The sequence below is a fragment of the Amia ocellicauda genome, chromosome 14, assembly GCF_036373705.1.
Source record: "Amia ocellicauda isolate fAmiCal2 chromosome 14, fAmiCal2.hap1, whole genome shotgun sequence".
NCBI classification, from domain to species: domain Eukaryota; kingdom Metazoa; phylum Chordata; class Actinopteri; order Amiiformes; family Amiidae; genus Amia; species Amia ocellicauda.
Window position 1 is genome coordinate 6,301,638 of NC_089863.1, and position 129,978 is coordinate 6,431,615.

Genomic DNA, 129,978 nt, shown 5'->3' on the forward strand with positions numbered 1-129,978 from the left:
AGAGACACATACACACACACAGGTACACACTCACATATAGACATACACACACAGCGCAAAACCCCACAAACGTATACGGCCACCTCTACAATACACCCAAGTGGCGATTAAAATAACTCTCGTTATAAATAGCACGCCTTCGTGTCCCGGAGGGGGGGTTCCAGCGGCCACTCCACAATCTCAAGCATTTGCTGAATTGGTTTATTGTTGGCGGGCGGAGATGAACTTTTAGTGATGCTTCAGTTTGGACAGGAAATGCTACGACCACTGAGCCGAAAATACATATATGTATGTGTCTGCAATTAACTGTATATTTTTGTATGCACTTATGTTATTTTGAACTGTGCATAATAATGTGTGTGTGTGTGTGTGTGTGTGTGTGTGTGGACACATACATATGGATACACAGTATATGCTGTAGCAGACAAACACACTGGGCTCTTTCATTGTCCAAATTTATTATCGGGACAAAATCGTTGGTCCTGGAGCACCCCCAACCCTGCAATTTTTTGTTACAACGCGCTCTCAATTATTTAATTGAACACTTGTATGAGTAACGAATGATCTTATTACGGAACCAACTTTTAATCAGTTACACGATTTAAGGAAATTATTACTTCAATTAAGGGTTCAATTAAGTAATTGATAGCTCGGTTGGAACAAAAACCATCAGGGTAGGGGGTCCTCCAGGACCAGGGTGGAGAACCACTGACTAGGCTGGGGGACACAAGCACTCTTCCCCCTTTGCCCCGGTGTTGCGTCTTTAGAAACACACAGCCATCACAGATCACTCGTATCTATAGCTCCTGTGATGGCTCTCCACGGTGTCCAGAAAGGGGAAGCTCTCGACGGGCCCGTGAATACTGCAGTGTTTGGGAGACGGGAATCATAAAACCAGAGCATCGCCTGTGTTTATTCCTGTCGCTTCTTGTATTATTAGGCATCATGTAGTCGTGATGGTTTGTTAATGGAGACCAATTAGTCTGAGTCAGGCTGCAGTGGAGGAGAAACTGAACGGGAAAAGCAAAGGGTCTTCAGCTTCTAATTTATTAGGCCTATTACTATTAATAATAAGGTATTATTATTATTATTATTAGTAGTAGTAGTAGTAATAGTAGTAGTAGTAGTAGTAGCATTAGCAGTAGTTAATTATTGTTATTTTTACTATTAATATCTGTATCAGACCAGGGTTTGATTGCAATTGTAATTGTATAATTGGTAACACTTTACATTAAGGGAAAATTACCGAAGTCAGAAGAAGTGCATCAGATATTCATACGCTTGGAGTATTCATACATCAATTTAGATGAATGGTGCCCATTATTGTAAAGTGTGACCGTGTTATTTGCAATTCATTACAATGACACTGTAATCACAGCTGCAATTTGTTTCTGAATCTTACCACACCTGTGCATTTGTAAATGTACACTGCGCACAATTTATTTAAATAACCGGTTAGTTCAATTACACGGCTATTTCCTGTTTTGTTTGTTTGAACAGGGGAGAGTGCCTGGATTATTGTTTGATTGTTTATTTAATAGGAAACAGAGCAAAAATATTTTATATTCTAGTATACCTGTATTCACAATAGCAATATTGCATTTGCAAAAGTTACTTTCAACGTGTAATACTGCCGTCATTGCAATAGAAATAGCATTGATTCCAGTTGTATGCGAGTGTTTCTATTGAAAATCGCTGTAAAATAACCTTATAAACTGACTTGCATATAATGGGACATCAAATATTTTAAAATAAATAAAGACACGGCAGAAAGATGTCAGTAAAACAGACTGTGTATAAGAAGTATATCTCCTGTCATATTTAAATGTCGGGCATGTGTTAGCGGGGTAGGTTTACGGCACGCTGAATACAATGCTAATGAAAGTTGGCACCGCGCGTACAGTTTAAATTGCGGTGGGTGAGTCATGTGTCATTCATTTTGCGGGTCATTGGGACGTGTATCCTTATTAGGAAAAATAAATACATGTGAGAATGGGTGCACAACACAGTCAGAACACGACACAGCACAGTCACTCAAAGACGGAGACCACATTTAAACAGCTTTTTGCGACACAGTTTTCCTATAGGGAAGTATCAAAATCTCAGCATATATATAGGCTATATTGACCAATTACTTGTTTTCTTGTTTCTTTTTTGTTATGACAACAAATCTGCTTAAAATGGTCTCTCATTCATCTTTCTCTGCCTGCTAGTATTCTTTCTTTCTTTTTCCATAATTATCATCTTTATCGTCATCATCATCAAATACATATATGACGTAGCCATTGCCAACAGACCAAACTACACGTTTTCTAACAACAGGTGCAGTTGAGCATTGTAAAAGTCAGCACCCGCTTATGTGTGTCTTCTCTCTCTCCCTCTCTCCTTCTGATCTGTACAGTGAAATGTGTGTATGTAGCCTATGTATGATCACGGTTAAATCACTTTAGATTAAAAAACAGCAACAACAGATTTGTCTTTGTTCCCACTCTCTCTCACCCACCGTCCCTCTCTCTCTCTCTCTCTCTCTCTCTCTCTCTCTCTCTCTCTCTCTCTCTCTCCCTCTCCTTGTATTTGACAGGTTAATTTCTATCTGGGAACCATATTGTGAAATAGCATCAGCATAAATACGCAAATACCCTAATAAATAAATACATAAATAAGGACACTCACGAGGCTATATACAATGTCTACCCAGCGTTGCCTCTCGGTGATCGATTGAGCCGTTTTTAATGGAAGTGTCACAACTGCCTCGAATTGCACATCAAATGGGCCGAGGAAAAGGCATGCAGAAAAGTTTTTAAACTCGTATACAACGCCGTCTATTTCCACTTTCTGGGCGTATTCCGGCCAGTTAGAGTCGCTTAAATCTTACACAACGACCAACATCATAATGCTACACAGCCCAAGGACACGTCGAGGTAGCGGAAAGGGTTAATGTTGAAACAAGGAAGACATTTTAATCTTTGATTTTATTTTATTTTTTGAAGGATGTTTTGGATATAGTCATATTTGTATTTGCAAAATCTTCAGCTTTAGTCCTCCAGAGCCCCCATTTCGTGGGACCAATTGAGCCCTTTTCTGCTTTTAATTGAGTAACCAATGAGAGCCCGTTTGAAAGGAGCCCCTCTCTGTCTCTCCGTTAGCCCTGAATTGATGATTGTTGGCATTTTATTGGCATTTGTTTTTTGTGTGGTTTGTTCCCCTGATTTCGCCGCCTATTTGCGTCTTTGCACTTATTGGTGTATTTGGTTGACTTAGTGAAAGTTTAAAAGGTTAAAAAGGGCAGTCTACCCCCTCCCTCCCTCCCCCTCTCTCTCTCTCTCTCTCTCTCTCTGACTCCCCCTTCTTTTCTCGCTATTGTAGCCCCCCTCTCTCTGTCTCTCTTAATTCAATTCAATTCAATTCAACAGCTTATCTTTATCTACTTGCTATTGTGTACTGAGGGGTGGGCGGGAGCGGCATGATTTCCTGTCTATTCTGTCCTTCAATGTATTATACACTCACCTAAAGGATTATTAGGAACACCATACTAATACTGTGTTTGACCCCCTTTCGCCTTCAGAACTGCCTTAATTCTACGTGGCATTGATTCAACAAGGTGCTGAAAGCATTTTTTACAAATGTTGGCCCATATTGATAGGATAGCATCTTGCAGTTGATGGAGATTTGTGGGATGCACATCCAGGGCACGAAGCTCCCGTTCCACCACATCCCAAAGATGCTCTATTGGGTTGAGATCTGGTGACTGTGGGGGCCAGTTTAGTACAGTGAACTCATTGTCATGTTCAAGAAACCAATTTGAAATGATTCGACCTTTGTGACATGGTGCATTATCCTGCTGGAAGTAGCCATCAGAGGATGGGTACATGGTGGTCATAAAGGGATGGACATGGTCAGAAACAATGCTCAGGTAGGCCGTGGCATTTAAACGATGCCCAATTGGCACTAAGGGGCCTAAAGTGTGCCAAGAAAACATCCCCCACACCATTACACCACCACCACCAGCCTGCACAGTGGTAACAAGGCATGATGGATCCATGTTCTCATTCTGTTTACGCCAAATTATGACTCTACCATCTGAATGTCTCAACAGAAATCGAGACTCATCAGACCAGGCAATCTTTTTCCAGTCTTCAGCTGTCCAATTTTGGTGAGCTTGTGCAAATTGTAGCCTCTTTTTCGTATTTGTAGTGGAGATGAGTGGTACCCAGTGGGGTCTTCTGCTGTTGTAGCCCATCCGCCTCAAGGTTGTACGTGTTGTGGCTTCACAAATGCTTTGCTGCATACCTCGGTTGTAATGAGTGGTTATTTCAGTCAAAGTTGCTCTTCTATCAGCTTGAATCAGTCGGCCCATTCTCCTCTGACCTCTAGCATCAACAAGGCATTTTCGCCCACAGGACTGCCGCATACTGGATGTTTTTTCCTTTTCACACCATTCTTTGTAAACCCTAGAAATGGTTGTGCGTGAAAATCCCAGTAACTGAGCAGATTGTGAAATACTCAGACCGGCCCGTCTGGCACCAACAACCATGCCACGCTCAAAATTGCTTAAATCACCTTTCTTTCCCATTCAGACATTCAGTTTGGAGTTCAGGAGATTGTCTTGACCAGGACCACACCCCTAAATGCATTGAAGCAACTGCCATGTGATTGGTTGGTTAGATAATTGCATTAATGAGAAATTGAACAGGTGTTCCTAATAATCCTTTAGGTGAGTGTATATAGATATTCATTTTTTTACGTTGTATTGGCAGGTTACTTACACTTATCTTTTGAAAAGTACCTGCGCTTTCGCACTGTGAATTGCTAGTTACTGTTGCTAAATATATTTGATGGGTTCAATAAAAAGTGCTTTGCAAAACTCAACTCTCTCTGTCTGACTCTGCTATTAAGTCTGTCTTTCATTCATTCTCTCCTTCTTTCTGTGAATCCCTCCTCTCCTTATCAGTCTCACTTCTCTTTCACCTTTGTTTTTTTACTTCATTATCTCTGTCACAGAGCATCCCACCCCCCCAGTAGCTTCTCCATTCCTCTCTCTCCCGCTCTCCCTATGACCAGTTGTGCGGTGCGTCTGTGCAAGCAGCCGCCTCCTGTACTCCGGCGCACCGCATTGATTTTCTCTGCCAAATTACACTTCAGCTTTAATTTATCACATCCGCTCCGCTCTCTCTCTCGCTGACTGTCGCACCGTGAGCACCTCTCATATCTGCCATCTACTCCGGCTCATTACACCCCCCCCCCCCAACACAAAATATGTAAAAACGCACAGACTCGGCCCGTCGCTCACTCTCTCTCACGCTTCCATGCCCCTCTCCTTCACCCCTATACCCCCTCCTGCCTCCACATGTCCTCCCTTGCCTTTTCCTGGCCGGTGCTTTTTCTCTCTCTCTCTTCACCTCGACTGTTTTGAATTAATGTCCTGTCTGTCTTTTCTGTTTCTTCCCCTCCATGACTCTTGAACTCCTCCTCCTCTCATTCCCTCTCTCTGTGCCCCACTCCTCCTCTCCCCTCCTTTTGCCCCTCTCTTCTCCCTCCCTCCGCCCTCACCCTTCCTTCCCTCCCGCTCTCTCCTTCTGTCCCTCTCTTCTTCCTCCCTCTGCCCTACTGCCCCCTCCTTCTCCCCTCAATCTCCCTCTCCCTCTCTCCTCCTGTCATTCCCTCTCTCTGTGCCCCACTCCTCCTCTCCACTCCTTTCTACCCCTCTCCCTGCCTTTCCCCGTTCTCTCTCTCCTTCTGCCACTCTCCTTTTGCTCCCTCTGTCCCCCTGCCCCTCTCCCCCAATCACCCCCTATCTCTCCTTCTCCTGCTGCCCCCCCCCCCCACTCCCTGGCTCACTCAATAATTCCGTGTTCAGTTCCGATTGACTTATCAACACCGGCCGGGCGTCGCAAGATAACGGCTTTCCATCGTCATTAAAGGAAGCGCCGGTGCTTTGTGCATAAGCTGCGTGCTGCGTGTTAATTGAAAAAAACCCATCGTTAATTAGCTCCGTGCAAGCCAGCGCTTCCGTCGCAGAAAATACTACAAAAACTACAACAGTTACAACTACTACAACTACTACATGTTACCTGTAGGCTACCACCGAAAATACTATTAAAAATACAAGTTACCACCACTACTACTACTACTATTACTACTACTACTACTACTACTAATACTACTACTACTACTACTACTACTACTAATAATAATAATAATAATAATAATAATAATAATAATAATTGTATTAATAATAATAGTCTTATCTATCGCAACAGACACACTCACGCAAGCAGACGCAGATAGAAACGGTATATACTAACGTAAATCACACACACACACACACACACACAAAGCGGATCAGACAGTAAGCGCTGTCTTTGGGATTATGCTTAGTGAGAGATGAGTCACGCCCGCAATTACCCCGTTTAAAACGCGGTTAAAATTGCTTCCTTTCCACGCGGGTGCCGGGCCAGATAACCGATAACAATTTCCATTTTTGAAGGATTTTTTTTTTTGGGGGGGGGGGGCGATTACTTATTTTTCGTATTTCTTTACTTTGATCTCGCCTGCTGTCGGCAAAAAATATAATACACAAATAAATAACACAATGGAAGGAGGGACCGTCGGTTTGATCGATTGGAACGCCTTGTGTGAAATAATTGAAGCGTCGAAGCCAATAATTAAGTGCGCAGTATGAGCCTTTATAGCCTGCCTGTGACTGTTTTATCGACGTCTATGTTGTTCATTTGTATATATATATGATCATCAACCCTGTCCTGTTTGTGATTTTGTATTATCCCGTTACAGAGTTCTGTCTTTAATTTAACTAACGGGTTTGATTAAACCTTTTTCATTTCTTATTGTCCCCTTTAGACTTCAGACTGTTCCTTAATAACAGATGTAAAAGTGACTGAAAATCACGTATGTTTTGAACTGAAAGCAATTAAAACGTGCAGTTCAATTATAAGGTCAAACGCATCGCACTGTCTGGTGAGGCAGGAGGTGCAGGGTTAATATTCATGTTTGTTTCATGTTCAAGTGTTCAAAACTCGACTCTCTCCAGGACCAGGGCTGGAGACCCTCCTGGATTGGACTGGACTGTGTCTCTGCAGGACCAGGGCTGGAGACCCTCCTGGATTGGACTGGACAGTGTCTCTGCAGGACCAGGACTGAGACCCTCCTGGACTGGACTGTGTCTCTGTAGGACAAGGGCTGGAGACCCTCCTGGACTGGACTGTGTCTCTGCAGGACCAGGGCTGGACTGCTTTACTGTAATAATAATAATAATAATAATAATAATAATAATAATAATAATAATAATAATAATAATTCAGGAACATCCGACAGAAAAGGTCCATTTGATAACTGAGTCAGGAAACGTGTCTATCCTCTGCCGAGTCTGTAAATTCGTTTGCCCCGAGACTAATCAGATCAGCGTCGCCGTAATTGCGCTGGAGCGAGACTAAAATGCCATACGTCACGCCGCGCAGCAGAGGCCTGCAAGAGGTCGCGAGTGGGGCTGCGGACTGAGGTCTGCGCCTGCGTGTGCGTGCGGGGGGACATGTGTCTCTGTCTGGTGGGCAATGCTCTTCATCTCTCCTCCCGATTGGTAACAGCATGGCGGATGATCATATTCATAGGGATAATAATCACCATAATAATAAACCACCCCGTCAGTGTGCCTATAAGCAGAAATGATCCATACCCACAAGGCAGGCTGAGTGGAAATTGATGCCTATACCCCTCGGCAGTCACTCTGTAACAACTGCAACATCGATCTGCTTTAGATTTTGATTACACTCGTGGAAGCGTTCCCGTTGTCCCGATGTGCTGTTGTATGAAGGATAACGGCTGACTGATTGATCGAGGGCTCTGGCTGGAGGATGGAAAGGGGGAGGTCATAATACACCTTGATGAAGGATCCTTGATCGACATATTGGTCTCTGGGGGCTACAGTCCAGTCCAGTCCGGCAGGGTCCTCCTCCTGCAAATTAATAATAATATAAAGTTGTTTTGAACTCATTGGCTGTAAGAGTCTAGAGTCTAGAGCAAAGCACAGGGATCCGGGGAGAGACTTCCTGCACGGTGCCTGTCGATATGGCGGGCCAGCATTTGCCGGATTCCTGCTGCAGTTGTTAAGTGTGTGGGCGTCGGTGATGACTACAGACAGCGGAATCATACTCCAGCAACTTTAACTGAATTACCGACTTCACTCACTCACTCACTTATTCATCCCTCCATGTATCCGATATATTCCGCTTTGTGACGGTTCATACACATACTTACAGACTAAATGCAACGTCACTGCTCTGTGCAGCCGTACGTCTAGTAGTAGTGCTATTACACAGCAATCTTTCTGTCTATCGCTGAAAACACCTATACTAAATGTTCCTGATGCACCTTGTACGTTTTCACGAAATATCACTTCTACGTATGCTAAGAATATTATTATTAAATAGTGATATCATTTAGAAACATGAACACCTGACTGAATATCCAGTTACGTTCCTTTATCGTTATTGGTATTGCTATTGTTATTGTTAATGTTATTGTTATAAGGACCCCAGTATTTAAACAGATGTCAAAATGCGAAATAAAAAAACATGCAACACTGCAGTGCTTTCCATAGTTGTCGGTCTAAGTGAGCAAAAGGAACAAACAATAGAAATTACATTATGTTTTCACAGAACCTTCACGACGCAGCCACAATAATGGCATTATCTTACACGCAGGCTGTCACTCGGGATAATGGCGTGTTTTGGAAACCCAGCAGAAAGAGGGAAGACAAGAAACAGAGGGAAGAACACAAGACACCCGGCGCTGGGCTCGCCCCCGCGCCTGGCACAGCGCTGAGATGCTGGGGGTTGGCTGTGTGGGCGAGGAAACGCAAAATATTTGGGAAACTACCGGCGCTTATTGGAGTTGTCTTAAGCCGGGCGCCCACGTCGATCCCGCCGAGCGAGAGAAGGGGAATACCGCCTTTGATGGAGTTATTGGCTCATTAAGACACACCGCCGCAGCCTGCTTGTGTGTCGGCGGGGTGGCGGTGAGGGGAGCAGGGAGAGGAAGGGAGGGGAGAAGAGGGGGGATCCCGCAGTTTGTGCTGCAGTGTATTTACCGGTATCCTGCTGTAACTGAACTACTGGGGGGTCCCTGGAAAGTGTGGGTGTATTGGAAGGGTGTGTGTGTGTGTCCAACTTTATTCACATTTACCCTGGTAAATTGATCTAGCCCATATGGGTCTATGGTTAACTTTGCATGACGAAAGAGGTGGCATAGCCCGGGGGCCAAAGGGATCTCCGATGCATGTCTAACCTGGTACATTTACCATGGGATTTTTGGTGGCTCTGCCGTGGCTGTGCCCCAATGCTTTCCTATGGTTTAACACCGCCACTGTGCCATGAATAAACCTTGTGCTGCCTCAGACACACAGATCCTGGGGTATTGTGTTCATAGGCCAGGGCAGTAACATACAGTAAAGACATGAGCCCAGAGGACACCACTGTCACACTGGGATACAGCCACAAAGAAACAGTGTTGAAGGAGCACAGAGTCTATGGGAAGGGGACCAGGCTGAATATATACAGGTGGATGCCAAATTAAAGGAAAAACCAGCATAAAGTGTCTCAGTAAGGTGTTGGGCATCACAAGCCGCTAGAACAAGTTCAATGTGCGTTGACACAGATTTTACGAGTCTCTGGACTCTACTGGAGGGATGGAACACCATTCTTCCAAAAGATATTTCCTCATTTGGTGTTTAAGGGGACAAGTGGAACCAAACCATGCTGGGAAAATGCCCTCCACAGCATAACAGAGCCTCCGGACCCCCTCACTGTAGGGGTCAAGCAGTCAGGACTGTACTGTTCTCTTGGTGTCGCCACACATGCACTCGCCCACTTGTCGAGAATATGGTGAAGGATGACTCATCTGACCAGATCACTTTTGTAGACCAGTGACTATGCTTTTTGCACCACTAAACTCTCAGATGTGCATTTGTCTTTGTAATGAGGGCTTTATGCACTGCAGCCCTACTATAATATCCTCTCTGTGTAGTTCTGGACAGACTGTTCTTGCTGACACAGACTGATCACGTCCTGCATTAACAGTCTCAGTCACCTGGGAAAGAGCTGCTCTTCTGTTTTTCCTTACATATTGCAGTAATGCAGGAGCATCACGGTCATCAAATGTGTGATTTCAATCACAATTTCCAACCCTATTTACTGATGCCTTTCCCATAGATCTAAATGCAGATGTAACTTTAGACACTGTTCCCATTGAAACACTAGCCAGTTGAGCGTCTTTGTGACTGAAACTCCTGCCATTCGTGCCCCAATAATGGCCCCTCTTTCAAAGTCATTTAGATCCTTTCCTCTTGCCTCTTGATCCAAAATCAAGGTCAACTGGGCCTGCTCAGCATTTGTATAAATGCCACAGAGCATGATAGGATGTTAATTGTATCATGCAGTACACCTGTTTGGAGGCATCTGCATTCGTTATGTTCCTCCACACATTTATTCAGGTGTTTCATTGAATTTGACACCAGTCTAATATATATATATATACTCAGCAAAAAAAGAAATTTCCTCTCACTTTCAACTGCTTTATTTTTGGCAAATAATGTGTACATATTAGTATGAACATAAAAAGACTCAAAAACTAAGACATAAACTGAACAAGTTTCACAGACATGTGACTAACAGAAATGGAATAATGTGTCCCTGAACAAAGGGGGGGTCAAAATCAAAAGTAACAGTCAGTATCTGGTGTGGCCACCAGCTGCATTAAGTACTGCAGTGCATCTCCTCCTCATGGACTGACCCAGATTTGCCAGTTCTTGCTGTGAGATGTTACCCCACTCTTCCACCAAGGCACTTGCAAGTTCCCGGACATTTCTGGGGGGAATGGGATTGAGATCCGGGATCTTCGCTGGCCGTGGCAGAACACTGACATTCCTGTCTGGCAGGAAATCACATCCAGTGAAGGTTGGTTTGTGCCCATAGGCACAAATGGGCACAAACACATAGGTTGTTGCCGGTGATGTCTGGTAAGGACCTGCCTTACAACAGGCCTACAAGCCCTCAGTCCAGCCTCTCTCAGCCTATTGCGCACAGTCTGAGCACTGATGGAGGGATTGTGTGTTCCTGGTGTAACTCGGGCAGTTGTTGTTGCCATCCTGTACCTGTCCCGGAGGTGTGATAATCGGATGTACTGATCCTGTGCAGATGTTGTTACACATGGTCTGCCACTGCGAGGATGATCAGCTGTCCTTCCTGTCTCCCTGTAGCGCTGTCTTAGGGGTCTCACAGTACGGACATTGCACTCAATTGCCCTGGCCATATCTGCAGTGCTCATGCCTCCTTGCAGCATGCCTAAGGCACGTTCACGCAGATGAGCTGGGACACTGGGCATTTTCTTTTTGGTGTTTCTCAGAGTCAGTAGAAAGGTGTCTTTAGTGTCCTAAGTTTTTATAACTGTGACCTTAATTGCCTACCATCTGTAAGTTGTGTCTTAAGGACCGTTCCACAGGTGCATGTTTATTGTTTATGGTTAATTGAACAAGCATGGAAAACATTGTTTAAAGGCTTTACAATAAAGATCTGTAAAGTTATTTGGATTTTTACAAAATTCTCTTTAAAATACAGTGTCCTGAAAAAGGGACGTTTCTTTTTTTGCTGAATATATATATATATATATATATATATATATATATAGAGAGAGAGAGAGAGAGAGAGAGAGAGAGAGAGATTGAATGACTATTGAATGAGATGAATACATTGAGAGATGTGGAGAGAAAGATGGATCATGAAAATGATGAAGAAGAAAATTAAAAATATGTAGGAAATAAGTAGGAAAAAAATTAGTAGTAAAGAGGAGAAAATAATACGATATGTAGAAGAAACTGGAAGGGAGAAAGCAATATTGACAATTACACAGAGGGCCATAGAGAGAGAGAGAGAGAGAGAGAGAGAGAGAGAGAGAGAGAGAGAGAGAGAGAGAGAGAGACGGCGCAAGGAGGTAGTTATAGGATCTGGGAGAGAAAGCAGACATTGAGGGAGAGAGGAGGAGCAGACTCGATCGATCATAAATGCGTAAAAGGTGACGTCACTGCCTTCCCAACCCCCCCCCTCCCCCTCCTCCCTCCGTTTTTTTCCTCCTTTCAATCTTTTTATGAATGAAATCGAGGACTGGAGCTAAGCAGGGCGCTGGTGAGCAGGAGACGCCGCATCAATGGACTCGGAGCCGATTGATAACAGTATCACATTGGTCACACGTTCAGCAGCGGCCGCACAGGGAACAGCGCTGCGGGCTGCATCTGACTCAGACGGCGCCTGTGCTTTATCCAATCAGACTTGGTACTTACACAGGCCTGCCCTGGTAAACACACAATGCCAAGCGCAAAACGGAGCAGGCACCAACCAGCACCGACGATCCAGACCACCGTATTAATATTTGTACAAAGAAGGTGAACGTAGAACATGTAACCCTGTTAATATGATTTTTGTTTATTATTATTTGTCAAGCAGTAGTAGTACTGCGACTCTCTGCTGTACTAACATACTAACTGTCTGAAATACAGACATACAGAACGTTGAAAGACAGTGAACAAGTGCTTAACATTATCTAACATTATTATTATTAGCATTGTGGGTTACGCACGTAGGAAGCCCGACCAGAGCTATGTGTAATACAACAGGCTTTGGGACAGAACACCATGCATGAAACGGCGGAGGCTCTGTCAGACGCAATGTTGCGCTTAATACATAGCTTGACAGATCATCTTGCATAAAAGAAGAAACAATGTGTAGGAAAGACTACGGTGAACTGCGCACGACTCCACTGCCTTGGTGGGGATGCATTTGACGGCACCTATACTTCGCTTGATTTGTTCGATTGCAAAGACAGAATGATCGATACTCATTGGAGAGCACTGGTCTGGATGCGCTCAAAACCCACCCCAGGGCTGGTTTCTCCCAAGTTGGCCTTTTGCTGACACTCATGTCTCACTACAAAGAGAAGTTCGAGCTATTAAAAACATACAAACAAACAATCCTGAGTGTGGAAACACACAAAACTTTTGTAAACTGAGTTTACAGGGTCAAAGCTTCTGCGACACAGCGGCACCCCCCCACCGCCCACCCCCGCAGGAGTTGACAGATGGCCGGGTGTCAGGCTGCGCCGGGGGGCCGCCAACTGCTCTCGGGGCCGGGAGCGGGCGCTGCGCTGCGCCTCGGAGGTGTGTGGGCGAGAGGAGCGCTGACACTCAATTAAAGCGGGCGAGATGATGCGGAAAAAGAGTTGAGTGCTCAGCAAGCGCCGCCTGCATACGGGATCAGCTACACGGAGATCATTTCCGCCGGGCCGGGGCTTATTGGCCAGGCATTTAAGATTGCACGGCTTGGAGTGTCATTCTTTAACCTCGTCTTCAGAGTGCAGAGATAAAGTGAAAGAGAGAGAGAGGAGGGTGGGGGGTGGGGGGGGTCCTTACAACATAATAATAATAATAATAATAGTAACAATAATAATAGTAACAATGGCGTAATCCTCTTAAATTAATCAATCGATCACGTTATTGGTTCGGATTCATACTGATTTATCCACACTCTGGTGGCGCAATGTGTGGTCATAAGACGGAAGTTTTTTTTAATGCTGATTGGCAGTGAGCGATGGTCTGGACGGCAGCAGGATCGCTCGCCGCCCCCCCAGAACACGACTCCCCCCGAGCCCATCACCGCCGTGTCAGCCAGGCGCGTCTTATCGCATCTCTGCAGCTGCTCCTATTGTTTGACCCTTCATCTCTCTGTCGCAACGTGTGTGGAGGGAGGGAGAGAGAGAGAGAGAGAGAGAGAGAGAGAGAGAGAGAGAGAGAGAGAGAGAGAGAGAGAGAGAGAGTGAATATGGTGTGAGAAGAAAGAGAACGCGCGCCAGCGAGGGACAGATAGGAGTGGGGAAGGGGGTGTGATAATGTGACAAACATAAAATCAGACAGATATGGCAGAAAACGAAAGGAAGAATGAAAAAAAAAAACAAAGAGAGAATGAAAGGATCGATTCTGGGCCTCAAGTGTAACAAACAACTAATACCATAACGCTCGCCATCACAAAGCTGGGAGGGGAGCTCAAGCGGAGTACAAGGAGAGCTCTGCAGTTACTTATAACGCCTAGAGCTCTGGAATCAACCACACAGACAGAGCACCCCTGGGAGGATCTGGGAAGGGTAGCTGAACTTGCTGTACTGGCCGTCTACCAAACGGATTGATGCAGGCCTTACTCCAAGAATAGGCCTACATTACCAAACTAACCTATACTATACTATACTATACTATACTATACTAACCTCTGTTAAATTCTTCCTGAAGCGTCGTTCGGGGTATATTTCTGATGTCCCAGTATTGGTGTTTACAGCAAAGCACTGGGTAGGAAAGCGCCCCTACCGAATCGGAGCAATATAAATTTGAGTGGGTTATCGATTGTATTGATGCGTTTATTAGTAGTTGGAGGGGAGCTGAATAATTCAACAGGTACGGGAATAGCTGAGTACCTGGGAATGGACTGCGGCACAGAAGACGCGGGTAATCAGGTCTGAGGGTGGATGTTATCCCCCTCAAACAGACACGCAAAACTAAATATCTCGGTTGAAACATAATGGTTGGAACATAACTCTGTCTCGGTGTTTTGACAGAAAACAGAATTACTTGTAAGAATAGAGGCACACACATACATATAGGGAGAGAAAGAGAGAGAGAAATACAAAGAGAGAGAGAGCGATCGTTAATAATTGAAGAGCGTCAATATTTTCAGTAAACAGTAAATTGATCCGTCTGATAATAGCCGTTCTGCTTCATAGCTACTATATATAGTCTGTATATCTTGGCAGACATACTGTACCGAATTACCAGGCTGTGTATATGTAAATGATTCACAGCATAACATATTATAATAGTCCCAAACACTTCATGACGATAACGATAACGATAATGATGATTGTAATTACAATTGCCCTCGGTGGAAAAGCTTGCCATTTTAAACACAGCACAGAAGAAGTAAGGAACACAGGAACTTGAAAGTTATCTCTCATATGCAATAATAATAATAATAATAATAATAATAATAATAATAATAATAATAATAATAATAATAAACACAAAGGGGGGAGAGATCCTGTACGAGAAAGCTGTTCAGCCTGGTTGTCTGCACTCGGCTCCTGCAACACGCGTTTTGGCGCAGTAACCCGTGATCATAGATCTGGTAATCTTTATGAAAAATAAAAAAAAAGTGCCAGGAAACGAGCAGGACCAAAAAGTACCCGTGCCTGCCTCCCCTCTCCTGCCCCCGTCCCACAGCGCACAGCGGTCACGTCCTGTGCAGGCCTCTCAGTACTAGTCTACCCGAGCGATTATTGAGCAGACCCTGGGTCAATTAAAAGATTAATCGGTGGCTCAGTCTATCAAGCCGTCTGCCAATTTAAGTTATTACTTTCTTCCTCTTTCCTTCTCGCTCTTCATCTTCCAGAAGTGCAGGGACCCACATTAACCTGTCAGTCGATGAGTCTGTCTCTCTACACATCCGCCCGACATTTAAACAAATTGGTCCAATATTAAATGGGACATAACGTCTTTACGCAAATGTCTGGATTTTTTGCTTATGCACAGATCAAAGTCATTCGACCCCAAAATAAAGACACGAAGGAATGTACAGCTAAATAAACGCATATGCATGTGTATGTGTATGTGTTTGTATATACACACAAAAACATCCACAAAGGTGCCTACAGACAAAACGACATATATCCCCCATTTGTGCAGCTTCTGCCTATGCACCTGGCGAGAGTGGGGGCAGCGCCTGCATCATGGCAGCGGATAAATATTTAACAACGGCTTCATGAAAAACAGAAGAGCGGTGGCTGGGAAGGAGAGAGAGATGGAGCGAGAAAGGGGGACAGACAGGAAGCGCACGAAGAAGACTGTGCGTCATATTCGCTGCAGTGTATAGCGTCTGTCTGCACAACCCCCCTCCCTCCACAATTAGACACGGACTCGGGTGGGTACTTGCCACAGGGGGCCGCAAAAATAACAAGGGGACGTGATTGTGTCCGAGACTGGATGCATTTAATAGTTTTAATTATTATTATGATTATTGTTATTATATGTGGTGCCTCTGTGGTGCTTTTATCCAGATATCTACTTACTTGCAGAAGGGCGGAGGTGAGGTGGGGACAAAATGGAGACCCTTCTCTCCGTGTCTTTCTTTCTCCCTCACACTCACAGAGATTGGGGCTTCACTCTCTTGCCCGTCGCCCGAGCTCCCTCTGCCTTTCTCGGCCTGCGTGTATGTGCGAATGTGCCTCTCTCCCTCTGTGTCTCTTTCTCCGCCTCGGTGTGTGGCTGCTCGGATCTCAGTATGCGGAGCACAACCGCAAAACAGGGAAAACCTCCCTCCCTCCCTCTCTCTCTCTCTCTCTCTCTCTCTTTTTCCTCTCCCTCTCATCTTTCAATGAAAAATACTATTTCATTCACCGGTTTCCGTTCATTCATCAAATCACTGCAGCGTGCAGAAGAATGGGGTTCGATTCCGACCAAATTCTTATCAATGGAGCGCTGACGTCAATGGGCGGCCTGACGTCGCGTCACATGGCCAGCCAGGGGAGGTACAAATAGCGCGGCGCTGTCCCTGGTGCTGAAAAGACCCAACCAGACGCCAGAGCCGGCGCGTTTGCCTACTGTTCCGACACCGGCAGCAACAACAACAATACACAGAGACAAAGCAGACAAATATATCTCTATGCATTTACGTAGCTGAATATTTATCACGTATAAAAAGCAAGCAAACAGCAGGGAAAACAGCGAAAAGCAACATCAGAACAAATCACTGCCACTACAGATACGCGGAGACTGCACTTTTCCAACCAGAAACCCAGGTAAAGTTATGAATGTGTTTATTAATGTTATATTTTCCTTTTTTCTTATTCTTGTTATTGCTATTATTATGCTTATTATGAATGCTGTTATTATGATTATTATAACTACTACTATTACGATTGTTGTTATGGTTGTTGTTGTATAAGCTACGTAGGCACGAAGCTATTTAAATAGTGGTTCGCGTTGGGTAAACTTTAAAGAGAGACAGATCCTTAAATACAGGAGAGTTTATAATAATAGCACAATCCACTAATCTAAAGGAATTGGGTCAGGGGGGAAGAAAGGAAGAAAGATAGAGGGACAGATGAGGGTTGGGGGCAGTGGGAGGACAAATCTAAGTGTATAAAATGAAACGCGTAAGAATTACATTACTCTGCAATAAGGACTGTAGGCATTTGGGACAGACCCCCTCCACCCACGATCTCCTTCTCCCAGAGCCAGGTAGCAGGGGTAAAGGGGTAAAGGGGTGGGGGTGTATGGGACAGACGCTGAGGAGAAGAGCTATTTGTATTCAACAGAAGATGCCGTATTATTTATTATTATTTGTGTTATTATTATTGTTGTTGTACGATTCTGCATGCCGCGACAACCTTGTCCGTATTAGTTTCTCGAAGCGCCTCAGCTGAAATCCAAACCTTTACAAATTAAGGCTAATAAAGGAAAATATAGGAGGGAACAACAACAAGGACGACGAGATGATTTTAACTGTTGTAATATTCGGTTGCACATGGATACTGAACTTTTTGGAGTGCACCCGCCGGGACAGGGGAGCTCTGCCGGGCGCATGCGAGTGTTATTATTAGCCAACCTGCTTTTATTTTCAGCTCCAGAAATAGCTCCTTCGCTCCCGGGGGGGATTGCGGGATGCTTAGCGCAGGATTTAGAGTTTGAACAAGGAGACGTCTGGCTTGTGCGAACTGTACACCTGCACACGCTAGAGAGAGAGAGTATATGTATAGTGTATCAATGCGGGGTGGATAGGAAAGAGAGAGAAAGAGAGGATGACCGGGGGGGGGGGAGGATTGCAGAGAGAAGGCGTGAGCGAGGGGGGGGGTTGAGGTAGGGAAAGAGGGAAGGATAGTGGGATGATTGGAGAGAGAGAGGGGAATTGAATGTATGCGGGATGAAAGCTAAATTATGAAAAGCAAGAAAGAGTTGCTGTGAAAGAATAAGCAAGAAAATGGAAAGGTAGAAAAGAAGGCATTCGTGGTCTGGTAGATATAGTGATGGAAAGACGGAAACGGGAAGAGGAGATAAGCAGAGAGAGAGAGAGAGAGAGAGAGGGAGGGAGGGAGTGAAGGAGATACGTGGCAATTTCAAAGTGATCACATTTAAAACATCAACGATCCCCTGACACGACGTGCGCTGTTTTTTGTTGTTGTTTTTTGTCCTGAAGTGTAACTGTATAACAAAGCGTGTTAAAATGAATCATGTTTGTTGGTTGTTTGTTTAGGATGGGAGTGGGCGAAGTATTTGTTTCTGTACTTGTGTGTGCACGATCCGTGAGAAGAGGAGGTTAAAGATCAGAGGTCAAGTCGTGTGTTTAGGATCCACTAGGCGTTTTAGCCCGGAACCACACGTACACCGAGACACCAGCGGTATCGTGACCAGTCTGATTCACCGGCCACGTCGACTATTCATTCAGATGGGCGGAATTGAAAGAAGACGCACTTTGGCTCATTCGAGCTGTAGCCTGCGCATCAAACACTCTGCAGTGAAAACATATAACGTGGGTGTATGTTTAGGTCTGTTGCGATATATACACGCTGTTATTATTTTGTATTTGTATTGTACAATATTATAGTATGTTGTCGAGCGACTAGATGACCCGTGCTTTCTGCGCAGCGGAGAGAAGAGGAAAAGTTGATTAAACGGGACCAAACTGAATTGGACTGAGAAATATTGCAAACTGTAATCGATGAACACTAATTAAAATTATGCGCATTACTCATTTCTCCTTCCACAAGTCGTTTGCTTGTTTCCTCTACCTCCCATTGTCTCTCCGTTGTGTGCGTGTATGCAATGGGATAAATCAACAGCAATCATAGCGGCGCACTTGTGTCTGTACTGCGTTGCTCTACACGCGTCATTCTTTCTAATTTGGGCTAATAAAGTTTTCCAGTAAACGAGGTGGAAGTTGCTATAGAAACAGCCGTTGTTTGTTACAGATCAGGATAGTTTTTTTTTTTTTTTTTACAAAATTATTTTTATTAATCATTACCGAGATACCCAGTTTCCAGGGCAACGCCTCGAGCTCACCTTGCCACCCCCACACCGCTCTCGAGACCTGACCTTTTTTTTTTTTCCTCCGGTGATTCAATAATGCGGCGCCTCCCGCACGATAGGGATGCAGGGTGTGACGCAAGCCAGCATCCGGACAAATGCTACAGGAGGCAGTTAGCAAGAGCACCACAGTCAATAATCATAGATGGGGATCCGTACAGAGTGGCTCCAGCAGCTGCCGTGCTCGTCGAGATGTGCTGCTGTGTTTTGCAGAGACTCGGACGCGGTGGGAGCGGCGGGCGCTTCTCTCGGCTCCGCGCTGCATGAGGAGAGTGTAGGCGTCAGGGTGTAGCTGGGTGGCGTTACTCTCACTGATGAGCGCAAAGACAAAAACAAATGTATTTTTCGTTCTCTCTTTGGGTCTTTTGTTTTCTTCCAGTCTTTCCATTCCCTCCAGTATTTTCTCTCCTTCATCCATCCTTCCAATCTCCTTCCTTCTTCATTTCAACCCTTCCTCTTTTCATAGTCCTTCCCTCACGCCTTTCTTTTACTTCTTGTCTGTCGTCCCTTTCCTTTTCAAATATGTAGAAATATCCATTCCTTTTCTTTCTTTTCTGGCCTCAATTCCGTCATCCTCTCTTCCTTGCAGTTTTTCTTTCTTTAACAGATTTTCATTGAACATGCTAATTTCGCAAGATGGACAGTCACGTTAACACGTTCAATTGCAATTGATGTTAAAACCATAAGAACAACAAGAACTACAAGAATGCTGATAACAACAACAATAATAATAACCACATTAATAATCATAATCATATTAATCATCATCATCGTCAGTGGGTTCCCACACGCAGTCTATTAACTTGTCTTCTGCCAAGAAAACAGTTTAATTAGTTCAATTAAGACCATCAGTGCAATTACAGAGCCCGAATTGACTGTGAAATCGGAGCATTCGCCTTGCTCTGTTCGGTCCTCTATAAAATCTCAAAAACGGGGTAGTTATCATGACAAGATCGATGAAGCAATTATAGCTAAAGTCTTTTCTAATGAAGCAGCAAATGACAGATTAATTGAGCGCGTCAGAAAATATGAAAAATAATGAGACAAGCCTTAATTCTATGGAGGGATGTTTACTATAATAAGAGCAGATATGATCCCATTTGTATTAATTATGCATTTATTTAACATGTTTAAAGTATGTGGACGCAGGGCGTTGGAAGGAAAACAATACTGGTCGTGTTGGAAGCCGAAATGTCAGGCACACAAGTCTAATTGCGCTCTGTCTCGACAATTTGCACATCTTGACGCAGTTGTCCAAACTGGCGTGGGTGTTGATCTCAGCGCAAACGACGTGCACTGTCACTGAGAGGTGTTCACTTGTCACTCAAAACCAGAGGGATATTGCTTTTCAGTATAAGGGGGTGATTTCTGGGTTTAAGCATTGAGTAATCAAGAAATTATTTACAGTGTACGCCGATGTGTAATGGGTGCAAAATATAAGCAGGTGCATATAACATTTCGGACTCTGCAGGAGTAATACACTGGAAGTATATGCAGAATTACTCAGTGCTTGCACACACAAATATATGCATCTCTGTATACGCAAAGTGACCCATAAGGGCATAAGGGACAGAACACACTGGCCTCATAATCTTTTCCACCCACCCTTAGGCAGAGATGCCCTGGATTGAAGAAACGTGACCACAATCTCCACCCCACTCTATAACGAACAATTTGTCCTTCCAGTCTTTAGGTTTTGACATTGAAGAGGTGGCTCATATCAACCCACATGCTGTTGTGGAGCAGACCAGGGCTGGCGAGACCTCACTGCATTAGATCTGAAGTCTGCAGTCTCAATAGTGCAGTGCCCCAATGTCAATGTCTAATTAGTCCCAAGAGTGTCATTGATTTACACAGAGCTGGAAAAGCCAGATGAACAGGACCAGGATGGTGTAACCAGCTTGTCTGACCCTGAAACATATTGGCAACTTGTTTCATTGTGTTTTTAATGCTGTTCTGCTCTGTCTTCTTTTCTTTTCTTCCCCCCCCTCTCTCTCTCTCTCTCTCTCTCTCTCTCCTTCACTAGGTGGGTGACAGTCCCCCTGCTTGTGGTCATGCGTCAGTGCCAACTCACCGCAAGTGCCCCTATACTGCTGCTGCTGCTGCTGGGCACGAGACTGCATGTCAACAGTGCCGCCCCGGTGGCTGAAGAGAAGGATGCTGGTGCTGCCGCCAATGCCCTTCCAGTCGGGATAACCCAGATCCTGCAGGAGGAGCTGGGGGAGCGGGTAGAGGAGCCACAGAAGACGGCGAGATCGGCCCCCTCAGAGGGAGAGGACGAGCTGTTCAAGGACGTTGACCCCAAAACACTGGCTGCCGTGCTGCTCCAGGCCCTGAACCAACAAGGTGACCAGAAAGGAGGGGAGGAAGCACGGGAGCGGGAGGCAGGGGAGAGAGTAAGAGAGGCCCTGCTGAGACGAGGGCAGGAGGGGGAGGAGGAGGAAGAGGAGGAAAGGAGGGCAAAGGAAGAGGAGGAGAGGCTGACGGAGAGGGTGAAGAGCAGGACACGTAGTGAGGGAGCCTGGGGGGCCACCGCCAGCAAAGAGGGCAAGAGTGAAGCCCAGCAAGGCGGAAAGGGGGAGGGGAAGGAGAGGGTGGGAGGGCAGGAGGGAGAGCCGAGGGCAGAGGCAGAGGAGGATGAGGAGGAGGAGGAGCAGCTGAGCCCACAAGAGGTGAAAAACTTGCAAGCCATGCTGCAGGAGCTGCAGAGCTACAGCGCCACCAGCAAGCGGGAGAGAGACTCTGTGGGAGGGGACATGAACAAACTGGAGAGGTGGGGCCAGTGGGAGAAAGGGAGGGAGAGGGAGAAGGAGAGCCCCAAAATGTACCAGGCCACCACAGGGTCCGAAGCCAATGAGATACTGAAAGAGCTGGGGATGTACGAAGAGCTGGCGGGTGGGAAGGCGAAGGAGAAGAAGAAGGAGGGAGGAGAGGGGGAATCAGGCGTGGAGAAGAAAAGGGGTCGCCTTCTGTACGGGGGCCAGAACTTCCTGGAGGACTCTGACGAGAGCCAAGCAGGGGAGGAAGAGGAGGAGGAGATCTTGAGCCCCGAAGAGGAAGAGGCCAGGGCGCGGGCGGAGCAGGAGGAAGTGAGGCGCCAGGCAGCCGAAGCCCAGCGTGCCAGGGAGGAGGAGGAGAAGCTGGCCGACATCGCCTCCGATCTCCTGCTGCAGTACCTGGTCAAGCCAGATGGGGGAGATCATAAGAAACAACAGCAGCTGCAGCAGAAGAAACAAGGGCTTGGTCTGGGGCTGGGGAAAGACCAGAGCAAGAAGAGCCCCTTCAAGGGCAGCCGCCTGGACACGGCGGCGGAGGACAAGCGCTCGGACGAGGACGACGAGGACGACGAGGACGAGGATGACATCGACCCTCAGACCATCGACAAGCTCATCGAGATCTCCAGCAAGCTGCACCTGCCCGCCGATGACGTGGTGGACATCATCAACGACGTGGAGAAGAAGAAAAAGAAAGACGCGCCGCCGGAGATCCACCGCCACCTGCCCCCACCCCCACCCGCCCGCAGCAACAAGCCTATCCCCCCCCCCACCACCCCCCTGAAGCAGTACTATAAAGACAAAGCCTACTACAAGAAACAGCAACAGCAACAGCAACTCCAACAGCAGCAGCAGCAACTCCAGCAGCAGCAGCAGCCACGGCCCGCTGCCCGTCCCTGGCCCAAGCCCTCCTACCCGTCTTACCCTCCTTATCAGAAGCCCTTCCGCTCCTACAACCCACTCTACTACCAGCCCCCCAAGCCCCGCTTCCGCCCCAGCCAGGAACTGTCCCTCAACGACATCCTGGGCAACTCCATGGACTACGACCTGGACCCCCTCCCCAAGAAGTACCGCCCCCTGTCCAAGCCGAAACCCAAGCTTAAGCCCTGGGCCCGCCCCCAGCCCAGCGGCCTCTACATCTCCAACGTCATCCACCCCCGGACATTCTCGACCGCGGGCGGCTCCAAGCGCCCTCGCCCCTTCTACATCTCCCCCCCGGCCCCTCTGCTCATCCCCCGCGACGAAGACTACTACGACGACGACGAGCCGGAGAGCGAGGAGGAGCTGGAGAACTTCATCGAGAAGGTCCTGCTCAAGCACCCCGAGATGTTCCATTGAAGACGGAGGGAGAGAGAGAGAGGGGGAGAGAGATGCGAGAGAGTGTAGAGGAGGAGAGAGAGCAAAAGGAGAAATGTATTTCTGTTCCCTTTTCTTCTTCTTCATCTTCTTCTTCTTCTTCTTCTTCTTCTTCTTCTGTGTTGTTGTTGTTGTTTAGAAGGTGAAAACACAACATTGCTTTACTTTTTTTGTTTTGTCTCTCATTTAAATTTAATTATTTGTCTGTTTTTGGTTTTGTTTGTTTCAATTTCACAGTACTGTGGGTTAGTGTTCGTGTGTCGTTCAGGGGTACTTTATTGCATGACTCAGATAGGGACCAGGCAGCCTTAAGGTAAACACCTTTAAGCCCACCCCAGTGATATACGAAACAGCATGCATTGTGGGGTGGAGGGGAGTCGAGTGGATGAATAAAATAGAGGGTTTACTAGAAAAATGCATTTCCAGTATATAAAATAATAATAACAGCAATTATAAGTGCCCCTCCCTCTCCACTTTCAAACAGGAGGGGAAAAAAAAGCTAAATTTGAATTCACTCCCTTAACAAGAAGGTGTGTGAAACACCCATAGGGAACAAATATATGTATATATATATGGGATGTATCTTAAAAATATATCTTAGTCTGTAATCCATCTTTATTTTATATGGTTAATATATAGAGAAATGAACCTCACCATATGTTTTCAACCTATAAAATGGATTACAGACTGAAATATATTGAAAATACAAGCCATCTATTTTAAATACACAAAAACTGCAATTTTGGGCATCAGAAAAATATAAGGATCACACATTTTTACCGCATATTAAAAATAATTGTTTGTTACTTATGGGTCAATTCTTCAACTGTCCACGACTGTGGTTAGAAATGGAAAATGCTTTATTTATTACTCACCTCTGCTTCCCAAACCCCCGTTGGGTTATGAAATGTGGCTTCGGTGACGGGATGCATCCTTGATTTGTCCAATAGATTTCACATGTACTAAAATCAGTGTCACCTGTCAAACTTTAAAAAAACTTCTAAACGTCACATTCATCGTTTTGTATTCAATATTCTATGGCACCGTTAAAACATATTGTTATTATGTGTATTTGTTGCATCGGTATTCTGTTTTGCTCACGTTTTGATCATTGAACAGCATTAGACTACCCCAGAAGGGCAATATCATTAATAGGCTACACATCGTATCCATAGAAGGGCTCCCTGATTTTTTTACTGGGGTGTTAAACTTGGGCGAGTTGTCTGTATATATATTTATTTAAATAATGAATGTTCTCCAAAACATCGATTCTATCACTGGGTTATATTGTACTCTGAGGGGCAGCAAATATTTTTTTTTATTTTTTTAAACTGGGAGGCCCAGTCTCCAGAGTGGAGCCTCGTTCCCGCCTATGTTGTTTACCTGAAGTAGGCGGACGCAGGGCGGTGACGTCAGCACCATGTCAGAAAAATCGATTTATTAGTCAAGTCGATTTTTTTTTTATGTCCCCAACTCGTCTATATTTACCAGCCAGTGCCATATTAGAAAGTAACAACATAAGCCAATCAAGGAATAATCACGTCATTTGCATGTTTATTCATTTACAAGTCTTCTCTCCCTTGTGCATCTTCCTTACAAATTGCGATTGACATCGACTGTATTTTTCTTTTACCCCGGTGTTGTCCTCTTTAAAATTGCATTTTATTTTAATCGTGATTATTTCTAAGCCAGATTGTTATGCCTAGACAAACGTAGATTTGTTGGACACCCCTTCCGTCCCCCCAAAATATAATATAAAGCCGTGACTTATTTAAACTGTAGATTATTTTTTTAAATGTGGTGCGAACTATCATACATTCCAAATGTTTCGATACAAATATATATATATATTGCAGTGTATAATATACATTATTGCCTTATAACCCCCTCTCCCTGTCTCAATCTATTAGATTATTATTATTATTATTATTATGATGATGATTATTATTATTATTACTACTAGTCTATGTGGAGGGTAAGGGGGGGTGACAGAGTGAGGGAGAGCTGTAACATGTAAAGCGCCCGGTCTAAAGCACTAACTAAGTTGAATTGAGTATTCACCGACAATTACTGTTAATTATTCATCCTTCTCTCTTTGATGTGATGCCCCGCCTCTGTTGCCTTTGCCCGGGAAAAGCTGGACTGGGGGGCCTAGTCGTGGCCGATACCCAATCCATCTCTTGCGACTAGTAAATTCACAATAAAACGTATTTATATTAATATTACTATAACAACTGTTTTAACTACACTCTTGAAAAATCGTGTTAAAAAAACACATTGCCGTTCTTCAAGCTCTGAGCATGTTTTAACTCATGCGCTGTGCTGCGTTCAACTTCTATCTACAGGGACTGCGCAAAAACAATACACAAATTGAATCAGTATTATTACCATATTTTTTCTTTGTGTAGAATGTCAAACACTCTCGTTTTAAGGGTGTATTCCATGATTAGGAAACGATGCTTCAGTGACATAGTGGGACAGACTACGGTCTTCCCAACCCCTGTGCCATGCATGGTGCAGAGATCCAACAGGAAGGCCGTGCAGTCCCAACCTGAACGCGGCGTCTTCACGTTTCCACACCACCTGGAGCGCTTATCTGCCTAAACCTGTGGGTTATTGGCTTATAGAGATGATCTTAACGAATTGCGCTGCATTCTGAGAACCAGAACCCATGGGATCAGGGCGGAGGGACATTGGGTCACAGGGCACACGTGTTCCACTGGGAACATGTATACCCACGGCCAGACAACAGAGAAGTCAAATATTTAGTGGGATATGGTGGAGTTGAAAGATAATGAGACATAACAGGCTGGTTTCACAGACCCAAATCAGCTATAGTGGTGGACTGCCTAATGTTATCTTAGGTAGAGTAATCCCAGCCTATGATCAGGGTCTGTAAAACCAGCCAGTAGTCTGCGACTACCCCAGCCCCTCTCGCCCGCCCGTTTCCTACTATATCCCTCCTGCCCACCTAATCCACAAACGGGCTTGACTCTTGTTAGACAGAAAAGGTTGTGTGTTTTTTTTTTATATATATATATATATATGTTGAAAACTCGATCTTAAAAAAGGGGTTACAAAAAAAAACGAAGTCCGCACGTGTGTCTGTACTGCATCTCTCAACTACTGTGGAAAAAAAATTAAAATAAACGTGTTGCTTCTTTTGACAAAAAATAAAAATAAAAAATAAACAAGAATGATCATCAGTGAAGAAATACTAAAAAAGTAAAAAAAAAAACAATAAAGATGATATTAAGATCAACACCAGTAAATCTGTAAGTTTTGTGTGAGGATCCTGTCTTTGATGTTCTTTCTAGATGTACCTGTATTTAATAAAAAAGCATTGACTTGATGTAAATAGCATGTTGATTACTAGTTTTGTTATACAGAGAGAAATAAATAAAAGCAACTATTTTATTAAATTACAGTTTTTTTTAATTCCTTCCACAGATTTATGTATATTATTACAGACCTGTCCCTCCTACCCCTGTCCCTCACACTCACACCTATTATTATTATTATTATTATTATCATCATCATCATTATGAGCTGAACAGTGAGTCACTTTGTGTCAATTAACATGATAGATCACTTAACAGACAACTACTCTCCATTTACAAAGCTTATCAAAGTGAGCTCTTGTGCAATATCGCACTGGTAACACCTCCACTCCCTAAAACTCCTGCACACGCGACTGACACTGACAAAGTTTCAGAAGTGAAGATACAGGCGGACTACAGGTGGTAAGATCCCACAGCCTCCGCTTAGGCTACATTTTGCACAGAATGTGTTGGGTATGCTGTATATTGTGTACAGCTGTGAGTTGGCCTGGCTAAGGGTGTCTGCTGAGAAAGACAATGATTCTACTAATAACAACAACTAAGGAAGCGTAGAAAGATGGTGAACCACTGCATGGACATAAGGCTCACAGACCATTAATTCTAATACTAATACAATCAGATTACTGCTCCACTAAGGTTCTTAAGACCCCTAGGGAGGAATCGAGGTCAGATGTTTTTGCAGACGCTCTTCAAAACGCTGTTAGGACCATGTTCAACCCTGTTCATCAAGATGTGCCCTCACTACCACCCCCCGCCCCCCCATCCTCACGAGCTCCTCCACAGGACTGTCACCAGCACAGCGAGGAAGAACGGGAACAGATGAGGTTGTGTTTGATTGAACAGGTCTCAGATTGAAGAAGACTATTCAAATCCCTAACATCGTTTTCAGGAGTTCAGTAACCGTGGTAGACATATGAGTAAATCGAGTTTATTGTGGCATGGATACACTTGGCTAAGGGATCAACGACCTGGCAAAGAAGATGAGGCCAGTGGAACCCCCTCCCCCAACTAGATGGAACAAGTCAAGGAGCTGCCGCGGGTGTAGGGTGTTTGGGATGCAGGAGAGAGGCTAAGCAAAGGATTCTGGGAAAGTAGTTGGCAGCTGGATATTTATGCTGGGGAAGGCAAAAGTCTGGAGGGAGTTTAGTACTGCATTTATATTTATTTGACTGTTGAAAAATGAAGTCAGACACAGTGATTAGGGCTGCGGTCTCACAGGGACCTGGGTTCAGCTCTGGTCGTGGGTGTCCGCCTGTGTGGATTTTGCATGATCTCCCTACGGGTTTTCTCGGCCCTCTGGTTTCCTCCCACATCCTAAATACTGGCTACTCTAAATTGTTCTGTAGTCATGTGTGTGTGTGAGTGCTGCCCTGTGACACACAGGGGACTCCCTGGACAGGACACCAGCCTTGCCCACCAAGGAAGAAGGGAATAAGGAGAGGGGTAGCAAGGAAGATGGAGGGAGAGAGGGAAGAAGGGATTGAAGGAGGGTTGAATGGGGAGAGAGAAGGGGGAAAGGGAGGTATACAGGGGAGAGGAGATGGAGAGGGATGGAGGAAGGGAAAGAGAGGGAAGGATGGTGTGGAGGGGGAGAGAAAAGATAGGGAGGAAAAATGGGAGGGGAAGGGCTGGATACAAGCAGAGAAAGAGAAAGAATAGAGAAGAGATTGAGAGAAAGATAAAAGGTTGTGTGAGAAAGTGACAAAAGAACAAACAGATGTTTAGCGCTTACCTGTTACTCTGTGGTCTTATTGCTCATTAAACGTGTTCTTCTAATAGATATGCGTGTCTGTGCATTCATTTCATTTTTTTGTTTTACCCTGCATTCCATTTTTGAATTTGAGAAAGAGAGAGAGAGATCTCACACATGCAGCTGCTTCATAAATCATTTGTCAGGGGTATGAGTCATAGTGACCAGTATTGATAACCTTGGCGTATCTCCTAGCCAGTGACTGTACTGCATTTGCATCCTACATTTTTTTTTTTTCGGTGGGGGTTAATAACAGACACACACTCTCCCACAGATTGAAATACATCGACAGGTGAATCGAATAATGTACTTAGACCCCCCTCCCCTCCAAACCCCCCCCAAAAAACAAGAAATGCTGGGAAGACTGGCTATTATTTAGACCAAGCACTAGTAAGAACCAAGGTAAATTGATAGACATCAGGAATTGTTATAACTGACAGGTTGGAGAGAAAGAAAAAGAAAGAAAGAAATGAAAAAGTAAGAAAAATAGATTATAATTATTATTTTTGGTTCTTTGGAAAGTGTCAACAATTAAGTCTGTCGTTGTACTGGGTCCCCCAACAACACTCGCGCTTCTGTAAGATTGCTAAACTACACACACACACATGTTGAAGGCAAATGGCAGCATTACCACCTCATCTCTCCACCTGTTTATTTCTCTCCCTCCATCCCTTTTTCTCTCCTCTCTCTCTCTGCAGGAGCTCGTGGGTGATAAAGATTTGCGGCTGACTGCACCACTCTCAAACCAGGCTGGTGAGTCATCCTCTATAGACACACTCACACACACACACACACACCATTAGTTTCATTATGTGCGACTCTCTCTCCCTCTCGCTCTCTCTCACACACACACACATACACACACCATGTTAAATTGTGCATCTCTTACTCTCCCACACTGACACACAACCCAGCGCATCCATCAGACAGCCGTACACTCGGCACTGCCTGAGAGAGCGAACCGCCTGCTGTTGAGGCGCAGAGAACACGTACAGCATTGCCACACATACCGGGACTTCAGCCGTAACCAAAAACCCATTCACAAAAACCTCCCAATCCCCGCAATGTCCAGCACCTGCTCAGTACAGTCCAGCACAGACAGCAGGAGGCAGACCACTGCAAAGACCAACGCAGCAGGCATACCATCCTGTTTACACCATACAGAGAGATTCAGACATGTACACCGATATACAGAATCCCAGATAACAAATAACATGTACATAAGATGCACACAAACACACCTGGACACACGTTCATCCAACATACATACACACAAGAGACCAGAGATGCACACGCACCCAAACAGACAGACGGATGCATAAACACACGTGCATGAAGACACTGATGCGGACACATGCACACAGGCAGACAGAACCACACAGCTATACACACACACACATACACACACACACACACACACAAAGAACCAGATGCCAGCAATGTACACAAGATCGTTTTATTATAAAATTACATTCACACAGATTCCCTTTTTGCTTGTGTCACCAATCGCCAAAATGACATGGCCCTTCTTTACAGCAGAGATACACGTCCACCCACCCACCCACCCACCCGGCCCCCAATTCCCAAAATGTCCTTGGTCCACAAACACAGACAGATCATCACTCCGAACTGACAGATCATCACTTCCGGTTCACCCATAAGCGACTCCTCCAAGCAAGAGTTCCCCCCCGCCCTCTCTTCTCCCCCCTGATCCTACATAAGAAGATGTGACTCATCAGAATTGGGTCCCTTTATTTTTTGCGTTACATATCCACCATCTTCTAGCTTTTAAAGCTGGAGTCATCGTGATTCCCAGCTCTCCGAACGCCCCCTGCCAAGACACCGGTTTCTCTGAAGGGAGAAACGGTTCAGATTCTCTCTCCTCGGGGGAGATGTTCTCACGTCTTAAAATGAGACTTCTCCTCATCGGACAGAACCCCCCCCGGATAAGAGTTAATCGGATTGGTCTGGGTTGGGACACTCGTCTAACGCAGGCAGAAAGTCCCTGTGGATTTAGATTGATGTCCCTTTTTAACAGATTGACTAAGAAGCTTTAAAGTCAGGGAACCCTATATCTGCTTGTCAGAGTCAGAAGTACAATCTACACAAAAACAAAAGGCAAAACTGTACTACACACAATTCAGGAATAAAGTAGGATATTGATTTTTTGTTTGTTTGTTTGTTTTCAGAAGGACTGGAGACCCTGCTGTACTGGACTGGACTGTGTCTCTGCAGGACCAGGGATGGGAAACCCCTGCAGCACAGTACTGTTACAACTGGAATCACCAAGTTCTAGTGAAGGATTTCTCAGGCATTGCAGAGAACATGTTCGCATTCATCTTGGATTAGCATCATTTCGAAAGGCAGTGAATAAATAGGGCTGTGGAATTAGCTGGAATTCCCTGGGCGCCGTTACAAAAATCCCTTTCTTATCCGGTCAGTTTGGGACAGCGCTTCTATAAGTTGAGGCAGCTGAAGTCAAAATCACACAGAGCCATTCATTCGACACGGCGCGGTTGTCGGCGAATGATCGAGTCGAATCCACATTGGCGGTTCAGACCGACACGCTGGCCTGCGATCTCCACGCAGGGAAGCTGATTTTGGTGGAGTGGCCGTCCTACGGCGTCTGCTCCACCCGGTAACCTGGGACCTGTGCCTTTTCCGTTGGGCAGGGTCGTTTATAATAGTTTAACGAGTGATATTGAGCCTACTAAATGAATCACGGAAATGCACGAAGGGTGGTCAATGTGACAAGCCTGTGGTGTTTTGAGTCTGACTCAAAGTGAAGACTATTGCCAGGAAATTGAGGGCGGCTGTCTTGTTGCTCTGACCTTTCTCCTGCCCCAACCCCCTCTGTCCCCTCCCCTCCCCTCCCCCATCCCAGTACCCCCGACACCTAAAAATCAAGCCCAACCTCCCTCCACAGAAAACCCTCCTACCCCCCTTCCCCCCCCAGATCCTATCCCTCTCTCTCTCCGTCTCAGTCTGGCCCAGTGGTCGGCTCCGAATCGGCGCCGGCCCCGCTATGCTAAGCCCATTTCTTCCAACACGCTTCGTGGGGATTCGTCTTCCTGTAAGAGAGAGAGAAATAGGACATTAAGGAAAAAGAATAAAAAAAGTAAGAGGAAATTAGAAAGAGAAACAAGAGCCGTTTGAGTGTCCAGTAGAGAGTACTACGGGATGGGGAAATGTTTTTAAAAATGTTGTGGGATGGGACAGTACAGGTATGAAGCTCACAGGACCGGGCAGGATGGGGACATTTTAAAAAATAAAGGTTTCAAGACGGGCAAGAACGGGGATTTAAGCTCCCGGTAAAAAGCAGGAACAGGACATTTTTTCTTTTAAAAGTAATTAAACGCCACATACCGAACACCGATACTGTAGGTCACACGGTTATCCTTCAAGCCAATCAATATCAGATGTCAGAATTTGAAACCAATTCACTTAACCAATGAAGTACAAAGACACCTGTCACCATGAAGGTTAGGGGTTTACTATTTTAGAAAAGAATGGAGGAGGTGACAAAAGACCCGTTACAAAAGCTTGCGTTTCTGAGAAGGGACAGGGGTCTCACATAAAGCAACACAGGGGAAAAAAATCGTTTTTGAGCGGACATCTGTGGAAGCGGACAAAGCAGTAGCAGAGCCGTGCTGAAAATGTTAAACGTATACAGGGACGAGTGGCCGTAAGAGATGTAAATGCTACACCTCCTCGTCCAGCGGTAATCAGACACGAATATCGTTCCTGTCGGTGACGTCACCCCGGCTCCGCAGTCTCTCGACATGTAGGTCAAGTGTATAAAGACGTCAAGAGCGCCATCAATGGAGGAGCTACAAAAGGTAATTTGTTTGTGTGTCGTAGCATGAAAGCATGATCGATTACCTTTTGGAAATATAGCTAAATGACGCATGTAAGATTCTATAATTGGGTAAGAGGTTAATGCCAAGTGTAGAATTAATAGGTACAGCTGGTGTTGGAATTCACTCCATAGATGTATAAGCTTTTATTCGTTTTAGAACCATAGAACCATTTAGAACACCCTGTCGCTCTCCAGTGTCCAGTTATGGGTCAGTTTGGAAGGAGAACCCAGCCGATCCGTGCTCCAGCACCAGGGCCGGGGGGCCGCCGGTGTGAGGGGGCCCGTGGGTCGAGGGCCAGTACGAAAGGTGAACGCACCTCCTGCAGCAGGTCGGCCTGCTCGATGGCCTTGAGCACGCTCTTCTTGGACGTGTCCTGGATCTCGCCGCCCATCAGGAACTCATCCAGAATGAAGTAGGCCTTCTCGAAGTTAAAGATGATGTCCAACTCGCACACCTGACGGCGGGAAGGAGAGAGAGAGAGAGAGAGAGAGATGGGAGGAGACACAGAGAGAGAGGGATGGACAGGCCAAGACAGAAGAGGGGAAACAGAGTGAGAGAGAGGGAGAGAGCGGAGAAAAAAAGAACAAGGGAGAGGAATGAGGGGAGAAGGAAAAGGCGAGAAGAGAGACAAGAAAAAGAAAAGGACGAGGACATAGAAATCAAAGAAACGGAAGTAGAAGGGAGGTGGAAGATGGAGAGCAAATGTGTGGGGGTAGTCAAGCCTTGTCTTGGGGAGTCCCAGTCTGCAGCAGATTGTGCCAGAGCAGGAACTGACACTTCAGCACACAGAAGAGAAGAACATCTGGGTCAGATTCGAAGGAAAAGTCGCAAATGTCAAATGTAACAAAGTTATTTGACGGTGAATGATGTATTACATTACGTCTCAATGAGAAGTTTGTGCAGGTGACACAAAGGCAGGAGGGGAAGCCAGAGTGAAAGGGCAAAGACAGAAGAGAAGAGAAAGGAGAAAACAAAGGGAGAGGGACGGCAGACACTCACGCTGCCAAAGTACTTGTCCAGCAGCTCCACAAAGCGATGGATGACTTCCAGGGTGATGAGCTCATTGTCCTGCTCCTCCACCGCACAGCAGAAATACAGACTGGCATACCTGAGAGAGGAGGATAGAGAGAGAGGGGTAGGGGGATGGGGGAAGGAGAGAGAGGGAAGAGAGATTTATTGACAAATTAAAGTTTTATAAATGTAACTGTTAGGCACACAAAATATACCACCACAGTTTTAAAATCCCTCACCCTACTTAAATGTGTCTTAAACACATACAGCGGCCTGGTACATCTCTCCATCTCAAGGGTGTCAGACTCCAGTCCTGGGGGCCGCAGAGTCTGCTGGGATTTGTTCCAGCCCAGCTCTTGGCTCCTTAATTGATCTAATTAAACAATTAACTGGATTCCAGACTCTGAAATGTTCTGTGGGTTCAGCGTTTTGAATAATCAACAAATTGTAAGATATCGGCTAAAAAAATAAAATACGGAAGTTTTAGAGAAGTCTACCCGAGTAAATAATGACAATAAGAAATTGGGATCTCCTGATAGAACAAAAACCAGCAGACACTGCAGCCTGGAGTCTGACGCCACTGATCTATCTGGAAAGAGGTAATCCTGACATCTGCTGGACAGAAAATGAACTGCGCTCTCATCACCTACCCATTGGTGTGTGTAGCACAGTGAGTGAGAGTGAGTGAGTGTGTGTGAGTGTGTACAGTGCCCAGCGTGTGCCAATGATTACCTCTTGTAGACGATCTTGAGGTCCCTCCACTCCAGAAAGCTGCACATCTTGGGCTTGCGGGCGAGCACTACCTGCATCAGCTCACGCACCATCTTCTTCTTGTCACGCTCCGACGTGGCCGTGTACCACTTCTGCAGGCGCAGCTTCCCCTGCCGGCTGAACAGCAGCATGAAGCGCATCTGCGACAGACAGAGCGCATCCCATCAGGGGTTAAATTCAGCCGTAGCAATTTCCAAAACCTGCACTAGAGGCTGTGGCAGTTCTGTAGTACGAACCATACAGAATTCAGCTTTACTAGAAGTTATAATGCATCAATTTATTTTCGTAAGTAATGTGCAATTTATTTGCATAATATTTTATGATAAATTAACATTTATGTATATGGAGGACTGCAGGAGCTATATATATATATATATATATATATATATATATATAGCTCCTGCAGTCCTCCATATACATATACTATATATATATATATATATATATATATATATAATATACACCGATCAGCCGTAACATTATGACCACTGACAGGTGAAGTGAATAACACTGATAATCTCCTTATCATGGCGCCTGTCAGTGGGTGGGATATATTAGGCAGCAAGTTAACATTTTGTCCTCAAAGTTGATGTGTTAGAAGCAGGAAAAATAGGCAAGCGTAAGGATCTGAGCGACTTTGACAAGGGCCAAATTGTGATGGCTAGACGACTGGGTCAGAGCATCTCCAAAACTGCAGCTCTTGTGGGGTGTTCCCGGTCTGCAGTGGTCAGTACCTATCAAAAGTGGTCCAAGGAAGGAAAAGCGGCCAAGGCTCATCGATGCACGTGGGGAGCGAAGGCTGGCCCGTGTGGTCCGATCCAACAGACGAGCTACTGTAGCTCAAATTGCTGAAAAAGTGAATGCTGGTTCTGATAGAAAGGTGTCAGAACACACAGTGCATCGCAGTTTGTTGCGTATGGGGCTGCGTAGCCGCAGACCAGTCAGGGTGCCCATGTTGACCCCTGTCCACTGCCGAAAGCGCCTACAATGGGCACGTGAGCATCAGAACTGGACCACAGAGCAATGGAAGAAGGTGGCCTGGTCTGATGAATCACGACTTCAAGGTGTTGACTTTCCCCAGATGTCAATCCAATCGAGCATCTGTGGGATGTGCTGGACAAACAAATCCAATCCATGGAGGCCCCATGCAACTTACAGGACTTTAAGGATCTGCTGCTAACGTCTTGGTGCCAGATACCACAGCACACCTTCAGAGGTCTAGTGGAGTCCATGCCTCGACAGGTCTGTTTTGGTGGCAAAATGGGGACCTACACAATATTAGGCAGGTGGTCATAATGTTATGGCTGATCGGTGTATATACCATACTGTTCTAGTTATAATTAATGCAAAAATAATAAGGTTGTTATATATAGTGTCTTTCCTTAAATTTTTTTATATCTCCTGGTGTAATGTAGAGATGAGAAAGAGAGATGAACACAGGAAGACAAACTGGCGAGTCAGTGAGCCGAAACGGAGGAAGAGGCTGAGGGAGATGGTCTGTGTGAAATACTAGTGCCTGCCGCACTGCTGCAGTAATTGCCGTGGTGACTAATACACTGGCTGACAGATCCTCAGACCGACGAACACAAGTCAACGCACTGACTGACAGAGTCTCCCGACGGATCCGCCAGCCAAAACTCCATACGGTCACAAAGAGCTGCATGCCGATTGGCTGACACACTCAACACTGTAACGACACCCTTTTCGACTGGAGCTGGCACAGTGCATAGCGTGTTCGCTCGCACACGAGGCAACGTGTGGTCCAACTCACTCCCACAAGCACTGGCACTCCACCAAGCACTGCGGCCTGGCACAGTTGTTTACACAATAAGCAGCCCCGCTGGCCGCCTCGCACTCTCACTGGGCACACACTGTGAAACTCATGGGCCCCTTCGCTCGTGCCTGGCTGGCTGGCACACATGGGCACACACTGCAACACACTAACTGCCATATGGTGTGCATCACTAAAGTGACACACTAGGGGCTGGTTTCACGGACCTGCATAAGCACAGAGTAGGCCAAGACTAGTGCTAATCAACCAGCTATATGACTGACTCTGCCACAGCAGCCCCCCGCCCCGTTCCCTACCCTAATGCCCTCTTCACATTCTCCAGTATGGCTATAGTGGCCACAGTTCACATGAAACATGCAGAGAGAAGAGGCCCAGGGTGGCGGGGGCAGTTGTCAGCGAGAGAGAAACTGAGATCAACAGAAGGATGAGGAGAAAAATAAAACAGAGGAACCGATTGACAGAGCCATCAGGATATACTAGGATGAGCTACTAAGTGAACCTTTTCCTGGGGGAGATTATATTAAAAAATATAAATCAATGCTTATTGACATTTGAAACAACTGATATAAACCACTACGGAAGGTGACATTAACTTCCACCCCCACCCCTATTCCCACAACACCCCCCATTCACTCAATGAACTCATTCACTCAGCTCCGACTTTTGCTTCATTAGAGCCGTTTGCAGCTCTTAACACAACCAGTGGCCAATAACATTTATTTTTTATTTTTTATTGATTCACTTCGCAGCATTTTCGAAAACGATTAAAAGAGGCTTAATTAAACTTTATTGGTTCCATTACAGGGTTTAATTAAAGAACGGAGATGGAGCTGGAAAGTTGAAGTGCATTTACACAAGGAGGCGCGGCTGCCGAGCTCAACTGACGCAAGAACCGTGTGCCACCAAAGACTCAATCCTGCCGCCTGTCAATCAGCAGCGTTTTACATCCAAACTGACTGGCAGGGCTGTATCACGATACAGGGCTCTACAAGGCAGCCTACACAATATTACAAGGTTTACATTACATACATTTTGTATATATATTTAAAAATCTCCACATTACAGGGAATTAAGATTTGTATATAACAAATACACCAAATAACCAGAAGTCATATGAAAACATCATTTGAAATAAAAAAGGAAAACAAAATGGGAATATTGTCAAAAGTGATTAATTTAAAACAAGGGAAGTAAAGTCTTCAAAATCATGAAAGGCATCAACCACATCAAACCAGAGGAGCTTTTCCAGATCAGCAGGGACACACACACCCAGGGACACAAATGGAAATTGGGCTTCAAGACATTCAAGACAGAAAACAGGAGACACTTCTTCACACAGAGAGACGTCACAATCTGAACAAACTCCCCAGCGATGTGGCTGAAGAGACAATTTGGGAACATTTAAAAATAGACTGGATAGGATCAGGGGCATCGCAAGGGGGTAGGCATCCTAGGCAACTGCCTAGGGCCCCGCGCTGAGGGCCCCCCCCACCGCACTCACGCGAGAAAGCTCCGCCACCCCCCCACCCCACCGTGGCATCACCGTCAGGAATTATTTTGCCTGGGGCCCCCACATACCCTTGAATCGCCTCTGGATAGGATCCTTAAATCACTTAGTTATTAATGGACACCAAACAACCATGATGGGTCGAATGGCCTCCTCTCGATTGTGAACTTTCTTATGCTCTTCATATAATCCCAGATGCTAGTCTGAATTTTTCCTGTTGCATAAATACACTGTAGAAAACAGTAAGACGTGTGTGAACTTTGACCTTTGTTTCGACCGTAGATGTATAGATATTTTTCCTCTGGATAAATGTTTTCATGTATGTAGTGTTATAACCAATGCAGTTTAGTAGAACATAATTGGTATTTTAGGATGTTCATAAATATCTTTGACGTTCATATTCATACCTTCACAAACTATATTATATATTTGAATATACAAATACATTGATCTACCATGGCAGGCATTTCCAGTCCTCAGAGACCAATGGGGTCTCTGGTTGCCATTCCTGCTCCTCAGGGTCCTAGTGCCTGAACAGACAAGAGACAGTGGCTGATTGACAGGGGCCCAGAAACCCCGCAGGGGCCCATTAACCCCTCAAGCACTGGAGCAGCCCAGGACTATGTCTATACCATGGGATTCGATCCCAGCTCGAGACGTAAACAGTTCATATTCCCCAATTCATTTTTTGGGATTCTTCTGGAAACCAAGAGTATTTGTTAAAAAAAAAAAAAAAACATAATCCCAGTTGAAACTAGGGCATGATACAAAGCAGGGCGACATGCTGCTGCATCATGGCTCCTGGGACTCGGGTTTGATGGGCCTGTTCACCCCTTGGATTTTCTCCTGGGTCTCTGGTCTCCTCCCACAGCACAGAGACAGGCTGCCGAGATTGAATGGCTACTGTAAACTGCACTGTGTGCATGTATGTGTGTGTGTGTGTGTGTGTGCGCGCACATGTATGTGTGTGCGTGTGTGCGCACATGTATGTGTGTGCGTGTGTGTGTCAAAGCAGCCCCGCGAAAGCCTGCCATCTTATCCAGGGTGTCTCCTGCCTGGCGCCCCGTGTCCGATGTGATGGCTCACCATCCCCCTGTATTGTAAACGAAAGGAAGGAGGGATGGATGAAACCTTATACTGCGGTAGATCGTATCGTGATGATCACTATATACGTGCTACAAACAATGGGGACAGATGGGACCTATAGGGAGGACATTACAGCTGAGACAGTTACAAAGGCAGGAATGAATAGAGACTGAAGGACAGCAATAGTAGGGAGCAACAGGGTGAGGAGCAGGGAGGTGAGTTCAGGTTTGAGTGCCAGGAGGGAAGGGCTGAGGTATTACAGGTGCCATCAGAGCAGGTGTGTCTCGAGCAGGAGCGGGAGGCCCCCGACTTCCGTGCAAACAAAGACTGACATCACCAAGCGTTATTTCAGCGTGACGTTCCCCTGCCACCTCACTTCGTTAGCACAGGATCAAGTGCTTTAAAATGAGAGTGAGCTCGTTTGGGTCTAACGAGATTATGGCCGCTGGGCGATTATCTCGTTAAGTGTGCCGGGATCGGGCCCTGCCGCAGCAGACCTGGGTTCACAACCGTTGCAAAAAGCTCTATCAGGACTGCGAAGTTGTTTTCCGCTCCCCTATCAATTAAGGATCAGCTTGTCATGATCGCAGACGTGGGGTCAGATGCGTTGGTGTCGCTCTGCAGATGCGTCTGTGTGTACTCGCTATTAGTCAAGGTGAGCCCTTCTCATTTCTCTCTTTCTGGCAGCTGCCCCCCCATCCCTCCCTTTCAGCATTATTGGACTATAAAAACAAAAAAAAAATAACACCTTCTGTATAAAGTAAAAACAAAACGGGGGTATGGGTTTGGAAGTGCAGGGAGAGAAGCTTCAGGAGAAATCCAGTCCAGGTGGGGGATTTTTTTCTTTTCTTTTTAAAACCTCATAAATGAATCTTTACCTTTAAAAAATAAATTAAAGTAAGATTTTAAGAAACGTAACAATTTGTCAGGATTAAAAAGCTCAGAATCTAGGTGTGGGGGGGCTCTGAGCTACCAACAGTGCTGTCCCTCCACTCCCCTCACACTCACCTGCACAAACGTAGAAAAACAGGACATAGCAAATCACATCACTTAAAAATATGGTATTTAAAATAAATAAATCTTCAGTGTCCACATACGCTTAATCAATTTCAATAAGCATCGCTAAATAAATTAATCACTAATGGAGAACATAGTGTGTGGCATCAGCTTTTATTGTATTGGATTCCTTTAAAAATATACCTTATCGTTATCAAATGAGCAGGTAGTGGTGGTATTAAGTTTTCAAGGTTTGGCAATTTAAGAAAATTCTACCTGTCATTTGTCAAACGTCTCTGTGGGCACACAACTCTGAGGCACCGCACTCAGTGCCATTTGTTTATGTTGTCATCCAGAAAACCGCCTACAATAGCATTGCCCTATCACATTTATTGGTAAACCCTAATTACTGGTAACTATAATTAAAATGTTCGCTTCTTCATGCGATCTATCACATTAAAACATGCCTAACGATTATAAGAGTTTAAAGTGAGTCTAAACAAAGGGAAAGCTAAAACCTGGGATAATTAAATGTTTTTTTAGAGAATTGTCAGGACTCTGGGACATTTAATTAAAATTTGGTACTTGGGTGTTGCTATAGTAGTCATTTCAAATGTGACAACCCTTTGGATAATGTCACACAGGATTAATTTTAAATATAAAAATAAACTAAGGTTTTTCATTATCAGGATAGTGAAAATCACATTTTTAATATTGGTAAAATAATCATAACCCCATTAAGCTTACTCAGACAGACTTATCACTCATTTCTCCTGGTTTTCACTCCGTTTCCTTCCAAGAAAAAATAGCGTGCATTTCCATTATGTTTCTTTTTAATGAGGGAGGGAGGGTGCGTTGCCAGCTTATGCAAGCTGCTCATGGGGGAGGGAATGCCAGGAGTTACTGATTGAGCCAAGGAGGGGGCAGAGGTTAGGGGAAACGTTTGCAGCTCAGTGCGCAGACCTATAGGAATACCTGCAGGTAACTCTGAACCAAATGGTTGGCCTGGTTTCCATTCAGGGGAGTCCAGAAAAGGATGAGAATCAGACCGACCAGTTTAATTCCCAACGCGCTGACCCAAGCCTTTGCAATGAGATATCCAAGCAACAGCATTCAGAAATGGCTGTTCTTATAGAAGGCCGAATTTGCCTCATATTCACAATATGAATTTACTCAAAATAAGAAAAGCCGGACATGATTTTCTTTATCTATCTTTCTGCCTGTCACTGGATCCAGGCTATAGGATGGGCACTGTACTGTGGGTAAAGGTCGGTTTAGGAGCCCGTGTGGGCAGCTGATTTTAACCCAGCGATCAGGAACTAGCAGGGCAGGATGTGGGAGACTAAGGTGGGGGGGGAACACAAGCCAGCCCTTGTGAGTGGAAACAATAGACTGCTTGAAATGGGCACACACGGAACTGCATACACAGACCACGGTGGACACAGGCAAATGTCACAACCACAAAAAAAGTTATGATACACAGGAGGGCAAATGGAACCAGGGTTGGGGTCAATTCCTAGGGTCCTAACCAACTTAGTTGCCACCCGGGTTCCGATCGGGGTCAGTGTGAAAGTGGCACAACCCGGGTCAGGAGCAATCCGCCCCTGAAGATGGGTAAGACAGAGAGTCACGTGTGGCTAGCGGTCTTCAATCCGAGTGCTGTAGTACCAAGTCTATGCCTGAGGTTAAAATGGCATGTGTGTCAACAGGAGCCTCCTGTTTACGACTAGGCTGTGCGGTCACTGAACGCCGATTTATTGGCTTTTGTTGCTTCCCTTCGTCTACCTCCTTTAGGATCGGGTCTGAGACAGCTGGTCTATAAGCTAGCTTCAGCAGCTGGTTTACAGAGGCAAAGATACCACTTGGAGAGATGTTCCCTTTGCCCTTCTCCTGTTCTAGCTACAGTGGGCTGCCGTCATACACTGTGGAGGAGGTGCCCACTTCCTGTATATCCCAGGGCACCAGAGCCACGATGGGATGGGCAGGTTCGCTTCCTGTCCAAGAGGTCTCTTCACTACAGCAACATATACATATATATATTTGAAATTCACTACTTTGATGTGATTCCATTAATGTGACTCTACTGCACGGTTTTCCCAACATGCCTTGCTTTCTCCAAGAAGAAACAGCAGAGGGGTTTTGACAGCGACTTGAGCAGGATTCATTTCTTGTTGACGTCAGTGTATACAGGTGGAGGTGTGTGTAAATATAGAAGACCACCACATGACAGCAAAGCACGGCATTGAAATACTTGTATCACCATCGGGAAAACTGGGACCCACAGGAATAATCGTCTAGTCGGTAGGTAACAAAACACAGGTCGTGTACATGACACGATCCACACGCATAAAGAGCACCCTATTTCTATCTCTCTTGTACCAGGTCAGCCCCCTGTTCATTTCAAAATGCAGCTCACAGAAATAGTTCTCCAGATCACCGAGGCGCAACTTTGCCGGCTGTAACAATGGCTACTTCCACAAACATGACGTCACCGGCTCACCTGCCCAGCTGCTCGGCTCGTCCAGCACACGTCCCCGGGGTCATAAAATATCGCCCGGTATGATCACCGTCACGATCTCCATGAACACTACCCCTTAATTTCTGCCCCTACACTTATTACTTTCGGCCGGGACTCTCCCCAGCCCCAGTCGGCGTCTTGGAAGTGTGGCGAATTGTTACAGATCACCCTCATCATGGTTACTATTGTATCCGACTCGACCAGGAAGTGGCATTTGTGTCTGCCCGCCGCCGAGACCCAAGACGAACAAGGAGAGACGTTTCAGGCTCATAAAAACACCGAGAAAGACAAAACACAAGCCCTGTCGTGGCTCCGGTCCCGTCGCTCACCTGCGAACCGGAAAGACAGGTAGCCACGTCTGCACACACACACACCTGGCCACCGCACCGGCTCAGCTCAAAGACCCCCCGGTCCCCCGGTCCCCCGGTCCCCCCCAGCCGGACTCACCATTGTGTCCTCTGGGAGACGGCGTGCTCTTCTCTAAGGCCCGATCTTCGGTATCTCTTCTCGGATCACAACTACTTCCCGAACGGAACTGGTTAACATTTCAAGTCTGACTCAGCCATTGCTGTACACGGTTGGATACACTCTCTCACAACGATCGGGAGGGGGGGTGGCAGAGAGAGAGAGAGAGAGAGAGAGAGAGAGAAGTCGCCGAGGGAGGGAGGGAGGGAGGGAGGGAGGGGGGGGGTTGGTGAAAGAGAAAAAAAAAGGAAGGGCGACCGGCACTCGCGCCTGCGCACTGGGGTCCCCGGGCCGAAGCACTTCCCGGAGATTACCGAACGCTGCCAAGTCCCATTCGGCTCCCCTCCTCCATCTGCGCAGGCGTGATTGCGTGGCGTAGGAGGAGTGGGGGGGGCGATCAAGGGGTCGCTATGGTAACCGGGCTGCTCTCGCGCCAGTGTTTCTATAGCAACCCGATGAACGATAGCAATGTAAGTAGATTCTATATTTAAAACGTGTATTATTGCTATTATTATTACTATTATTATTATGACAACGGAAACCTAACACACAAACATTGTGTTAAGTATTTGAATACTTTATTTGACACTAGCTACGCCTTAATGTTGTTCACTGTAATGTGGACCTTTTTGCAGGTGACGTACAACATTACATGGTTTGTAAAATTCACACACATAATTCATAACACACTCCTAGACGTAATTTGTCCAATTTAAGACATTCTGTGTTTGTTCAAGGACAATACAACTTTGGGATAGAAGTCACCAAAGCACAACACAATCATGTTGTTGTTTTTTTCACTGTATGGTACTGTACTGTACTGTACTGTACAGACACGGTATGGACCAAACCGACACCATTCTGGCAGTCGAGCAAGGGGACCGGCACCAAAGACCGAAAGCGCCGGTTCACAATTGTGATATAGGCTAATCCGTGGGTGCTGCAAGAACTCTGAACTTGCAGTTTATGATGACACACACCCTAACCTATGGGTGTCAGGTGTGTCGTGGCAGCACACACGACGGCCATTTTAAAACGAAATCCAATCTTCTCTCAAAGTGAAGCATACCAGATTCCAGGGATGCTCTTTGTAATCAGGATGGTGACACAGGGCATCTCACAATGGAAGGCACTCAAGTGTCATTGGTGACCTTGTATATATGTGAAACAGATTGTCAGTATCTGAGTGGTGATTAGTATCCTGGCCCAGTAAACAACAGTGCTTGGCTTGAATCATAAATATATTGTGTGACAGCTCAGACTTATTGAGTTAAAAGGAGCTACATTACTCTCCGGTGGTGGCAAGTACTGTGCATTGATAGAGGTTTAAAAGAGACATGGGCAGTACTCTTCACTTAATGCTGATAACGTGCCATTCAGTCGCTTTCCTCCTTTCTTCTTGCACCACATGAAAGTGTGCCATTCTCCAAACAGCTCTTCTGTTGCGAATTGCAAAGGGAAGATGAGAGCTGCCTCAGAGAGAAAGCTGCAGGAGAAAAACTAGGACAATTTCAGTCTCTTGCGGATTCCAAACAAGACCAATAAGAACAGAGTCTGTAAACTGGGTTGTTGCCTGTAAAAGTGGAACAGCCAGTTACCCTAAATACGCAGACACTGGAGGTGTTGTGAAAAGTGTCATCTTCCCTCTCTTTTATCTTCTGTAATACCCTCAGTTTTACCACAGGATTGCTGCCGTTTGAACCGGATGTCAGTGTGGCATTCAGCATGCCTGCACTGGGCTTCATACATTGTGGAGTAAAGGGGTGACCCAGGAAAGACATTGCATTGTGAGGGGCTCTACAGGACCAGGGTTGGACACAGCAGCATAGCCTGGGTGAGGGGGCAATGTGACACACATGATCCAGTGGGCCTACATCCGCTCCTATTGGAGAATTAGGTCCAAGTGTACAAATGCTAACACGTGCAATATTAGCCTTTTGTGCATTTTGACCACAGGTGCCATTTAATCCTGGTCCACCTGTCCAGTAATTCACAGATCCGAAAATCAGACCGGGAGAAAGCCACTGAAATTGTTTTCGGGGCGATCGGTGATCCAGTTCAGTCAGCACCATGTCCACAACTGGTGCAAGTCGAACTGCAATGCATTGCTCTGCCACAAGAGGTCATCGACAGCGCACAGCATCAGCCAGCCATTACCTTATAGGACTCAGGATCTGTGGCAAGTCGGCCCATCTAAAATGCACTCGCTCCACGTCTACGAAGAACGCAACGTTTTTAAGTGGATTTGGAGGAGCTGCATTGGCCTGATAAGGGTTGTAACTACATTGTCAAAGCCTGCTATTACAGGGGTCCTGGAGGGGAGGCAGTACAGTACAGTTTCTTGAGGTTTTCCTTCCACCCCGGGCTCTGGACTCCCCAATTAATCTCATTACAGTCCTAATAGAATGAGTGTAACTCACTCTTGTCAGTGATCTACACAGAGCTGGGACCCCCTGGTGGGCTGGGGATCGGCTGGACTGGGACTGGAGACCCCAGTGCTATAATCATAATAATGGTCGCCCTGGATAAGGGCATCTGCCAAGAAATACAAATAATATTAAAAAAAATCATAATAGCAGTAATAGTAGGTCTCCCTGCCTAATCTCTGTCGGTTTCTGACTCAACCTCTCTAAACCTCTGCTTCCCCTCTCTCTCTCTCTCTCTCTGCCTCATAATGACTGAACTGATTGGAGTCATTATTAGGATAAGTCAGAGCACCCTGCTTACCACAGACCTTTAACCTCCTCTCTCTTGTAAGTAGCCAAATAACATGGTTTGAATACAATTCCCTCTTTATTGAGTGTGTGGGTGGCTGGCTGGCTGTGAATAAAAAGCATAAAGATTTTTTCCTGTACTTTTGTCTAAGTAAAGATTGCTATTTAGCAGACCTCTCTCTCTCTCTCTGCGGTGACTGGGGTTATTTTCCTGCGAGTGATTCATTTTTTGGTTTTGTTTTTCCATTTTGTTTCTCAATTATTTAATAAGGAAAAAAAAGTCTCTCCCTTGGCATACACAAAAACACATATATCCAGAGATTGTGGGGTTTCAAGTTGAATTTTTAATAAATATATAAATAAGTGAAAAATATACACATTTAGATGGGACAACAGCAACACTAATATATTTGTCTTTTTTTTGGGTGGGGGGGTGGACAATGAATCATAAAACATAACTCACAAACATAAATGCTCTCTCACACACAATATCTATTCTCAGCCTCCTTCCAGTTTAAATGGGCCGCTCCTAGATGCTGATTGGTTTAATTACCCGCTTCAAATGAATTGAACTCCATGATCTCAGTAAAGTGGGTGCGTTAAGTAACTGAGCGGCTTTGACGGAGCATGGAAACGGCTGACCGCTCTGCTACACTTGAGGGTCGAGCCACTGTGGAATTGGAGACGGATACTTCTTTGTTTTTGGGGTTTTGCAGAAGTTGTAGCCGATTAAATGTGGCCAAGATGAGGATCAAATTGGTATTGAATGCCTCCCATCAGGAATGTGAATCACAGGCCCTCCATCTTGAGAATGTTTTTTTCCCATCAGCCCTTGCTCACAGGGTCAGCCATGTTAAAGTGTACTATACCGGCAATGAGCACAGTGCTGCTGGGAAAAAACAAACCGCCCGTCTCGGTCCACTTATTCTGATCGCTGGTGGGAAGCGATTACTGAGCCACTCAGGTACTTAACACACCCAGTGTCTAAGCAATGAAGATTTGAAAGAAAAACAACATTAATACAGTATTTTGAAACTCGCCCACGTGTTTCTCTGCCGTAGTGTTGGTAGTAGTGCACAGCATCCCCATTTTGAAGCAGTTATATCCATTACAAGGGGGAAAAAGGGATTAGGTTTCGAACTGATTTCGCAGGTTTCAACTGATATACGCATTGCAGTGCAGTTTTTCCCTTCCGAAGTACTTCCAAACCACGTATGTATTATAGCAGAACTTTTGGGATGATAATCAACAAACAAAGTTTGTGTTGACAGCAGGGTCTTTCTGATCAACGTGGAAAATATCCAGTTCTGCATTGTACTTCTTTAACCATACGAAAATCAATGTGCAAGAATTACAACAATAAGTTAACTCACAAACAGATACAACAAACAATCCGTAAAGAACAGCATCTCTAGGTACGAAAATATACTTCAATAAATCTATATATATTTGAATATATTTGAGCAGTAAATGTCCTTCCTTCTCAATTGGAACTTTGTTTTAAAAGCTTGGCACCAGGCAATGAAGCTCCTCCATTCAGATGAACGAATTATGTTAAGGGAAGGAAATTAACTCTCTCAACCGCACCATTTAGTTATAGTGCGAAATGAAATGAGAATTCAGCATCTGATCAATGCCATTTTGACTTAATGGGAAGATGCCAAGCTTTTATAACAAGTTGTCTGTCTAGATACAAGGAATTATGGGCTTTTTTTTTTTGTTTTTTTTTTGATTGGTGGTTATTGATTGGTTGGTTGACCCATTGGAATGTCCGCTTCTCTCCTCTCCCAGTGCAGTCTAGTAGTAGTCTGTAGCCAGTGTCTCGCTATGCCATTTCGAGGGTCAGGGGGTAAAAGGTCAGTGCTCCTCTGGAGCCATCACTTGACCCATAAACAGAACAGCACCTGGGAAAGAAAAACAAACATGGTTATTTATTTACATTTAAACATACTGATGATCTTGAACCACGCATTACCAGTCAACAAATGCTGAGAATGCCTTACACGTAAGAGAGGGAAGAGACAGATGGAGAGAAAGATGAGATGATGGGGGGGAAAAACTGGAGGGGAGAGGGAAAAGGAGAGAAGATGGACAGAGAGGAAGAGCAGGAATATAGAGAGGAGAGGAAATAAGATGGGTGGGACCAGGAATATAGCAGGTGTAGCAAATGAAGGCTGAAATGAGAAGAAAGAATGATGGGGAGAGAGAGGGAAGGAGGCAGAGTGAGAAGATATGTAGAGTGTGTGAGAGAGAGAGAGAGGAAACAGAGGGAAGAGTGAGAGAGGAGATAGAGAGGGAAGAGGCCGAGAGACGGGGAGCTGTGACTGACCTGTGGGTTTGTGCTGAACCACAAACAGGAAGGGCCGGTCCATGGTCAACTCCTCAATGGCCATGCGGGAGTAGATGATAGCAGCTGGAGAGGAGAGGGGACAGAGGTCAGTGGTCAGGGGTGAGATATGGTGAAACACACAGCCTACAGCAGTAATAGCTAAACATATCCTTCAGCTGTGGTTTAATGATTATTGTAATAGCTTGGAACCCCCCCCCCCCCTCCAACTAATGTTTCTCTACATTAACAATGTCTTCTTAATCATTAACCTCAGTGTAAATATACTGTGCATGTCACAACTGCATACTGTCAGCAAGCGTCAATGGGTGAGTGTCAGTGTGAGAGTGTAGGAGGGTCATCGTCAGTGTGTTCAGTCAGTGGTCAGGGTCAGAGTGTTCAGTCAGGTAAAGAGGGTAATAGGTACCAGTGGCAGCAGACCCCGTTGTCCCTTCCTCGTCCACTTCGATCTTCACTCTCTGCAGGACCTTGGACACAGATAGCATCTCGTCTGCTGCAGACAGACACAGACAGAGACATACATGAGCAAAGACCTCAGACCTCAAAGACGGTGAGCCCGGCACCGATTCCCATGGCCAACCCAATTCCGTTTACTTATGAAGGCATAGGGGCCAGTTGTATTAAACTTAAGGGAGAGCAGGAAACCTGGGAACTCAAGCACAGCACTGGGTTTTTACCCGCTCCTGCACAACTATACGTTTGTGCTCATTTGTACTAGCATGTACCCCAATTTCATTTTGCAGGGATTGTAATTTCTACAGTTTGCAAGATTTTGAAAATGATTCTTGTGAAAATGAAAGCAGCTCCTAGGAAATACAGGTGAAAGTGGTACTAGAGGTCAACTGGGGAAGTGCCGGGCGCTATTGTATGCAACGCCCAGGTTGGATCAGATTGTACAGCTGGGGGAAGTGTGCGTCTTGGCAACTTACCGGAGATGCGAGAGAAGTCTGCCTTCCACTGGTTGAAGATCTCACCCAAGCCCAAGCGGGTCAGGGCCTCATTTAGGTCTGATTCAGAGTCAATGGTGAACCTGTGGACCACAAGCCACACAGCCCAGTGAGCAACGTGGAAGTTTTATGCAGCACAGACGCACACAGTCAAAAACCCACTGAAGAAGCACACGCACACATCCATACACACACACACACACACACACATTCCCAGACACTTGGCTGTTAGAACGACTCACTCACGCCAATTTTCTGCTTTACTTTCTAGTTCCCTTCCTCCCTCCCCACTCTCTCTCACCTTGGCAGAACCAGCTGTCTGCTCGTCTTCCGCAGCCCAGCCCTCCACTCGCGCAGGCTCCGCCCATCCAGACCCTGTGTCAGGGCTGAGAGGGGTGTGTCCCGGTCAAAAGGTGACACCAGGAGCATGCTCATTGTGTCTCCTTCATAGGGCAGCTCAATGACATCATACCCCACTCCGTCGGCAGTCATGAATTCCCCTGTGGAGGGAGGGAGAGTTAGTCAGTTACAGCACAGGTTAACAGTAAATAAGTTACATAAATGTATCCCCTTCCCTTTACACTTCTGGTTTGGGTTCAACTGTCTAAGCACACTCACCGTAATTGAAGCGGTCGGTCAGCTGCATCATGGGAACGGACACCGTGCTCCCATTGGCACAGTGGAAGACCCGCTCGTGGGTCATCTTGGGGTCAAAGGGCACCCTCCAGCGCCCCTGGAAGTGAATGGCGTTGAGGAGGACTAGGCGAGTCTCATCGGTGACCGAGCCCAGTGCCAGGAAGTCAGAGATGGAACCTGAATGAGAGAGAGGAAGGGAGGAGTGTTAGCACATCAGAGTGCTGTCATTTCATAGCTGTAAATATCAATGCCATTTGAGGACATTATTTTTGCAACCCCCTGGCGTCTACACATCAGCGTGCTATTGACAGCATGTCGCTCACCCTCGGTCTGGTCGGCCACCCAGGCGTTGATGACCCTCAGGGCGGTCTCAGGGTCGCTGTAGTCCAGCTGGTGCACGCCGCTCAGGAAGCTCTTGTTCAGTCCTCTCTTGAACGCCTTCTCCATGCGCAGTCTCCTGTCCACCATCGTCCCACTCACCATTGTCAGTGCATCCTCAGCTGACAGCTGCTTCTGCAGGAGACGTTGCTGCCGAGGTACCCCCCGCTCTGAGAGGGAGAGAGAGAGAGAGGGAGTTGGTCAGTGGGTCAGATCTTTTAGTGAGAGACTAAATCAGGCAGTGAGTCAGTCTAACATGTTGTATTCAGTAAACAAGTGTGCCAGTCAGTTTTTCAGTGTGATACTGTGGCAGGCTGATAGCATGCCAGTCTTACAGTGTGCTGTTTCGGTGTGCTTTTCGTTCTTTAATCTTGAATTCATTCAGCCAGTCATTCTGTGTACCAGTCTCCATCATTTGCATTGTCAAGGTGTTAAATAGAAAGACAGTTTGTCTGTCAGTGTCCTAGAGTGCCATTCAATTAAGTTGTTACAGGTGAGTTTGTGTTGTGGGTGTGCCCATGTTATCGGTGAGTTATCAGTCAATCAGGGTATATTTAATTCAGCGGTTCAGCCAGTTTGGCAGGCAGCCTGTCAAGTGTGCCGTTCAAAGTGTGCTACACGGTGTGCCAGTCACTGTGCGATTCAGAAGTGTGTCAGTACCAGTCTGCCCTCACCTTGCAGGGAGTAGCCCATCTGTGCGTTCAGCTGTTTGAGGGTGCTGCCGGCCGCACCAAGCTGCACCATGCCCATCACCACCGCCACGCCGTAGGGGGAGAATACCAGGTTGCCCTCCTCTGGGGCCGAGCGCGCCACCTCCCGGAAGACACGCAGCCCGAAATCCACCTGCCGCTCCTGCACCGACCCTGCTAAGGCTGCCCCAGCCAGGCAAATCAGAAGCACTGCTGCATGCATCCTGGAACACAAAGACCCCATGCCGGTTAACATCACAAAAAGCCTTTGAAATGATTCCCACTGTACAGCACAGCAGCGTAGGAGTGCTGTAGTGGACTGGACTGGACTGGACTGGATTGGACTGGACTGGACATCTTTGCTCTGCTGCACTGCATGGAAGCTATAGTCTTCTGGACCAATTTAAAATAACTATTCAAACCATTTCAGTTCCCCCTAAAAAGCAAGTGAGTACACACCTTGTTGTCAATTTACTAGAAGTACCAGTTCACAAGACTCTTAGTCCTCTGCATCAAAACGCAATTTGATACGTCCTCCTCTTTACAAACCGAGGCGCCCAGGTTGAAATGAACACCCCGGTCTCGTCTGTGCCTCTTGAACGAGTTACAGTGCAGCATGGCCCTGCCCAACACCTTTATCGCTCAACTCTGAAGTCTACCTTGATGTTGTTGTTTTTTATGGCACAATAACGGCGTCTGCATGGACACGTTACAGGCCGTGCCTCGGACATTGATTACGGGGCTTCACAAAGCAGAGAACATGCCCGAGAACTGTGAACAGTTCCTTCACAGACACGGTAGTGGCACCAGCACAAGAAAGCATGTGAAGTTCAATGAAAAAATTATACTTTAATATAATACCATGCAAAATCATGGAATTTGACTTTCTACCGAGTAGCATTTCAAACCAAGACATTATAAATGTGCAGAGTGAGTTTTTAGTCCTCCAGGCTCCTTCCCGAACTCTTAGTCACACTGTTATCAGCGCTGACTGCGTCACTCCTGTAACCACTAAATTACAGGGGCATGGACTCCTGTCTGAAAAATGCTATTCAAAACTGTGTACCTAAGGGCAAGGCAGGGCAGTGCAGTGTCGTATAATTCAGCTCCTTACAGCACAGTATAGCACAGTGCAGGCAAGAACAGCATGGTATATAGTACGGCAATGTGCAGTTTAGTATACTACCAATCACTTCACCATAGTGTGGTAAAGTATAGTAAATTATACACTCCGATTCAATACAGACCAGTGTAGCACACTTCTGTCTTGCAATAGGATCACACAACACACCTGTATGGATTCAGCCCAGTAGTCAGATAATAAACACCTAAGTAGAACAGTTTACCATACAGCTGCACAGTACAGGCCAATATGGTAGAGAACAGCATAGCCCAATACAGTGTAGTAAAGGGACAGTTTTCAGAGCACTCCGGTAAAGCGTCGGTCAATGAACTACACCAACAAGACTGCCCCCCCTTCATTCTAAATAACTCCAGCTAACTATTTGTGAGCTTCCTCTGCAGTTGGATTAAGAAGCCACCGCAAATGGGCACAACGTGTTAAAACAGAGGTGGATTAAACCAAAGGCAACCATGTAGTCCAATGACATACAGCAAAAGGACAAAACAGGAACTCTACAATTACTTTAACAATAAGGTAATTACAGTTACAGTTTGATGGACTACAATACTAAAACTACACAGCCCCTACTGTACTATATTGCATTAGGCCCTCTAGTACTACTACTAAGTTCTATGCCTACAAACATTAAGACTACTACTCCTGCTCTTTAAGGTGATGTATTGCACTTCTGTAGTTGAAGTCACACCTACAGGTTTACACAATTAATTCTATATGACTGGTGAAGTCTCTTGGTATATTAACCAACTCAAAAACAAATAAATCATTAATTATGGTTTATAATTCCCTGGTTTGCAAATCTCAGTAGCCCTGCTTTAAAACACAGACGCACAGCTATACATTCAATCTGTATAAAAGCATCTCCTGTTCAGAAGGGCTTCTCCTTACCTGATCTTTTGCCAAAACATTTTCTCAAGAAACTTTTCTTCTTTGTTTATTTATTTCTCAGAGTACAGCTGTGCCGCTCTAGCTCCAGATGTGTGCAGCTGGCTTGCGAGTTCCGTCCCGTCCTGTGTGTCTGAACCTCGTTCTGATCTCAGACCTCAGACCTCCTCTCTGTTGCTCTCAGACTATTGACAGTGTTTCTGTGTAGTCTGTGTTGCCTATATATAGAGTAAACTCCCCCCCCCCAACTCCAATCACCACCACCCTTCACACACAGTCCCCCCCTCCCCCTTCCTCACTCACACACATAGTGGCGGAAGTTATTAGTTAGCATGAAGTCATCTTGGCTGTCTGCACATTAGCCCCCCTGTCAGCCAACCCCTCCTCTCCCCCAGACTGGGGTTTACTGTACAGGAATTCCAAGCACGCAGTTTCTTCAAGGCAACCCATGTGCAGTCACTGTTTACAGGATAACACAACTTCACAGACCAGCACAAAGTTTACATCTCTCGCTCACTCTCTCTCCAGTTCTCATTCCTTCCCTCTCCCCTCCTCCCCTCCACCACCCCACCACAACCACAGCCTAAAATGCAAGTTCACTCTTCACATTCAAACAAGCCAGAAGACAGAGCACACACAGTACCGCACGCACAGCAGATCGTACTTGCATGTCATTCTCATCGAACAACTCTTGGTTTTAGGGCTTTTGGTTTTCACAGCCATAGGACATCCGTGCCCCCCACTTTAATAACAAAGTGTGTTCTTCTAACTGACCCCCCCTCCTCTCTCAATTCGTTATTCTCCATTCCAGTGCATCCCAGAGGTACTGTATCTACAGAATTTAGTTCAGGACTCTGAACCAGGCCATACTATATTATCCATTGTACTGTATTGTAGGTTACCAGGCTAAACTGTACTATACCAAAAGATACAATACTAAATTATACTGTACACTGTTTTACTCAACACCACACACAAAGACAGGATTATGCTGCCGCACTAGATGCTTCAGTTTTGGAGAATAAGAGATTGGAAAAAGTACTAAAATGATTACCTATAAAGGCTTTATTCTTAAGATACTAAACTATACTTTAAAATATACTCTAGTATTCGGCCTGAAACCACGATTATGGAAACCACGAAATGACCACAACACCTTATTGTGTTGGTCAACTCGCACAATAAAACATCATCCATGCTGCCTGTTCAGAAGTGACCAGGGCTGGTCAGCCTGCCCCTCTGCACAGCCAAGGATGTCTATAGGAGACACTGCCACAAGAGGGAGCCTTGTCTCTGTACCGTAGGACACGCAGAGTCCGGAGTGCAAAGCCCAGTGAGTACCTGTTTCCCCTTAATGATAAACATTGCGATCAAGACCCTGATGGCCGGGCTCCACTGTCCCAGGTGAAGCGGTGATTCAAAACAAATGGATGGATTGAGATTAACATGATAAACATTAAGATCATAACTAGGAGTCAATTTGTCGTTAGGATGAGAAACTATCTAGATCTTTACACTACAAGAGCTTTGGCTGTCTTCCTCACGATTCACATTATAATTCTCCTCAGGCTCATTAACGGTCTGTTGGCCATTCAGGGAGTATGGAGGGTGGTGGGGGGGGGGGGGGGGGGGTGTTAAGGGGTTTAAGCAGGAATACACAAAATGGGGTTAAATCAGGTAAAATCAGATGCCTCCTGATCTACATTCCGGTCTCCCATTCTTAACCGATTAGAATTTACTGGAAGAGAATGAAGTCACCAGGAATTGCAGCGCCTGGGTTGGCGCATTATTATGATCAATCAGTTGGGAGGAGGAAGCAGACCAGCCAGCAATGGACGGCATGGCACGGATGGGCCCAATGAGACATGGGGGTGTGGGGGTACACAGCCTATGAATGAGCGGAACACAGGGCCCCTGGCTGAGGATGCAAATTTTGAACAGTTACACAACAAATCACAGGCCGGGACAAGAGAGGAGGAATGCACGCGCTCCCTCTGCCCTAACCTCGTCCTGTTGCCGTGGCAGCGCTAAAAAAGGTGGATGTGCCAGGGCGTGGAAGCCTGCAGTGGGGTGTGTGGTTCCTTTTGATGTTAAACACAATTAAAAGTTTTTGAGCTTATGTAAGACAGTCACCCCCCCAACCCAAACACACACCCCTACACAAACAATCTGCGTTTCCACATGAAGCAGCCGGTGTGGGGCTAAGGGCGTCCCTGCCCACAGTTCCACAGAATTGTCACGGAGCGCTCCGGGACGGTAGCGCATACCCAGACAGCTGTTCATCTAAAAGTAGTTGACAGGGTGCAGGAGCGTGCAGCGCAGGGCCAGTCTCAGCCTGAGAGATGAGCCAAATGTGTTTCGACAGACAGTCAGAGGAATACTGTGCCATACCTCCACATGGTGCAGTGCTGTTCAGTACATGCAAGTATAGTATGACACAGTAGTGTTTTACTGTAGTGTAGTACTGTGTAGCACAGTACAGAGTAAGTATTACAGTATACATACAAAATAGTATTACAATGACAGTACAGTGCTCTGTGGTTTTCAGTGTGGCTGGATTAGCCTGTAAAGGACAGAAAAAAAACAAAGGAAAAAGGGAGAGGGAGAGAGAAAGGTTAGACAGAGGGATTTGAAATTATAAATCTGACTTGTTACAGTGCGTGTTGTATTGGACCCTACAGGAGGTTCAGAACAGGAGCAACTCCCCCAAGGAACCCCCCCACTCCCCTCCCCTACATAATTTCCTCTATCCTCTCTCTCTCTCCCCAATTCTCTTTCTAGGGTCTGCTCTCCCCCCCCTCTGGGTCCCTGCATTCCTCATTAGTAAAAGTCATGAGTAGTCAGCGTGCCAGAGACCACAGCATTCCCCCGTATGACTGAGCAACAGAGCAGCGTGAATCTGGAAAATACATTAACACACACGTGCAAATGTACGCACACACACTACTGCCCTCAAAGAGCCACAGGTTGTCTCCTGCTTTTCATTCCACCTGCATGTTTCAAGTTGTAATTGAATCCATTATCACTGTAATTGGGTCTAATTGGTCGACTTTCAAGTCTGACGCAATTTGCACAGGCTGACAGTGTTTGAAAGAGAGAGACAGATAAATAATTGCTTTTAAACAGACCTTAACCGAGACAAAAGGTACAGAACAAAGTCGTTATATATTTTATTCACTCTCACTCACACGTGCAGTCAAAAGTATTCAAACAATGTTATTTAGATGGAATAGAAAGAAGGATGGGGGGGTGTACACTTTTGTACAGACTGACGGTCCGAAAACCAGACTGCATAAAAGGCCTGGCTTTCTGTGACTAGTAAAATAAGGATGAGCCACAGGGATGGAGGGGTTAGTCTTGTGTAATAGTGGCCATCACACCATCTTATCCACCTCCTCCCCCCCATACACACACACACATACTCTCTTCCTTGTTGACCAATTCACAAGTCATAAAACTCTCGAATGTGCGTCACCCAGACTGTCTCCACACAGAGCCCCTGTATCTTTTTCCAGTCTTTCCAGGCCCTCAGCACTTCCCCCCATCACCCCCTTCGTCCTCCACACTTTTAGGTTTCGGGATGTGCTTTTAAACCTCTGCCCTAGCAGAGATATACAGATATAACATCAACACAACTGTGAACCTAAGCTCCTACTGTCCATAAACTGGTTTGAATTGGTTGACGTGAATGGCTCAGCTTGCATCACACACAGCAGTTACGAAGCGAATTCATTTAAGGTTTGGTTGGGTGTGCGACTGTTCATAAACCCGTCACTGGTTCCACCTCTGCCTGAACCCTGGTCACCCTGGATAAGGGTGTCTGCTAAGAAATTAGCTTAATTAATGAATAATTAATGAATTAATTAATTCATTCATTCATTTGCAGTTGCCCATACCCAGGGTGATTTATGCTTTGTCACAAAATATACACATTTCAAAGACTGGGAGAAAGCGAAAGAGCACAAGCGAGCGAAACTTGAAACTGATGGGAGAGAGGAACACAGCGTGAGAGAAAGGACTGAGAAAGCAAGAAACCAGAGAAGAGAACAAGGGATTAAGAAAGTGAGAACAGAGGAAGAGTAGAAACATGAATAAACTGTGCAAGACCACGGCAGTGAGGTCCCTGTAGTACAGAAATGTGTGTGTGTACAGTGGATGAGTTTGTGACAGCAGCTCGGCACCTCTCCCCCTCGCATTTAATGTTACACCCTGACTCTGGCCAACTCTCTGACTCACCATCTGACTGATACACTGACAAGCTGCCTGCCTGATAACCTGACACACTAACCGCCCGACACACTGACTGTGGCCCCCTGTGTTGCTCAAGAGCTGCAGCATGGCGATGAGGCGCTGCTTACACAACACGGCAACATCGCAGTCATCGCTGGCCCCTCAAGTATCGCTACGCTAGCAAATCGGGAATACCGACTGCTTCAGAATCCGAGAGCCCACTGTTTAAGTCCTTCAGACTTGAGACCTACCTTCCTGTCTTCACCCTGTCTTGCTCAATGGGCCTGGACACATTGAACTCAAAGTCTTGGTTATTTGAAATTGTCCAATCTAGATTAAGACCATTTTACGTTATTAAACCTGGGGGGAGGGGGGGAAATGGGCAGAGACTCTATAGGAATAAATGCCCATGTACCAACGCACCCAGGCAGAGGTGGAATCAGTGATGGGAGACTAACTGGTTAGAACAACACGGGTTTTAGTCCACTTTTCCACTGTAAATATTTTATGAGGCACCTTCAACCCTCTTGAAAGGTGCTCAATGCTTCATGATTATCATTATTAAAAGTTTTAAATGTTCCATCAATTCCTCTCTTTCTCTCCCTCCCTCCCAGCCCCACTGACAGAGTTGTGGTGTCCTTGCCATGTTGAACACCAGCCTACAGTACCGTACTGTCCTGTCCTGTGCTTTGAAATGCACGGTGTACACAACTACTTGACTGTGGCTGGGAGTGGTGTGTACCTGTCTGCCGAAGCGATTGCGTGTCTGATTGATTGCCCCTATACCCCCCGGTGCGGTACCGCATCGTTGTTTGGGCAGAACGAGAACAGAGTGTTCAGTCACTGCAGCCAGATGGTTTTGGTTTGATCCTGTCTGAAGTGGTCTCTTCCCCTCTCTCTCTCACTCCCTTCCTCCCTCCCTCCCTCCCTCTCTTGCCGCTTGCTCTTGCTTTCTCCCCTATCACACTGAATAAAACCTAATTAAATCCATATTTGCCATAAAAGAATAACCTTATAAAAACACATCTCTATATAAAGGTTTTTAAACCTCTAAACCCTAGAGAAAGCCTGTGATCTGGCAACAGTGTTTTCCTTCTCTCCAGCTCCCACTCGCTCTCTCCCTCCCTCAGTCTCCCTTCATCTCTTGCTGACCCTCCATATCCTTCACTTTCCTTCTCCCCCTCACTCCCTCTACTTCTTTCCTTCAGCCTCTCTCCCCTTCTCTCCCTCCCTCCTCTCTTGTCTAAGCCTGCAGTGTTTTGGCAGTGTTGCTGCAGCGAGTGATCGTGGTGTTCAGGAATGCTGCTCCTTCCCCATTCACCATTTTTGGCAAAGTGGCGACTGACACAGAGACAATAAAACCAGAATCCACACTCTCGCCAGCTCGCTCCTGTAGTGACTAATATCCTCCAATCCTCTGCAATTTGGAGTTTGCCTCAGGAGGCTAAAGATCAATATATTACAACTAATTACATGCACTTGGCTATTGATATTGTGATTGGTGCTTACGGCCTCCCCCGACACCTTCCCGTGATCATTCCGCATTATAGAGTGACAGGCGACTGTACAGAGGTGCAGAGTTCTACAGTTCAGGGTAACTGAATGGAGACCTTACTAGTATGCAAATGGGTTAAAAGGTGAGTTTTAAAACATTTGTCATTATAATTTGTTTTTACAAATCGGGGCTGAAATTCTTCTTTGAGGAAAATGGGGCACATTATTACTGTACATAGTTTACAAAGGATAAATGTGTGTGTTGCACTTGGACTTTACATACAAACAAATCTCCAACAATGCCGAAATCCAAAATAAAGTGCAGCCGTCAGTCCTCTAATTGGGACAAGAATCTACTGTCCAGATTGTCGCTCTTTTGGATCGTTTATATACACAATTCTTTCTTCATCACCAAGAAAGTAGTTTTCCAAGCCCACCTTTTTCCAAACAAGTCAGTCTCCCTTCACTGGTTCCAGCACTGCACCGTTGAGTTTGAACCTCAGACAGCTGTGTTGGTGTTTATTCAAATACAATCAGCTGCCTATTGAGGGAGTTTGGGTAGTAATTTGAGTAAAAACTAAAAATATTGGGGCCAATATTTGGGGGGTAAAAACAGAAAACACTACTAAGAGAATCTTCTCATTATAAACAGTGTGAAGAAAAAAACATGTCTGTAGTTTAAGTGCTTTCAGTTCATTTTCTTCCCCATGACAGGTTCCTAATAAAAGTAGATGCTAACATGCTTTTGTGTAGCTGGCTGTGAAAGTGGTGGGAATGGCAAGTTTCTGTTGAACGGGGAGACTCCAGATTCTCTCTCCCCACCCCAAACACTAAATAAAAAAGATAAAAATCTGTAGACTGTCTGTATGGCCCTTTCTCTATGTTCCCAGGCTGCGAACATAAGAAGCACAGAAGACTGTTGTAGTGTGAAGCAGACAGCACAGTGTGGGCACAGCAAACAAGGTGGAGAGCTGCAGTGCAGTCACTGAAGCAGCGAACCTGAAAATGAAAGGTGCCTGTGATGTGATACATGTAGTGTGTGTGTAGAATTGATAAACAGGATGTTAAAACATGAGGTTCAAAAACATGGGATTACTGACCTTTCAATTAGTGAACTGCATCACTGGTTTAGTGTGACTTTTATCCAGGTGGGGGGCTCAAGGAGAAAAACTGCACCCAATTCCTGCAATAGCGTCACAGCAAGCGGGCCAGCAGGGGCAGCTGTGTGTGTGCGTGTGTGTAAGTGAGTAAGAGACTACAGAATCTCACTCAGGGGCTGAAAATTAATTTGGCAGCTGGCTCCAAGTTCCCGACTGGAGATGATATACTTCTGACTTGACGAGCAACACCACTGACCCGCATAGCTGTGATCCTGAACTCCCAGTACACGAGCTGACTGTACTGTAGCAATGAGAACTGGACTGGACTCTGTAGTGTACCACGCTCTACTGCACTGCGCTGTACCGCTTGGACCACGCCAGCAAGAACATTCTCCAACCGAGCAAACCAGAAAGTATGCCAAACTGCGGCCTTCACAGTCTGCCCGGAGCCACTCTCGTCTCGGCTCTGATCCCATTAACCTTCTGGAGAGCTCAATCAGGCTCATTTGTTCCAAGGCCCTGGAGACGAATGCTTGAGAGTGACCTTTACAATGTGACTAGACTGACTGTCCTCAAGACCAGGCCCAAGACAAAGCCTCATCCTCAACCCCTCCTTCCCAATTTCCAAAACAACTTCTGACGACATTTCCCCAAAATCCTTTTACTCCCAAGGTCTTTCTCCCCCCCCCCCCGCCCCCCCAGCATTTAGTATGGGAACGCTTTTGACCAATTTATAAAAATGGGGGTGGTAGAGGGTCCTGATTGAGATTGTTTGTAATTGGGCTAAAATCCCCAAACTCTGCGTGTCATACTGTAAGCTTGCCTAGTAGAAAAACAGATGCCGATTCACTAAATTAATTGATGTGCAATAACCACGGCTAAACGTGGGGTTTAGTTAATAGGATCCGCTCCAGAAAGGCTGGTCTTGTCAGGTGTTTTTTTGTGCACCAATTGTAGTCAAGACAAGCACAGAGGTGACCATGACAGAATGGAAAAATACCAGCAAACCCAACTGGCACAAGTCCTTCTGGCGCTGTTGTGCGAGGTTAGTCATATGTCGATTCTAAGAAATATGACAGGACATGTGACCCCTGAGCACACAGCATCCATAACGGCCTCCGATTATGCTGCGGTGACGCCGTCGGAGCATCTCATAGGTCTGTCTGGAACTTCAGTCCATACCCTGCACAATTTTCTCTGCAAGTTTCCATTCTCCGTTTGCGTCATTTGTACAGATTCGAGTTTCTCCGGAATGTAATTTTACAAAGGGTTTATTTTAGTTAAATTCTGCCCCATTTTGACATCCCCTGGCTTCTTCAAATCTGTGCTGATGGCAAGATCACATTTTTACAATGTTGCCACAACATCGTTTGGATAGTGGAGTAGTTGAGTTCGAAAGCTGAAGGGTTTGATTTTCCACAGGATGTCCAGTAGTGGGAAGTCGGTTCATTACATTTGCAGTCTTTCAGATTAAACTTTGCAACTTTCCCTGTGCTACAATGTTTGCCGCAACATTTGGTTAGCTGGGAACATGCTTCTGAGTTTCTGTACTTTTAGGGTTGGATGTGTGAGGCAAGGCTAGCTCTGCAAAATGATCATTGGTAGCAGATTAATATTTTTGGCATTGTGTGAGTGTGTGCGTGCGAGTGTGTGTGTGTCAGGGGAGTGCTTGTGGAGGTCAGCTGATGAGCTGTATTGAGGCATCCCAATGAATATGCACCAACGAATGCACACATTCCCAGACACTTGCAAGAAATCCTGTCTTCCTGTTGACAAAAACACAATGTACTCTGCTGAGATTTTCTAATAATGCATCGCTATATATGTGCATTGATGTGTATGTATGTGTGTGTGTGTGTGTGTGTGTGTGTGTGTGTGTGTGTGTGATGACTCGTTTGCATTACAGAATTGTGTGTGGGGGGTGGGGGGGTCTGGAAAGGGGTCACAGGAGCCAGAAATGAACGTCTGCATACACAGGCACTCTCTCAAATCACTGCTTCCTGTTGATTAAGGATCATTCTGTTATTTTCCAACAATGCACTTGTCTGTGTTGTCTGTATGCAAGATAACGGTGTTGACTGACTGGGGGATAGAGGGGGAGCATTGTGACAGATATGGGAGCGGGAATTCAGTGATGAGGGAGACACCAAAGGAAACAATATTTCCTGCCCCCCCCCCCGCAAGCAAAATAGGTGGTTGGGTCCTCTCCTTGCTCTCCTGCTATTCTGCTCCCATGGTCAAACCCCTTATCTCCCATCAGCACTGGATTTCAAAACATCCGGCCTTAACAGTCTTACACAAGGATGGCAGATTCGACTGGTTTCTTTTATTATTGCTTTTTGTTTGGAGGGGGGAAATTTCACATGCCAGAAGTGGAAAATAATGACTACAACACTAAGGACACTTTTAGGTCTCTGCATAGGATGTGATACAAGACCGAGGCCTGAAATAACAGGAAACCATACACACACTGGCTGCTGTCGACAGCAAACACCGAGGGCTAGAGCTCCAATTAAATGACTCAAATAGTGTCCAGAGCAGCGGTTTCTCTACCCTGGTCCTGGGGATCCCGTCTTGTCCTACTGGTTTGTGTCCCAGCTCAGCTCTCGCGTCCCTTAACTCTTATCTGGAGTCATAAGTTGGCCAATCAGACCTTATAAAAATCAGTATAAACCTCCATGTGGGTACATAAATGATAAAGGCCCTTCAAATTTCACACTTTTTGTGAGCTGAACAACTGACAGTCAAATTAAGTGGATGGGTAGTGTAGTGCATGGGACATATTGTACCAGAGCATGTGGTTGGGACAGAAACAAACACAGGAGCCACCAAGAGCAGCACTGAAAGCAATTACCCTAGAATATATCAGGGGCACACTCCACATGGGCTTCTTGTCAGGGGTCAGGAGTGGAGGGTCATGGGTTCAACCCTAGGTGTGGGGTGCTACTGTTGTACTCTTGAGCAAGGTACTGTACCTGGATTACCTAGATTGTATGTAAAAATAATGTAATGATGGATAAGGATGTCTGCCAAGAAAAATAAAAGAAAACGCACTTACCCGTCACCCTACCGTAGTTTAAAATCTGTCAGGAGTCCCTTTCTACTTGTAAACAAAACACGATCAGGTACAAGTTATTTACATTTAACTCTGGGGCCAAAGTTTTTTTTATTTGATCTAGGCCTTTTAGGTGAGTCACCATGCTCTTCCAAACTGCCATAACACTGCAGAGCTACACCATGTCTGGACATTTTCAAACCACCCCTGTGCACACGCCTCACCGTACACCTGACTGCCCCTTCTCTGCATTACAGCTTGTAGACTTACCACCAATACACAACCACAGCACTAGAAAACAGCTCACCTGTAGTAATAGTAGTACATTTCTTAGCAGATGACCTTACCCAGTGGGAAACCATGAACACATCACCAAAACATTATGTTATAGTGAGTGCAACATACAGGATTAGTCCAACTGCAAAAGAACTATAAACAGTACAAGAAGTGCATGAGCATAAGTACTAGTTAAGTGACCTAAAAGCAATACCAATCACAAAGGATTACAAAAATAGTGTGTGCCAGGTCAAATGATTGATATGACTGAAGGAGCAACAGCAACATGATAAAACTGCAATAACAAGATCCACATCCTGATTGGCATAATCAACACAAAGGGCTGCGATAATAAGATATGATTGAAATTTAAAAAATGCCACAATCCTACAGAAGGAATTAACTTCCTGTCACGTTGAATGCCTCACAGTCAGACTCAACACCGATTTCTGGGCAAGGGTGACTGTATGGTGATATGTGCCCAGACAGGCCACAGATAACACCTTGTGTTGCAGTCTGTGTCTCAGAGGATACTCATTCTGACATGAGAGGGAGAGAAAAGAAGAAGGAAAAGAATGGAAAAGAGGGAAAGAATGCAGAAAATTGTGACCTTACGTTACTATTCGGTCCCAGTCACACCACTTTGTTACCTTGTTCTGTGCACGTGTGCAAGAGCGTGTCCGTCTGCTCACTTGGGTGCGTTTACAAATGCATCTGTCTCAGTCTGTGTGTGTGTCTGTGTGTGGATGTCTGTCGGAGTGAGGCTGTGGACTCTGTGTTCAGTCAGGGCCCCCCAACCAGCCTACCTTGTCTATGCTTTGACACTCAAACATGGTAACGCACAGCACCATGCACAGTGCCACATGCAATCCCTCTGGCTCCCAGCCCATCCAGCTCTTACACACAAGTCCTGACCCTGCCAATCTGTATTATTGCCCTCCTGTGTGCCAGCAGACACGAGCACAAATCTCTTATCTTTTCTTGGCATGCCCTCCATGTCCTTTCATCATATTTTTCCATCTGCCCTCCCCCTTCTTCAATTCTTTTTCAATTTGTCCTTTTTTCTTAGTCGTGTTCCCCAATTTAGAGGTGTCCTTCTTTCATTTGTTCTTACAGAGTTCCCTTCATCTCACAACTTTTTCTTTTTTTTTTTTTTTTTACACCCCCCCCCCCGCCCCCTCCTGTCATTTCTCCGATGGGGCAGAGATGACAGCTGCCTGATGGGAACGATTGCCAACAATACAATTATCACTTCAGATTTATCCATCTCCCCTCCAACACTCTTTCCATCACCTCCCTAATACTCTTCCTTTTCCTTGTCTTGTCTCATCTTTCTCTCTCTCCCCCAAGAGAGCAGCTAAATGAGGGGAAAGGTTCCTAACAGACAACACTAGGGATCATTTGAGGTCTGTCTCTTTCCCTTCCTCCTTTATGCCCACCCCTCTTTCTAATCAGCTGGGGCAGAGGGAGAGGAGAAAAAAAAAGCGGGGGGCACAACATCTAGGGGTAACCTAGCTCTACAGTACTTTGTTTGACATACCAATATAATGTGGGGAAATCAAGGCATTATACATCGTCCCCGTGAAATTAACACAAAGAAAGAACAGAACAAAGACACTTGCAGTTGATGGGGAATAATTACTAATCACATTAGCTTGGGGTCACCTATGGTCTGGATCCCCACCTCTCTCTCTATTTCCGTCTCTGTCTGTCCCATTGTGTAAACCATGCTGCTCTCCACACACTCAGCTTCTTCAGTGACCTGCAGCTGTGTGACTCACAGGGTGTTTTGCAAATGTGCTCTCGCTCTCTCTCTCTCTCTCGCTATGCTGAGTCAGAAGGGACGTTTTAACCCAGCCCTCCAGTAGCACTCTGTATAAATGTTATTTGTGTAAATGTCTGCCTGCAGGCGACATAAGAAACAGAGCCCGGGTGTGCGTCTGTGTGTGTGTCTGTGTATGTGTGTGGCGGTCAATATGTCATCTGAGTTGGATAGGAGTATTGAGCTTTATTTAAGTCAATTAGCGAAAAGGACAAGGGCGGGGAGAGAGAAGATGGGGGTAGAAAGAGAGAGAGGTAAGGGTGTCAGGATGGTCCCAATGCAGGAGAGAGGCGGGGGGCAAAAAAAAGGGGAGCAGAGAAAGGGTAGGGCAAGGAAGGGGGATAAAGAATAAAGGGCACAGGATAAAGAAAGATAGAAAAGAAGAAAATAAACTTACCTAATTGCTCTGATCACCAGTGCTATGGCAACAGCACACAGTTTATTAGCAGTTCTGAAACAAAGTTCTAGGAGAAGGTGGGGGGGCAGATAATATTATTTAACCAGACGTTTCTACAAAGAGGCTTCTGAATGAGTGGATTACACAACAGGGGTTTCCTGTATATGTTCAGTCTGGCACTACTCCCGCAGTATTTGTTTGCAACGATGTCTGTTGTGTCTATGGTGACGGCTCCTTTCCATTGTGAGTAATAACAGCAGCTAATATTAGCCTCCCCAGCACGGAGGGTTCAGTTCAGCCGACTAAGAGAACTCACTCTGTGGATCACATAGGCATGCCCCTTTGCACAGGGCGTGCAAAAGGTCACTGGATGTAGAGCTGGGGTCAATGGCGATTTATGATCTATACCATTGAATGACTGCAAGTGCAGTCACAACCCAGTTACGCCACCGTCGTCTTGCCTAATGATCCTCGCAATACGTGACACGGGACATTAAAAAAAATAAAAAAAATAAAAAAAAAGGCACAGTGACCTACATGTGCAAACAGTCGTCAAAAAGAGGAGAGTGTCAGCACAACGATGCATTAAACACAGCTCTCGCTCAATCCACTGCCGAGATACGGCCACTCAAAGCAGAATGGTGCTGGCATCACGCGTATACAGCGCTCTGATTGGCTGAATGTGATGCCGATTGTTATGATGCGTGTGGTAAACTGACTGAGAGAATCCCACGCTGTGCATTAAGATGCAGAAAGTGGGGGACAGCACACAGGTGAAGAAGACAGTATACCGTCTCAAGTACGCCCATAGGGGTGGAATTCAGGATACATTTTCCCTTACAGTTCTATTTTGGCATTTGATACCAGGAAAAGAAATGCTTAAATTAATTTAGGAAATTTGTGGCATTCAAATTATGTGCGTGTGACTTAGTAAATTAATTTATTGTGTGGGCAGGACCAGTGCCAAGACCCACCATCCTAGACACGTGGATAACATTTTCAGTGTGTTTCTACATTACAGGTCTCCCATCACATCCCCGAGTATTCCTTGGAATATAACCATATACATATACACCCACTCACTAATACTTTGAAGGGTGAAACTAAACAAACCTGACATTTATTATGACGGGTTAGTCAGATTTTCCTGTCCTTGACCTGTGGTTACCCATTACTGAGTCATTCCCCAACTGAGGAGGCATGAGAGGATTCTCCAAGTCTAAAAGGATTAAAAACCATTTAAATCTGCCCCCTAGGCTACATTGTCCCTGGTCTCCCCCACCCTCTTTCTCCCCCTCAACCTAACCACTCCCACCCCCTGGTCTGCACTGATGTGCATACATTTTTTGAAATTTGAAATATATATATATATATATATATATATATATATAATATATATATATATATATATATATATATATATATATATACACACATATACACACACACACACACACACACAGTTCTTCAATGCATCTCAGTTTCTCTCCCGTCTGCTCTCTTCATCACTCTCCCTCCTTCTCCCTCCTCTTACATAACTGCCAGGAAAGCTTTGCAGTGACCTCATCTCCCTGATCCCAGAGGCTCCCTGCCCTGCAGCAGCTTTCATCGCTCAACCACATCTCAATGTTTCACATGTTCATGTCAGCCCACCTAACAGCCCATTTTCCACAGGACTGCTCTCTCTGCAGGCCTGTGTAAACCATGGTATTATAGAAGACACACAATTATCTTTATTATTATTGTGATCATCATGACCATCATCTTCATTATAGACCCAGCAAAGATGAAGAAGCATTTCTTTTGTCTTTAATTATTATTCCTGCATGTAACGCGTGACAGGGAGTGGTCAAGGACCTTCCAAGGGGCACATTAGGCCCAAGTCTTTAAAGGTAAGTTGAATTTTCCTTCCACTGCACTGCCTGGCTTCCCGATTGCTCGTTAGCACGTAGTCATGACTGTGTACCGTGCCGACGGTCAGCATTTCCGCCAATCCCTTAAGCAGTGAGTGTGAGGGCAACCAACGATAATCGACAGTGGTGTAAATTAGCTGGGTGTTGCCCAAACTGTGGAGGCAAGGTGCTGCTTTGAGCGCTCCCTTCCTGGGCCGTTTGCTTTAGTAGTCTGGAAGGGCAACTGCCGGACCTCCCCTCTGGGAATTGGCGATCGTTGAGGAATTGGGGTCACGCTTATGACATCCGTAACACAGCCCTCGTTGTGTGGACTATAGTATAGGGAGAATGTAAAAAGAACACCGAAAAGGGAGGTGCTGAGTAAAAGATAAATAAGTCAAAAATTTAAATTTGTTAGAATATGTTTTGGTGCTTTAGTAAGTGAACATAAGACTGATATTATTGGTCAACGTTTCAGCCAGTTGGCCTTCATCAGAACAACACAAGGCAGAATACTGAACCATTCAAATAGTGCAGACGAGGAATCCCATACGTATGTTCTAGAAACACCCATCACCAGGTCATTACCATGGAGCAAACTAACAGAGAGATTAACAGAAAAGGAAAAGAAAAAAAACTACAGCTAATGAAATATACTAGCAATTAAAGACAAATAAGATTTTAAGATGTTCCGATTAAGGCTGAATGGCCAAAATGTTAAACAATATGAGCCTTATGTTACAGTAATTGTTTTGAAGCTGAGTGCAAGTTCTATTATTTTTTTTTACTATAATATATGGCCCAGATTGGAGCCTGCACTGTCTGGACTATATAGTACAGGGTACAGACTGGAAACAGCACTTTTTGCAATATCCAGCCCACATTAGAACCAGTGTTCTAACTTGGCCCCCAAGCAGAGCCAATTACCAGTTGAACAAATCGGAAGCCCCCATTCCTCCAGGCAAGTTTCTAAACGCCTAAATCCAACACGGTCATGGCTGCAGTCTCCCAGTTTCTACACTGATCGCCCACTGAGTTATTCATCAAGGCCTCTTCAGTGTAAATCTGATAACCACCACTTTACATAAGGCAAATTATTTATTAGGAACGAAGAGTGATTTCCAGCTGTGGTACTTGCACTACCATACTTCTGGACGGGTTCTTGACCTCGGTTTCCAGGACTTTCACAGGCTGATTCACTGGGGTTTTTCCTCTGAATCGGCCTGACAAGAATGATTACTGCCTTGTGAAGAAACTCAACTCTCTAGTGGGCTGACAGGAAGGCCAAGTGATGATTATACCTTCCTTACCAGTCTTGATTACTGGATTTGCACACTTTTCACAGTTTTAAGTCTGGTTGTACCCTAGTGTGACAGTGGTTACCTTTGGGCTCAACATGACCTCGGAGTGCTTTACTGCATTAACATTTTCACTCTATGCATTTTTTTTTTCAAATGCAAATGTCACTTCATATTGTTATTGGAAAATGTTTTGACACTAGTTTGCAATGTGTACCTAAACACAAAGACCAATTTCTGAATCACGACCAAATACCTCAGACAGCTGCTCTCTCAATGTAACTTCTTCACTCTGTCATTTTACAGAGAGAACTCATCGCATCACTGCTGGGAACAAGCAACTGGGAAGAGAAACAAATTCAGGGTGGTGACTGAGATGTTCGAAACCCAGCACAGTGCATTTAAAATTTCCCCCATCTGTGTCCAGGCATTCCATTTTGCTTAAATCAACACTGCGAGAAAGCGGCAACACACAATGTTCGTCAAGGTCTCTGAAGCATTTCAAGGTTAATAGGAGAGCCACTTACAAATACCTAGGAACAGAATAAACAAACATCAAAGCTGAATTTCTAATTACGAAGACCATTTTGCAATGTCTATACAGATATACATCATCAAAACACCATCCTGATATCTGTAATATCACACAGGGAAAAGTCAGACTATCATCTCTATGGAACAAATGTCTGAAGAGAAACACAAAACCCCTATAACTGTACTACTGAGAATTGCATTTCTGGAAAATTGGTAACTCAGTTTAACTTTTCCAGTTCCAGTTCTGTACTGTTGTGTGTTTAACCCCAATTCAGAACATATCCACATAAAAAGAAACACAGAGGGAAGCTTAACAGGGGTATAAAACCCTACAAGAAGAACCCCTGCCGAGAAGCACGAGAAAGAGAAATGAGAGTCTGAACATCGAAGGGCATGAATCTCAGGACGGCGTTTGAAGTCATCAACAAACCCAGGACAACATGTAGAGAAACTGTAATATGCAAGCAGGGTTAAACTCCAATGTTATGGTTACTGTTACTGTAATAGCAGGGAGATCTATACAAGTTGTTCAGGTTGAAAAATGTGCCGCAGGAACGGAAGATTCTAGTAATGAGGCTGCTGATGCTGCCATTCACCTCCCCGAACAGAGGTGGCCCAGAACAATGACTCACTGTCCACAATGACTTTCACCGAACAGGCCTCACCACCACACATAATTAATTCACGAAATTACCCCCCCAACCCCCACCCTCCCGTGCCCCCCCCACTTCCCAGAGTAAACCATTTTTCTCTGCACGTCCCCCCCAACCAACAACAATCAACAATCACCCACGCACCCCTCTTCGATTTTCCCTCTTAATGAGTTGGTTTCATTTGAAATGGCTTTTTATTTTTATGCAATCATTTGTCAACGAGGTGTAGGCAGAGTGAAGGCTGCAGTGTACCCACAGCATGTACACTTCTTATTTATTTTATTGTGTGGAATGCTTTAGCCACCCTCCTCGTGAAGAGCTTCAATTACAAGGCAGCAAGAGACACACTTTACCTGCGTGTGACCAGGATGAGTCAGCGATGCTTCATCGCTGGTCCACATGCATTCCCAGGGTCCATCTTTGTCCGTTTCTTCAGTTTTCTTTTCATAAGCACATTTCCACAGTTGGTTACAGTTTTATTTTTTTTACTGATGACACACCAGAAGCCCAAGAAACTTAGTATCCAATCCCTCTCCAATACAGATACCACTTCTGTGCATCTTATTCTGCACAGAAAGCTCAGGAACACGATCAAGCAAGTCAAAGCCACTGGATCATAACACTAACAAGACCAGTGGTTAGCATCACTGTTGTAGTTGGGAAGTTCGAGTGTGAGGGCAACCAACGATAATCGACAGTGGTGTAAATTAGCTGGGTGTTGCCCAAACTGTGGAGGCAAGGTGCTGCTTTGAGCGCTCCCTTCCTGGGCCATTTGCTTTAGTAGTCTGGAAGGGCAACTGCCGGACCTCCCCTCTGGGAATTGGCGATCGTTGAGGAATTGGGGTCACACTTATGACATCCGTAACACAGCCCTCGTTGTGTGGACTATAGTACAGGGAGAATGTAAAAAGAACACCAAAAAGGGAGGTGCTGAGTAAAAGATAAATAAGTCCAAAATTTAAATTTGTTAGAATATGTTTTGGTGCTTTAGTAAGTGAACATAAGACTGATATTATTGGTCAACGTTTCAGCCAGTTGGCCTTCATCAGAACAACACAAGGCAGAATACTGAACCATTCAAATAGTGCAGACGAGGAATCCCATACGTATGTTCTAGAAACACCCATCACCAGGTCATTACCATGGAGCAAACTAACAGAGAGATTAACAGAAAAGGAAAAGAAAAAAAACTAGAGCTAATGAAATATACTAGCAATTAAAGACAAATAAGATTTTAAGATGTTCTGATCAAGGCTGAATGGCCAAAATGTTAAACAATATGAGCCTTATGTTACAGTAATTGTTTTGAAGCTGAGTGCAAGTTCTATTATTTTTTTTTACTATAATATATGGCCCAGATTGGAGCCTGCACTGTCTGGACTATATAGTACAGGGTACAGACTAGAACCAGCACTTTTTCACTGTCGTAGTTGGGAAGTTCGAGGGCCTCTGGAATGTTTTAACCGTAATAAATACAGATATCGGAATACAGAAGGAAAAGGTTGTCAAAAATATTCAGCTACATAACTTACGCCATCATTCACTGGTTCGTACATGATGTACAATAGTGTGGGGAAAATCACCATGAAATCCATTTGAAATCCACCCCCACCCCAGTTTTAACCAACAAGCAAGTTACTGAGGATAATTCAATTAGGAATTCAAACAGGCTGCCTAGCACAGTCACCCAAAATAAATGTGTGTAACAGTCAAAGTACAGAACGTATTAGCAGATTGCACAAGGCTTTGGTGTACTGTAGAAAGTGCTGTGTCACAAAAAAAATTTAAGAGCACAATCAAGTCATCAAGTTTCAAAATAGTCCCTGACATGTAGCCAGCGTATAAATAACTCAAAGTCTAAAATTACAAGCTATGCATTTGTGAACCGCTGCCACAGACTAAATCTTTCTAGGTCAGACGCACACTGTGAAATACACACATACACGCCAGAGAATGCTTCCATAGGGTTAACAGATGCACACAGTGACAAACCCACAGAGAGATGCATGTGCAATTAAAGTCCGACATTGACAGACACCCTGACATCTGAGTACAACATAGTGCTTGCATGAGCGTGCACACACACATACAGAGTTAGGTCTATAAATATTTGGACAGTGACGCAATTGTCATTATTTTGGCTCTGTACGCCACCACGATGGATTTGAAGGGAAACAAATGTTATGTGCTTTAAGTGTAGACTTTCATCTTTAATTTGAGGGGAGTTACATCCAAATTGGGTGAACGGTGTAGGAATTACAACAATTTTTTTTATAGGTGGTCCCCCTAATTTTAGGGGCTCAAAAGTATTTGGACAAACTAATAAAATCATGAATTAAATTGTGAGTTTCAGTACTTGGTTGTGAATCCTGTACTGCAGCTTCCTTTAGTTCCTGCTTGTTCTTGAAGTGTTTTGCCTTCAGTTTTGGCTTATAAATCAAAACAAACCAATCAGAGAGATAGCAAAAACATTATGTGTGGCCAAATCAACTATTTGGTACATTCTTAAAAAGAAAGAATGCAATGGTGAGCTCAGGAACACCAAAAGGCCCGGAAGACCATGGAAAACCATGGAAAACAACTGTGGTGGATGACAGAAGAATTATTTCCCTGGTGAAGAAAAACCCTTCACAACAGTTGGCCCGATCAAGAACACCCTCCAGGAGGTAGGCATATCTGTGTCAAAGTCAACAATCAAGAGAAGCCTTCACCAGTGTAAATGCAGAGGGTTTACCACATACTGTATATAATAAAATTCTTGCACACACATTGACACACACACACAGATATGCATAAAATCACAGTGAAACACAGATATTGTATATTTTCCTATACACTTTTGTAATTTGGAACTTGCAATTGCATTATGCTTTGAACTGTACAGTATTATTGCACTTTTGTAATGCTCTTATGTTTTGTAAGTTGCCCTGGATAAGGGCGTCTGCTAAGAAATAAATAATAATACACAGTGCAACACAAAAACTCACACACATGTACAACAAAATACTTGCACATGTTCCTGGAAAGGCAGAGTGTGTGACACACACACACACAAACACAGACAGTCAGACAGATGCATAAGGCAAGAACTTGTGCAGGAAACAGCAGGCTATCTTCAACGGAACGGCTTGACATTGCTGTGGCCTACCATCACACACATACACACAGCTCACTTCTCTCTCATCGCAGAAAGAGAAGGAGTGAGAGAGAGAGAGCACAAAGGACTGGGGGAGAAAGAGACTAGGGGTTGATGAAATGAGTCAATGTTACCAATAATGAGACCCCCCGCCCCCCAACTCTCCCACATGTCTAAACTTGGCTGTGGAATGCTGCCAGGGGGACAGATTAAGCCAGCGCACATTGAGTCACCCCTACTAAACATAGCCATAGGCAAAACACTGGGGACTGCTGGGGCACAGGAAGTGACCATATGCAGGATTCTCATAATGGAGAAAGGGGGTAACTGGCAGTAGTTTAAAACAAATTAGTAGTATACAAATCAAAATAAGTTGGGATTTCCCAGAATAATTAAACTAAACAAGTCTGAGGATCACAAGTGTGCGGTTGTATGGAGAGATTTCGATCTCATATGTGCAGCTGTAGGAATGGGCTACGTCCCTGACAGCTCCATCACTCCCTTCATCTTCTGTTCTGTACAGACTTCCCACAGGGAGTGCACTGGAGTGAACACAGATGTAGGGTGGCAAGAGGAGCGCCAGGTGCTAAACCCAGCCCAGTCCGCTCTCCTGGCAGTTAATTCCCCCTGATAACAGGGCATTGTCTGCCATACACGGGTGGATGGGCCTGATAAGGTGGAGTTATTTTCCCTTTATTTCTTAAAAAATATAAATAATAAAAGTTGAGTCCATTAGTCAATCAGCAGCTACCTTTGTGACTTGCCAGCCACTCTTAATCATTTGTTTTTAAGTAAGCCAAATTTTTTTAAGTCAGGGAGTTGGCAAGGTCAACATAATCAGAGCTTGTGTGAAAGGTGGGTGTATAACACACTTAATTAAACAACCACTCAGCCAACACAAACATTTCAGTGCTGGATGGTCAGCCGAAGGTAACGAACTGCATTCACTTATCTCTAAATACCAGTAATTCAAAACGATTCAGTTACCGTAAACAATTAATTCATGTTGAAAATATAAGGTATAAACACTGGTCATTACATTTGAGATCAGCCTTCATATGCACCGGCTCACGGACCACCTGGAAGAACACATTTTGAGAACCATTGTCTTAGCTCGTCAGCGGCCTTATAACTTTTAATTGACGTCTCTTCCCTTCAGAAACCACACCTGTAGAATTAGCAATAAATAGAGGTGGAGGGGCAACATATCTGCCACCAATTACACAATCCCACACCGTCATCACAGTGTAAAGGACAGCCTCTTGCCGTCAGTGCTAAATCAAGCCTGCTCCCAATTTCCACTGCTGATTCGGACTCGGTTTTGTACTGGTGAGGCTTCCGAGTCTGCTTGAGTAGGCTATATGTGGTCAGTGGCATTAATCAACTTAAAGTTCCCTGTGGTTTCTCTTAAACCTATCTGGATTTGAAGGTTGCTACTTAAAGCACCTCAACAGAACCGGGGGGAGCTGGGTTGCTTCAGACAAGTTACTACCCATCTGAGGCACTTTATGTAACTGGACACTGGAATTTCTGTGAATCAGGACGTTCCGAAACCCACACACTCCAAAAATGCAGTTTCAGGTTTACTGCTGCTCAGCGGTGACCACAATCTCCCTAATATGAACCATATTGGAAGCTTTCCTTCTAGGCCCATAAAAGAATGTCACGGTGAAGTCATCCCAGATTTCGCCCGAAGTGTGGGAAAAAAGGCGAGGGTTTACTAATTGCTATAAAACATTCTAGCCATTCCACGCCTAGTAGGGCTGACACAACGGGCCGAAAATAAATTGAAATTAGCGGTGTAGCTGAGCTTGGCTTTTTTTTTTCTAATTTAGGCAGGCAGTGTGTGAGACACCAAGCAGATAGAATACGTAATAGTTTGTTAAACCTTTGTGAACAATAGATAACCTAAATACTTGCATAACTTCACAATGCTGTCATTATTGAACCCATGGTCTTCACTTAACGGACTACTCAGCAATATTTTGTTTAAAAAATAAGAAATCACTATTATTAAACCAACTACTCTATGCTCTAAAGTGTCTGATATCTGACACACTCTCGCTCCATTGCTTCCAATAGTCTCAAGCCATGCTTCTCAACATCCGGATCTGGGCCTTCACTGTAAACTAGTGATTTAATAAATCTGAACTTTTTTTCTTCTTCTTACAAAAAGTTGGAGATTCCAGTGGGTTACAGAATGCTATATTGAACAAGAAATCTCCAGCTGCTTTCAAAATTGCTAAAAAGCTCAATTACAAATTAATTCAATTAAGGGTATAATTAAGTAACTAAGTAAGAGCTTATTTGGAAGAAAAAGCAGCAGGGCAATAAAACCCTCAGGGCCAGGGTTTACAACCACTGGTTATTATTATTACTAATGTTATTTATCAGCAAACATGGTATTATATAACTACAATTACACAACTTCACAAGGTTTACAACTTCACTATGAAAAGAAAGTCTTCAGCACATTACATTAAGAACAGAAATTACAAATTGGAACTGCACAAAAAAGTATCCATTAATTAAACAATTAAAGACACTTCCCATGTTAAGCACCTTACAGTGAACGCAGGAAAATGTTTTATGATCATCTTTGTGGTGTATCATCGTTGTTTATGCCAAGAGACGAGATGAAAAATTAAATGATGGGAAATATAAATTACACAACAACCAAAAAAACAAAACAAAAAAGTTGGCATAAGCTATCATGACTCGAGTGTTTTTAATTATGGATTGAGTTTTCCTCTCTGTGAATAAGCAGTCGGCAAATACGGAAACTATCAGTGTGGGAAAGCACTGTATGGAAAAAAACTAAGAAAAAAGAAAAGGGGGAAAAAATGACCAGTATGTTCTCATTTGGAAACCCCACTATCATCCCCAGGGAAGATGGCATCAGTGAGTGTGAGTGTGTGTCTTGTCTATCTGTGTGTGTGTGTGTGTGTGTGTGTGTGCGCGAGTGTCAGTGTGTGTGTGTTTGTGTGTGTGTGCGCGAGTGTCAGTGTGTGTGTGTTTGTGTGTGTGTGTGTGCGAGAGAGTGTCAGTGTGTGTGTGTGCGAGAGAGTGTCAGTGTGTGTGTGTGTGTGTGAAAGAGAGTGTGAGTGTCAGTGTCAGTGTGTGTGTGTGTGTGTGTGAGAGAGTGTCAGTGTGTGTGTGCGTGTGTGTGCGAGAGAGTGTCAGTGTGTGTGTGTGTGTGTGCGAGAGAGTGTCAGTGTGTGTGTGTGTGTGTGCGAGAGAGTGTCAGTGTGTGTGTGTGTGTGTGTGCGAGAGAGTGTCAGTGTGTGTGTGTGTGTGTGAAAGAGAGTGTGAGTGTCAGTGTCAGTGTGTGTGTGTGTGTGCGTGTGTGTGTACGAGAGTGTCAGTGTGTGTGTGTGTGTGTGCGCGAGAGAGTGTCAGTGTCAGTGTGTGAGAGAGTGTCAGTGTGTGCGAGAGTGTCAGTGTGTGTGTGTGTGTGCGAGAGTGTCAGTGTGTGTGTGTGTGTGTGCGAGAGAGTGTCAGTGTGTGTGTGCGTGTGTGTGTACGAGTGTCAGTGTGTGTGTGTGTGCGAGAGTGTCAGTGTGTGTGTGTGTGCGCGAGAGTGTCAGTGTCAGTGTCAGTGTGTGTGCGAGAGTGTCAGTGTGTGTGTGTGTGTGTGCGCGAGTGTGTCAGTGTCAGTGTGTGTGTGTGTGAGAGAGTGTCAGTGTGTGTGTGCGAGAGTGTCAGTGTGTGTGTGTGTGTAAGAGAGTGTGAGTGTCAGTGTGTGTGTGTGTGTGTGCGCGCGCGCGAGAGTGTCAGTGTGTGTGTGCGAGAGTGTCAGTGTGTGTGTGTGTGTGTGCGCGAGTGTGTCAGTGTCAGTGTGTGTGAGAGAGTGTCAGTGTGTGTGTGTGAGAGTGTCAGTGTGTGTGTGCGAGAGTGTCAGTGTGTGTGTGCGAGAGTGTCAGTGTGTGTGTGAAAGAGAGTGTGAGTGTCAGTGTGTGTGTGTGTGTGTGTGCGCGCGCGCGAGAGTGTCAGTGTGTGTGTGTGTGTGTGTGTGTGCGAGAGAGTGTCAGTGTGTGTGTGCGTGTGTGTGTGCGAGAGTGTCAGTGTGTGTGTGTGTGTGCACGAGAGTGTCAGTGTCAGTGTCAGTGTGTGAGAGAGTGTCAGTGTGTGTGTGTGTGTGTGTGTGTGCGAGAGAGTGTCAGTGTGTGTGTGCGTGTGTGTGTGCGAGAGTGTCAGTGTGTGTGTGTGTGTGCACGAGAGTGTCAGTGTCAGTGTCAGTGTGTGTGTGTGAGAGAGTGTCAGTGTGTGTGTGTGTGTGTGTGTGTGTGTGTGCGAGAGTGTCAGTGTCAGAGTGTGTGTGTGTGTGTGTGTGTTTGCGCCGGGATTTTGGGGGAGAATGGAATGCATTTTGTTCCAGCAATTCAGTCAGGAGAAAATCAGTGGCTCCATCTGTGAACAATTGTGATTCGTATTGCATCTGTTCTCCTTTCTTCTCATTTCCGATTAGGATGACTGTGGAAAACCGTCACTAATTATTTTACTTACTCGATTTTTGTTTATTAACTCATTTGCTTAGTTAGTAATCTGGATGATAACACCCATTCAAATACAACACTGCATTCTGTAATGAGGGAGGTGTGTCCTGCAAAACGGTAGAACATGGATGTGACCCCTAATGAACACAAATACATACACCCCCCCCCCCACCCCCTTTGTTCATTTGATTTTTCAATTTCGGAACCTAAATCAACATGAACACTCAACATGAAAGATTACTAGCTTAAAACTGTGGGGAAAGTGGTTCAAACCAAAAATAAAAAGAGAACAGAGTCCAACATGAAGAAGTATAAATCCAGACGTTCCCTATCAAGCGCTTACCGGATACGAGGAAGCTGTTCAGCGAGACTCCCCGCTGTACCGTTTACTAATACTAGTAGTAGTAGTAGTAGTAGTAGTAATAGTAGTCGTCAGTTTAAATGAGCTCCACGTCGCTTCGGGTGTCTATGCTCTGCGCTACCGGCCTGCAAGCGTCGCTCAAGCCGCGCACCGTCAGGAAAGCCCGATTTCAAGACCCCGCCATTGCTGACGTCAGCAAGAACCCGCCGAGGACTTCCGGTTCGAAACTCTCGCGTGACTTTGATCACGCGAGACTGGACTGCAATGAACACAACACACAAAATATTGATTTATTTCTTAGCAGACGCCTTGTCCGGGTGTAATTAATACACATCTACAGGCCTATGAATGGTGGGTAATTTGTGCAAACATTTTAACTTAAATAAATATATAAATAAAAAAAACTTAGATAAGTTAAAAAATAAATAAATCGATATATATATTAAATTCGTTATTTATTTAATCATCCATGAATTTATTTAGACTTTTAGGCCTATTTATTTATGTGCACACATTATCCTCCATATTTATGTGGTGATTTGAATGTTTAATACTGATCCATGTAGAGTGGATTGTTAGACTATAAACGAAGGCACTATTATCATTACGACTAGCAAAAGTAGCAGCAGTGTTTCAAACTGTCTTAATATTGTATGTTATAGACCTAGTGTGGCCTACGTAGTTTTAAAGATTACAGCTGCTCGCAAAAGTATGTAAGGAGTGCCACCGTGTGGCTCAAAGTAATACAACACAGTAACTATAGCCCGCAGTTAGTGCACACAAACAGCACGCCAATAAACCATTAGCATGCTGTTTTAGGTCACAGGCTACATTTGTGCAACATGTCCATATGAATGTTTAAAATCATTTAATTCCACATTCAAATGAACACATTAAAACACAGGATTATATTTCTGACCTGATAATAGGAAGTATTACAAGAAAGACTGAAAACTCAGGCAGACATAAGTAGTAAAAGAGCTATTTCTGTTCTTCAACAAACCGCGGCTGATCGTCAGTGAAAATCAGAATGGGCTTGTTAAGGTGTTGCGGTTCCTTAACATGCAGGAGCAGTTAATCACTGCTTCATTGGCTCCCACTCATCATCTTCTGAAACCCCATTGCTGGAGTAACAGGTAAGGATGTACCTCACTGACGATACCCGGCACCCGGGCGGGGAGGGGACTGGTCCAGCGCGCAATACAGAGGGCCCACGGTAGGTTTGGAAACCTCTCTGCTTAAGCCTAAATAGATCTCAATCTGTCACAATATATTGCTGCACACACCATACAGACCATTATCAACGCAAAGAAACAATGTTTCCATGTTTATCTTTAAACGCCAAATAATATCTCCCGACAGTCTTTACAGACCTGACTGATTTGCATATACCGCCCAGTGCTGCGATGTTGGTGCTACGTCATGAAACAGGTCCAATCCGCAATCGAGGCTGAGCTGGGCGGGCACTGTGTCACAGAGGATGATTGTGACGAAACACTGTGTTGCGCGTAATTAGCGTTACACTCTATCAATCAGTTTGCCCTCGCTTTGACAGTAAATGCGTATTCATCCGTATTGGCAAGCATATGGGCTAGGACTTCCAATTGTATTTTGTTTCTCCCTTGGAATGCGTATTTGTAAATGCAATGGCAGCACACCCACATGCTAACCTGTGTCGCTGGGTGTTACTGTATCGTTTTCACGGATATCCTGTCTTATGGGGCTGCGATGGCCGAGTGGTTAAGGCGTTGGACTTGAAATCCAATGGGGTCTCCCCGCGCAGGTTCGAACCCTGCTCGCAGCGCATGAAGGATGAGATTCTTCTTTTATTACACAGAGGTTTGTTAAAAGGCAATTGAAGGGAAGATTGTACTCCTTAATACACACCATGGGTTCAAGCAGTGCTGTTATGGGTGGATGTTCTGGTTATTTGTGTCTGTATATGCAGGACTATCCATGACTAAGAGGGAAAAAAGGATACATACATAAATAAATAAATAGATCTTTTAACTATTTTATGAATGATTGTCTTTTAAAATGACTTTTAAAAATGAATTTTAACTGTTTTTAAAGATTTCGTTTTTTTTTTTTTTTTTTTGGTTTAGTTTTGTTCTATTTATTTGTCAAATACATTGACCGTTTTGGATTAATTTTAAATGCATTGGACCGTTTTTGTTTGTTTTTTATTTTTTCCATTTTAATTGTTTCTTTATTTTGTCCGGTGCATTTTCAGTTATTTTCAATGTATTTGACTTTTATGTTGGTAGCAGTTTGCTTTAATCACGTTTGTTTTGTTGTTTTGTGCACTTGTTTATTTGAAGTTCATTTATTTTGTTTTCGTTAAATCACAAAGATTTTTAAAATTTTAAGTGATTTTAAGAATTGATTTTTAAATTTTTAATCATGAGTATTTATAATGATTCTTTTTTAATTTGAAATGTAAAATACTTCACCAAATAAAACAGTATAAATAAATACATAGAGAAATCAATTAATAAATGTTGAAATATCAGTATATTTTGAAATAAATACATAAAATACAGGGATATGTATCTATTTATTGATGTATTTCAAAAACAAATAGATTAATGTCCATGTATATTTTTGACATGTATTTATTAATTAATTACAACATTTATTTATTTATTTATTTATTTAATTATTTAGTTATTTCAACATTGTTTTATGTATTCTCTTCTCTGTGTATTTATTTTTAATTTTGGAATGGATAGTCCTCCATAGTACAGGTCTTGAACGGCGATGGATTTTACAGCTCTGAGGCCACGTCTGTTTAGAAGATGAATTGGATGCGCCTTCATTCCTTACTGATGAGTTCCCACTTCCTTCCCTGTGCACGTGTACAGTATGGAGTAAGAAGCACAGTTTCTGAGACCCTTTAGTCTAGTCCACCCACCCTGTGAAGAGTGCACAGTAAGTACAGAGGTTCTTAGTTTCATTGAATCCGGGATTTATATTGTTTATTGTATGTTATGTATTGCACATCATTTTCTCTGTGAAATGTGCATGTTTTTTGACAACAGTAGGTCAAGCTGAGTATTGCTTTCTACTAATAAATACATGGCAATGTGGTGCATCATGGAGAATAATACTGTTTTATTTGTTTTAGTATTTTACATCATCAAAAAATTAAGAACATTCAAAATGTTAATACTTTTGATTAAAAAAAAATCTAAAATCTGTAACATTAAAATCATAAGTGATTCACAACAAAAATTCAAAATAAATTCAAAATAAACACATGCATCAAAACAATCAATGTGTTAAGATGGCTGCCAAAAGAACAACAATCAAATAAAACAGTCTAATACATTGAAATTAATGGGAAATGCATCAGATAACACAAAGACACAAAACATCACAGAAACAAAATAGAGAATAGCCATAGAACTAAGTGTATGTAGTATCCACCCAGTCTTGGATTCAAGGCCAGGACTCAAAAGGCCAAGCGTTGATCGCTAACACTGATCTACCATCTTAACCCTATTACCAATTTATCAGATATTTCCAGCTCTCTCTCGTGAACTTAGGTGTCCAGTTTAAATAACATCCTCCCCCCAGGTTGCACATTCTGCACATGTGATCCAAGAGGGAGGGGAGAATGCAAACTAGCAACCTCAGTCTTTACAGTACCCCCTCCCTTAAATTAGATGTGTCCTCACATCATAGTTCCACACATATTGCAGTCAATCTTAAAGCCACCGGGGAGGATTCCTTTGCCGTTGGGGTCTCTAACTTCCCATTGGCACAGCATGTAGTGGCAGTTTCGAGCGGTTTCCCTCAGCCAACCCCATTTCCTTGCATAATAATAAACGGTTCCCCTTTTCCTCAGGTCATAGAATTCTCTCCTGATACCTCAGAACTCCTCCATGGACTGACCCCAGCCTGGCTTATCGCTCAGCCACATACCCTCCCACTGTACCCCCCTCTCCTACCTCAACCCAAACAAGGTCTACTGGCATCATGTCTCAACCAAACCAGACAATAGTGGGAGAACTAGGTTTTCTCTTGAATGCTACAACAGTACGCCATCATAGCATATGCCATTTGCATCTACAAGCATAGATAGCATGGTCCCTTGATCTGTATGGATCATACAAGAGCCACCAAACCAAAATATAAACTGTTCCACAACAACTCTAGCCGTGGTGCCAGCCTCCTGATTTACAAGTGGAAAAGCCTCCCCCCACTTTGAAAAGTAATCTGCTATTACCACTATATACTTATATTTCTAAGGCATAACAGGAAGGGGACCAACAATGTCAATATCAACTTTCTCAAAGGGGTAAGTTGCTGTTATGGGGCGTATTAAAGCTCTAGGCTCTGGTCCAGTGGTCTTAAGAGACGCCTGGGCCTTACACCACTCTTTCACATCTCTGTACCATCCTGGCCAATAAACGCATAACCTCACTTTTTCTTTAACCTTTTCACATACCTTGCTTCCATGACACTGCAACACCGTGTTGGCATGGTGCCGTCACTGTTGTGAAAGCATGTAGAGAGGTTTGTACAAATCCATACGATGCCCTGCCGTGTCAGCACCATGTCATGCCAGCATCTTTTCATATCCAAAACTGACTTGTGCGTGAACATGAAGGTATGTAGCCAAATATGCCAAATATTAAGAAGCGCAAGAATTGAAGCGCAGTGTCCTCATGAAAAACAAAAAAATTAAAGTTGACTATCGTAAATATAAGGATGTAAACCAAAGGAGTCGACAGAGGCGAAATGTATACTGATATGATGATCTTATTGATATTTGAACGACTGTTCATAGGAATCCGACAAATCGTAAAAACACCGACAGTTTCCTAATTAGCATATCATTGGCTATGCAAGTAGACGAAAGGAAACGATTCACCAAACATTTCAGGTGCAAATAAGGACTCTTTTTCTGTCCTTAACACGGACAAAAACGCAGACAAAACACAGAAAACGGGGGTGTAAATGGATAGGCAATGGTAACCCAAGCCACATATTACATTTTGAAGGCTGCTGAATCTATGGAAGATCATTTCAGACAAAATAAATGAATAAATAAATACAGAAATATAATAAGAAATACAGAAATAAATAAGTGAAGACATATACAAATAGTTACACAATTAGATACATAGTGTAACGTAGATGGGAAGGCAGCGCCCCCCAGCCTAATTAATTGCCATCTCCGCAAGGGCTGCTGGGAAGTGGCTCAAAGACTGCGTAGAGTTAACTTAATTTCTGTTAATTGAAGGGGTTTTGTCACATTAAAAAAAGAAAAATAATATAGAAGACGCTCCGAAATGTAAAAGCGCACAGAGAAATGTAAATAGCATAGCAGCAAACGGGAAATAAATAAATAAATAAATAGTGAAATAAACACATAAATAAATGAATAAATAGATGTTGGAATAAATACATCCATAAATAAACATATAAATAAATACATTAATACATACATGTTTAAATGAATAAATAGCCTACCTAAATGTTGAAATAAATACATGGATAAATAAATATTCATATATTAGTGTATTTATTTTTAAGTATGGCATGGATTATCCTGCATATCTAACACCGGAATACACGGTGATATTTAGGAAGCTTTTCAATTCGAAAGTAATACAAAAATTAATGTTGCTTTTCTTAAGAGACCTGACAATTATGAACAATACAACAGTAAGCACCTTGCATCGGTAGGAAAGACATACAGGCAGCGCTGGGATTTGAATGCAGGATCTGTTTGCAAGACAGGCACTTTAACCAGATACGTCACGGTGCCGACCTCGGGGGGGGCGGGGCACCTGCATTAAATCTTACGTATGTTACGTCATTCTTCTTATTATTTGTTTTATTCGTGCCTAAAACATAAACTGTACTGATGGTCTTCGCAGCAACATTATTTCACTCTCTACGTTTAACGAATAGTTTGATTTTTTCTTTAAATAATCAAATGTAATCAAGATCATCTTCACAACGTGAAATAATAACATTACCCTTATATATATATATATATATACCCACTATATGTAACATAAACAGACGAGGTGGCCGAGTGGTTAAGGCGATGGACTGCTAATCCATTGTGCTCTGCACGCGTGGGTTCGAATCCCATCCTCGTCGGGTGGAGTTGCGTTTTTTGCGTGAACACATTTGTTTGTATTCGCGGTGTATCTTTATATGAACTCTCCACAGACCCGCTTCTCGACGATACCTGGTATACGCGGTTCCATAGTGTAGCGGTTATCACGTCTGCTTTACACGCAGAAGGTCCTGGGTTCGAGCCCCAGTGAAACCAAGTGCTCTTTATTCCGATTCGTACTAGTAATTTAAGTGTTTACTAACAATGATCGCAGATATCTGTTAATAGGACTCACATAAAAACGCATTTTGTTTTGTCGTGGCTAGATGGGCTGGTCTAACTAGAATATTTAACAAACAATCCTAAGCAGTGAACGTGGAACGTGGATAATACGGCCACGTTGCGTCACAGAGAAGGATTGTGACGAAATACTGTCGCACATAATCAGTTTTACGCTGTCTCAGTTTGCCCTCACTTTGAAAGTAAACAAATACATAAATGCCAACGTTTCAACATTAAAATAACCCGTTTAGATTAAAAAACATTCAAGTTGCGTAAAACACCTTCATTACTGACTCATGAGTTTAGCCAAGGTACCACGCAACTTCGCCCCATATGAAAATATAGGAACCGGGTGAAATATTGGAACTAGCTTAAATGAACAGGTTACATTCCAGCTTTTCTTTAATGCTTTTTATAATTTCATTTAAATAACATAATCACGATAACAGCAGTAGAAAAATAGACATATGGCTCACCTTTCTGCAACAGGTATTTGCTTAAAAAAATATATTGGCTTCAGTTTGACTCTTAATGTGTACGTGTCTATTCTTATAATTGTTAATAAAAATCCTCACCAGGATAAGTGGTTTTCGAAAATGGATGGATGGATGTTAATAATAATAATCATCAAGTTTACCATCAAGGACTTTACCGGGTGAGAGTTAAAACACATCACTCTTTCACATGTAATGAATTGTACAAAGAGATTCTTTATTGCATTTTGTGAAGTCTTTACAGAAAAATACAGATTCCCTGAAAAAATTTCCTGTAGCAAGACATTCAGTGCAGATCACATTTCCCAGCGAAGTGGTTACCTGTAACAGGACAATTATAGGCAGGTTAGGATAATACTTGGGCTGGTATCACAGGCCCAAATCAGAACTGGACCAAGCCTAGTGCTAATCAAGCTCCGTGAAACCCGACAATACTGTTGTAATTTCTCGAAGTATAAAATTTGAAATAGAGAGGAGAATATACAAAATATAAAAGGAACAACGTTTCCATCTGAGCACTTAAAATCATGAATTAAAGGCCTGCGTTCAAAAAGTGCATTTTGAACATATATGAACTGTCATGTAAGTGTTGTTGTCAGTTAATAATGGCGTGTGTTTGTGCTTGTATGTGTTTTTTCCTTTGTTTATTAGGGTCATTGTGCCTTTGTTTAAAATGGTCAGTATGTGTGTGTGTGTGTGTGTGTGTGTGCGAGCATTTACCTCAGTTTGAAATGGTTAGTATGTGTGTGTGTGTGTGTGTGCACAATTAGCTCAGTTTAAAATGGTCAGTATGTGTGTGTGTGTGTGTGTGCACGTGCGCGCGTTTACCTCAGTTTAAAATGGTCAGAATGTTTGTGTGCAAGAAGAGTGACCAGGGGAAGCCCTTCATGCATTCTGTGCGCGTGGCCGCTGGACTGTCCACTCGCGGTCGTTTAGAACAGTGTAGCGGTAGGTCTTGTAGTTGAGCAGGTCCTCGGCTCGATGCCCTTTGTTGGCCTCATACAGGTCCTTCCAGTAGGGGGGCAGGGGCTGGAACCTCCCCAGCAGGGCCAGCTCGTCATTGTAGTCCCACTGGTCGGAGTCCAGCTTCAGAAGGTGCCTCGTGGCAATTCCGCGCCCCAGTCTAGACGCCGTTTCTGCCTCAATCTCCCTCTCCATCTCCTCACGGGATGGCAGGGGGCAAGAGCCGTCAAGAAGAGACAGGACGAATTGAGTCTGGAACAAGAGATGAGAAGAGTTACCATTGTGGTTCTTGTCCCCCCTACCCACCACGGAGTTAGTGCATTGAACTCTTGGTGAACAAGTTATTTTGGGCGTGGGCAGAGAGTACTGACCTGGCAGTGGAAGTGGGGGAAGGGGCAGATGGCACGGCAGACCCCAATGATGAAGAGGGAGGGGAAGGCCGGGGGCACCAGGTACTTGTACAGGGGGGTGACCAGGTGGTCCTGCACCCTGAGCCCCAGCTCCGTCTCCCCCAGGAAGGGAAAGGTGAACCTGTAGCCGGTGCACAGCATGAACACCTCGGGCCGGGCCTGCTCCCCGCCCTGGTACTGCACTGCCCCATCCTCCAGCACCCTCTCCACGGCGGGTGCCTGGGACACCCCTTCGGGCAGGATGCAGCGCAGGGGGGGCTGCCCGTGGCTCAGGGTCACCTGGGAGCTGACCCGGGCCAGCTCCACAGCGATGTCCAGTCCAGACAGGCCGGCACCCAGAACCACCACCGACATGCCAGCCAGGGGCTCGGCCGAGCGATAATCATGGCTGTGCATCAGCTTGCCTGAGGAGAGAACAACAGGCACTCAGCGTGGGGGGCTCCTGGGAGCAGAGGGCTCGGTCTCAGCAGTGGATCACAACCCGTTGACATACTATCTGTACAGTGCTCTCTTAGAGTGCAACCCATTCTACTCCATCACCATTGTGTTCTTTCTGAACAGCATCATGTCATTCTGTCCGTGTTGGTCTAGGATTCCTTCTGAACAACAGAAAAATCTAAACTTCTATTAGGATAGATCTCTTTCTGAACAAGTCATTTTAACCCCTTCAGACACAGTGTTGGCCGTTATGATTGGGTTTATTTATTTCTCTATTAGCCCTTGTCCAGGGTAAACCACAAAACACATGTCTTAATCAACTCGCCATGGTGCAATGAAGACAAATGTTTGCAGAAGGTATGGCTTGGTAGTGACGTCTTAGTACAATTCTGCTAATTCAGCTAAAGGACAAGCCGTTCTCAGGCAATCACTGAGTAAAGTGCAGCTGACGGTGTGTTATGTAACAAGTGCCATCTGACCTAGTGTGTCTAGAGAAGGCACCTGATAGAAATGGAGCACACAACTACATGCACAGTAACCCGAGGGGGCTGTCTGTATCAGGTGCTTTCCGAACCACATCAATGGAAAAACTTGATCAGTTTGAGGTTCTAAGTATAGGCTTCTTTTAGAAGTGAAGAGACAGACTGGACTCTCCATTAAATGTGATGGCCGGCAGTAGCCCTCCCTCGCAAGCAGGTTGGGGACCAGGTTTGCATATACACAATAGCTGGGTGTAGCTTTTGTATACAGACAGGTTTGCCAATTAGGCCTGCAGACACACATTTGTTGAGATTCACTGCTGTTTGCTTGCTTGCATCAATAACAAAAGACCCCCCGAAACAAAAAGGTATGCAATCTCCTGCTATGATAGGAATGAGATCTCAGAAAATGCTATTTCCCTTTCTCTCCTTACACCAATATCACATGATTGGCTATGATAGATAAGACACTCTCAGGTTCTACCAAGTACACAAGTGCCCTCCCAACAAATACGCCAAAACTGCATGTATACATCACTCTGTATTTCGGCTATTTCTATAAGAGTTGCTTCATCACTTCATCAGTGATTGGCGGCTCCTCCCTTGCATGCATTTAATTAAATATGCAGAGTTGAGAATCAACCTGAGTCTCTGTTTATAATAGAAAATAAATCCACTACAGAAGGGTTCCTTCTCAATGGTGCCTGAACTAAATGTGTTAGGGGGGTAACTGGTAGATACCCAGCTATCTGCCGACCTATCGACATAAGATCCAAATAGATGGGTTATCCCTTCAATAATGAATGTAGAATCGAATATCTGCCCAACACAGGCAATAATAATTCAGTGTCACTCCAGGCTGGGATGTGTACACTAGAACCTAGAGGTGTCTTAGAATTCAAGTTGTTTAGGAAACCATGTTCCTCTTCTCCTGAATAGCCACTGGGGGAATCATTTCAGTTTCACTGCATTTTCTGCTGAGGGCAGCATCATAATGCAAATTGCTTTAGGGGAATGATTTTTATTTTTTACAAAACTGCAGTACCAGAATGGGGGGAAAGGTTACCCTTTGGACTTGACTGGGGTCCATAAAAGCAGCAAACGTGGGAGTTCAGATAATGCATTCCTCAAATAAACAGGTTTGCCGGCATGCTGGGCTGTGTGTTGTGGTGGGTTTCAGAGAGGATTGAACCAAGTGGTTAAGAAATAGCACTACAGATGGCGACTTCAGGTCTGGGACTTGAAATACTATCCGTGGCGGTAGAATCTATACATGTATGGGTCCATACAAATAGCCACGACCACAAACTGGACTACACAGGGAAAGAAATGCATTGGGACAAAAGGGGAACATAACCAGAATTCTTTAAAGTGCTATGTCCTTTTATTTGGTCTTAAACACCATACCATTTCATAATTTGTGATTCAACAGTCAGTCATAGATTAGGTCTAGCTCTAGGCATCTTCCCCTTCCACTCTCTTAGACCTCATTCTCCTCCCATTTCTTTCCCTACATAGTATTTCTCCGCAATGCCGAACCAGCTAAGCAAATAATGTTGTGGCAGCACTGCACTAAAGCCGGACTTAGAAACAACGTGATGTCATGGCAGCTCACATTTAGAGACAACTGGGGATGTTGTCAAAATGTTGGATAACAACATTCTAGAATTGCAATTACTAGCCTACATTCTGGATGAAATGTCAGAACCAACACAAGACCCATCTACAGTTTCACATAACAGAGCCAGAGTCACATGTGTTCACTGGGGATTAATTCATACAAATGCTTTCTTCACTTATAAATGCCATTCACCTCAGTGTATCCTCAGGAAACACAATCCAAGTGGCTTGAATGTGTATAATGTGCAACACTAACATTCATATATATTGCATTTAATGACCATTAACACCCAGGCGGCTTGTGGCACGAGCTCAAAGCTCAATGTAAATAGAGAGAGAGAGGAGTTCAGGGGGGTTACAGAACTCGACAGATAAACTCGTGGCCTTTGTGTCAATGCTAATTGCACAATCTTTTGATTGTTAAATATAAACAATAAGATAAGAGCAACGATATTTATCTTTATTTTAATGATTTTATGGTATCACCCATGAAAGCCACTTAATTATTAACTACACATAGTCAGTAGATGAACTAGCTGAAATGTTCAGTTTTGTGCACTCTTCAAATTCATCACCATTAAAATCTCCATAGGCTTCCCAACAACTCATCTTTAACCAATCAGCAAGCTTAAGCCCCACCCTCACCAGCTCCCGTCAACTCAACCAATCCAATAGCGCAAAAAACACCATCTACACTTCTGTCTAAACCAATCAGCAAGTTCAGAATTCACCACGCCTTCTAGCCCGCACCAATCAGCAATCAAGCTAGAAACCCACCCCGGCCCGTGAGCTCTAGCGAATCAACAACCCCGATAGGCGCCCCGCCCCTCACATATGCAAGCGGAGAAACTCTCAAAAAGTGTAGAGAACAGCATGAGTTTGTAGGAGTCATGAGGAATTTACCTTTGAAATTCTCCAGACCAGGGATGGGTGGGATGTAAGGATCGTAAAAATGTCTGCAAAACAAACAGATGCACTTGAGGACATCAGAATTTCTGGATTCGATTATGCTCGATTGTTGAAATTGAGGGGATATTGTCTGTATGCACTTTTATCCTGGTACATTTCCCATAGGATCTGCCCACTTAAACACAGTTTCATGGTGGCTGTGCCATAGTATGACAGTGGTGTCCTATAGGCTCAACATGCCTTCACAGTTCTTGCTTATTTTTGTGTTATTTAGTATTGGTGTTATGCTGCGGTTAACATATTAACTTTGCAGTGGGGATTAAAAGTTTTCTATCTGAGACAGTTTATAATTCTCTGAAGGTGTTTGAAAATGAAATGAAAATGAAAATATAGCATCAAGTCATGGGATTGTAATTTGAAATGGCTAAAGTGGTCAAACTATTTATTCAATCCTAGCAACAGGCTTTGCTTAAAACAGTTAAAATCATGACACTGTTTTGCTGGCCTGCAGCTCAACGTCCAAGCTAACCAAGCAACACAGAGGCAGCACTGAAACATGATTGTTGTGTCCGGGGCACACATCTGTCCAGGGCCTGCTGTCAAAGCACTGCACAGCAATACCCACAGACAAAAATGGTTTGTTAGAGGTGCAGACAAATGGCCACAATCAGAGGACAATATGGACGCTGAGTGATAAGGGGTCACACGTTTCTACATTTTTTTTTCAGTCAGAACCGAAACACGGCCCAACTACAGCCTCACACAGCGTAGGCAGAATGTATCATGTCAGCTGGGCTGTTGTGACTGACTTACCCGTTGCAGACCATCACGGCGTCAAAGCGCTCGGTCACGCTCTGCTTCTGGCCAGTCAGGTTGCTGGTCGTCACATCCCAAGCCAAGCCTTGCCAACCTTTGGGTGTGGTGACTGGCTGGACAGAGTCGACTGTGGTGCTGAACTAAGAGAGGAGGGAAGACAGATCAGAACTGGTGCAGTGCTACCGCCAAATACACACAAAAGGGGTCTCCAGCCCTGGTCCTGGAGAGCTACAATACAGTTATTCAGGCATGTTTATGAATTGATTTTCGCACACGTTTTATACACACAGAACAAATCTGTCATTTTAATACCTGGTGGGAATGTGTGCTCACAGACTTGAGCCTAACCCAACCGCAGCAGTGCACAGCAGACTTACAGTATATAAGCCATCAAGGGGGAGAAGTTACCTTGATGTGGTCGGACAGGCGGAAGTGATCGCAGTACTTCTCCAGGTACTTGCGGACCTCGGTGTGATGGACGAACGAGGGCAGGCTCTTGTCAAAGGGGAAGTCTGGGAAGCCCATGACTTCCTTGGGGATGTTTGTCCTGTTAAAGACCAACAAAGCAGCGGACTTCAATAATGCAACACCTGGTCACACCTGATATCTGGACATCTGTTGTTTATTGATGAACTGCATTTCTTTCCCTGTGTGTAAACAAGGTCACTGTCTCACTGTCTTGCTGTGCTACGGTACTGTGCTATAGTTCAACCCTGATTCCCAGAGGAACAGAGTCTGATAAGAACCAGTTTTCTCCAGCAATTTGGGCTTGATACATCGTACAAACCCCCCTTATATTAAACATTACGTATGCCTTACATTTTCCCCGGTTTAACCATACATGGGTTTTCCTAATGAGTTGTCAAGCAGAAACCGAACTTGCACTCTTAACAGGACAGACATGTGGGTCCTGTTATCTTTCTCTCCTGTCTGGTCTGCATAAAAGTGCCTGTAGCTTGTAACTTCTCTAAGACTGTTCTTGAGATTTCCTCTTGAACCTCTTCCTTGCAGCTGCATGTATTAAAAACCTTTGATTGGAAACATACATCTCTCTCCGGATTTCTTCGACTCTTCATTTATCCACCTGTCTTTCTATATCTATTGTTTCAGAGAATTGGCATCTGGTTTAGAAATCAGCTTATCTGTGTGCAGGTGTGTTACATTATTAGTATACCTGTATCCTGCTTTCACTCAGAGTTCTGTACAGGTCAGTGTCTTAGCAGTCAGTGTTATCTGAGGTCTGTGCACAAGTGAGTATTTTACCTGCATAAAGTGTTACCAGAAGTCTCTGTACAGGTGAGTGTAGTACCTGTATACAGTGTTACCTGAGGTCTTTGTACAAGTGAGTGTAGTACCTGTATACAGTGTTACCTGAGGTCTCTGTACAGGTGAGTGTACCCATCTCTAGGGTTACCTGAGGTCTCTGTACATGCTGCTGAGTACAGGCCTGCCGTCATCGTAGGTGCCCACGCGATCCTCGTACACCCAGGTGCCGCCCACGCGCTCCGTAAGCTCGAACACGGTGGGGGGGGCAAAGGTGTCTGCGCGTGCCAGCAAGTGTCGGGCAGCACACAGCCCCGCTGCCCCTGCACCAATCACTGCCACCCTGAGTCTGCCCACACTGGCCATCCTGCCCACAGAAGAGGGGAGGGGAGGGGAGGAGGAACAGTACTGTCACGCCTGTATTGCACATCACATAATGACAAACACATGGCACTGCCTGGGAAAACTTAAAACCTGTGGTGGAAGAATCCTAGTAGTAGTAGTGGTGGTATTAGTAGTAGTAGATGTGGTAGAAGCAGTATTAGTAGTTGTAGTAAGGGTAGTAGAGTGATGGTAGAAATAGAAGCGGCAGCAGTAATAGTATTACTAGAAGCAGAGGTAGTAGAAGTGTACTCCTTTTTATACCTTGATACCTTCATCCTGTTGTTAATAGAGTTAAGCTTAATATGAATTTAGCCAAAATAACAACATGTTGGCAATAATAAACCCATGTTGTTCAGCTTCCTGGTTTTATTATACTATAAGTAATGATGTTGGCAGCATTTTCATTAATATAATGGTTACAACGTAATTAATTTATATGTTCGGATTTCCTTGCGCTCTTGGGGTACGTTTAAAGTGAGATGCACCTGTATTAGTACTGCTAGTGGTGGTAGTATAAGTAGTAGTATTAGTAATTGAAGTAGTAGGCCTACGTATGGTATGTACAGTGAGGGAAAAAAGTATTTGATCCCCTGCTGATTTTGTACGTTTGCCCACTGACAAAGAAATGATCAGTCTATAATTTTAATGGTAGGTGTATTTTAACAGTGAGAGACAGAATAACAACAACAAAATCCAGAAAAACGCATTTCAAAAAAGTTATAAATTGATTTGCATGTTAATGACGGAAATAAGTATTTGATCCCCTATCAATCAGCAAGATTTCTGGCTCCCAGGTGTCTTTTATACACGTAACGAGCTGAGATTAGGACCACTCTCTTAAAGGGACAAGATTGTAGACCTACACAAGGCTGGAATGGGCTACAAGACCATCGCCAAGCAGCTTGGTGAGAAGGTGACAACAGTTGGTGTGATTATTCGCAAATGGAAGAAACACAAAATAACTGTCAGTCTCCCTCGGTCTGGGGCTCCATGCAAGATCTCACCTCGTGGAGTTTCAATGATCATGAGATCGGTGAGGAATCAACCCAGAACTACACGGGAGGATCTTGTTAATGATCTCAAGGCAGCTGGGACCATAGTCACCAAGAAAACAATTGGTAACACACTACGCCGTGAAGGACTGAAATCCTGCAGCGCCCGCAAGGTCCCCCTGCTCAAGAAAGCACATGTACAGGCCCGTCTGAAGTTTGCCAATGAACATCTGAATGATTCAGAGGAGAACTGGGTGAAAGTGTTGTGGTCAGATGAGACCAAAATCGAGCTCTTTGGCATCAACTCAACTCAAATCTTGGGTGAGAACCTCCTTCCCTCAGCCAGGGCATTGAAAATGGGTCGTGGATGGGTATTCCAGCATGACAATGACCCAAAACACACAGCCAAGGCAACAAAGGAGTGGCTCAAGAAGAAGCACATTAAGGTCCTGGAGTGGCCTAGCCAGTCTCCAGACCTTAATCCCATAGAAAATTTGTGGAGGGAACTTTTTTGAGATGCGTTTTTCTGGATTTTTTTGTTGTTATTCTGTCTCTCACTGTTAAAATACACCTACCATTAAAATTATAGACTGATCATTTATTTGTCAGTGGGCAAACGTACAAAATCAGCAGGGGATCAAATACTTTTTTCCCTCACTGTATATAAAAAAGCCAAGAGCAAATCAAAATGTAAATCAGAAATGTAACACTATAGCAGTTTAATTTATTGTCTGCAATTTATATAATTGACTAGCTCACAGCTAAATTTGCGTGTTTCTAAAGAGACGTCAACTGATTGGCAGAAACCGTAACACAAGCCCGAGGGGGTCCTGACAACTGCCAAGTCTTGAGCAATTGCACATGAACTACAGCCTGAGAAGGAATGCAAGAAATGTTTTGGACCCTATGGAGCCTGTGGTGCAGTGGAGGTTGCTGTTCAACAGAATACAAAAGGAAATGCTTTTAATAAATGAACACATAAATACACAAAACTATATTCTCAATAAGAATAAACTATGCTCTTAGAACGAATGTGTTAAATTTAACACATTCCAAGTTTGTTCAATGCAACTTTGTGTTAAAATTGACCAAATTACAATACAATAATGTGTATTTTTAATTCATTCTGCATGGGAAAAACACATTAATGTGTTACGCATTATTGTGTTGTACTTTGGTACATTTTAACACAAAGTTGTGTTGTCCTGGAACAAACTCAGAATGTGCTAAATTTAACACATTAGTTCTAAGAGTGTAGGATCTTTGTTATGTTTATCAGACCACTGTTCTTTTATTGTCAGAAGCCACTTTATACTACTTATAAATCGAGGCTACAGGTATGTCGGGCACAATTTGCAGGCAGGTCAAAGTTTTGATTTATTCTAGGTCTAAGTATAAAGGTAATATGGTAAATATTTGGTGTTTTATGATAGAAAGATCGAAGGGGGGGGTCTCTACGTTATCCTGTATTGATATGTATAGACGCTGTATTACTTTATTTCAATGACGTGTGAGGAAGACCTTCCTTTGAGGCAACACAAGGCGATTAGATAAGGGATTCCCAGAACACTACTGTGCGATTAATTAGTGCAACAACGCAAATTAAGACGGGTGGACACTTAGTGAAGTCAAGAACAATGACACAGCTTTCATTTGTCAATTTTAGTGTGGTGCCATAAATTCAAAAAGGCAGACCTGGTTTGACAGGGTTACATGTTATTGCTTTACAATTTAAAAGGCAACTTTGAAACCCCGACCTGCCTCAAAGGGTCCGCTTGACCTCGGACCCTTGGGTCCCTTGACCTTTGCATGTGTGTTAAAAATATATATTGATTACAATCACACGTTCTAAGGATATATCCCTCAAGTCGTTCAGAGTAAGATGTTAAATGAATGAGTCGATGTTAAATTCATGTTTAAGATGATAAATGAATGTTTAAAGGGACTTTCAAAGAAGCCGGCTCGCTTCGCCTCTGGCTCACAGCCAACGCTCAATTGCTCGTTTCCAAGGATTTTCCATCTGATTGGCAGAAACTGTAACACGAGTTCGCGGAGAACAACGAACAGCCCCGAATGAACTCGGAGGAGCTTTATGACGTCGTGTCCAATCGCACCCTGCACCTTTTCAACAGGCAGAATGCAACGGTGCAGTTTTGGATCCTAAGGAGCCCAGGGTGCAGCGATAACGGTTATATAATCAACACGTTGTATTACACGGGCATTGGCCAGTTAGCCAATAGGCTTGACATTGACTGCAAAAGGAAATGCTATCAATACAAACAAATTAATTAAAACTAAAAAAATTGTCATGAGCAATCAAATACCCAGCTAACACACAACATCGCCACAAAGTTGTAGCAACGTACATTACGTGTTATTACGTTGCTACAAAGTGGCAAAGTTATGTGTTAGCAAGGTAAAAGCTAATATTATTATCAGACCGCCGTTACTTTGTTGATTTTCATATAGTTATATTCTCTGCTGAACACAACCTACTTATTATTGTTATTATTTTAGTAGTAGTTATTCAATTAACAATTACGCTTCCGCCTTTCAGTTAACATCAGTAAAATGAAGTACACATATTAATGGTCAATTAAAGGCAGCGAAAGTTAGGCTCGAAGAATTGCACAAGACGGAGAGCAATTTAAAGTTGTATCTTTTTACAATCCCAAGTATTGCAGCTAACAAACCATAATACTATGCATACATGCATGCATGCATGCATGCATACATACATACATACATAGACACAGATCTATTTTCGTACTTGGACGGCGACGTCTTAACAGCCCTTGCGAATGAAGCAGTAGATTCGGGGTCTGTAAGGACAGCTCGTCGAGGGAGGCTTACCTGAGCTGCGGTTTTAGCTGGAAGTCTGTTGCTGAAGACGGCGGCTGCGGACGTCTTCCCTTCAGGGGCGAAAGAAAGGGCTCGACTCGCCGGTGAAAGGGAGAAAGCCTGTCAACGACGCCCCGCCCCCATGTACGGGAGAACCGGCGAATGGCTGCTTTCCACGTCCGTCAAGCGCCAAGCCCCGCCCCTGCTCCCTGTCCTTCCCCTTTTCTTGTGAATAGCGTCTCAGGGGGGCAAATATATCTTTACGTACTAGCCATAATACACAGTGGCAGTTCTAGACCAGTTCAGCTGGGGGGACTGGCTGGAACCAGTTATAATTTTAGGGGGGGCATCAATTTCTCCGCAGTGCTGGAGTAGGGGGCTGTTTTGTCTGCGATGCTGGGGGTGGGGGTGCTGAAGGTGTTTTGTCCCTGGTGCTGGCGGGGGGTGGGGAAGCTGACGGTGTTTTCTCCGCAGTGATAGTTAGGGGGGCCACAGGGGGGGCAAGCTTGTTGTCACGGGGTTACTGCCACCCCCCCCCCCCCCCCTCAGAACCGCCCCATATAATACATTATTTGTACAATAATAATAATAATAATAATAATAATAATAATAATAATAATAATTTTTATTTTTTTATTTATTGGCAGACGACCTTATCCAGTGCGACTTACAAAATACTTACGAAATACAAAGTGCAAAAACACAGTGCATCAAACATTACAAATTCAGATTTACATTATACAAAGCAATTCAAAGCAAAATACATTGTACAAATTCCAGTTTAATAATGTTATCAATTGAAACACACAGCGTTATAAAAAAAACTGCAAAAAGCGGCCTAATACTCTTAATTGACGCAATTGATACAATTGTTGCGCCTGGAGTTTAAACTCTCAGACATAAGCTGCATACTACGAATGATAATTTGTGTCAAACTACATACATATGCACAAATACATTTCCCGGTATTTTATTTAGACTCAAATGATCGCCCATGGAAGACTGCATATGAATAATCACAGACAGACACAGACACACAGCTGTATTGTCTTCCAACGCAACAGCAAACAGCTGGAATCGGACACTGGCTGCCTTGTTATAACAATGCGGAGTCTCGGTAGGACAGTCGGGTTTGTTGCTGTTCAGTTATTTGACCTCAGTAGAGATTTAACGGTCTGTCTTTTCCCTGTGTGGCAGTGGAGATAAATCCTCAGCATCAGATCTGTCCGTACCCAACTTGTAAACATTTTCACATATATGGATAAGATAAGAGACTGTTTCAGGGGGCAGTATAATTTAAGTACAGTGCTGTACTGTAAATTATGCCGACAGCTCTGACGCCTTGTTATTATTCTTATGTTTTATGATTTATTTCCATTAATTTCCTTATCCAAGGCGACTTACAAAACATAAGTTGTTATCCCTCGCCGGTGCCAGCTGTACTAAACCATCCAATCCTAAGGGTCCCGGCCAGTGAATCGCTGTAGGATGGCCATCGACTCTACCTATGACGCTGTAATGAAAGATGCGTTTCTGTGAGGTAAACAGAGAATTTCCTTGAATATATAAGTAAAAGATCGTTGATATTTGCGGTTGGAATGTATGCACAATGTAAACTAGTGACGTTCAAGAATTATGCATACAATAAACTTATATTGTAGAAAGAGGACATTATAAAAAAGTTGTTCACCCAGGAACTTGATCGCTCGACCACAAACAGATTTAAGTTCCCATGAAGCTGTAGAAAGTCCACTCATAAGAAAACAGAACTCTGCAGGTACTAGTATCAAATGAACGGGGCGAAGAAATTACCTGAACATTATAAGGACTTAAATGCTTGTCGATTTGCACAAACTATACGCAGCATTTTAGCACCACTGTGTAGCCCGTGTAATTATGTTTTTGCAAGCTGTTTTATAATAATGTCGTACTTAGCAAAGCTACAATGTGTGAACTTAATGCTCTGCTCTCACAATGCTTTTTTATTTTCAATGCCAGTTTCATGTTCATTTTCTGAGCGGATCATATTCCTGTTGGGGGCAGTGCGAGTCATTAACCCACCCGCAGTGGATGAAATCAACAAAACCCTGCAGATTTTGAACCATTCAATTAAAATACTTCTATGGGGGGTATAGTGTTGTTGGAAATAATTCATGGCACAGTAATTTCAGTCAATCAGGTTTATTTTGAAATTAAATCACCCGTCATAAGTCTGGTTAGGACCACAAAAGCCCATTGATTTCCTGATTACAAGCAGTTACATTGTACACCAAAAGGGGGTGCTATGTGTAGCGTAAGGTACACTTATAAATTTCAATTAAAGAAGTGAATTTATAGTATCACCTTATCACGAATCCTGGAATCTTGTAGAACTCAATTTCTGTAATAATTGGAAGCAGACACCAATTCCAAAGATATAAATTGTCAAATTTATTCAAAACAAAGACTAAATGTAGCACTACACTAATTATACAAAAGGGAAAAACTAATTAAAATTCAACTCTAGATCAACAAATCAAAGACAAATCACTTCCGTGACCAAATCAAAGACCATGGGATCGCATATGATAACACAAATCGTTAAACAAAAAAGGTTATAAACACATTGACTACAATACCGGTTAGTAAGACGAAGGTGAGTCTCTCGTTAGTATTATTAGTCAGACATTAAATAACTACGCAGGTTAGTATTTATGTCAAGTAACTTCTCGTTATATATATATATATCAGTCTCATTTACGTTTAGGTGCAGAGAAAGATCCTATCATTACTTGTTACCACAATTTCCCTTAACTGATTATTATTCAATGATTAAGGATAGGCAGGGCCACCTATAATCTAATGTCTATTAACTTGTGTCAATTTCAGACTAAACAGTTAAACAGGAATGAGAAGATATTTCTCAGCGTTGACAGATTTTATTTCTAAAATTATCAACAAAACAGTTTAATGCAACACACATTTATATTTAAGAAAACTAAATGATATTACACATTCTAGAGTTATGAATCACAGATTAACATTTCTAATTGATTTCTCAAATGTCATGAATCATGAACTCCAAACTGTTAAACTTATCTGAACTTCGTCGCAGAGAGGCCTCTCTGGCTTCGGGCTCAGATAACAGCACACGGCACGAGGTCCGTGTGGTTGGAACAAAGGCAGTCCGGTTCGGCTTTGTCCAAGAACTTCCACTCAGTCGATGCACCTGGAAGTTGGGGTTTCGCGAAAGTAGAGTCGTTTCCAAACAGATTTTCCACTGGTTTGAAGGCTCCAAGGTTGTGCACAAAATCTTCTTGGCAAGCAGGGTCTCTCACCGTACTTATTTGAAGACAAAGTCTTTGAGGAAAGCAGGGCCCTGTTCGTTCCAAGGGTCAAGTTTCTTAAGACTCAAATAGCTATTTAAATGACTGACACTTTCGTATACAGTCGACTTGTCCAATTGTCCAGCTGTAAAACTCCACTGATCAGGTGGGCACAGGTGGGCAGCGCAGTCTGTAAAGTTCTTTATTTAATAAAGTCCTTTAAAAGAATTCTTCGTACGGCTCAATCTCCTTCTCCCAGTTTAACTCTTCTGTTGCCGGCAAAGACTTGGTTGGTTTCTGGTTCCGGTTCTGGCAACAGAGCTACAGGTTGAGCTGTGGCAGCGAGTTTCTGGTTCAGGTGAGAGAGAGAGAAAGACTGTCCGCTGTTCCTTATAGTCTGTCAGATCAATAGGTGATTGGTCCCTGAGTTCTTGAGATTGGATTTCGGTTTCAGCCCCCAGTGTCCTATTGGAGGGGGGCTTGATTTATGACTGATGTCAATCCATGCCATCATTTGGAAATGCCGGTTGGCCTGGGTTCGTAGCTCTATGTCGGGATTTCGGCTCTCGTCCACTTCAAAGAGTTTTTATCACCTACAGGCCCCTTTCTCCAGACATCTCATAGCAGAATTCCAAACTATTTGGCCTCTTCTCGGTGCCATCCTCCCCAAAACTGTCACTTTGATGCAAACCAGTTCCAAGCTGATGAGCTAAGGAAATCTGATAACTTTGGGGGGGAGAGGTCTTCTTTAGATCAGTGCTTCAGCTCAGAGCCCAAATGCTCTTATCCAAATACACCCAACATAACGCTACATATGCAATCCTCTCTTCCTATTGAAGCAAGCAGGTCTTGTTCTGAACAAATTTGGTGGGCTCTTAGTTTTACTTGGAAGTAACACATGCTCACAAGACAATGAACAAAAGGTCAGTGTACTCCTTGCACATAGATATAATTAATTTCTCACACAGAATAAAAACAAAGATTATAGGTATTCAGAAAAGCACTGGTCATTCATATTAACCCCACAGTTTGAAGGGGTTAACTATTCCTCCAGGGGTTTAATGCTCTTGATGGCGTTGCCCTGCAGTACAGCACAGACAGAGACAGGCAGCTGCTCCACGATGCTATCCTCACTCATTTCAGCCCCAAAGATTGTGAACAGCAGGTCTGTGGGTGCGGTGATGGTCTGGATTGTGGAGTCAGCCATCAGGGTAACCTGGTGCTTGTTGAACTCCTGCAGCCCCATCAGCTTCAGAGTCTTCTCCTGCTGAGGGGCACAGGACTTCTGCACACACAAACACATACTGATTAATACTCACACAGAAGCACACACACACACCGATCAATACTCACTCACTTTCTCTCTCACACACACACACACACACACACAAATGGTCAAGACACTCTGACATCTCTGGGGGTCCACAGCATACCTCTGAGCGCAGGACAACAAACTTGCTGTGCCAACTGACCTGTCCAGTTCTATTCAAACACTCTAACAAGCTCAGAGAGGGATGATATCACTGTGATGAGCTCATATGCTGCAAGCCCCGAAACACACATGTGTATGGCGGTCACATAGCGATCTTACCTCAACTTTAGTCCTGGCTGTGGAGCTGAGGGAGATTTCAGAATTGTACTCTGTCACGCGCAGGTGTGACACACTGACACAGTCTCCTTTAGACATGCAGGTTTTGGACAGCTCCCTCCAGAGACACACGTTCACACTGCCGGTCTCATCCTGCAGCCTGACAGTGCAGATGTCGGTCTTCTTCCTCTTGACTTTGAAGATCTCCCGGAGAGGATCCTGGGAAGAGAGCACAGGCCACTGCCAAACAATATCCTCCATCCCACTCTGAGCATAGCTTATCAAAGCATGGGGGGAATGAGTGACAAAATCTAACTAACAGTTTCATTTTAATTCTATTAGAATTTGGACATCAATCCTTCACCATATTCTTGACAAGTGGGCGAGTGCATGTGTGGGACACCAAGAGAACGGGACAGGCCTGACTGCTGGACCCCTACAGTGAGGAGGTCTGGAGGCTCTGTTATGCTGTGGGGGGCATTTTCCTGGCATGGTTTGGGTCCACTTGTCCCCTTAGAGGGAAGGGTCACTGCAAATCATTACAAAGTTATTCTGAGCGATCACCTTTATCCTATGGTGAAACATTTCTATCCTGAAGGAAGTGGTCTCTTCCAGGATGACAATGCCCCCATCCACAGGGCATGAGGGTCACTGAATGGTGTGATGAGTATGAAAATGATTGTGAATCATATCCTATGGCCTTTACAGTCACCAGATCTCAACCCAATTGAACACCTATGGGAGATTTTGAACCGACGTGTTAGACAGTGCTCTCCACCACCATCATCAAAACCCCAAATGATACTGTTTATTGGGTTGAGTATTTTACATTACGAATATAAAAACAATCAAATTTTAATTCTTGTGATTAAAATTGTTTTTAAAATTCCTTTCTAAAAGTGATCAAAATAAATCAATCTCTATAAGAACAAAAGCAGGAACAACAACAAATGAATCAGTGCATAAGAAAAAAAAATAGTTAATTTGAACTGAAACAAATATCAATTAACATCCAAAAACAAAACAAAAACAATCTGATGCATTGTATTGTAACGGTGAGTGCATTAGACAAATCAAAACCAAACATGCTACTAAAACAAAACAAAACAAAACAGTCTAATGTATTTCTTTCTTGCTTTTAAAAAAGGTCAGTACATCAGATAAACCATAAAAATAACAAATTCTTTAAACCATAAAAATTTAAACCATGTGCAGTAAAAACACTTAAAAACAAAGACAACTATAAAACTCTATTTTTCATTATGTACAAAATTAAAAATTAAAATTTTAACAATCAGTCCTGCAGATGAGGCCCTCACAGTCCTGGTGGAGGTGTTCTTCCTATGCTTCCCAGTGCTGGTGCTTCACTCCGAACTGGCTCCTGTCACTGATGTACTGGCTTCCCTCTGTGGTCCACCTTGCCAGCGTTATCACAGTGTGATAATGATAATTTGTGTCAAACTACATACATATGCACAAATACATTTCCCGGTATTTTATTTAGACTCAAATGATCGCCCATGGAAGACTGCATATGAATAATCACAGACAGACACAGACACACAGCTGTATTGTCTTCCAACGCAACAGCAAACAGCTGGAATCGGCGAAGGACACTGGCTGCCTTGTTATAACAATGCGGAGTCTCGGTAGGACAGTCGGGTTTGTTGCTGTTGAGTTATTTGACCTCAGTAGAGATTTAACGGTCTGTCTTTTCCCTGTGTGGCAGTGGAGATAAATCCTCAGCATCAGATCTGTCCGTACCCAACTTGTAATCTTTTTCACACCGAGGATCGTGTTCTACTATGTAATGTAGCGTTGGCTACTTCTAGCTGCCAACTGTGAAAATGTGGATAAGATAAGAGACTGTTTCAGGGGGCAGTATAATGAAAGTACAGTGCTGTACTGTTAATTATGCCGAATTAAGCATACAATAAAGTTATATTGTAGAAAGAGGACATTATAAAAAAGTTGTTCACCCAGGAACTTCATCGCTCGGCCAAAGATTTCAGTTCCCATGAAGCTGTAGAAAGTCCACTGGTAAGAAAACAACTCTGCAGGTAGTTCCAACTGAACGGGACGAAGAAATGTTCAGCATCCCCTGAATATTATATAAGGACTTGGCTTAAATGCTTGTCGATTTGCACAAACTATACACACCACTGTGTATTCTGTTTTTGTTTCAAGCCGTTTTATAATAATGTCGTACTTAGCAAAGCTGCAATGTGTGAGCTTAATGCTCTGCTCTCACAATCCGATTTTATTTTCAAAGCCAGTTTCATTTTAATTTTCTGACCGGATCATATTCCTGTTGGAGGCAGTGCGAGTCATTAACCCACCCGCAGTGCATGAAATCAACAAAACCCTGCAGATTTTGAACCATTCAGTTAAAATACTTTCATGGGGGGTATAGTGTTGTTGTAAATAATTCCTGGGAAAGTAATTTCAGTCAATCAGGTTTATTTAAAAATACAATACAAAAAGATACCCGTCATACATCTGGTTAGGACCACAGAAGCCCATTGATTTCCTGATTACAAGCAGTTATATTGTCCACCAAAAGAGGGTGCTATACAGTCCTCTCTTCCTATTGAAGCAAGCAGTGACACAAAAGCAAAAACAGCCAAAAATAAAGATACACCGTTTTACACAGTCTGGGAAAATTCCATAACTTGTCTTAAACTAGACACTTTTATCTCCTCCCAATAAGTAGAGTTGTAGGAGCACCTGGTTTCGAGGTCTTGTTCTCAACAAATTTGGTGGGCTCTTAGTTTTACTTGGAAGTAACAAATGTTCACAAGATAATGAACAAAAGGCCAGTGTACTTCTTGCACATAGATATAATTAATATCACAAACCGAATAAAAGCAATGATTATACGTATTCAGAAAAGCATTGATCATTCATATTAAAAAGCAATGGTAAACATATTAAAGAAAAGCGCTGGTCATTCATATTAACCCCACAGTTTGAAGGGGTTAACTATTCCTCCAGGGGTTTAATGCTCTTGATGGCGTTGCCCTGCAGTACAGCATGGACAGAGACAGGCAGCTGCTCCACAATGTTGTCCTCAGTCATTTCAGCTCCAAAGATCGTGACCAGCAGGTCTGTGGGTGCAGTGATGGTCTGGATTGTGGCATCAGAGTCAGCCATCAGGGTGACCTGGTGCTTGTTGAACTCCTGCAGCCCCATCAGCTTCAGAGTCTTCTCCTGCTGAGGGGCACAGGACTTCTGCACACACAAACACATACTGATTAATACTCACACAGAAGCACACACACACACCGATCAATACTCACTCACTTTCTCTCTCACACACACACACACACACACACAAATGGTCAAGACACTCTGACATCTCTGGGGGTCCACAGCATACCTCTGAGCGCAGGACAACAAACTTGCTGTGCCAACTGACCTGTCCAGTTCTATTCAAACACTCTAACAAGCTCAGAGAGGGATGATATCACTGTGATGAGCTCATATGCTGCAAGCCCCGAAACACACATGTGTATGGCGGTCACATAGCGATCTTACCTCAACTTTAGTCCTGGCTGTGGAGCTGAGGGAGATTTCAGAATTGTACTCTGTCACGCGCAGGTGTGACACACTGACACAGTCTCCTTTAGACATGCAGGTTTTGGACAGCTCCCTCCAGAGACACACGTTCACACTGCCGGTCTCATCCTGCAGCCTGACAGTGCAGATGTCGGTCTTCTTCCTCTTGACTTTGACGATCTCCCGGAGAGGATCCTGGGAAGAGAGCACAGGCCACTGCCAAACAATATCCTCCATCCCACTCAGAACAAAGCTTATCAAAGCATGGGGGGAATTAGTGACAAAATCAAACTAACAGTTTCATTTTACTTCTATTAGAATTTGGACATCAATCCTTCACCATATTCTTGACAAGTGGGTGAGTGCATGTGTGGGACACCAAGAGAACGGGACAGGCCTGACTGCTGGACCCCTACAGTGAGGAGGTCTGGAGGCTCTGTTATGCTGTGGGGGGCATTTTCCTGGCATGGTTTAGGTCCACTTGTCCCCTTAGAGGCAAGGGTTTGATTTTGGTATGTGGAAATTATTATTCTATGGGATATGAGGGTTGGGGTATGGGAATTTTGTGACATAATTGATTCCACTGCCATGTTCTTGTCCAGTTTGGTTTCAAAACAATGTGACCATGTCAACAGAATAAGTTTCACTTAAACCAACTGCTTCCTTATCTGGGCCATTGACCTCGATACTCAAATAATGTAGAATTGAAATCACCTGCTGAAAGGAAGAGCCTTAGTCTGTTTTGTTTTACCATTCCCCAAACTTTACCAGCTTCTAAACACTGAGATATGTTAGTTACTGAATAAGTGAGTCACATCACTTGAATTAATTGGTCCCTGAGTGGTTGGAGGACATTCAGAAATGTTGTATAATTGGCCGCTTAATGTGATGGCAGAGTAATGCCTCACAGTTTGATTCTGGTTTGGGCTGTGTGCCTGTTGTCCCTGTGTCTTTTCGCCTGGTTCTCCAGCTTCCTCCCACATCCTGAAAAAAAGATTGATTGGCTAGTATAAACTGCTCTGCAGTGTACAGACGGGTGACAAAGAAAAAACCTCAATAAATGAGTAGAGGAATGTAATGAATACAGATGCCTCCGACCAGATGTTCTGCATGATACACTTAAGCAATTAACATCCTAGCATGCTCTGTGGCATGTACAAAAATGCTGTGCAGGCCCATTTGACCTTGTTTTTGGTTCAAGATGGCAGTGCATAAACCCCTCATTAAAAAGACAAACGCACATTTGAGAGTTCAGTGGTGCAAAAACCATAGGCCCTGGTCTACAGAGATGTGGAAAAAGTGATTTGGTCAGATGAGTCATCCTTCACCATATTCTGAACTGAACTGATTCTGGACTGACATGTTAGACAGCACTCTCCACCACCATCATCAAACCCCCAAATGAGGGAATATCTTTTGGAAGAATGGTGTTCATCACTCCAGTAGAGTTCAGAGACTCGTAGAATCTGTGCCAAGAGCATTGAAGCTGTTCTGGCGGCTCGTGGTGCCCAACACCTTACTGTGATGCTTTATGCTGGTTTGTCACCCATCTGAATGTGTGTGTGTTACCCTGTGAAGGACTGGTATAGGAAAAAATTATCTCTGGGGGTCCACAGTTCAAGGCCCAAGCCTAATTCAAATAAAAAATGGATTGATTGATTGAACTATGCAATGTAATCTCTGTGGCTCTGTGCGGTGCTGGGCATTGGGTAGCAAAACTCACTGTGATCATTGTGCCCTCTATGGTCACTTGTGTATTTGGAGGGGAGGACTTGGCTTTGGCGATGGTGCACACAGGTGGGGGCGGGCCAATAAGCCCCAGAGCCTGCTCCTTGATTCCTGCCGGAATCGTGAACACGCTGGTCTTGGACACGCCAGTGCGCATGGTGATTTTGATCTGGTCTCCATCAATGAGGAGATTGTGCAGCAGGACAGAGCTGTTCTCCTGGAAGGTGTTGTAGCATTCACGGCCGTACACGGTGACCTTGGCGCAGTCCGTCTCATCCGCCAGGGCCACGAAGAACATAAAATTCTGCTTTTTCTTGGTGGTAGTGTAGGAGATAAGGTCGGATTTCTTCAGGACCAGGGCACGGGTGGCCTTGTTGCCCTGGGTTCCACAGAGCTTCACCTCTGAGAGGGAGATAGACTGGGTGAGGGAGACCGAGGGAAATTAGAAGAATTTTAGCATATTATACCTTAGGTAAAGCATTTCAGCCAAATTAGAAAGAATGAATGATATATAGTATGTTTATTATTTTTTGGCACTGGGAGTACCACAGTGCAAACAGAGAGAACTGCAGGGGCAAATGAGGCTGTTTCCCTTCACAAAGTCAGATGGGGCACTTACACAGGAACTTGAAGAGCTCTGGGCTTTAGGAGGAGGTTTACCCTGCAAAGGACAAGAACACATAGATCTGCACGTGAAACAGGTCCATAGGAAAAAGCAATTTTACCCAGACTGAAATGAAGCCCATCTTGAGATTAAGGGGGCACTACTTTAATATTATTATTGTATGTCTTAGCAGATGCCCTGATATAGGGAAAATTACAATTGTTATAATACATCTAGGGCTGGGCGATATGACTTAAAAATAATATCTCACTATTTTTAGAAGTTTGGGCGATACACAATATATATCTCGATATTTCTTATTTTTATCCAATTAAGCCACAAAATAAGACCAAATACATTCAAACTACAAGTATTTCGTTAATCATTCAAAATGCAAAACTAACAAATACTACATGCAGGTTGTCATGGGAAATACAGTGTTGTGTGATTACTAATACGTGTGTTGTTGTTATGGTGTGTGTGTGTATATATATATATATATATATACACACACATACATACATACACACACGTATATACACATTATGATTTACTGTCACATAACAACAATAACACAAGTAATATTAATCACGCAACACATGCGCTGTAAAATGGTACAGATTCAGGTAGACCACATGCAGGTTTAGAGTGGCCCATTTAACATCTGCTAGACAGGGACATTTCTCCTCTGACTGTCGCGTCTCGATTCTACTTACCGGTACAGCACGTGTTAATACGAAATAGTTATTATTATTATTATTAATAATAATAATAATAATAATAATAATAATAATAATAATAATAAAACTGTTGAACAACTTCACCATCTTAATAAACAGAAAATGATACTTTCTGCATGTGTTTGCATTGCTTTCCAATTTATTAAAATGCAAACAAACATTATTATTAATTTTATACAAATGATATCAGTCTAAATTAGCCTGCTGATCGAGTTTAGCCCGGCGACGACAGCGGGGCGGAACGTGTGCGCTTGCGCATTAAAGTATCTCTTGCTTATGTTGGTTATTGTGTGTCAGTTCACTCTCCTCCATGTCTGTCTGAGTTTCTGATGCACATTTCTTGCCGCATCCGGCACCTGTGGAATAACCGGGAAGAACGCAAAGCGTCCTAATGATTAAAAATATTGCCGTAAAGAGTGGGATTTGCGACACCACGATATTAACGATAGAGCATAATATGAAACGATAGACGTTTTTCTATCATCATAAATGCCCTAAATGCATCAAATGATTTTGACATACAATTAACCATCTATACAGCTGTGTTTTCACTGCAGCAATCCAGGTTGAGGACCTCAAAGGCACATTAGCAGTGTCCACCCCCTGGCACTGAACCCTTGACCCTCCACTCAGGAGTCCAGAGCCCTGACAACTACCACGCACTACTTGGACTACTTGCTCTTGAAAAGTCTAGGTTAATTTCTTCTTACCAATTCTTTCTGCTTCCAGTTTCCGTGATGATTGGAGGCTTCACCTACAGGAGAAACAAAGCCAGGGATACAACAAATTCACTTTCAGACAAGAACGAATTGCAGACTCACACTGGGACAGCCTGTACCCTGCCAGAGACTGAGATCTCTCCTTCTCTCTGTGCACAAGCACAGAACCCAACCTACAGCTCACACTACTCACACACCTCACCCCCACCCACATTGATCCCAATGGGACTTGAGCACATGTATGACATAAAATAGCGCTGTCATGGGTTGTATGACTAATCATGACACTACAGTGGATAACTATAACGAGAGAGCAGCCAATGTAGACAGAGAAAGTTCTGACCCTGGGTTGATGTGGCGTCTTCCTGGCAGGGGTCTTGGTTTTCATCCTGGTACTTCGCTTTGGCTCGGGTTTCTGATCCAGCTTGCTTTTTCTCTGCAACAGTGAGGGAGGAGAATCCAAAAGAGACGGACTCTTTTGAGAGATTTACTGCAGACAGGGTCAATATACTGTGGAACTATAGTTTTCCCATAGAGGTATTTGCTATAAAATGCATATACAACACCACAGAAAACATTATACCGAGTACAATGGTGTCAACATTGCTACTGGATTGCAAGTGCTGAAAAGTGTTTTTGCAGAAGTCATAGCTTTAGTGTAGTATGTCGTGCAGTATCAGTAGTTACAGTGTGTATATTTTGTATTGCTGTACTCAACCTGCTGTACCTGACTTTGAATTTTCATCTCTTGACTTGCTCCTCTGTCTCTTCTTTCCTGAAATGATACACAGATCACAAATGTTACAATGTAGACAGACCTACATCTGACCAGTCCCTGCACTGCTGTCTGGACTATCTGGTCTATCTTGTGCTCTGAGCATAAGCTTATCAGTCGAGCTATTCCACAAATATAAAAAATCATTAAACATGTTACTAATTAAAACATAAGTTAATTAGGTAAGAAAAGACTACAGGGTGGACCCAGCTGGAGAACTGGGTGACACTGGGAGTTCACAGGGGCGGCTGACAAACCGGCAATGTTGTCTTTCTGACTGGTCTTCAGGATGAAGGGCTCCAGCAGTTGCAGCATCCTTGGGTCATTCCTGGGTATTTTGGCCATGATTACTTGGACAGTCTTGATTGAATTCTCCAGGCCGAGGTGACACAGGATGATCTGGGGCAGGTCCTGCTTCAAGGCTTTATCCTTCACCCCCTGAGGGATCTTATCCAGCAGGGAAAGCATCTTCTTGTATTCCTCCCTTCTCAGCTCATCTATAATATTATACAGAGCCTGGCGCCAGGCACTCTCTGCCTTCTCAGCAGACATCCTGGCAAATACAATTTTTAGATCAATTTAAAAGTCACAGTACCAGCTGGGAGCCACAGAGCTGCACTGTTTACAGGGCCTACATGGCAGAAGACCTGGGAACAAAGATCATTTAGCTCAACAGGAAAGTCAATGTTTTAATCTTATAGATTTTCTTACTGTGTTATTAAGTTTCCCACACTAATTCTTTAAGATACGTCAGCCTTTTTAACTCAATGACCACAAACTGGTTTTGCACACACAATGCCATTAATTACACTGCACATCTAGACCAGTGACTCTCAACTGTGGTCCTGGGGAACCCCTGTGTCTGCAGGATTTCATTCCAACTTGAACTCTCAATTGGATCCTTACTTGTCTTATGACCACATTTTCCATTGTAAATATTAAATTCCTTCTTAAACAGATGGAGAGAATTTTGTAATTGAACATTTAAGTGGCGGTTAATGGGGTTGGATTGAAAACCAGCAGACACAGGGTTCTCCCAGGGAGGCAGCTACACATATGGACTTAGTTAAAAAGGACACATATAGATTGTTAATATATTGTTCATTTTCATTGTATTCTATTTAGACAATTCTCAATCAATTAAGATTATAACACCAATATATTATGTAACCCCATATAGTTATGTATGCAGGAGTACATGTATGTCAATAAATGTATCTGCGTAAGTACTGTATATAGCCTAAGTATCTAAGAAGGAGGAGTTTGACCCATTCAATACGAAGAAGCTCTCGGGTCGTTGGTGTCAGGTCGTTGTCCAAGGTCCTGACTCACTGTCCTGCGCGCCTGCACAAGACAGGACGCGTATGCTGGGGTACACGCACAGGCCTGGGCGGTTTATGACGTTTACAGAGTATGCTGTGTGTGGCATTTGCTTACTAAGTAAAACTCAATTCGATCGGTTTCAGCTGACCTGTGCCCTCGAAAACGATGAAAACAACGAAAGTAATTCAAACAGAACCAACGAAACTTAAAAAAAACGAACTAGACGTGCTAAATGGACAGCTACCTGTGTTGTTTGTTGGTGTTACATTGACATCATGTTCTCCTTAGTATGTATCGGGCGCCAAATGTAAAACAGCGCACACTTTTTTTCGAGTGTCTTTTTTCACACATTTAACTTAAACCTTGTATTTTTTTTCCACATTTAGTAAATACTTAACCCGTTTTTTCCACATTTATAAATATTTCGTTTATTTAAATAAATACTTAAATAAATGCTAAATCTGTTTTTGAAAAATAAATATTTATCCCTTGATTAAATATTTGGCAAAATCCTAAATCTCTGAGTCACAAAATAAATGTATAGTTTTTAAATAAATATTTAGTCTAAATACAAATGTTAATTGTAAATGTTAAATATAAATGTTAATGTTAAATATAAATATAAATGTTAAATGTAAAAGTTAAATATAAATGTTAAATATAAATATAAATGTTAAATGTGGAGTTTGCAAAATAAAAATATAGCTAACATGCAAATGTTGCCCCGCCCCTCTGGTCAGTCAGCCTCTCAGCCTCTATATAGTAGCTATATATTTATTTTGCAAACTCCACATTTAACATTTATATTTATATTTAACATTTGCATTTAACATTTATATTTAACTTTTACATGTAACAATTATATTTAGATTTAACTTTTAGATTTAGACTAAATATTTATTTAAAAAATATATATTTATTTTGTGACTCAGAGATTTAGGATTTAGTTAAATATTTAATCAAAGGATAAATATTTATTTTTCAAAAACGGAGATTTAGCATTTATTTAAGTATTTATTTAAATAAACGAAATGTTTATAAATGTGGGAAAAACAGCTTAAGTATTTACTAAATGTGTGAAAAAAGACACTCGAAAAAAAAGTGTGCGCTGTTTTACATTTAGCGCCCCATAAGTGTGAACACCACAGCGGATCGTTTCCAACATATTTTGTGCAGCCTTTGCATAATCTCTGGGGCCGCCGGCCCGTCCAGGTGAGCTTTTTGGTCGCTTAAAACGCCGACGTCATAAGCCCGGTGAAAGGGTTCAAACAGTACACAAATAAATGTAGAATTATTTTAATTAGGTATTTAACAGCTCAGGTGCAACGAACACCATATGTCACCGAGGACTGGAGTTGCCGGAGAAAAACAAACAAAAAACAGGCCTCAATACCAACAGGACTGCTTATGCCTACTGGTCTGTGAAGGGTTAAGCGTGCAGAGAGCCGGAGCCCGGTGTGTTTCTATAAAAAGCACAGAATGAGTTGCTCAGACCGCAGACACGGCTCGGCGAAATGTGACAGCAGCGGTGTCCCTGCAACAAAGGTTTATATCGAAATAAGGGAAAGGGCTATTTTATTATCATTTGTCGGTAGCTGTATTGTATTTTATAAACAAATTATAACCGTAGAGAACATTTGGGAGCACACAATTAAATAAAGTATGATTGATTAAGTTTTGTAGTTTATTTTAGTGTTTCCAAAAAGGGAATCTTAATACATTGTACTTTCCCGTACATGCAAATCCCAATGATAAACGATACACACTAAGCGCGATTTAGAATCGTTACCTTGTTCAGTTGAACATTGAGTCTGTTATTATTAGCTCAGTGCAGACTGCATGTTTTAGTTGAGGTTGTTATTTTCGCTTTTCCACATTCATCACACGAAATTAAGTTTACCTGTGGGGCGGGAGCTGGCTTATCTATGTAATTACGAGCACCAGTTTATTTAATAAATAAAGGCAAATATGTATACACCTACCTTACTTAATACGAGTATACCAGCCAGATCAACGACACACGTTTGAGTCTGCAGCTTTTCTTTTTCAATTTGGCGCTCAACTTATAATGACGCAGATATGCTTCCGCTTACTGGCCATGACTCATTTCAGGACTTCAGTGGGTTGATCCCAGAGGAGCTCTTGTCTCTCTCGTTCTCCTGTTTTCTCCCACATTGGTATAAACGTATGACTGCAGCCTTTCGAGCGACGGGTATTCATTTGGGCATAAAACAGAATTAATGTTAAAGTCGCCAAGTCCAAGTCCAAAACTGCCTCCACTCCCCGCGTTAAATGCTTAGAGAGCCACACGTACCAAGCAGCAGTTTAAACTCGTTTGAGAAAGTTTGCCTTTGTGTGGGTTTTAAGTTGTGTTTATTGCAATAGTGCACGTGTCATAATGGGCAGCATTTGGATAAGGGGTTGGCTATATTATATTATTTAAAATGGGTACAATATTTATTTATTTATTTATTTATTTATTTATTATTACCTATAGTTTGCAGTGCAACTGTGGATGCACTTTTGGTTTCGATTATTTCTAAAGACGAAACGCCAGCAGAGTGTATATTCAATTGAACTGTGCGCTGTAGATAATAATAATAATAATAATAATAATAATAATAATAATAATAATAATAATAATAATAATATTGTTTACATACATTCTCTCACACCACAAATTGTCTCACATCCTTCTTCTGCTTCCTAAAACTTTCAATAACACAATTGAGCGGGAAAATTGAATTTCATATTCGGAACAGTGCGCATTTATCTTTAGCCACGGGACATGTAGGTCGCCTTTTAACTATTACAGCGGGTTACACAGGAGTAAGTGTCGGTCCTTCACTTTAACCGTGCGAACCGGGTACAGTGGTGCAGAGACGCACTGACCGAGGAGTCGACAACCGGAGGCTACACACGAAGTTTGAGCTAAAACTTTTCCAAAGGTAACTCACTACATTGGGTCTATATCTATATTAAGATGCTACTTCTAATACTACTAAATACAGATATATTTTCTGAGCCTTCTTTATAGATGCTATATAGCAAAACAATTCGTAGTTAAAGGCTATAGTTAATAAAGCCACAGCTCTACGCATGTAGATAATAATTACGATGGAAAGAAAAACGAACATAACAATGTTATGTACGTTTTTTGTTGTTATTATTATTATTATTATTATTATTATTATTATTAGTAGTAGTAGTAGTAGTAGTAGTAGTAGTAGTAGTGTAATATTATTTACATTCCAATTAATGAATCTGTGTAACATCAGTGCAATGACATCAAGCACAGTGCTGGAACATTAATTCCAAACAGAAACTATTCAGCAGATAGAAAAATGTTTCGCAGTTTACTGAGTGTATGTTTTAGTTATTTCAAGGTCGTCGAAAATGCAACAAAGAGTTTTGGTTCAATGCAGAGCAGAAATCTAGATAAGTTTGTTTAATAATACACCTCTGAAAAAGGCTGAACCTGCTATATGTACATACCAGATTTACAATGTGCAATGCATGATTATTATTATTAGGGGTTGCTGGAACCCTATTGTTATTGTTAGGATTATTCTTATTCTTATTATTTTTCCGCCGTTTTTTTCAAAAGCCTATAAAAAACAAACCGCTTGACGAAAACTCATGAAATTTCATACAGTGATAGATGGCTATGTAGTGCTATGCCATATGGAGGCCATATGTCACATGGTCTGGTGGCCATAGTGGCTTAAGTGACACATTTTGGAAAATCTAGAAAAATCTTCTTCTCCGAGACCGCAGACGGTACAGATGTGAAACTTGGTGTGTGATGTTATGTTATGTTATGTTATGTTATGTTATGTTATGTTATGGCCTATATTCAGATTTGTTCAAAAAAAGTCGATAAGTCACATGGTTTAGCAGCCATATTGGATTGGCCAGAAATCTTCAAATATCTTCTTCTCCGAAACAGTTGGTCCGATTGATACGAAACACGTGACCTTGGCTAGCTCCTCTATCAGATTTGTTCAAGGCAAGTTGATTGAAGAAACAAGATGGCCACCATGAGCCAATCAAATTTCAAAGATGGTCAAGTTGGAAATAAATGCATATGGTGCAGTATGGAACTATGTTAGAATGTATTGGACTGATTGTTACTTGACAGGATTGATCCCATAAGCAATATGGTGGTCACATGTTATTATTATTATTACTATACTTATTTTGTCTTCTCTTTCACCAGAATATGTTCAAATGCCTATAACTTTGGAACCACACTCTAAAAATTCACCAGACTTGGCATGGATGTAGGGGTCTATGGCATGGTCACTTGATCACAAAATGGCGGCATAATGTAACATGGTTTGGTAGCCATCTTGATTGTAGTCCAAATAAAAATATATAGTTTTCAAATATAGTTTTTCTCAGTAACATTAAAGAGTTGAGCAATGACACTTATTGTACATATTGCGCTTATGTTAGTACTTAATTTGGCTATTTCCAAAAATGTATAAGTCACACGGTATGGCAACCATCTTGGATTATGCTGCAAACACTTCAGCCTCGATTTCTCATAAACCCTTAAACTGGCTGATGTGTGCTTTGGTATACAGTATCTTTGGACTGTGTTCTACACATATTCTAAAAGTAAAGTTCCTACATAAAGAAACATGGCAGTAATGAACAAAAGATTTTGACTTACTGTAAATTTTGTTCAATTTTAAGCCTGCAATGACACACTGTCACCACTGGTAGCAGCATATACCACAAACAGGACAGACATCTTGGGCATGCACATCGTAACAACAAAGCACTATCAGTCACTTGCAACAATATTAGAGTGGAAACTATTGTTTTAAACACAGAGGCACTTCTGCATGCAAATACAAATAGTGTAAACTGAGATGTGTTTGTAGTGAGGGGTGTTTCAGCTGTAGAGACCGTGAAGGAAAACGAGGGAGAAACCGAAAGTGAAAGAAAAAATATTCTTAAATGTGATTCTCAACACACTGTAATGCAAGGTATTAAAGTAAATACATGAAAATCAACAGTGGTACAACAGCAATGTTAATGATGCAACACGGGGGGCTCGACTTTGTCCTCTTCTCTCTCAGTGAAATCGTAACTTATGGTGACATGTCTGTGCAGAATCACTTGGTCTTTGCTGTAGCGTTGAAAGGGTGAACATGAGAAGTTTCCTGTGTGAGCTACACCCGAAAAAACGGACATACTCGGTCAGGCGCAATAGTAAAGACGAATTGCTGCTATTTGCCCCTTAGTGATATACTTTGCTTTTCCAGGTGTAAGTATATATAACGCATCAAATAAACATCTAAATAAGGTTTAGACGGTAACTATGAATGTATAATCTGCAGCAGTTGTGAGCTGCTTACAGTTTATTTTTTATTTGGTTGGTTTGTTTTAGTACGCAAACGAGTCAGGGATTCTTTCAGCTATAGTAAAAAAATAACGGAATCAAACCGAATGTGTAACAAAACACTATAATTAAATGTAATCAACAACACACAGCAATACAAGATATTTAAATACACACAGGATAATTAACAGTCGTACAACAGCAATGACTTTGCCGAATCTGTAGCGGTGGATTATTGCTTTCAATTGAAAGTCATTTCAAACTGAGATCGGCTGGATCCTGCATCAGTTCCTGATTAAATAGTTAACGATGCAACACGGGGGGACGACTTTGTCCTCTTCTCTTTCAGTGAAATCGTAACTTATGGTGACGTGTTATATACTCAACTGTGAACAATATTAATAATTGTAGATATTTGACCCTTAATGAAAAAACATTGCATTTACAAGCTGTAATTATATATAACGTGCACAATCAATGTGACAACAAAATGAAACACAGTAAGCAACTAAATGAGGTTTAGTGATGGTAACTGTGAATTGAAAACCTGCAGCAGTTCTATACAAGTTTTTAGATTGATGTACACAAACGAGACTTGTAGAATAAAGTGTTTACTCATTTATCATGATACCAGAGCTATTTATATTATAACTCTTTTAATTAAAAATGATACATTGAAATCAAATCAGGGTAGTTGATACTTAATACTGGCTTGTACTTTAACACATGTGGCCACAAGAGGGGGAACTTGACCGTGAAAACCGATTTTGTCAAAATGTGCCATCATCTGATTTATATGATTAGGAGTCTGAAACCATACATTTCTTGACTGGAATCACCTAGAAGCCTCAATAGTATTATTATTATTATTATTATTATTATTTCTCTGCCATTATTTTCAAAAGCTTATACAAACAATACAGTTGATGCAGTGATACACAGCTGTGTAGAGTGATGCCATATGCAATATGGAATCCATATGTCAAATGGGCTGGTGGCCAGTTTGGTTTAAGTGACACATTTTGCACAATTTTCAATCGTCTTCTTCTCTGAAACCGCAGGTACGATTGATGTGGAATTTTGTACACATGCCCTTGGCTAGATCCTCCATCAGATTTGTTAACGGCAATATGATTGATGAAACGAGATGGTTGCCATGAGCCAATCAAATTTGAGGAATGTTTAAATGGCATAAGGTGTCATAAAAAGCAGTTTTGAAGTACATTAGAATGTGTTAGAATGAATGGTACTGTGTAGATGTGTACTTGGACCCCTGCATTAATAATAATAATAATAATAATAATAATAATAATAATAATAATAATATACCAGTTTCGTGGTTTGTACGTGGCAATTAAGCAGCTTCAGGGAAAGTACAAGTTCCAATATTAGCATGAGCATGTAGGATTGCAGTATTGTCTCAGGAACCATTACTAACTCCCTGGCTTGCCGGAACTAACCAGCTAATGCTAACTCGGCTCCAGAGTACATAGTGCGCCTGCCAGCGTCTTGGATGAGTATCGTAACAATACCCAAGTTGATAGTTGTCTCTTTTCCAAAATGCAGAAACCTAAATCATTGCATTTCGCAGGTTATACAACTTTAAATTAAATTAATAAATACAAACTAATTTTAAGTATTTTCATTATCTTTTGCTTGCTTCTTGTAACTGCAATTGCGTTGGATTTTATTCAATTTTATACAGCTAATTGACAGTTGGGTCATTTAGATTTTTTTAATGGAATGCAGTGCTTTTTACATTTTTACTGAATTAAACGATATCTCTCAGAATTAAGCTAAATATCAACAGATGTATAAACAGATTTTAAATATATAAATTAAATCTTAAATATTAACTTCAAATATACATGTTTAACTTAAATATGAAATATGGACTTCAGATATAAATATTTAAATTAAATATTAAATCTTCACTTAAATATATATCTGATTTAGATATTTAATAAATTGGAAGTTTATTTGTTAAGTGAACGTATTCTTCATGCCAACTGTCAGTACAGCTGTCAGCGGTGCAGTAATAAACGGGTCACTGCCATTTAAATAGGTTTGTTACACTCAGCAGCACTTAAGAGTAGTCTTAGTACTCTAACCTAGAACAGTGAGATACACAACTAACTGACAGCATTGTTCCCAAGTCACAGCGATGAACAGACAGTATTTGATTGGAGAATTATGACACATTAACAGTCCGCCAGCACAGCCACAAACCTGCTACGCCAAAACAGCGGTCCCCTGCACAGATGATGTCATGGTAATTCACTCAAACACTATGAGTACTTGTGCAAAATGTGATGTCATATATTAACCTTTTCAGTTAACCTGTTCAGAAATGAGTCTGGACAGCCTAGAAGGTGAGAACAATACACCATTAGTCGGCAATGCTTCATTCATACAGTAGAACTCATCTGGTCAATCTGTTGTCCTGTAGCTGTGATCTTCATTTTTCACTATTATAAGATACATTTCAGGTTATTTGGGGGTCTTTATAAAGGAACGAACACCTTACAAAGGGCTCCCCAAGCCAGCAAAAATTGAAAACACCTAACTTAGGAGACCCTTTTTGTCAAAATGACTTGCATGGTTTTAAAAATGCTAACATATTTGTACACATATACCACATAAAAGAGTTACAATATAATTAGACAAATTAACTTGCTTTACATTGAATAACCCCTATATGTGTACTGGAGGGACTGTACTGGAGTGTATCATTTAGGTGGAGGAGAAGATTAGAAAGCCCTACAGGTACTGTGATTGTTGTTACAGATTTTCATGAGGGCCGTGTGATTACCCTTCAGGATGCATTCGCAGCCATCACTGATCATCTGAAACTACCCTATCTCACTAAAATTGCTGATGTTCTGCTAACCAAAAGAAGAATCAACCCTACGTAGTACGAGGAGCTGCAAGAGAAACAAAAAGTCAATCTGTTCCTGCTCATGATGCTGAAAAAGCCAAAACGAGAGCAGAAGTTGTTCCTAGAAATCCTGAAGGAGAAATTTGAATGAATGTATAAGCAAATCATGAAAGAATGTAAGACATGCATTAAGAGGAGAGGAGTGTGAAAGGAATAGATATGATAGTTTAATGACAACAGAGAAGCAATTCCTTAAAAACAAAATAAAAACAATAACAGAAAACACTCCTTACTAGTATTAAGGTGATGTAGCATTTTCTGACACTTAAGCACTTGCATACTGTGTGCATAGGGAGAGAAAGGAGTTTCTGGGGAGGGAGTGGGAGGCAGCTTAGAGTATAATTGTGTTTATTGGAATAAAAACTTGAATTCACTCCCAATCACAGCTCTAATACAACAGTCTCTTCTGTTGTCTTCTATCACAGCCCTTGATGTGATCAACAGATCATCACAGTTGCAGCCCAAGAAAGACACTCAAGGTTGATGGTGATAAAATTGTTCTCTTCATGGTGTGTTCATCTTCTCTGTCTCTCACTCTCCATCTGTGTTCCTCTTCCTGGTCTTTCACTTTCTGTGTATGTGTTCCTCTTCCCGATGTCTCACTCTGTGTGTGTGTGTTCTTTGCATTAATAGTCTCTCAGACTCAGTGTTTTCCTCTGTTTGGTCTCTAACTTTTTGTGTGTCTTCCCATTTTCGTTCTCTCACTCTGTGTGTGTGTGTTCCTCTTCCCGGTCTCTCACTCTCCGCATTAGAGACACTGTACCAAAGGAATTCATGAGCATGTGGTTGAAAAAAGCCTCTGTTTTTGTTTTCCCCAATTCATTATGGGCCAAGGCAAGGCTATGTGAGTGTATTTGAAACACTGTAGACTGACACAACAGCATGCACACAAGATGTCTATCTAGCATGTGATTTAAATATGAAGTGGTGCTACTTTTACAGTTATTCAGGAAGGAGTCAAACCATACAAATAGTTATATTTTGATTGAACAGTGTATAACAATGACCTAACTGTGCTTGGTTGCTCTTTTTGAAATTGCAGTTGCATAAACAGAGCAAAGAAATTTGCATCCCACAATATGGTGCAGCATTCAGAGGAGATTAAGTTAGCACTACTAACATATCTTGATTTATGCTATCAATGTTTAACCTTGTGTCATCTGGTTTCAGTATAGTTGTGTGTCTCGTGGCAGAGAGAAAGTCTTCTGGATCAGACCCTGTTGACACCAGACCCCCATCTCCTGAACCAGACAAAGAAGACAAAGTGGACTGTGCCCATGACTTTACTAAGAGTGAGTTGCAGGAGGGCAGTTGACTGCACTGACTGCTTGATTGTTCTTATATGTCAACTGAATAGTTATACAAAAACAAACTAGTTAATATTAGTTAATATCAGTTCATATTATATGCTGTTTGTTCACATTATGGAGCTCTTTATTTGTTTATAAATAAACAATTTGCACCCTGCAGAAATAGCCCAACTAACAAAACAACATTGTTATAACATTGTAATAAAGTGAACAAAATGCCATTGTGTTGACAGAAATCTGTTGAATTTAGGGGACCTAATATATATCTGTTGAGTGTATGGAGTTTTTTTTGTGGATCATGATTGCTTCAGATTAAGTATCCTGTTGACCTTTGACTGCCTGAGAAAGGAGGTTTTATTCTTATTTGGGTTAAGTTAAGCTTCAAATTGTTTTGCAGGTTTGACAAAGATGGAGGAGTACGTTGACAAGCTGGAGATCAGCGAGAGACTGATAAAGGAACTGAGTGCTAGACTGAAAGAGGGAGAGATGGAGAAGCTGGAAAGCCAGTTGACTAACAAGCAGTTGAAGAGCACCTATGTTTTCACCCACAGAGACATCAAACTACTTGATGGAAACAAACAGCTGAAGCAATTCCTGAGAGGGGGCAACCAAAGGGAATTCCCTGCCATCGTCCTGAAGCAGTTCTTTGAGAACAAGCCAGGGCTCAAACAAGACACCAACCTAGGAGAATGCTTGCAGCTGGTGGACAGCAATCCAGGGTTAAGGGAAAACCGGAGTGCAAATAAAAGCTCCACAGGCATGTCCCCAGTCTTCCCCTCTCCAGACACATTCTCCCCACTACCTGCAAAGGGAAAGACCAATTGTGACATGGTTCCCTTTCCAGTGAGTCAGTCCCCGTACCCTGAACATGGACATCCTTTCACAGTCTGTGTTCACCTTTGGAAGCTGTTCAGTGTCAAGACAAGACTCGGAGAATACAACCACACCCTGGAATGCTGAAGAAAGAGGCAACAGTGAGCAAAGAAGCAACTCCACTTCTGAGAGCAGTGGCTATGGCTCCCAGGACATCTCTGGTTTACAGAACTCCTATGCAGCAAAAAACGAGGAGACCTAAGACTCGGGAACACTCAAAAGAGCATGTAAAGGTGATAGTTCTGGTCAAAAAACTACTGGCAGTATGCCTAAGGTGCTACGTTGGTTCCATGAGAAGAGAAGATCCAAACCCAAAGAGGACTTTCTGCATCGCAAAGACACTTGGCCAAATCCCTCTGCTGTGACACTAGTAGATGCTGCAAACCCAGACACCCCAAGGAAGCTTGCAAATACTGTTGGCCTTTCACACTCCAAGAACGGCAAGAAACCACAAGACCTTGGGTTGGCCAAGACTGCTGTGGCCGAAACACATTCTCCTCCTTTGAAAGAGAGGAACACTGACCCACAGCAGAGGATGAAGAGTTTATCTACTGAGAAGGAGGTGTGGGTCTCGGGAGAGTCAGGGGGGCAGAGTGGGAAGGAGTTCCTTGTGACAGAATGCCCTGCAGCATGGTCTTTTAGAAGTCACTTAGTGGCACAGATCTCACAAACAGATGGCCCTGATGTAGAAACTGAAACAGAGAATGAGTGGTAGCTCTTTTTTGACTCCTGGCCAGATGAAGAGATGCTGGATACCACTGTTGAAGAAGGACTACCACATGGAGCTACTGGAGCAAAAGAGGTACACACACTGGAGTTTGAGGCAGGTAGAGTCCCTGGAACAGGCAAAGGCCTCAGTGATCAAATTGTCCTTCCAGACACCCTATGGAAACCCAAGAAGGACACACATAATGGTGGTCATGATCAGTCGAGAGGCCTGGTCTCTTTTTTCAACTTCAGAAAAGGGGTGAAGAGAACACTGGAGATGCCAAACGGAAACATACTGAATATTAATATTGAGGAAGGACCTCTATGTGGAACTGCTGTAGAAAAGGAGAGGGGCACCCCAGGGATTGAGGCAGGCAGGGGCACAAGTAAAGAACCATCAGCAAGGAGCCAATATGGTGTACCAAGCAAGCCATGTGTGTCAAGAACACATGATGGAAAAGGTGACTCCAGGAGTGTCATTTTCATTGACTCAGATTCTGATGATGACAAGAATGATACTGGATGCCAATCAGAGGGGAAATCAGCCAGTAGGCTTCATGACAGGACAGAAGGGAACAGGGACCCAGAGAGACTGGATAAACTGGTTCAGATCATCCCTGGAGGTAAAGACTTCTATTAAAGAAGAAGAATGTGAACACCTTATTAGTGAAGGAGATAGAAGACCAACACAGACACAGAGTTTATCTCGGATTTCGAATCACTTTGTTGGGGAAGATGGGGACAAGCAAAATGAGCTAGAATTAAGGCAAATGGGTTCAAAAGAGGGAGAAATGGTACTTGCTCCCTTTGGTGGAATCTCTAGAACAAGCCTCAGTCATCAGATTGTCCTTCCAGACACCCTACAAAAGCCCATGAAAGTCACACACAACAGTGGCCATGTCCAGTCAAGAGGCCTGGTCTCTTGTTCCAATGCTGCTGTTAATTCAGTGTTTAATCCAGAATGTTTACTAATCCAAACAAAGGAATGTCAACCATGTCCTAGCTTTGCATTGCCTCTCCTGCAGAACTGTAATCAGACCACTTCCAGTGCAGCGTCTACTGAGTTAGACAGTGCTGCAGGGAAGAGCAACTCCAGGAAAGGGCAGAAGAGAAAATCAGAGAGACGGCCAGCAGAGCAGCTGAAGAAGAGGCTGACAGAGTGGGCAAAGCAACTTGTGTTTACCAGGAAACGAGGGGCCAGCGAGGAAGAGGAGATGGACACAATAAGAAAGGCGGTGTCCATTGTCAACGTTAGAAGGCACAGTCTGCACCCTTGTCTGGTGGCACAACGCTGCATGGTGTTCCAGGACCCTGAGAGTGGGAAGCGTAGGATTGTAGAGCTTCTGGAGGGAGACAAGATCCTGACCAAGAAGGGGCACTTAATAGAAGAGCTTACCTTCAAGATGCACTACCAAATGGGGGTGTTTGGAGACATCAGGGAGACAGAGGTGCTCCTACCTGGGGGGGAGAGGAAGCACATTACTTATGATGAGCCCTTATTTAAGAAGGTGCTGGAGAACTTCTCAGGCGGTGCTCCCAGTGCTGGCCATCTTCAAGAAGGTTCAGAGGGAGAGAGAGTCATTTTGAGTTTCAGGAGACGGCTGTTCCCTAAAGATGGGGAGCTCTGGACAGCATGCGCTACTGCCCATTATTGACACTAAGCATATCTTACAGGAATTCTGCCTTATGGTTTATTTTTCCCTTTCTGATTAATTACTATTGTGACACTGTGGTATGCCTCCCCAGACCCATGAGTAGTTGAATTAACAGCCAGAACAGCTGACCCACTGTTCCCAACGTGACTGCCTCCCCACCACAATAAATCGGGGAAGTGCCTGGCATCCCTTTGTGAAGGGGCAGAGAGGAGAGCCTGAGAGACAAGTGGAGTGAGTGCAAGTGCGGAAGAAGCATATCGAGGAGAATAGAAGTATATGGTTACGGACCTTTGTTTACAGCTTTGACACCAGATTACGGATCATGGATTTTGGACAGGTTGCTATTGTGTTTGTTGTGTTATTATTAGTTATATGTGTAGAGAGGGATCTGTTCACCAGTTTAGTTAGGCTCTAGAGGAGCTAGGTTCTTGATGTCTTTTTGCTTTGAGCACCATACAATAAATGAAGACCTTTAAGGCAGTTTAACAAACAGAAATTGATTGATTGATAACAATGCTAATTACAGATTTTATGGCAGATACAAACAGCAGAAATACATGTTGAAAGTAAGCAACCCTACTTACATCATGTATGTTGGTGGTTCAAATCCAGGCAGGATCACTAGAAAAAGGAGTGACAAACGGAATTGGAATGGAAGCTCTGGAATAGGGCCCGACCCTGTCTCTCTAGGTGGCCCCAAGACGGTCAGTGTTGTAGACAACAGCTCGGCCAACTCCAGATAAGGATGAATTTCTCTGCCTGTAAGCCTTCCCTTGTCATTTTACACTGTTGCTGCTTCTTCTTAAAATGTCACTGCTTTGGGAAAAAGGCCAATTAGTTCCATCTGTGTCGTTTACCTGGAAATGTAATTTGTTTTTAATAAAGCATTTTAGAAAAGACTTTGCCGTACTTCCTGTATGTTGTGCTGTTTGACTGTCTGAGCCATCCATTAGCAGAAAAGCATTGTTCATGTTTATATGGGCTGGCAGAAAATAGGTCCATTCTGAAATATTGTGGCTGTTATGAACTGATCCTAGTCAGTTGTGGTTAGATCTAATTGGTTATATGTAGCCCCAGGGCAGTGCATGTGCATCTCAAACACTACAGATCCTGTGACACATAAGAAAGTAAATATGTAATTGCCACAATACAATCACCATTGAGATACCTGTGTATGCAGGGATCAAAGTGAAGAAGCAGAGGAAGGCAATAAAAAAGCGCAAAAAGCTTCTGTTACCACTTGCAATCCAGGAGCACAGGTGTCAACACAAACGTAGATGTTGTCAAATTGGGATTCAGCGTGAGAGCGCCCTCTGGAGCCCAGTGTGAAACTTACCACAAAGGCACAGATTTAATTCTGTTGGTGCTGGTAGTAGGTTTGAAATATCCCAATATTGTATTGGTTGGTCACAGTGCTGCACTCACACCCTCCCCTCTACAACAGCACAGCAGCCTGCGCACCACTAATGACAGAGGCATGTGTGGGAAAGAGTGAATATGATAATTATATTTTTATATTATTTATGATTATTAAGTTACAATGGTAATGCTATCAAAACCCAAGTATACATCAGGAGAGCAGATAAAAAGGATCAGGTACACAAGAAAGGACAGTTTATTTATTTTTGTATTATTATTCTGCACACGTACTTCCAGCAATGGGCCTGCCCTTGCCTCATGTTATTAATTGAGTTAACAATGTTTCTGTGTTTTTGTCTTAAAAGTGGATGGAATATTGTTGTGCAGCATGAGGTGTCCCACGCTGAAAGCTGACTCTCACCAAAGATACAGGCCCCATCTGCCTTCCAAACCTCGTTCAGTTCGTCCTGAAATCTGGGACCCAAATTTGGGTAAATATTATTTTCGTACATTGACAATTTGGTGATAAACTGCATGCATATGGCTGCGTCAATAAAATACAGTAGATGCTGATGCTGCTGTGTACGAGGCTGTGTACTGTTTCTACTACTACAACTTGTAATAATAATAATGTAGTGTGTCACTGCACCCAATAATGGGTTATTGGTAGTGATGTTACACTAGAAGCAGGCTACACAATTGGATTGTGTGCTGTAGATAAGAATAATAATAATCTGTCCAGATCATTGTTTCCATGCATTCTTTCTCACCACAAATTAATGAGGGATTGGGGAAAACAAGTCTTTTGTACTCCTCCGTTTGCAAGGTGTGGTCGACTCAGGTTTCCTTCCTCTGCCTTCTACATCTTTCAATAACACATTTGAGCGGGACATTTGAATTTCCTATCCGGAACAGTGCGCATTAACCCCTGTCCACGGGACGTGTAGGTCGCCTTTTAACTTTCAGTACAGATGAACTGCATTGTATTACAGTGGGTTACACAGGAGTAAGTGTCAGTCCTTCACTTTAACCGTGCGAACCGGGTACAGTGCTGGATCATATTCATTTCAAACAGAAACTATTCAGCAGATAGAAAAATGTTTCGCAGTTTACTGAGTGTATGTTTTTGTTATTTCAAGGTCGTCTCATGCAACAAAGAGGTTTGGTTCAATGCAGAGCAGAAAGCTAGATAAGCCTCCGAAAAAGGCTGAACGTGCTATATGTACAAACCAGATTTGCTATATGCAATGCACACATGCATGATTGTTAATATAATAATAATAATAATAATAATAATAATAATAATAATAATAATAATAATAATAATAAAATATACTCAAGAAAGCATACAAAAAATACGTTAATAGTTCTGTTTTCCAAAATGCACTAGCCTAAATAATTATTTTTCACAGGTTATACAGCGTTAAATTAATACATGCAAACTTTTAAGTGCTTGCCTTGCTTCTTCTCTTCAATGAAGAGTTGATTTGTTCTTCCGATAGAACAAAGATTTCAAGGCAGTATGAGTACTCAAGTATGAGTCGTGTCGTGTGTAACTGCGTATGATTTTATAACTTCAGATATACATATTTAACTTAAATCTTAAATCTTCACTTCAGAAATAATATTTAAGTTAAATATAAATCTTGTTTAGATATGTAATACGTCGGAAGTTTATTTGCTAATTGAGCCGCCCAACGGTGATTGACTGTGGAGATGAGGTGGGGAATGGCAGAGGGAACCATGTAGGAAAAACGTCTTCATGCCCACAGTCACTATTCCGTAATAAACGGGTCACTATACGTTTGTTACACTAAGCAGCTCTTAAGAGTATTATTAGTATCATTTACTTAGCAGACGCACTTAGCCAGGGCGACTTACATTTGTACCCATTTATACAGCTGGGTATTTTACTGAAGTACTAAGTGAAGTTAAACTAAGTGAAGTACGTTGCTCAAGGGTACAACAAACTAAAAAAATAAACTAACTGACAGCATTGTCCTCAAGTCACAGCGACGAACAAGCAGTATTTGACTGGAGAATTGTGCAGAATTAACTGTTCATTTAAAGTGTGCTTAACCTCTGACAGAGGCAAACATCACCAGCACAGCGACAAAACAGCAGTCCCCTGCGTCTTCATAACGCACTCAAACACTATGAGCATCATTAAATGTGATGTCATTTTTTTAACCTCCCTTTGTTGTATTTTTTTTTTCAGTTGGCCTGTTTAAAAATGAGTCAGGACAGCCTAGAAGGTGAGCTATGAAATCTGTCAACTATATATGGGTATCTAAGTTCCCCAGCAGTCAGTATTGCTTCATTCATACAGTAGAACTCCTCTGTTAAACGTGTCTGGTCAAAATGTGATCTTCATTTTTGACCATTAATAGATACATTTCAGGTTACTTTGCAGTTGAAATTGAGGGGATCGTTATAAAGGAATGAACACCTTATTAAGGGGTCCCCCAGTAAAACAAATGCATAAACTATCAGATATAATTGTTACAGACAGCTGGCAAGTGTTTAGCTCACTGCTTGCTGGATGAAGCTGACAAACACAATTGTTGATGGTGTTCCCCATAAGGACACTGTGATTGTTGTTACAGATTTTCATGAGGACCTTGAGATTACCCTTCAGGATGCATTCTCAGCCATCACTGATCATCTGAAACTACCCTGTCTCAATAAAATTGCTGATGTTCTTCTGGCCAAGAGAAGAATCAACCCTATGGAGTACGAGGAGCTGCAAGAGAAAGGAAAAGTCAATCTGTTCCTACTCATGATGCTGAAAAAGCCAAAACAAGACCAGAAGTTGTTCCTAGAAATCCTGAAAGAAAAAGACAAACGAATGTATACACAAATAATGAAAGAAGGTAGGAGATAAATTAAGAGGAGAGGAATGTCAGAGGAATAGATAGGATAGATTAAGGACAACTGAGCAGCAATTCCTGAAAACCTACATAAAAACAATTACAGAAAAGGCAATTGCCTTACTAGTATTAAGGTGATCTAGCATTTTTTGACACTTAAGCACTTGTGCGCATTTCTGGGGAGGGGGCGGGGGGCAGCTTCGAGTAAAATTAAGTTTATTGGAAAAAAACAAATCCAGTACTACTAGTGTAATAACCTGAATTAAAGTTATCCAATCACAGCACTAATACCACAGTCTTTTCTATTCCCTTCTATCACAGCCCATGATGTGATCGGCAGATCCTCACAGTCACAGCCCACGAGTGACACTCAAGGTTGATGCTGATAAAATTGTTCTCTCTCTGTGTGTTAGCCCTTCCCGCTCTCTCGCTCTCTGTGTGTGTGCCATCTCTATTCAGGCTCTATAGTCCACACAGCACTGGCTCCAGTCTGGGCCCTATTATCCAGATTGTGCTGCTTGCATTCTGGGCCCCCTAGTTCAAACAGTGCATTAAAACACTTGTATATTCTATCAATTATTGTTTCGATTATTTGAATAGTTGAGACACTGCATTATTGAAGATTTTAATCATTTGAACTCGTCATGGCTCCAATAAGCCCTAAGCAGTTCATTACAGTGAAGTGAGGCGATAAGTGAGACTGAAGACAGTTGACCTACTGTGATCTATTACAGAGCCAAGGAGGAGAAAAGGATCGAGCAACACAGAGGACAAAGTGGCAGCGAGTAAGAATCTGAAAATCTTTTAAACAGCAGATGTGTTCATTTAATGTCTTACCAATTTAATGATTTCAATGCATAGTGCTCACTGAAGTTTTAAGGCATTAGAGACACTGAACCAAAGGGAATTAATGAGCACATGCTTAAAAACTGCTCACTAGCATGAAACGTCTGTTGATTCATAATATTTTTTTTTCAATTTCTATTAAGCATTAAGGGCCATGGCAAGGAAATTCAAGTGTACTTGGGTATGGCTATGTGAGTGTACTTGAAACTCTATAGACTGACAACAACATCCACACAAGGTGTCTATCTATCATGTGGTTTAAATATTGATTTATTATGTATTTATTTATTGGCAGGTGCCTTTATCCAGGGCAACCTATAACAATACAATTCAATACAAAATTCAGATTAATCTTCAATACAAAGTACAATTTAAGAAATACAGAAATGCAGAAGTACTGTTGGTAAAAAAAAAAAAAATACATCCTTAATTGAAGAGGTGAGAAGTGCAGATATAAAGTGGTGCTTCTTTTACGGTTATTCAGGAATGAGTCAAACTGTACAAACAGTTATACTTTGATTGGACAGTGTGCAACAATAACCTGACTGTGTTTGGTTGCTCTAATTGAAATTGCAGTTGCAGAAAGAGAGCAAAGAAACTTGCATCCCACAATATGGTGCAGCATTCAGAGGAGTGGTTAGCTCCACTAAAAGATCTTGATTGATAGTATCAATAGTTTTCCTTTCAGCACCATTGCATAGTCAGTGTATGACTTTTCTGTAAAGGTTTTGCAACCAAATTGCAACTTTTTAATGTTAATTGTAACCTTTGGACCTAACTGTATATATAATAGGGCAGAGCATTTTAATCCAACAACTCTCTATCTCCCTCTATCAATGTGCTATTTCTGCAGGGTGGAAATAGTTTATGTATTAATATAGCACTCCTCAATATGAAAAGCAAAGAAAGCACATATTAACACTGAAAATTAATAATTTCATATTTTTTACATACTGTTGCAATTGACCTCTAAGAACAATAAAGCAGTCATTGCACAAACTGCCCTCCCGCAACTCACTCAGAGTAAAGTCATGGGCAGAGTCTACTTTGTCTTCTGTCGGAGGTCTGGTGTCAGCAGTGTCTGATCCAGAAGACTTCCTCTCTGCCATGAGACACACAACTCTACCGAACCCAGATGACACATTACATTTCGCTCCAAGAATAAGCAGGAACTAAAGGCAGCTGCAGTGCAGGCCTGGCAGAGCATCACCAGGGAAGAAACCCATCATCTGGTGATGTCTATGGGTTCCAGACTTCAGGCAGTCATTGACTGCAAAGGATTTGCAACCAAGTATTGAAAATCACAATTTAATGAATGATTATGTTTGTCCAAGTGATTGTTTCCTTTCAACTCCATTGTGGTGGCATACATAGACAAAATGATGACAGTTGTGTCATTGTCCTAATATTTATGGACCTAAATGTATATATTTATATATTTTTTGTATCTCCAGGTTTGACAAAGATGGAGGAGTACGTGGACAAGTCAGAGATCAGCGAGCGACTGATAAAGGACTTGAGTGCCAGACTGAGAGCGGGAGAGATGGAGAAACTGGAAAGGCAGTTGATTAACAAGCAGTTGAAGAACACCTACGTTTTCACCCACAAAGACATCAAACTACTTGTTGGCAACACGCAGCTGAAGGAATTCCTGGGAGGGGGCAGCCAAAGGGAATTCCCTGCCAACGTCCTGAAGCAGTTCTTTGCGAACAAGCAAGGGGTCAAGCCAGATGCCAATGCAGGAGAATGCTCTCAGCTGGAGGAGAGCAATGCTGGGTTAAAGGAAAACCAGAGTGCATGTGAAGACTCCACTGTCCTCCCCTCTCCAGACACCTGCTCTCCACAGCCTGCAAATGGAAAGACTAACAGTAATGTAGCTCTATTTCCAATATTCACCCCATTGATCTCTGGTAGTAACACCTTCCTAAGGAAAACTAATGAAAAAAGCAACAGAAAGAAACGCCGAAACTCCAGCTGCACTGGATATGGCTCCCTTGACAGAGTAAATCGACCAAAGCTCCAGAAAGAAAACAGAACCCCAAGGGGACAATCACATTCTGTTAAACGAAATCTGCTGAAATCAAATTTTACCAAAATTGACTGCTCCTCTGTGAATTGCAGGGGTCCTCTTAGACCAGCAGATATAAACTGCCGCAATATAAATTTACGTCAGTGTAAGCTGACCTATTGTTTCAAAAGAATAATGGGAAGTGTCAATGAAGTCAACAATAATCCCAAATATTACCCAATCTTTTTGAGCAATACTGACTTGCAGGAGAGGGTCTCATCAAATAACAATTACACTGAGCATCAACAGTCTCCTTTGCCAGTCCAGAAGGGTAGTGATTCTCTGCCCACCCGTAGGTCTGTGAGGCATCGGTCTGCTGAGGAGGGGGTGTGGATATCAGGAGATACAGTGTAGGAGAGTGGGAAACATACCCCTGAGACAGCATGCCTTTCTGTGGCTGGTTCAGAGGCTGTAGCAAAGTCTTATGGAAACCAGCTGGTAGCACAGACCCTACAATCCCAGGGCTCAGCAGTTACAGCTACAACAGAGGATGACAGCAATCACTTTCCCCTCAACTCTAAAATAGTTTCTACTGTCGAGAAAGAACCTTCACATAGGCCTACGGTAGCAATGCAGGTGGACACACCAGAGAGATCCCCACAGAGGCAGATTTTCTCCAATGCAGCATCTACTGAGGTAGATGGAGCTGCACTGAAGAGCAAAGAGCTGGACTACCGCAATGGTTCCAGACTGTCAGAGAAGCAGCCAGCACAGCAGACAAAGAAGAGGCTGACAGAGTGGGCAAAGCAACTCATGTTTAACAGGAAACAATGTGCCAGTGAGGGGGAGAAGATGGA

At 43.4% G+C, this 129,978-nt stretch overlaps 5 protein-coding genes and 4 non-coding genes across 11 annotated transcripts; 4 read left to right on the forward strand and 5 right to left on the reverse strand.

Annotated features, from left to right (window-relative positions):
- The first annotated feature begins 16,681 nt into the window (after positions 1-16,681).
- vgf (VGF nerve growth factor inducible) lies at positions 16,682-26,735 on the forward strand. The gene is made up of 2 exons (XM_066722141.1): positions 16,682-16,899; positions 21,210-26,735. The coding sequence occupies exon 2, from the start codon at positions 21,238-21,240 to the stop codon at positions 23,293-23,295; it is 2,058 nt and encodes a 685-aa protein (XP_066578238.1). The 5' UTR covers positions 16,682-16,899; positions 21,210-21,237; the 3' UTR covers positions 23,296-26,735.
- A 3,111-nt stretch (positions 26,736-29,846) lies between these two features.
- Positions 29,847-42,605, reverse strand: ap1s1 (adaptor related protein complex 1 subunit sigma 1). The gene is made up of 5 exons (XM_066722689.1): positions 42,393-42,605; positions 34,008-34,186; positions 33,264-33,372; positions 32,581-32,718; positions 29,847-31,475 (listed from the first exon to the last, which is right to left on the reverse strand). The coding sequence occupies exons 1-5, from the start codon at positions 42,393-42,395 to the stop codon at positions 31,428-31,430; spliced, it is 477 nt and encodes a 158-aa protein (XP_066578786.1). The 5' UTR covers positions 42,396-42,605; the 3' UTR covers positions 29,847-31,427.
- A 2,840-nt stretch (positions 42,606-45,445) lies between these two features.
- On the reverse strand, positions 45,446-77,128 carry serpine1 (serpin peptidase inhibitor, clade E (nexin, plasminogen activator inhibitor type 1), member 1). 2 transcript variants are annotated; one of them, XM_066722691.1, is made up of 9 exons: positions 76,874-77,128; positions 50,107-50,345; positions 49,378-49,602; positions 49,037-49,231; positions 48,720-48,918; positions 48,401-48,501; positions 47,878-47,964; positions 47,454-47,537; positions 45,446-47,028 (listed from the first exon to the last, which is right to left on the reverse strand). In XM_066722691.1, exons 2-9 carry the CDS (start codon positions 50,342-50,344, stop codon positions 46,982-46,984), a joined length of 1,176 nt encoding a protein of 391 aa, XP_066578788.1. In that variant the 5' UTR covers position 50,345; positions 76,874-77,128; the 3' UTR covers positions 45,446-46,981. The 2 variants fall into 2 exon arrangements, with proteins under 2 accessions (XP_066578788.1, XP_066578787.1); XM_066722690.1 differs by lacking the exon at positions 76,874-77,128 and adding an exon at positions 52,151-52,342.
- Positions 77,129-77,915: 787 nt separating this feature from the next.
- On the reverse strand, positions 77,916-78,050 carry LOC136769194 (U8 small nucleolar RNA). The gene has a single exon (XR_010822152.1). It is a non-coding gene; the product is annotated as a U8 small nucleolar RNA (small nucleolar RNA).
- Positions 78,051-78,613: 563 nt separating this feature from the next.
- On the forward strand, positions 78,614-78,695 carry trnas-uga (transfer RNA serine (anticodon UGA)). Its single transcript has one exon. It is a non-coding gene; the product is annotated as a tRNA-Ser (tRNA).
- A 4,234-nt stretch (positions 78,696-82,929) lies between these two features.
- Positions 82,930-83,011, forward strand: trnas-gcu (transfer RNA serine (anticodon GCU)). The gene has a single exon. It is a non-coding gene; the product is annotated as a tRNA-Ser (tRNA).
- A 102-nt stretch (positions 83,012-83,113) lies between these two features.
- Positions 83,114-83,186, forward strand: trnav-uac (transfer RNA valine (anticodon UAC)). The gene has a single exon. It is a non-coding gene; the product is annotated as a tRNA-Val (tRNA).
- Positions 83,187-83,942: 756 nt separating this feature from the next.
- LOC136768466 (uncharacterized) lies at positions 83,943-94,988 on the reverse strand. 2 transcript variants are annotated; one of them, XM_066722693.1, is made up of 8 exons: positions 94,874-94,988; positions 90,796-91,011; positions 89,790-89,928; positions 89,379-89,521; positions 88,560-88,612; positions 85,081-85,523; positions 84,575-84,961; positions 83,943-84,067 (listed from the first exon to the last, which is right to left on the reverse strand). In XM_066722693.1, the coding sequence occupies exons 2-7, from the start codon at positions 91,008-91,010 to the stop codon at positions 84,632-84,634; spliced, it is 1,323 nt and encodes a 440-aa protein (XP_066578790.1). In that variant the 5' UTR covers position 91,011; positions 94,874-94,988; the 3' UTR covers positions 83,943-84,067; positions 84,575-84,631. The 2 variants fall into 2 exon arrangements, with proteins under 2 accessions (XP_066578790.1, XP_066578791.1); XM_066722694.1 differs by lacking the exon at positions 94,874-94,988 and having other exon boundaries at positions 90,753-90,989.
- Positions 94,989-102,197: 7,209 nt separating this feature from the next.
- LOC136768467 (uncharacterized) lies at positions 102,198-111,258 on the reverse strand. The gene is made up of 9 exons (XM_066722695.1): positions 111,184-111,258; positions 108,136-108,431; positions 107,831-107,878; positions 107,447-107,539; positions 107,095-107,138; positions 105,660-105,701; positions 105,036-105,458; positions 103,292-103,507; positions 102,198-102,985 (listed from the first exon to the last, which is right to left on the reverse strand). The coding sequence occupies exons 2-9, from the start codon at positions 108,428-108,430 to the stop codon at positions 102,737-102,739; spliced, it is 1,410 nt and encodes a 469-aa protein (XP_066578792.1). The 5' UTR covers position 108,431; positions 111,184-111,258; the 3' UTR covers positions 102,198-102,736.
- Between the last annotated feature and the right edge of the window lie 18,720 nt (positions 111,259-129,978).

Coding starts and splice junctions, on each gene's coding strand:
- vgf (XM_066722141.1), top strand. CDS start 21,238: ATGCGTCAGTGCCAACTCACCGCAAGTGCCCCTATACTGCTGCTGCTG.
- ap1s1 (XM_066722689.1), bottom strand. Junction 32,719..33,263: donor TGGACAAGTACTTTGGCAGC/GTGAGTGTCTGC, acceptor TCCCGCCGTCAG/GTGTGCGAGTTGGACATCAT. Junction 31,476..32,580: donor AGGCCGACCTGCTGCAGGAG/GTGCGTTCACCT, acceptor TCTCTCTTACAG/GAAGACGAATCCCCACGAAG.
- serpine1 (XM_066722690.1), bottom strand. CDS start 52,170: ATGTTTTGGCAAAAGATCAG. Junction 48,502..48,719: donor AGACAGCTGGTTCTGCCAAG/GTGAGAGAGAGT, acceptor TGTGGTCCACAG/GTTCACCATTGACTCTGAAT. Junction 47,029..47,453: donor GGTTCAGCACAAACCCACAG/GTCAGTCACAGC, acceptor TTTCTTTCCCAG/GTGCTGTTCTGTTTATGGGT.
- LOC136768466 (XM_066722693.1), bottom strand. CDS start 91,010: ATGGCCAGTGTGGGCAGACTCAGGGTGGCAGTGATTGGTGCAGGGGCA. Junction 89,929..90,795: donor AGCATGTACAGAGACCTCAG/GTAACCCTAGAG, acceptor GGTCTTTAACAG/GACAAACATCCCCAAGGAAG. Junction 88,613..89,378: donor GCCGTGATGGTCTGCAACGG/GTAAGTCAGTCA, acceptor TTTGTTTTGCAG/ACATTTTTACGATCCTTACA.
- LOC136768467 (XM_066722695.1), bottom strand. CDS start 108,430: ATGTCTGCTGAGAAGGCAGAGAGTGCCTGGCGCCAGGCTCTGTATAAT. Junction 107,139..107,446: donor AGACGCCACATCAACCCAGG/GTCAGAACTTTC, acceptor TTTCTCCTGTAG/GTGAAGCCTCCAATCATCAC. Junction 103,508..105,035: donor TAGAGGGCACAATGATCACA/GTGAGTTTTGCT, acceptor CTCTCTTCCCAG/GATCCTCTCCGGGAGATCGT.